General features: G+C 43.6%; 1 long non-coding RNA gene across 2 annotated transcripts; it reads right to left on the minus strand.

The window, feature by feature from the left end:
- Positions 1-26,313: 26,313 nt before the first annotated feature.
- Positions 26,314-111,616, minus strand: LOC130357859 (uncharacterized). 2 transcript variants are annotated; one of them, XR_008889304.1, is made up of 5 exons: positions 111,542-111,616; positions 59,036-59,148; positions 58,861-58,968; positions 26,452-26,579; positions 26,314-26,368 (listed from the first exon to the last, which is right to left on the minus strand). It is a non-coding gene; the product is annotated as an uncharacterized LOC130357859 (long non-coding RNA). The 2 variants fall into 2 exon arrangements; XR_008889303.1 differs by lacking the exons at positions 26,314-26,368; positions 26,452-26,579 and adding an exon at positions 57,884-58,000.
- Between the last annotated feature and the right edge of the window lie 32,563 nt (positions 111,617-144,179).

The raw sequence follows: 144,179 nt of genomic DNA on the forward strand, positions 1-144,179 counted from the left end.
TACATGTACCCCCTCTCATATTCTGGCGTTAAGGGACTCCCAGGGCCAAATTACTCATAGTCCTAGCGCGATAAATTCTATACTGGGTTCATATTATACTTGCCTGTACTCGGAGCCTCCGGCCTCGGACGGGGAGGGTGCGAGGTTTTTGCAGGGCCTTGCTCTTCCGTCTCTCACGGAGGAGCAACGACAAGAACTAAATGCAGTAATAACAGAGGAAGAGGTTCGATCGGTAATTAAATCATTGGCGAATGGAAAGGCCCCAGGCCCCGATGGTTATCCAGGGGAATTTTATAAGCCCTTAGTCAACAATATTGTCCATCCTCTAACGGCCTACTTTAATGACATCATACAGACAGGTCGTTTGTCATCGACGGCCAAACTAGCTTACATTAAAGTACTCCCGAAACAGGACAAGGATCCTTTAAATCCTGGCTCCTATCGCCCCATATCCTTGATTAATCAAGATGTTAAGTTACTCACTAAGATTCTGGCGGATAGGTTAGCATGCTTCCTGCCGGCCCTACTGGGAGACCATCAGGTGGGCTTTGTAAAGGGGAGGTTTGCAGTTACTAACATCAGAAAGGTGCTGTCGGTGCTAGATGGGACCAGGGGCCGGTCCCGGCCCGATTCCCACCCGGCATTGTTGACTCTTGACGCGGAAAAGGCGTTCGATAATGTCCGGTGGGACTGGCTGGACCTGGTTCTAGAACGTTTTGGGATAACAGGCAGATTCAGTTCCTTTTTGTCGGGTCTATATGATGGGCTTTCAGCGAGAGTCTACACACCGGGCTTTCTTTCCGCCCCTATTCCGCTATTGAGGGGTACTAGGCAAGGATGCCCTTTGTTCCCGTTGCTATTCGATCTAATAATCGAGCCCTTGGCGCATGCCTTGCTCAAGGGCGACGTATTTAGTGGTATTAAAGTGGGGACATGGGACCTAAAACTGTCCATGTTTGCTGACGATGTCCTTCTCTACCTCAGTGAACCTGTGAGAGATGTCCCCAAAGTCTTAGACTTTCTGGACACAGTTGGCCGCTTCACGGGGTACAAGGTGAATGCCTCTAAGAGCATGCTCTTGCCATTGGCGAATGCTCCTCCTAGGTGGCTTCCTTCATTGGGGGAGTTGGGAGTTAAACTTTGTACATCACATATCATATATTTGGGCATACAAATAGGGCGAACGTCTGACACGTTGTACTCTCTAAATTATGCCCCGTTGTTCCGGAAAATCTCTACGGAATTGAAGAGGTGGGAAAATTTGCCACTCTCTTTTCTGGGCCGCTGCCACCTGGTGAAAATGATTAGTTTTCCGAGATTACTTTACCCGCTCCAAACCCTCCCCCTATTGCTGAAACACGTGGATGTTCGTAGTTTAAATCAAGCTTTTACCCGATTCTTGTGGCAGAACAAGCGCCCGCGGATTGCCCTGCAAAAACTAATGATGGGCAAGTCGGAGGGGGGAGTCAACTTTCCGAACATTCGGGGTTATAATTTGGCATGTCTCTTCCGTCATGTTATAGACTGGTTACAGAATACTACATTTTACTCTAACCTGTTGGTGGAAGGTGCGCTGGCAGCCCCGTGGTCCCTCCCTGCACTTTTACACACGGCCTTTTCCAAATTGCCGAGCCCTGTTAAGAGCTCTGTTTTACTCAGGGACACCATTGTCACATGGAAGGAGATACGTAGGGCCTTCGGCCTTCCTTTCCTCCTTTCCAAAAGAATGCCATTTCGGGGTCATCCGGAATTTCCAAATGCTAATTCCTCACCATGGTTGCACATCTGGGAAACCAAGGGGGTGAAAACAGCGAGCAGTATAATGAATGTAGACACTCACCAGTGGCTGTCCCCTACAGACATTCTACTCACCTTTAATCTCCCACCCACTCACCACCTTTATGCAAACCAGATTTACTCGTTTTGTTTGTCCAGACTGAGAGATCTCTCACGGGAGGCCACCATACACCCATTAGATAGCATTATTGGCCAGGAGCCGAGGAGAGCATCCATTTCGATGCTTTACTGGTCTTTCCGGGATCGCTTTCTTAAGCTGGACTCTCAAAATATGTTTAAAACATGGGAGAAATGGACAGGCGACCCTGACATACATAATACGATACTAGCGGGCTGGGATAAAATACGCAAAAATATTATTAATGAGAGGTGGCGGGAGACTTATTTCAAACTGTCGCACACAGCCTCATATGGTTTCAACATTCTCCCTTCGCCCACTTTCCCGGATAGAATCACTAGCTGCCCCAAATGTGCCTCCCCACTGACAAACCTGTATCATGGCGTATGGACTTGCCAGCATTCGGCTGAATACTGGCGGATGATTAACACTTATATATATGATCATTGGCGGGTGTCCCTTCCTTTCACTCCTCAGGCTCTATTATTTCATCAATTCAGACCTCTTGAGGGAGAGAGGATGAGGGAGGAGAGGGTTCCACGCATAATACATGTGGTTCTGCTAGTTGCACTCAGATGCCTATTTCTAAGATGGTTAGAGGCGCAGACACCCGACCTAGGCCTATTGGTGACCCAAATGAAGGTTTTCATGGGAGTGGATAGACTGGATGCTGAACGTCATCTTAACTCAGGCACCAAGACATTTTTCTCGAAATGGAAATTCTTTATAGTGACCCACTTCGACTCCGAGGGGATAGCTGACATAGTCAGACCTTTTCGCAACACAGTATGGTACAATGTAGAATCCCTGAAAGGCACACTGGGAGCACTGAGACTACCTGATAGTTAGCCATTTCTTTGCTGACTACCTCTGTTTGTGTAGGGATGGGAGGGGGAAATTTTTCGAGGGGTTACATATGCCGGTTATGATTGTGCTGACAGTGACAATCTCATGTTCGCAAGTTCTTTTCTGTATTATCTTGAAATGTTAATAAAAATATATAAAAAAAATAAAAATAATCTTGAGAAAGAGTATTATTAACTTTTACTGAAAATAATTATTTATTAGTACTAAGCGTGTACCTGTCATTTCAGGTGACTTTTTAGGATAAGCAGCCCTTTGTGTGAACATGAGAAGCAGCACTATTTCAGGCCATTATATAACTTGTATGTGGTATATTTAAGCAGATTTCTGCTCTGTAGGCTTTATCTCTAATTTTCAGTTCTCCCAGAGCTGGTGGGAGAAGCTCTCTCCTCCACCCTCTATGGACTTGTATTGCTTGTTTTACAGACTCAGTAGTGAGCTGATATTCAGAAAATAATATTTGAGCAGCAGGGTGGGAGGGAGGAAAAAGTTTGATAGGAGAATGAAGCATTATTGACTGATAAGATATGTGACAAAGTTTCTTATATTCGCTTGTTCTATTGATCTATGCAAATTTTGTTGAATGACAGTGCCTATTCTATGAATTATTTTTTATAAATATTCACTACATATGCCTTAGTCCATTGTAATAAGACTTTGATACCATAGATAAGGCAGGATTTACATGATTAGTTTAAGAAATCCTCCTAAAAGTTTTAGTTCTAAATTAGATAATTCATTCCAGAGGACCAATTTTTTTTCTAATTTACATTCATCCAAAAGTTTGTAATCAAAGCATCTGTTATCTTACCAAGCATCCTGTCAAGAAAAAAAGAACTTTATGGATGGAAACAGTGGCATACACAGAATAAAGGGGTCATCATAGCAAATATCCAGATGGGCCTCCTGTATTGGTGTCTGATTCCCCCCCCCCCCCCCCCATTTCCCCATAACCCATTGGTAAATATGCCTTCCATTAATCTCCTTTCAATAATTTGCTAACAATGAAGTTCCCTGGAGTTCTTAACAGTTTCTTACCAATAGAAAATGGACAGGGCGTCCTTTCTCCAGAAGCCCTTAAGCAGCCACATGGTCTGCCACTATAGATATACTCTTGGATGGAAGCCTTAAAGTGTTACTCAAAAGACAGTATGATTATTCCAATTTGATATCTTGAAACAGTAAGTTCTCTTAACTAGACAAAGCAAAATGAATGATGCCAACTGACTTACTGCAAAGGTCTTATAACTAGTTTGAGCAGGCATGGCATTATGTTTCCATCTGTTCAGGGTTTGGTATGCATATCCAGGGCCCATCAGTATTTATATGGGGGATAAACTTGCATAAATTCTGGTGACTTTATTTAATTGCATTGAAAACATAAACACGTGTTACATACACACATAATTACATACATCACAGTAAACTATAGTTATAATTATAGTCATACGGTATAAGTGTCACTAGCATGCAATGTCACCAATTTGTTTGAATAAAACCTTTCAAATATTGCTAAGTACTGTATTAGAGACTCAGTAATGTGGATGTAGTCATTTGCATTAAATTTGAATTAACAACACAGAGAATCCAGGTTGACCATTCTGCATTTCATGAAGTTGTCACACAAAATACTGTATTTGGCATACAGTAACAAACAATGTATCGTCTGGCTAGTGTTCCTCCATCTATAAATACATTTAAAGGAAAACTGTCAGATATTTTCTCCCGCACTATCCACAGTACTGGTGGATAGTGCGGGAAACGCTGATTAAAACGAGCCCTACCTTACCCGGATCCGCCCGGCCGTTCGCCCACAATTGTAGTTTTATTCTATGTGTATATCTTGCTGTAACTGGCACGGGTGGGGCTTCTGCACTGACCTCAGCGCCGCTTATGAATATTCATCCCCCCTCCCTCCAGTTCTCTCTCTCTTTGCCGCTCCTAACTGGAGGGAGGGGGGATGAATATTCATAAGCGGTGCTGAGGTCAGTGCAGAAGCCCCACCCGTGCCAGTTATAGCAAGATATACACATAGAATAAAACCACAATTGCGGGCGAACGGTCGGGCAGATCCGAGTAAGGTAGGGCCCATTTTAATCAGCATCTCCCGCACTATCCACCAGTACTGTGGATAGTGTAGGAGAAAATATCTGACAGTTTTCCTTTAATCCCTTAAGGACACAAGGTTTTTCCGTTTTGCACTTTCGTTTTTTCCTCCTCACCTTTTAAAAATCATAACCCTTTCAATTTTGCACCTAAAAATCCATATGATGGCTTATTTTTTGCACCATCAATTCTACTTTGCAGTGACATCAGTTATTTTACCCAAAAATTACACCTGATCTTTATTCTGTAGGTCCATACGATTAAAATGATACCCTACTTATATTGGTTTGATTTTGAACTGATTGCCAGCACTGTTCACTGCAAAGTCATAGATCAGTGTTATCGGCGGTCAATTGCTCAAGCCTGCATCCCAGGCTTGTAGCAGTCAATTTCCGAAGGGACATGCCGGAGGAAGGTAAGAGGACCTCCGCTCGTGTCCCAGCTGATCGGGACACCGCATTTTCACTGCGGTGGTCCCGATCAGCCCCACTGAGCAGTCAGGCAGCTTTCACTTTTGTTGTAGACGCGGCATTCAACTTTGAATGCCGCATCTAAAGGGTTAATAGCGCGTGGCACCGCGATCGCTGCTGCGCGCTATTAGCCCCTGGTCCCGGCTTCAGATACATGCCGGACCGACCCCGCGTGACCCCGCATTATATCGCGGGAGCCGGCCAAGGACGTAAATATACGTCCTTGGTCGTTAAGAGGTTAAGCACTGGTCCAAGCAGAGAGATTTTGACTTCAGAAAATCGAACAGCAACTTTTCCTTCTTGTGAATTGTGCAATGTGACAGATGTAGGGCCATCTGGCACTTAAAGGGGTATTCCAGGAATTTTTTGTTTTGTTTTACTATGCTACAAGGGCTGTAATGTTAGTGTAGTTCATAATATAAAATCTGTACCTGTGTGTAATGGTGGTCTTGCACCAAAGTTTATTTTTAACAGCATACAAACTGAGTCTCAGGTTTTCCCAGGTTGCAGTGCGGCCCGAGACATTACATCACTAGTCAGGTGTACAGAGGGAGCCTGTCTGCTACAATGGGTGAAGCAACCGAGAAATCATTCTACTACTAATTGGCCCTCATTTACTATTCTAAACCCGACCTCTTTTGTCGGGTTTTTTTGGCGCATCTTTGTCTGCGCCATGTCGCAGACATCGTGCGCCAGTCTGCGACACTATGCGACATTTTTTCCCGACGGACCCGATGTGGATTCTCCCAAACCCGAAAAAGGGGCGTAACCCGACATTTCTGAGCTTTCCCACGTATTTATTAAGGTTTCCAACCCGAATTTGTTGAATTGTTGTGGATTTTTTCCCGACAGCTCAGAGGAGTTGGAAACCAAAACCTACAAAACCCACGTGCGACAAACAGGATGCGACATAATAATAAATACCAGGGGAAAAAAGCAGTCGGGTAAGAAAGCAACATAGACTTACAACCCGATTTTCTTAGTAAATGAGGGCCATTGTGTTTTGGCAACAGCTGGAAGCACCCTGGTCAAAAAACACTGGTCTTTTGTATGGAATGCAGCTCACATGTGTTTCAATGGGTGGGGTGACTGATGTGTGGGAATGAGGAAAGTGACCTCACACTTACAAACAAGGAACATGGGACTTGTTGTTTAAGGGAACGAAAACTCCAACATGAAAAAGTCAGTTCCCAAAAAGATAGCCACAGCGTTATGGTAATCTCACAATACAGTCGTTTAGCCCCAAAACAAGCGCGGATCCTTCCTAAGCATGTACATTACTGTCTGGCAGGTAAGTGCTAAAATCACCTTAAGGTGGATAACCCCTTTAAAGACAAAGGGGACCTGCTTTGCTAGTGTCACAGTGGCCAGAGTGGACCACTGGCCCTTTGGGGCACCTTTCCAGTACATGCAGCTGTGGTAATAGGGGGGGGGGGACTCCACTAATGTCGGTGATTATTGTAGTCACTTGCTTCCCACTGGGGCACACTCGAATACAGTGAGTTAGTTCATGTCATAGAGACAGACCTTGTGATTGCTATTGGCCTTTGGAGAGAGGGTGCACTTATTGGTCCCATTCCTTTTGCTACGGGTAGAAAACTGTGCAGAGCTCTTCACATCAGGAAAATAAGGGGAAAGGATATTGCCTAAAGGTTATGGAAAGCAATGGTAAATAAACACCAGACCTTTCTATGCTGGGGAGTAAAAAAAATATCTAGCTAATACATGGCCCCTTTCAATTTTTGCTATGGGGCCCCCTTTCTTCTTTGTGACTGATATGTTTTATTGATTAACATTTCAGCTGCTGCCCCTTATTTCAGGACATACCATTCCCATTGTCATTTATAATACATATAACCCTTTTGTTCTATGAATTTACTGGCAGCCAGGACATGCAGCAGTAGATTTATTTAATTAAAAAGCTATGAAACTTTCCTGCCATATGAAATTAAGTAAAGGATATGATTATCATTATTATTTCAAAACATAATCTAATATACTTGTCCATGACATCATCTTTTGTACTTGATCCAATTTTTGTAATGGTGAAAATACATTTTTCATTAATATATGTCAATGGGCAGATCTGTGAACTTTAAGCTTAGTTCATATTATCATCCATTATTGTAACCATTTAATGTGGTACACAGACCATGAAGGCAAATGTGATAATCTGCTGAACGAGGACAAAGTGATTGGAGCTTAAGGAGAGATGCAATGGTATTGGTTTAAATAGAGAGAGTTCTTTAGATTGTAAGCTGAGGACAGGTCTTCTCACCCTTTGTCTCATTGTTAATGCCCATTTGTTTTTATCATTTATTATTTTGTATGTGTCTTTACTTCTTGCACCCCCTAACTGTAAAACACTGTGGAATATGATGGTAACATGTAAATGTGATGCCAGGGGGTGGTGTTAGTGGAAATGCCTGATCACTTTGTGATGCCAGGGCACTGTTATCCTATACACGGTCAGATGTTGGAGACAGCTTTTCCTGGGCCAGACACTGTCTTTACAGAGCTGGGTGCAGATGGTCTTACACATACAGCCGGTTTTGGGTGACAGAGTGCAGCGTAACCCCTTGGGAGCCCTGTTGCCTTGCTGGGACTTGTAGTGCTTTCACCAAACGGATTTATAATGACTTGTAAGACGAGTAGATGAATCTTGGTAGGTAGGGTTCTGTCAAGGTACTGAAGCCTTCTCCGCAGGGGCATGAACTTTCACCATGTGAGTAATCCTTCCAGAATGACCAGAGAGATTAGATTTGAGCTAAGCCTTCCCTTGAGGCTTCTCCACACAACACACTTGAACTGCACTGTTGCTCAGCTTGAACTCTCACAGGACAAAGGAAAGGGTCGGCATTCGGGTCCCGTAGTGGTGCACGCGGAAGACAGTGCACAGGTAGAAAAAAAATCTCGCCACTTACTGTAATCTTCTGCCAAGTCTAACGTGTTCATTGACACAGTGCTAGTTACAAGAAATGATGCGTTTCGGCTAAAACCTTACTCATACTGACATACACATAGATAATTCTATCTCAGTATATTTGCACAGAAGCCCATCCTATTTCCGGTGTTAACCTCTATAGTTGTCATGGATACCAAATTGTTTACAAACAATAGTTGCACACTTCACATATTACATCAGCATTGTTGACTAAATTTTTCATCCAGTTCTCCCAATCTATGTTGTCTGACAGCGTGATCTGAAACCATCCATTGAATCTGTTCCCATTGTGCCCTAGGGATAGATTTCTTTGCTGACGTGGGGTGTGAACTAGTTGTTACGGTGAGTGCTCTGGTCCGGTGCTCCGACCGCGAGCCCTCACCTCCCCGCTTCTCGCCTGCCTCCTCTATGGCCCTGTCTCTTGCTGTGGCCGGCGGGGCTGGGATTTGCATTGCGGGACCCGCATGCATGCGAATCTCAGCCCGTCACTCACCACATGCTCCTTCTTCCTCCTCCTCTACTTCTCTGCTCCGGCACACCTGTCCACGTCCCCTAGGCCGTGCGTGTGCCGGAGCTCGTAAATTTAAAGGGCTAGTATGCCCAATAATTAAGTAATCACCTGTGCCTCAGTTATAAGTTCCTCCACCTCCCACACTTCCCTGCCGGATCTTCAGTGCCCCTAGCCTGAGATTAAGCATTCCGATTGTCTGTTTGTCTTGCCTGTGTATTTTGACCCTTCAGCTATGTTAGTTGACTATGCACCTTTGCCGCCTGCCCTGACCTTCTGCTAAGTCTGACTATGCTTGTGCATCATCCGTCTGTACTTTGTCTTGCCCAGTTACCTGTGTGGTCGAGTCGTATCGGGGGTAGCGACCTGGGTGTCGCCTGCCACAGCAAGCCCATCCTGCCTTGCGGTGGGCTCTAGTGAAGACCAGCGGCACCTTAGACTCTGCTCCCCGATACGGCCTGTGTCATCTGCCACACAGGTTGGAGGATCCGCATCCAGCAGCGCTACTACTACTGTGAGTGTTACACTAGTGTAGTGCAATAGGCTGTTATGATTTGTTTCTTTTCGGAATAGGTCCGTCTTAAGGCCCCCTTTACCATCCTTTTGCACCATCGTGTCCATAAAGCTGACCTGAACCTGACCACTCACCAATGTGAATTTTAACTCTGTTCTTACATTGTTCAGATGTTCCATAATTTGTAGAAGGTGGTAATGTGGCCCCTCCAATACACAAAACATGTCATCTAAGAATCTCTTCCAGGTTCTAATATGCTGTTGGAAAAGATGATGAGGATATACATATACCTCCTCAAAATTGGCCCTGTAGGCATTTGCGTATGGGGGGGCCACATTCACCCATATAGCCAATCCTCACCTCTGTAAGTAAAAGTCATTCTCATATAGGAAATCATTTTCCTCTAGCACAATGTGCAATACACTCAAGAAGAATTCCTTTTGTGCTTCAGTATATTCGCTATTGTTTAACAGCCAACTTGTAGACTCAATACCCTTCATATGTACTATTGACATGTATAAACTCTGTCTATAGATATAAGCCAAGTATCTTCTGTGATGTCATTAATCCCTGATATCACCTGTAAGTAATCGAAAGTATCTAGGAGAAATGCTCTAGTCATTTTTGTTAGGGGGGTCAAAACTTTCTCTAACAAAATACTTAGGGGAGACAGGACATAATCTACTGAGGCCACAATGGGCCTCCCTGGGGGTTGGATAAATCCTTGTGGATTTTTGGTACCGTGTAGAATACCAGAGTGATTGGTGCCCCCCGTATCGGCGGGTTTAACCGTGATTGTTTTATCTTGCATAAGATCTTGTATTGCTTTTATCTCACTGGTGGTAAGGTTATGAAAAACATCATGTCTACCCCGTCTTATCTCCCTCAAGACTTGTTCCACTTCCTGTCTTACCAATAATACATAAGTTTCAACTGGATTTTGATGACAAGACACCCATGGGAGCGGAGGGAGATGCCCCTAATGGACAAACGGACACCTTGAACTTGGAGCGGTTCAATTTGAGAACCAAAAGTAATTTTAATCCTCCCAGGACTCAACACGGTACCAAAAATCCACAAGGATCTTTCCAACCCCACAGGGATGCCCATTGTGGCCTCAGTAGATTCTATCCTGTCTCCCCTGAGTATTTTGTTACAGAAAGTTTTGACCCCCCCCCCCCCAACAAAAATGACTAGAGCATTTCTCCTGGATACCTCCGATTTCTTACAGTTGATATCGGGGATCAATGACATCACAGAAGATACTTGGCTCATATCTATAGACGTGTCTAGTTTATACACGTCAATAGTACATGAGAAGGGTATTGAGTCTACAAATTGGCTGTTAAACAATAGCGAATATACTGAAGCACAAAAGGAATTCTTCTTGAGTTTATTGGGCATTGTGCTAGAGGAGAATTATTTCCTATATGGGGATGACTTTTACAGCCTGTTGCACTACACTAGTTCACATCCCACGTCAGTAAAGAAATCTATCCCTAAGGCAAAAAGGGAGCCGATTCAGTGAATAGTTTCAGATCCCACTGTAAGACAACATAGAGTGGGAGAATTGGATGAAAAATTTAGTCAACGAGGTTATCCGGAACTGGTATTAGTAGAAGCTAATTAGTAGACAGTTCCATCCATTGGTCCACAAGATAGACACCATTGTTAAAAAACACTGGCAGGTGTTGAAAGGTTGTAACCCAAATATTCAGGAATGTGTGAGTCCCCCATTGATTTGTAATAAGAGAGCCCCGAACTCGAGGGACAAACTTTATTTTTTTTATTTTATTTTTTTAATATTAACATTTTATTAATTTTATTCAAAGTACAAAATTCAAGTAAAGTACAAAAACACCATCAATAAACATGCATCGTAAGAAACGCGGTTGTCGATAGGATACACACATATGATGCGTACCATCACTATATAAAGTCAGGTATTCAGTAACAAGACAGGATGTTGAATACATTAAAGTGAATAGTTAAAGACATGACAATTCAAACATCAATTAGTCAACTCAAGGTACATGGTCCGAGCTTCTATGCGATCAGGGTAGGTACAATCAACAACAATGTGGTTGGTGTAAGCAACATATGGGAAGAAGAGGAGATGAGGACAGAAAGAAGGTGGAAGAAGAGACAGGAAAGGGTTCCAAAGGGACAGAAGGGAATGGGAACGAGGAAGACTACTGGGTTTGTAAGAAAGAGGTTGTAAGACTTACCCAGCGGGTCAGGAGGGCTTCAGAACAGCATGGCAAAGCAACGAGGCATGGTGGCTATTTGTGAAAAATGGGCTGTTTAGGTAGAGGGAGCACCGGAAACCGGGCGTGCTGTGGGGCTTGGGGGACATATGTTTCCGAGTGAAAGATGCATGGATGTATAGTCCCTAGAGGATGTAAAATGTGTCCAAGGGTGCCTGACGGTGTTGTATTTGTCTATCTGATTTTTGGAGTCGGCTAGCAATTCTTCCATCCTGTGTAGATGGGAGGATTCTTGGAGTCAAGAGGTAATGGAGGGGGGAAGTTGCGATTTCCAAAGTCTTGGAATTACCGTTCTGGCCGCAAGCTCAAGGGACAAACTTGTCCGGGTAGATATGGGATCACAAAAAACTGAGTTAAAACAAACTGTCCTGAGGAGCTAACGTAAGGGCACCTATGCTTGTCTACATTGCGCACAGTGCAGCAATGTGATCAAGGGTGACAACATACTGCATCCACACACTGGAGAGGTTATTATAAACTTTAACACTTCAGCACATTGTGACTCAAAAAAACTTTATCTACACAATTAAATGTCCATGCGGTCTCCTATACATTGACGCATAAGTCATCCATCAGGTGTAAGAACCTTTTGTATCCGATTCCATTTCATTTTGAAAAAAAAATGGGCTATAATATTTCACAATTACGGTACCAGGTAATTGATCATGAAAATTCCCCTTGGAGGGGCGGTGACATTAAAACTCTGTTACGTAAAAAAGAGGCTTATTGGATCCACAGACTGTCTACCTTGGAGCCTAGAGGCTTGAATAGGGACTATGAGCTCTCTTCTTTTTTGTAAATATTGTTGTACATGTTTTTAATTTTTGCAATCTCTCTATTGTTGTAGATACCTCATTGAAGGGAAGAATCTCCACAGAAATATGCAAGATTGATAAGATTAGTATATTCATTTCAATATGTATATTTACATTCTAAGTATACGTTTTTGCAATAATTCTATGCTGATGTGATAATTGAAATGTGCAACTATTGTTTGTAAACAATTTGGTATCCATGACAACTATAGAGGTTAACACCGGAAGCAGGATGGGCTTCTGTGCATATATACTGAGATATAATTATTTATGTGTATGTCAGTCTGAGTAAGACTTTGGCCGAAACGCGTCATCTCGCAACTAGCACTGTGTCAATAAACACGTTACACTTGGCAGAAGATTACAGTGAGTGCCAGGATTTCTTTTCTCACAGGAACTGGGGCAACCCCTCTCCAACTACACTATAAGGGTTAGAATTTAGGGGTTCCCATTGGCAGGCAGGGTTACATGGGGTTTACACAGCTCTCTCTTAAGGCTACAGTAACACAGAATAACATATATACATATAACAGTAATATAATTAATTCAGAAAAATATATTATCTGACAATAGAATGCGAACATAATTAATATAACAACAAGTCTCTGGTGGGCCCAATACCGTGTGCTACCAAGCTGCCTAAAACAGTCCAAAGCCACAGGACAGCTATTGGTGCTGGGACACCACATACATTCATGTTATTTTGAAATTTAATACAGTTAGACTTAGTTCTGCATACCATATACTGTATGACAGGTTGTGGTTGATCTCCATTAAGGTCTGTTTTGATAGGGGCCATTGTGAGCCTTATGTATTTACTAGAGATGAGCGAATCGAAGTTGACGAAACCCGAATTTGTTACGAATTTCATGAAAATTAAACTCCATTTTTCATTAAACTCAATTTTACAGCGTTCCAGGCTATTGGAGACCTAAGATGGCGGATCCACATGTGAGTACATGGGGCAGGGGATTATGGGAGGGTGGGAAACAGTGGCGGGAATGAAGGTAGGCGGGCTGACCCTGAATCACATGTGAGATACAGCCTATCAGTGTTCACTGACCCCTGTGATGTCACAGCCCCTATATAATCGCCGGCCAACTTGCCTCTCTTCATTTCATCTATGCACTCAGATGGAGAGGACGGGACTGTGTGTGTGTGAATAGCTCATACGACAGCGTTACACTGCAACTGCTAGTCACATCAGCATTAGGGAAAGACAGGTGTGCAGAGTGCTGTGCTGTTACACTGAGAAGGATCATTGATAGCTAAACCTCCTATTCACGTTATTGAGCATTGCAGCAGAGAGGGGCAGATAGCTGTCAGCTGCCTATACAGATCTCTAAGCTGCCTGAACTTTCTGAAGCATCTTATCTCCTCATTTTTCAGCCCAATTGAGTTTATTTTTTTTGCTCCACAAATCTTCTGCTGCTCAGAATTGTGTGACAGAGTGCAATTTAGGGTTTAATCCCTGGATTTTTTTTGTGGTGCTGCACTGTTGGGTCCTGCTGCTGTTCAGAAATATGTGATTGTTCAGTGGACTGTAGTGCATTTGTACCATTTTGTACCTGTCAATCTGTCAAGGGGCTACCTACTGTACAAGTCCAAACAATAGTATTCACCGGCTGTTTTTTTTTTTAAATAGTTTTTTCTGCATATAGTTACGCATATTACTGCCCTCATCAGTGCAGACCGCATAGGTACATGCAAGTATTGTACCATTTAGTACCTGTTAAGCTGTCAAGGTGCTCCATACCATCAAAGTCCAAACAATAGCATTCAACGGGTGGTGTTTTACAAAAATACAGATTTTTTTCTGTGTATAGTTAGGCATATTACTGCCCTCATCAGTGCATACTGCATACGCACATCCAAGTATTGTACCATCTAGTACCTGTTAATCTGTCAAGGTGCTCCAAACCGTCAAAGTCCAAACAATAGTATCCACCGGCTGGTGTTTTACAAAAATACAGATTTTTTTCTGCGTATAGTTAGGCATATTACTGCCCTCATCAGTGCATATCGCATAGGTACATCCAAGTATTGTACCATCTAGTACCTGTTAATCTGTCAAGGGCCTACATATTGTGAAAGGACAGCCGTAAGTAATCACCTGCTGCTGTTCTAGACAAATACTGTTTAAAGAGTAGTGTAGCGTATTGTAATACCCTTATAAACGCACTAAGTATGTCAGGCAGAGAAGTGCCAGGACGTGCACAGAGGAGTGGCAGAGGCCTAAATACTTCAGGCAGAGTTGTCAGCAGACTTGGGGCGAGTGGCAGCAGGAGTCGCAGCGAGAGGCCTGAGCTCCCGTTATCAGCCAGCGGTCGAGTCTCCACCAGCAACCCATCTGCCATTGTCGATTGGTTAACACGCTCATCCACATCATCACAAGTGACATCTGACACCCCCAGTCAACAGTCGATGGGTTCCTCAGACACAACCCTCAGTTGGCATGGCCCGGGAGCAGTCCCTGTCCTCCCATTGCCTTTGTCCTATGCTGTTCCCTCTCCTAAAGAAGTATCTTATGCTGTGGGTTCAGCTCCACTATTTACTGAGGACGGTCTAATAGAGGACAGTCAGCAGCTACTGGACAGCCAAGAAGGGGAGGAGAGATGTGCCGCTTGCTCCGCTAGGCGGCCAAGTAGTGATGCGGAGAGTGACGTGGGTGGCGGTGTTGCAAGGGTTCAGGGTCCTGAAACAGACACTGTTGGGGAACCTGAGGAGGACATCAGTGACGTGCACACACCTGTGGATGATGATGAGGCCGATCGCAATTGGGAGCCGGGTGCAGAAAGGGCTTCATCCTCATCAGGAGAAGGGAGTTGCAGGTTGCCCTTGAGGCAGCAAGGCGGTAGCACGGTTTGCAGTCAGCGGGGTGGCAGTAGTAGAAATTCAGGAGCCAAACGTGCCCGGGGGAGACCACCAGCTTCGCGGCAGCCTACCTTTCCGGGAGGTAGTGGAACAGGGGTTCCTGGAGATGGCGCCAGTAGCAGTCAATTAGTGCGGACTGCGGGTGGGAAAATCAGCTACTCGGTGGTGTGGAAGTTTTTCATAAGGCATCCGGAGGAGGTTCACGTAGCCACATGCAAGATCTGTCGGCAGAAGGTGAAGCGTGGCCAGGGTCCCAATGTTGGCACCACGGCCCTGCGTCAACACATGCTTGGTCCAGCCTGCTGCATCACCCAGTGGCTATCCGCTCTCTCCTTTATCTAGCCAAGGCTCCACCACCTCAGCCGAAGGGAGCTGTGTGTCAAACCCTCCTTCTGTCACTCCTGCTTCTCCCGCTTTTAGTCAGCCATTCCAAGAGACAATAGTATGCACCCACTCATCCAACGGCGCAGAAGTTGACTGTGCTCCTGTCCAAGTTGCTGGTGTTGCAGTCCCTCCCTTTTCAAGTGGTGGACTCTGCACCTTTCAGAGAATTGATGGCTTGTGCCAAGCCGTGGTGGAGAGTACCAAGCCGTCATTTCTTTGCGAAGAAGGCAGTACCAGCCCTGCATAAGTTTGTACAAGAGAAGGTGGGCCAGTCCTTGAGTCTGTCGGTGTGTTCAAAAGTGCACGGCAGCGCCGACGTGTGGAGCTGTAACTAGGGGCAGGGACAATACTTGTCTTTTACGGCCCACTGGATAAATGTGGTTCCTGCACAGCCACAACAGAAACTTGATTTATGGCCACATAGATTTATGGCCAAATCTGTCATGCCCGGCCAGTAGTGTGCCATCAGAGCGGGTGTTTAGTGCGGCCGGGGCCATAGTCACCCCAAGGCGAACTCGTCTGTCCACTAAAAATGTGGAGAGACTGACGTTTTTCAAGATGATTCAGGGATGGATCAGCCAGGATTTCCAGCCACCAATGCCAGATGCCTCAGAGTAGATTGACCATGCTGCTACACCAACATTTCCCAATTATAGTTGGTTATGAAACCCTCTTGGGTTATCAATTAGGGTTATGAAACCCTCTTTGGTACTGCGATTGCCTGCTTCTGGCTCATCCTGTGTCTTTCAGGAACTACTTGCCTCACTGATGCTTCTGGCCTTGGGCCTTTAATTTTTGGATGTTTAGCAGTAGCTAAATATATGCTTAATGCAAATGTCAACATTGATCTTTAAATGTAAGGGGTTATGAAACCCTCTGGGGTACTGCGAATTGTTACGCCTAGCGCTCCGGGTCCCCGCTCCTCCCCGGAGCGCTCACGGCGTCTTTCTCCCTGCAGCGCCCCGGTCAGTCCCGCTGACCGGGAGCGCTGCACTGTCATGGCCGTCGGGGATGCGATTCGCACAGCGGGACGCGCCCGCTCACGAATCGCATCCCAGGTCACTTACCCGTCCCGGTCCCCTGCTGTCTTGTGCTGGCGCGCGCGGCTCCGCTCTCTAGGGCGCGCGCGCGCCAGCTCTCTAAGACTTAAAGGGCCAGTGCACCAATGATTGGTGCCTGGCCCAATTAGCTTAATTGGCTTCCATCTGCTCCCTGGCTATATCTGATCTCCTCCCTTGCACTCCCTGGCCGGATCTTGTTGCCCTTGTGCCTAGTGAAAGCGTTCCCTTGTGTGTTCCTAGCCTGTGTTCCAGACCTCCTGCCGTTGCCCCTGACTACGATCCTTGCTGCCTGCCCCGACCTTCTGCTACGTCCGACCTTGCTTTTGTCTACTCCCTTGTACCGCGCCTATCTTCAGCAGTCAGAGAGGTTGAGCCGTTGCTAGTGGATACGACCTGGTTACTACCGCCGCAGCAAGACCATCCCGCTTTTCGGCGGGCTCTGGTGAACACCAGTAGTGACTTAGAACCGGTCCACTAGCACGGTCCACGCCAATCCCTCTCTGGCACAGAGGATCCACCTCCTGCCAGCCGGCATCGTGACAGTAGATCCGGCCATGGATCCCGCTGAGGTGCCGCTGCCAAGTCTCGCTGACCTTCCCACGGTGGTCGCTCAGCAATCGCAGCAGATTGCCCAGCAAGGACAGCAGCTGTCGCAGTTGACCGCCATGTTACAGCAACTTCTGCCTCTGCTACAGCAGCAACCATCTCCTCCGCCAGCTCCTGCACCTCCTCCGCAGCGAGTGGCCGCTCCTAGCCTCCGCTTGTCCCTGCCGGACAAATTTGATGGGGACTCTAAACTCTGCCGTGGATTTTTGTCTCAGTGTTCCCTGCATATGGAGATGTTGTCGGACTTGTTTCCTACAGAACGGTCTAAGGTGGCGTTTGTAGTAAGCCTTCTTTCAGGAAAGGCCTTGTCTTGGGCCACACCGCTCTGGGACCGCAATGATCCTGCCACAGCCTCAGTCCAGTCCTTTTTCGCTGAAGTCCGGAGTGTCTTCGAGGAGCCAGCCCGAGCTTCTTCTGCCGAGACTGCCCTGTTGAACCTGGTCCAGGGTAATTCTTCAGTGGGCGAGTACGCCATCCAATTTCGTACTCTTGCTTCCGAGTTATCATGGAATAACGAGGCTCTCTGCGCGACCTTTAAAAAAGGCCTATCCAGTCGCATCAAGGATGTGCTGGCCGCACGAGAGATTCCTGCCAACCTGCAAGAACTCATCCATTTGGCTACCCGCATTGACATGCGTTTTTCTGAGCGACACCAAGAGCTCTGCCAGGAAAAAGACTTAGATCTCTGGGCACCTCTCCCACAGTATCCGTTGCAATCTACGCCTGGGCCTCCCGCCGAGGAGGCCATGCAAGTGGATAGGTCTCGCCTGACCCAGGAAGAGAGGAATCGCCGTAGGGAAGAAAATCTCTGTCTTTACTGTGCCAGTACCGAGCATTTCTTGGTGGATTGCCCTATCCGTCCTCCACGTCTGGGAAACGCACGCACGCACCCAGCTCACGTGGGTGTGGCGTCTCTTGGTTCCAAGTCTGCTTCTCCACGTCTCACGGTGCCCGTGCGGATTTCTCCTTCAGCCAACTCCTCCCTCTCAGCCGTGGCCTGCTTGGACTCCGGTGCCTCTGGAAATTTTATTTTGGAGTCGTTTGTTAATAAATTCCGCATCCTGGTGACCCGTCTCGTCAAGCCGCTCTACATTTCCTCGGTCAATGGAGTCAGACTGGATTGCACCGTGCGTTACCGCACAGAACCCCTCCTGATGTGTATTGGACCCCACCACGAAAGGATTGAGCTCTTCGTTCTCCCCAACTGTACCTCTGAGGTCCTCCTCGGTCTGCCGTGGCTCCGGCTTCATTCTCCCACCCTTGATTGGACCACCGGGGAGATCAAGAACTGGGACTCTGCCTGCCTTAGGAAGTGCCTCTCCCCCCCTCCCAGTCCCGTCAGGCAAGCCTCTGTGCCTCCTCATGGCTCCCGTCCTTGTGTCACCCTGCCCCGTGCCAAGCTTCACCCTCTGCCCTCCCTCCCCATTCCAACTCCTGCTGCACTGCCTGTCGTTGAGGAAACCCTCCATTCTTTCCCGGTGTCCTCATCCCAGGGGAGGCAGTTACCGGACAAAAAAAAGGGGAGACCTAAGGGGGGGGGGGGGGGTACTGTTACGCCTAGCGCTCCGGGTCCCCGCTCCTCCCCGGAGCGCTCACGGCGTCTTTCTCCCTGCAGCGCCCCGGTCAGTCCCGCTGACCGGGAGCGCTGCACTGTCATGGCCGTCGGGGATGCGATTCGCACAGCGGGACGCGCCCGCTCGCGAATCGCATCCCAGGTCACTTACCCGTCCCGATCCCCTGCTGTCTTGTGCTGGCGCGCGCGGCTCCGCTCTCTAGGGCGCGCGCGCGCCAGCTCTTTGAGACTTAAAGGGCCAGTGCACCAATGATTGGTGCCTGGCCCAATTAGCTTAATTGGCTTCCATCTGCTCCCTGGCTATATCTGATCTCCTCCCTTGCACTCCCTGGCCGGATCTTGTTGCCCTTGTGCCTAGTGAAAGCGTTCCCTTGTGTGTTCCTAGCCTGTGTTCCAGACCTCCTGCCGTTGCCCCTGACTACGATCCTTGCTGCCTGCCCCGACCTTCTGCTACGTCCGACCTTGCTTTTGTCTACTCCCTTGTACCGCGCCTATCTTCAGCAGTCAGAGAGGTTGAGCCGTTGCTAGTGGATACGACCTGGTTACTACCGCCGCAGCAAGACCATCCCGCTTTGCGGCGGGCTCTGGTGAACACCAGTAGTGACTTAGAACCGGTCCACTAGCACGGTCCACGCCAATCCCTCTCTGGCACAGAGGATCCACCTCCTGCCAGCCGGCATCGTGACACGAATGCCTGCTCCATACTAATTCTGTGTCTTTCAGGAACTACTTGCCTCCCTGCCCTCAGGCCTTGGGCCTTCAATTTTTGGATGTTTAGCAGTAGCTAAATACATGCTTAATGCAAATTTCAACATTGATCTTTAAATGTAAGGGGTTGGTTATGAAACCCTCTTGGGTACTGCGAGTGACTGCTCCTGACTCATTCTGCGTCTTTCAGGAAATAATTGCCTCCCTGATGCCTCAGGCCTTGGGCCTTCAATTTTTGGAAGTTTAGCAGTAGCTAATACATGCTTAATGCAAATTTAAACAATGATCTTTAAATTCTCGGCGCTCTGCTAGGGCCTTCTCCCACCCCGCCGGGACCGATCCGAGAACCTCACTAAACCATCCAATCGGTAGTAGAGACATGCGGTGTGTAAAAAGGGCAGGGACTTAATGAACCCGAGCTTATGACCCGCGCTTAGTTGTGATTCTTCTTTCCTTGCAAATAATTGCAATCCCTGATCCCTATCGTGTACGGGGTTCAGCGGGTTACCCGCACCTGTCAGTGAAGGATAGACACACGCTGGTCCATTCAGTGTAGCGTGCGTGCAGCCCCGGACATCTGAGAGCATAACACACCTGTTATTGCTCGATCTCGCGAGTGATCGTGCAATGTAAGGTTTTATTAAAGCCTCTTGGGTACTGCTGATGCCTACTCCTGACTGCTCCTGTGTCTTTCAGGAACTACTTGACTTCATGAAGCTTCTGGGCTTGGGCCTTTAATTTTAGGATTTTTGAAATACATACATACATGCTTAATTTAAATTTCAACATTTATGGTGCAATGTATGGGGTTATTAAACACTCTTGGGTAGTGTTTTTTTTAAATTTTCTGATAATTATCACAGTAATAAACTTGAATTTTCCACAATAATAACCATTACACCATTGAACGATTGTTGCGTGTGATTATTTAAATAAAATTTTCTAAAAAAATACGCAGAGGGATGAACTCTGCTTCTTTATTTCATAAAAAATTATTTTATAGAAGAATGTCTTTTGGTGGTCCACCGTCCTGCATTATAGAGTCTTCTGGACTCTTGGATATGCGCTTGTTCTTAAACAAAGGTACAAAAAACAAAAATGGCCAGTCAGGGCTATGGAGACGTTGTGCCTACATCTTACGGCCACATGACCCCTTTGGGTGCTTGTGAGATTAGGTCCTTTGTACCCACACGGCATGGTCCGGGACACAAATTTTGATTTAAATTTCAAATAAAAAAATCACACATTTCAATGGTCTCCTCATGCTGCAGCCAACTCCAGGCTGCGTCATTCTGGTAATATATAGAGAGCACTTGCTGTCCAAAATTTTCGTTAAAATTTTTCGTCAAAAATGTTTGTCTTTTTTATTAGGGATTGTGAAGCTTTGGTGCGTACTCATGCATCAGCCAACTCCAGCCTGTGTCATTCAGGCAATATATGGTTTACTGATGGCGCTGCTGTGCCTGGGTCTGGTAATTTCAAATTTTCTAATAGGTAGCACCCGCTATCCAAAAGTCTTCTTCATAAATTTCTACAATTGTTGTGTTTTTTTGGAGGGATTGTGAAGCCCTAATGTGTACTCATGCATCAGCCAACTCCAGGCTGTTTCATTCAGGCAATATATAGGTAGCACCCGCTGTCCTAAATATTCTTAAAATTATTTTAAAAATGGTTGTTTTTTCTTTGGGATTCTGAAGCCCTGGTGTGTGCTCAATGCTGCTTCCTGCTACACTCTGTCAGCCCGTTGGTCCTGCGACAGTGTGCTACTCCGCCTCCACATCCTTCACTGTGTCTTAAGCCTCCACTGCCCGGACAAGTCTCAGTGGCCCTTCAGCATACCATGTGTGCAGGTCACGGCAGTGTCACGCTGTTCTTCACATGGTTTACCTTGGCGAGAAGTCTTGGAAACAATGGCCAGTCAGGGCAATGGAGACGTTGCGCCTAAATCTCAGGGCCACATGAGCCCTGTGGGTTCTTGTTGGATTTGGTCCTTCGTACCCACACGCTGGGGTCCAGGACACGCAAAGGTTGTTTTAAATTTCAAATCAAAATATGATGCCGCTGTGGGGCCTGGGTCTGGGAATTTCAAATTTTCTTATAGGTAGCATCCGCTATCCAAAATTTTGTTTCTAAAATATCTAAAATTGTGGTGTTTTTTGGGGGATTGTGAAGCCCTGGTGTGTACTCGTGCATCAGCCAACTCCAGGCAGTGTCATTCAGGCAATATATGGGTTACTGATGCCGCTGTGGGGCCTGGGTCTGGGAATTTCAAATTTTCTCATAGGTAGCATCCGCTATCCAAAATCTTTTTCAAACATTTCTAAAATTGCGGTGTTTTTTGGGGGGGATTGTGAAGCCCTGGTGTGTACTCGTGCATCAGCCAACTCCAGGCTGTGTCATTCAGGCAATATATGGGTTACTGATGCCGCTGTGGGGCCTGGGTCTGGGAATTTCAAATTTTCTCATAGGTAGCACCCGCTATCCAAAATCTTTTTCAAACATTTCTAAAATTGTGGTGTTTTTTGGGGGGGATTGTGAAGCCCTTGTGTGTACTCGTGCATCAGCCAACTCCAGGCTGTGTCATTCAGGCAATATATGGGTTACTTATGCCGCTGTGGGGCCTGGGTCTGGGAATTTCAAATTTTCTAATAGGTAGCACCCGCTATCCAAAATCTTTTTCAAAAATTTCTAAAATTGCATTGTTTTTTGGGGGGGATTGTGAAGCCCTGGTGTGTACTCGTGCATCAGCCAACTCCAAGCTGTGTCATTCAGGCAATATATGGGTTACTGATGCCGCTGTGGGGCCTGGGTCTGGGAATTTCAAATTTTCTTATAGGTAGCATCCGCTATCCAAAATCTTTTTCAAACATTTCTAAAATTGTGGTGTTTTTTGGGGGGATTGTGAAGCCCTGCTGTGTACTTGTGCATCAGCCAACTTCAGGCTGTGTCATTCAGGCAATATATGGGTTATTAATGCCGCTGTGGGGCCTGGGTCTGGGAATTTCACATTTTCTCATAGGTAGCATCCGCTATCCAAAATCTTTTTCAAAAATTTCTAAAATTGTGGTGTTTTTTGGGGGGGGGATTGTGAAGCCCTGGTGTGTACTCGTGCATCAGCCAACTCCAGGCTGTGTCATTCAGGCAATATATGGGTTATCGATGCTTCTGTTGGGCCTGGGTCTGGGAATTTCAAATTTTCTCATAGGTAGCACCCGCTATCCAAATTATTTAATCTTAGGGATTGTGAAGGCCTAGTGCCTACTCATGCTGCTGGCAACTCCGGGCTGTGCCATTCATCCACTAAATGGTCTCCTCATGCTGCAAACACCTCCATGCTGTGTCATTCCCCAACTATATGGTTTCCTCTTGCTGACAACATGTCCATGCTGTGTCATTCAGCCACTATATGGTGTCTTCATGCTACCAACACCTCCACGCTGTGCCATTCAGCCACTATATGGTCTCCTCATGCTGCCAACACCTCCACGCTGTGCCATTCAGCCACTATATGGTGTCTTCATGCTTCAGCCTCATCCAAGCTGTGTCATTCAGCCACTATATGGTCTCCTCATGCTGCCAACACCTCAACACTGTGCCATTCAGCCACTATATGGTGTCCTCATGCTGCCAACACCTCCACGCTGTGCCATTCAGCCATTATATGGTCTCCTCATGCTGCCAACACCTCCACGCTGTGTCATTCAGCCACTATATGGTCTCCTCATGCTGCCAACATCTCCACGCTGTGTCATTCAGCCACTATATGGTTTCCTCATGCTGCCAACACATCCACGCTGTGTCATTCAGCCACTATATGGTGTCCTCATGCTGCCAACACCTTCACGTTGTGCCATTCAGCCACTATATGGTCTCCTCATGCTGCCAACACCTCCACGCTGTGTCATTCAGCCACTATATGGTGCCCTCATGCTGCCAACACCTCCACGATGTGCCATTCAGTCACTCTATGGTCTCCTTATGCTGCCAACACCTCCACGCTGTGTCATTCAGCCACTATATGGTGTCCTCATGCTTCAGCCTCATCCAAGCTGTGTCATTCAGCCACTATATGGTGTCCTCATGCAGCCAACACCTCAACACTGTGCCATTCAGCCACTATATGGTGTCCTCATGCTGCCAACACCTCCACGCTGTGCCATTCAGCCACTATATAGTCTCCTCATGCTGCCAACGCCTCCACGCTGTGTCATTCAGCCACTATATGGTGTCCTCATGCTTCAGCCTCATCCAAGCTGTGTCATGCTGCCAACACCTCCACGCTGTGCCATTCAGCCACTATATGGTCTCCTCATGCTGCCAACACCTCCACGCTGTGTCATTCAGCCACTATATGGTGTCCTCATGCTGCCAACACCTCCACGCTGTGCCATTCAGCCACTATATGGCCTCCTCATGCTGCCAACACCTCCACGCTATGCCATTCAGTCACTATATGGTCTACTGACACTGATGCCACCACCAGGCTCTGTTATTGTGCTGCTGTGCGGCAGTGATTCTAAAAGCGATGCCGGTAATCTCCATGTTATTCTGAATAACTGTCACGTCGAGCGCTCCGGGTCCCGCTGCTTCCCCGGAGCACTCGCGACGTGCCACTGCATGCAGCGCTCCGGTCAGCATCGCTGACCGCGAGTGCTGCTCCCGTGTCATCGGAGGGGACGCGATCCGAGGCACGGGACGTGCCCGCTCTCGGATCGCGTCCCATGTCACTCACCGGCCCCGTCCTCCTGCTCAGTCCCCACTCTCTAGGGCGCGCACCGGGTCTCTCAGATTTAAAGGGCCAGCGCACCATTAATTGGTGTCTGGCCCAATTAGTTCCAAGCACTTCCTACACTATATATACCCACTTCCCCTTCCTGTCCCTGCCGGATCTTGTTGCCTTGTGCCAGTTCCCGTGTGTCCTTTGCCATTGTATCCAGACCCTTGCCGTTGCCCTTGACTACGAACTGTTGCTGCCTGCCCTGACCTTCTGCTACGTCTGACCTTGCCTTTTGCCTTGTCCTTCTGTACCGCGCCTGACTCAGCAGTCAGTGAGGTTGAGTCGCTATCGGGTAGAACGACCTGGGGGTTACCTGCCGCAGCAAGTCCATTCCGCTTTGCGGCGGGCTCTGGTGAAAACCAGTAACCCCTTAGATTCCGTTCCCCTGGTACGGCCCACGTCATCACCTCACTGACACAGAGGATCCACTACCTGTATCTACCCTGCATACCACTCCGGATCCTGACAATAACAGTATTATTTCACTAACCCAGCACACTCCATATGCGTTTTAGAACACAGCAAAGTGTTCTATACCCCTATAGAGGCTGCATGTAGGCTAGAAATAGCCTTTTTTATTATAGATTCGCCGCGAAAAAATTCGGATCGAAACAAAACTTTATCAGAAAATTTGGCGAATCGGGCGAATCGAATTTTTGAAAAGTTCACTCATCTCTAGTATTTACTATCTCAAATTCATAGCAGCTAATTCAAATTCAGATTTATTTTTCCTAAGGTTAAAATAATGTGTTGAGAAGGTAAATGTTTTCCACTTCTTTGCTCCATTTTGCATCTTTATAGCATTAAGGTGGAGAAACGATGGACCTTGTCCTTCGCAACATATGCAATCCATATGTTTCCCTATATTGTTGAGTGTTTGTTTAAACAGACAGATTTATAATGAAACAATGATGTTTATTGGTGGTGACATTTATACGTATATTGTCTAACAGTGCCCTTCAAACATTCTTTCCATTAAGCAAACTGACCCAAACAGGCAGGTATCACAGTTCAGTAGTCCTGGGTTTATTGTAATAATTCACAAAACTTGCAGCATGCGGTATAACAGAAACTTAAACATCTTTCACCTAAGATTCTTAACATAACGCAAACTTCTGTGCTTCTTACTCAAAACTTGGCATGATCAGTCTTAAAGGGGTACTCCGGCGCTAGGACATCTTATCCCCTATCCAAAGTATAGGGGATAAGATGCCTGATCGCGGGGGTCCTGTCGCTGGGGACCCCTGGGATCTTCCCCAGTTAGAATCAGCCCCCGGAGCGTGCTCGCTCTGTCTCTGATTACTGGCGATCACGGGGACAGAGCACAGTGACAGCCCCCGTATGACATCACGCTCCGCCCCCTCAATGCAAGCCTATGGAGGGGGCATGACAGCTGTCAAGCCCCCTCCCATAGGCTTGCATTGAGGGGGCGGAACATGATAGGGGATAAGATGTCTTACCCCTTTAAAGTCAATCTCTTTGGTGCAGTGTACTAATATGCTACATACTGTTTCACAGACAAGCTGATCTGCTTCAGACCAACTCCTCTCTGCTGTTCTCTGGCAATGCTCCCACACCTGTGAGATCAGGTTCAGAACTCCAGACGCACACCAGAACTGGAGTAAGGGAGTGACTTTATCTCCAGAACCTTCAGTCATTCTCAAAACCTGGACCCAAACTCTTAGGCAAGAAACCTCATTAATAAATACCTCCCCTCCACCATTTAATCTCCTTTTCAAAGGAGGCAGAGGGGAGAAGCTAGGCCCAAGGGGAGCCTGGCATGACCTTAATTATATAATGTGGTGATGTGGATTTGACTATTTTAGAAGGAGGCCGGGTGCCATTTGCTAGAGCATGGTGAATCTTAGAGTTTGTTAGATCTGACTGCTGATGAGAATCCTTCAGTCTGTGTCCGGGGGGGTGGGGGGCAGGTTGGTAGACCACAGGTTGGGGGGCTCTGGTTACGGTTAGCTCTGGAAAGTCTGTTAGGGTGGAAAAATATTTGGGTATGATAAGTCCTAGTCCTATAAGAGACAATTGGATGGCTGCACCAGGAGACTCATACCTGTCCGTAGTCCATAGATACAGCCTAAATGTCTAACAGGATCTTGGCATAATTGCAGCTAGGGCATGGCCTTAAAAGAGATCTCTACAAGCTTTTTTTCAACTTGGTTTGGCACAGTGCTTGCATTTCTAGAGAAATGAGAGACAGTACAAGACAAACTTACTAAGCTTACTAAGACAAACAGCTTACTAAACAAATAAATAAAGATATATATGTTAACTAAACTGTACATGCTCCTAATCTGACACCCTATACATTATACAATTCAAAACGTATTTACATGTTTTACAAATGATAACTTATGCAGCCAGCTGTCTAAGCAATGATGTTCCCAAACATATAATTTAGAACTGATATTTGTGTTTAGAATAGAAAATATAAGTATGTATGGCCTGCAAGAAACAACATTGTTTTGCTCTGTGTTGTATCTGACCTTTCTCTGGACTCACCCAGACATACCACAGAGAAACCACCCGCCTCTCACACACACAACAGCGTTGTGGCACTTCCCAGTGTGACTCTTGTTTCCTACAGCAGAAAACTAAATTTGCACATCATCGGAAAAATATAATGGCAAAAACAAGCTGTGACACAGACACACTAATCCCTTAGCAATTGTGTCCTCTTACTGATGGCGTTAGTGCATCAATAAGGCTCTGCAACCTTAGCAAAACGGCTAATCTTTTCGGAAGAAAAATGTGACAATTATTTAATGCCATTGACGGGTGCTATACTACAATTCTGCTTAATAATGTTTCATGGAAGTATTAAAGAGGATGTGGCAATTATGGATTAACCAGTTCAGGTCTGAGAGCATTTAACCCATGTTTAATATGTTTGTAAATACTGTGATGAGTAGGAATTCTCATCTGTTTGAGCTCCAGATGTAAAATTCGATCTGTTTGATGCTAAACTGATGCTGTATTACACATCTTTTCTTTTAGGACTATGCATTAAACAATAACCAAACAATAGCCTCTCCTCTACAACTTCATTTATGTTATAGTAGATATTCAATATTATTATGAGCACTGTGAGTTAAAGGGGTACTCCGGTGGAAAACATTTTTTTTTCATTCCAACTGGCTCCAGAAAAGTTAAACAGATTTGTAAATTACTTTTATTAAAACATCTTAATCCTTCCAGTACTTATCAGCTGCTGTATGCTTCACAGAAAGTTGAGTTGTTCTTTTCTGTCTGGCCACAGTGCTCTCTGCTGACACCTCTGTCTGTGTCAGGAGCTGTCCAGAATAGAAGCAAAGCCTCATAGCAAACCTATCCCGCTCTGAACAGTTCCTGACATGGACATAGGTGTCAGCAATATGGTAAGACAACTCAACTTCTTCTGTAGTATAAAGCAACTGATAAATTCTAGAAGGATTAAGATTTTTTTTTAATATAAGTAATTTACAAATCTGTATAACTTTCTGGTATCAGTTGATAAAAAAAATGCCACTGGGTACCCCTTTAAAGTACCTGTAATCACATTCATGCTGCCTGAACCACAAGTCATCTGGGCAGTCCCCAGAGGCTTCTACCTGCCCCACTATTCTTGTAGACACCATAGGTAGTTTGCCACTTAAATGTAGCTTGCCCACTGTATGACACCCCTGAAGGTAGCTTTCTCCCCTGTAGGACCCTTGAACGATTTAAAAACAAACAAAAATACAAAAGACAAAACATACTCACCTTTCCATTTCCAACTGTCTTATCCTGCTTCCAGACTGCAGACAGTTTCTTCCTGAAGCCACTAGAGGCCAGGAGCATAGCTTAGAACGTGCTAGGGTGGTGCTTAGCTTCAGTCCTCCTAGTGAGTTAATTTGCCATCTTTTTCAATGGAATGTTGCACCCTCCCTGGCAGGCTTTTGCAGCACATCAGTTAAGAACCACCGGTCTATTGCATTAGCAGGAAAGACCACATAATTTTGTGACCCACCCCTGATCTAAACCTTATGCCATTACCAGTGGTGTACTTCTTATATACCATATTCTCCCCACAATGCCTTATAATTTAGAATTTAATGAAGTATGCCCTGATTTTTTTTTCAATTAGTGAGCAAATAAATTCATGCATACAAAAGTAAACTATGGGACTAAACAGGCTACTGATCTCTAACAATGAATTTACATTAAAAAGACAAGAATCCAGCAAGATCAACTTTGATTCAAGGGAAGGTTGTAAACCAATTGTCCCATACCAGGGAGGAAAATTCCTTCCTGACTCCAAATATGGTGATTAAAATAAATCCCTGGATCAATGTTCTATTAAAATAAATCTAATGCCCATAACTTGTAATGTTATATTTTTTAAGAAAAACATCCAGGCCCATCCCTATGAGTCAACCATCACAACATAATGCGCCAAAGAATTCCATAGTCTCACTGATGGTGAAACGTTTTTTCCTCTACACATAGAGGAGGCCCCCTTGCTATAGTTACAGGCCTTGATATGTGTCCTTAAGTATGAGAAAGGGACAGCCTGAATGTTCTGAAACGTGTTATTGTTTGGGCCAATAAAAAGCTTGACCATGTGTGCTAAAAGCATTTTTCTACCATGAAGGTATCTGTAAAAGGAATATATTCCAAGTTTGCCTGCACTCTCCATTGGGTTGTGGTACTCGATATTCTCCTTGGGGGACAAAAGCACATTTTATCTAAGCCCTATAGTGGATTTATAGATGCGCTAAAATTGTTGTGTGTTCACACAATCTAACAAGGTAAACCTATGTCTAATTAAGTGGAGCAGTGTGATGACCTGTGTGCCAATACAGCTACTTTTTCACCCGCTTTGCTCTTTTGTGTTTTTTTCTCCTATTTTTGCATATAGGTATAAAAAGATCACAAGAAAGATCTGTGTACTGTCTATTCATAAATCTGTACATGTGATAAACATTGCCAAGAGCCTCTCTTAATGCATCTCATAAGTTTATTAGCCTTGGCTCTGTAATATTATGTTATCCTTCTCTGTGGTGATGACCTTATCTATTTTAGTGTCATCTGCAAATATTGAAATTCTACTCCGTAATCCCTTTACAAGGTCATTATTAAACATATTGAAAAGAAATTAACCCATTATTGACCCCTGTGGTATTCCACTTGTATCCGTAACCCAATTGGAGAATGTTCCATTAATTATCACCCTCCTCTTCTTATCACTGAGCCAGTTGTTAACCTGTTTACATATATCCGCCCCTGTACCAATTTTTTATGTGGCACAGTATCAAATGCCTTAGAAAAGTCCAGATACACAACATCCATAGCTTTACCTAGGTTTAATCTATAACTGACCTCCTCATCAGATTAGGTGATCAGATGATCAGATTAGTCTAACAGGATGGATCCTTCATAAACTGATGTTGGTGCTGTGTTAGGTTATTTTCATTACAATCCTAAAGTATTGCATCTCGCAAAAATTTTACCCAAAATATAGTAACCGCATTTGCTAAAGTGCCAGTCGTCTGGAATAGTCCCTGTCATTATAGAAATATAAGGAATAGAGGTTTGTCTAGCACAGTACATAGTTCCTGCAAAACCCAGCGATAGATGCCACAAGGGCCTGGTTATTCATGGATTTTAATGTTTTTAAGGTGGTGCTGCACTTCTTGTTGGGTTACAAAGGTGAGATATGCTGGGGAATTTACATTATCCCTACTCCCATCATCTGGCAATGGGTAAAATTGTGTAAATACAGTAGAGAAGAAGACAATTAGTAGATTGGCGTTACCCTTATTCTCCTCCATATTCCACCCAGATTTCTTAGGGGGCCAACATTTTCAGTTTTAAATTTCTTATTTTTTTATGTAAGTAAAGGATATTTTTAGGTTCTTGGGTTCTGTAAAATTTGCTATCATTCATTAATATACCTTTATTTACATGAGGTTTGTACTTGCTTTAAAGGGGTTCTCCTCCATAAGGTGATTTTAGTATGTACATGTCAGACAGTAATGGACATGCTTAGGGAGGATCTGTGTTTGTCTTGGGGCTAAATGGCTATGTTGTGAGATTACCATAACACTGTGGCTAGATTTTTGTGAACTGGTATTTCCTGTTTGAGTTTTTCTTTTTTGCCTACAAATCCCATAATTCAATTTTCCTCCCTCCCACACATCAGCCACCCCACCCATTGAAACATAAATGAGCTGCATCCATTCAAAAGACCTGTGGTTTTAAATCAGGGTGCCTACAGTTGTTGCATTAGTTGCAGATTGATCACTCCACCCATTGAAGCAGAAAGGCTCTCTGTCATCAGCTGACTAGTGAGGTCAGGTCTCGGCCGCATTGCAACCTGGGAAAAATCTGAGACAACAGTCATTTTGTATGCTGTTAAAAATAAATATTGGGGTGAAAATCACATAAGAATTGTGAGAAAACAGTCACACACAGGTAAAGACACTATATTATGAACTATACTAACTTTACAGCCCCTGTAGCATAGTCAAATAAAAAAAAAATCCTGGAATACCCCTTTAAGGCTACTTTGGGTTTCTCACTGACCTCGCTGACTATAAAATGCCTTGCGCGTGAATTGATCTTTATTGGTCGTCCATTTCTGCAGTGGGCAATAATGGTCTTCTTGAATTTTTACCATTTGTACACAATATGGATTGGGTGTCTAAATTCTTTATAGATGGTTTTGTAACCTTTTCCAGCCTGTTGAGCATTAACTATTTTTTCTGAGGTCCTCAGAAAGCTATGTTGATGCCATGATACACTTTTATAAGTCACTCACACACCTTTCATCCCATTGACCCATTGACTGAAAACACCTAATTCTAATTTTACTCTGAAAAATAATCTGCTAGTCCTAAAGGTTCACATACTTTTGTCACTCAATGATATTTGATAAATAAATTACCAGGTCTAATATTGTTTACTCATTTGTTTGATTTTGTTCTCTTTATCTACTTTTAGAACTTGTTTGAAAATCTGATGTAGTTTTGGATCAAATTTATGCAGAAATATAGAAAAATGTCAAAGGTCTACAAACGTTCAAGCTACACTGTATTTTATCCTTTTTGAATAATAGTTAGGTATGGCTTACTATTATTATACACTGTACTTCTGGACATGAAACAGCAATGAAGCACACTGCCAGTAAATGTGTATTAGTGATGATCAACATTAATTCCGGCTCTGCTTGGTTTCACTTTGAGTAACATTTTGCTCTTGATCGCATTCAAACATTTTGTGCCATATTTTCCCATCCTTCATCTTTCTCATAAAAGAAATAAAATTTTTGCCTTTGTCCGGCTGGACTCTCTCTCCACAGCTTGTTGATATTGGCATCTTAGGAAGAAAAATTAAGTTGTTACGGCTACAAAAATAGAAATCTGTTGGCTTAGCTGTCTTTGAAAATAGAGAGGATTCATTTGTTTGACAAGCAGGGGATTAATTTCTACTTCTCCTAATGTTTATTTAGATGTAGTTTCCACAGCCGTCTATATTTAATTATTTGAAGTCACAGAGAGGAGAAGTCAGGGTCAGGGTGGGATGTTATTAGGAATTATTAGATTATTACCTCTGCAGTTCTCTTTGAAGAAGTATTTACAAATCTATGAAGTTGCCCTCAATTCTTGAACTCGGGGAAAGCACGTCAAGTTCTACACCAAAATGAAAACCTCAAAATAATTGGTACTTTTTTCTACGTCTCACCATTTCTATGAATTTTTTTTAAATTCACTTTTTATTCATTTTTCTATCTTAAAGTATACCTGTGATTTCTGAAAACTTCCCACATTCCATAGTGACATGTCAGACGTTCTATTATGTGGGGGTCTGGGTGCTGAAACCCCCAGGATCATTGAACTTACTGTAAGAGGCAGAAATGCTTGACTATAATTGACACTTTACAGCTGATCCTCATAGAGGAGGGGTTGACGTTCCACAGACTTATGTACTTTGAGTCCATACACCACTTTGCTTTCATCTCTAAGAAGAGCTGAAGAGAGCAGATCACAGCTGAAAGCAGTCCTTCTTCCCCTTTGTTTCAATAAACGGTGGTTGCCTGAGCACCCAGACCCCCACCAATGAAAACTCCTGAAATGTCACTGCGTCTTAAAATACGTTTTCTAAGATCAAAAGTATACTTTAAAGGGAAACTGACAGCAGGGTCACCCACACTAACCTGAATATACAGGTAGATAGTGCGGGTGACCCTGTTTCTAACACTTCTTACTGGATAAAATTTGGTGCAGACATTTGGAGATATTAATTTTGTAACTAGCACGGTATTTTCTTAACTGCAATGGAGGGGGGCTGCTACTGTATATTTTGCCTGCTTTGGTGATAACCCACCCTCTACAGACAATAACCTCAATCCTCAATAAATATTCATTCCTCTCCCTCAGCAGGCCTGTCAAAGGGGTGGAGTTTTCTGTGGAAGTTGGTGGAGTTATTGCCAGAGCAGATGGGCGAAAGCATTGTACATACAGCAGCAGTAGCCTCCCAGTGCAATTAAAGGGAACCTGTCATCAGATTTAACCATATATAATGCATGGCAACACATTTCAAATGGTCCAATCTTCTTTCTCACCATCCCTGGGAGACATTCCTGGCCACTGGGATAGTGAGTAAATATAATTAGTAGTGTCCGAGTGGGAACCTATACTAGTCCCATTGGCTCCAGCTGTAATGATGCCCCCTCAGCTTGATTTAGAGCCCTTGTAACTCCTCTGCTCACTAAGCAGATGGAGCAGAGCGATGACGAAGGCCACAGGCCAGGACTATATATGGGGCCGGCGTGGAACACTTTTAAACTATATATCCTTACCATCCCTGCAGGCAGGAATGTCTCCTGATATTACACATTATACATCTGATGACAGGTTCCCTTGAAGAAGAAAATACCATATTAGCAATAGGATGAATTTCTCCTGAATGGCTGCATCAATTTTTAACCAGTAAGATGCACTATCTACCTGTATAGTCAGGTCAGTGTGAGTGATCCTGCTAACAGATTACCTTTAAAATAACATAAAAATGAAGTCATGGAAAAATGTGTAATTGCTTATTGGTTAAGTTATGTATTAAAAAATGAGTCACCCTACTATTCATCATGCATGTGTGGTAAGCTTGTGGGAGTATAGGGTATATGGGGTGTAGTTGTGCAGTGATGAAAGGGTACTGATTTAACCCTTAACTGTCCTGACGCCAGGGTGAGGGGTCCTCTGTATCTGCTTGTCCTATCGCCACCAGTCCCAAGAGCGATAGGGAAGTATTAAATAAATGATTGTCCACAACCGGAGATTTTGTAGAAAACTCTCGGAACTTTTACTGCAGCTTTTATGCAGGATTAAACAGGAAACAGTCTGTGTAACAAAGTCTATTTGGAGTTTGACAGTTGGTTGGGACCTCGTGAGTTTCTAGAGCTTAGGAAATTAATAGGCGCTGTTCCACTGGATTTAGGGGATTGATATTAGGTCCAGTAGTCACGCTAGCTTTAGCGGGGATTGATATTTAAACTCACGGTTAGATTCAGGCCGAGGCTGGCAGGCTTCAGGCCTAAGCTTGTCTTTGTAAGTTGCACGGATCACTTCTCACTCTCCACTAGTCCAGAACCCAAGAGAGCGAGGATTGGCTGGCAGCTCCTTTATATGGGCAGGGACTGGCCTTAAAGGGGTAGTCCAGTGGTGAAAAACGTATCCCCTATCCTAAGGATAGGGAATAAGTTTGAGATTGCGGGAGGTCCGACCGCTGGGGCCCCCTGCGATCTCTCTGTACGGGAGCCAGGCTCTCCGGCCAGATAGCGGGTGTCGACCTCCGCACGAAGCAGCGGCAGACACTCCCCCTCAATACATCTCTATGGCAGAGCCGGAGATTGCCGGGGCTCCGTACAGGAGATCGCAGGGGGCCTCAGAGGTCGGACCCCCCGCCATCTGCAACTTATCCCATATCCTTAGGATAGGGGATAAGTTGTTCACCACTGGACTACTCCTTTAAGCTCATTGGTCCATACCATATGTCAATTCTCCTTACAACGGATTATGGTCTGACATGTGACTATACCATGTGACCTTGGAAGGTCCTTAAGCATAACCTAAAGAAGTAATTAGTCGTGTGACCTAAGGTCCTGCGACACTATATTGATAATTAAATAAACAATTACTTTTACATGTAAACATCACAGAATTGAAGAAGGAAGAGGCGACTAGGGGCTATCCCATCAGGAGGATGCTACTGGAACGAAGTAACTCTGGCTTTGGGGACCACCATACAAGGTATGGTATACCATATGGTACCGGGACACCACACAGGCCTTTCAGTTGCATTCATGAGGAGATGGGGCATGGACCAGGCAACGTGATACTGGAGGCTACAAAGCAGCAAGGAAGGTGAGTTAAAATGTTTATTGTTTTATTTGTCAACCTGAACACATTTATGTTAAAAAAAAAATTGTCTCGACAATACCTTTAACAGGGTCCTGTGAAAGATTAATATTAAGTTATAGGAGACAATGATTTGTAATTGTAGCTGCTTATGATAGCGGTAAAATAGTTGGAATATATAGTGATAAAGATGCTTTATAATGTTGGGGTTTGTCTAAATTACATTCTGTCAAAAATCATGCAAGGCAGTAATAATAGGAAACATCTGAAGAAGATGATAGGTTGATAGATAGATATTGTGAAAAGATGATAGATAGGTAGATAGATAGATAGATAGATAGAAAGATATTGTGAAAAGATGATAGATATATAGGTAGATAGATAGATAGATAGATAGATAGATATTGTGAAAATATGATAGATAGATATTGTGAAAAGATGATAGATAGGTAGATAGATACTGTAGATAAATAGATATATATTATGAAAAGATGATTGATAGATAGACAGACAGACAGATAGATAATGGTTACTGAGAATGTTGTATAATCTGTACATATCAGACCAAGGAGTTATAAGAGTCATTCATATGTTTCCAGTCTATGTTATCTGTTTCTTTTGAATCACATAAATCAGAATGGCTCACATTGACTTTACTCAATAAAGAAAACATTTGGTTTCCTAGGATAAATAATTGTATGCTATTTGTGTCTTTATAGACCTCCATTTTCTTCAAAATACTTTTAAATATCAGGAAACACCAACTGGAAATTCACAGGACAGACTTCTGAGCCAGATAGGACATGAAATGTAAACCAAGCAATCTGGTTTAAGTGAAGAGATATGGCCACAGTTTATCCAAAGAGTTATGCAGCATTGTGCCAATATTCTGGTCTTCATTGAAGAAATCAGTGCAGGTCTGCCATGTAAACTGACACATTTAGGTCATAAGCATGTTGTGGGAATCACATTCTTTGGAAGATATCCTACTACTCAGTGGAGAACATGGATGGGGATAAATATTCTTTGCCCATATCCCACTAGATGCCAACACATGCTTACCACATTTGGATATGTTGTGCTCTGGGTTAAACTGACGACATGCTAGTTAAATTAAATAGACAGCACTGTTGATTCCAAAGTGACAGATAGTCAGCTGGATATAAGATGTTTCCTTTGAAGGTGGAAACCCTCAGGCTGGTCTAAAAAACAAAGTGGTGGTCTGAGTTGATCAATTTCAAGCAGAGGAACCTTTGTTAGTGCTTTGAAATAATGTCCAGCAAGACTAGAACATCCTGAGAACAGCAAACAGATCTCCCAATTACTGCGTCATATTGTAAGGTCATGTGGGGAAACAGATTATAGTACATGCCTAACCTGCTTTCACAATGGACAGTCTTTAGGGTTCTCTGCTTTGGACAATCCCTACATGTTTCCCTTGACAAATGGCAGATCACAAAGTTATCCCCTGCTGGCACCCGTAGCATTCTGTTGTAACCAAAAATGTTTAATTACCCTGCAGCACCACCACAGGTTAAATGAAGCATTGCACATTGTCAATTCAAATCAGTTGGCTGTTTGTGTAATGCAGGACAGGATAGGTGCTCAAGAGGAAAAGACACTCTGTGTTCACGCTCCTCTATGGCAAGAGATGAAAATTCTGATCAGAGGACCAGCTCCTAATTTCCTTACAGGGTATATAAAAATTATATTTCTGATCTGCACAACCCTTTAACTGTGACATTGAAATTTATAAAAGCAAATGCCATGGAGGCACATGTAGTATGCCCCTGTTGTGTCAGTAATCAGCCGGCCAGCACGAAAAGTAAAGTGTGCCTCATACAATGCCTGCCACTATTAGTATTGCTAGTTTTGGCTCTATATGGTAATTCAGTTTGAGCACTGCATGTTACTGTCCTTTAATTTAAAATAATTAGAATGTATTTGTGTAGATGCACATTGTTGGGTGACTAACTACATGCCCATAGGCCTTCATCAGTATTATCATTGACCTATCAGTGTTCAACCTACTGTTATAGCCAGGCGGACAATGCTGGGGCCTGAAAAGGTGAGTAGGCACGAGACCTCAAATATGCTACATTTATCCTTCCACTGCCCTCCTCCAGGGATTTTAAAACAACCTCTGACTACCCTAGACCACCATGAATACATTAATTCCTTTATAGCTATAGTACATGTTGTTCCAGGGGGACTTTTAAGTATAAACTGTTTTATTTGTACACGAGAAGTAGTACTATTGTTTGCCATTATGTTACTTGTATAGAAGAGGACCAAAGGGCTAGAAAGGGCCCCACTCCTCAGCAAGTATTAGGAAAGCCTTAGATTCCAACACCTTTGCTGCAGAACTTTATTCACACCTGTAACAGAAATCAGTTACTTTCTTCCTAAAAAGAAGGAACACATTTTAACCCCTTGGGGACGGAGCCAATTATAACCCTACGGATGGGAGCAATTTTTGCAAATCTGACCTCTATCACTTTATGTATTAATTCTTAAGTCTGGGATGCTTTTTACTTATAAATTTGATTCCGAGATAGTTTTTCGTGACATATTCTACTTTATGTTAGTGGTAAATTTAGGTTAAAACTTGCATCATTTCAGGAAAAATTTTAAAATGTTGCATTTTTCTAACTTTGAAACTCTCTGCTTGTAAGGAAAAAGGACATGTCAAATAAATTACATATTGATTCACATATACAATATGTCTACTTTATGATTGCATCATAAAGTTGACATGTTTTACTTTTTTGAAGACATCAGAGGGCTTCAAAGTATAGCAGCAATTCTCCAATTTTTCCCGAAAATTTCAAAATCAGAATTTTTCAGGGACCAGTTAAGTTTAGAGGTGAATTTGAGGGTCTTTATGTTGGAAATCCCCTATAATGGACCCCATTGTGAAAACTGCACACCTCAAAGTATTCAAAATGACATTCAAAAAGTTTGTTAACCCTTTAGGTTTTTCACAGGAATAGCAGCAACATTTTTTACACTAAAATGTTATTGTAGCCCCATTTTTTTCCCATTTTTACAAGGGGTAAAAGGTAAAAAGGCCCCCCAAAACTTGTAATTCATTTTCTCTCGAGTGAGTAAATACCTCATATGTGGATGTAAAGTGCTCTGTGGGTGCACTAGAGGGCTCAGAAGGGAAGGGAACGACAATGGCATTTCGGAGAGCGAATTTTGCTGAAATGGTTTTTGGGGGCATGTCCCATTTAGGAAGCCCCCATGATGCCAGAACAGTAAAAAAAAAAAAAAACACACGGCATACAATTTTGGAAACTACACCCCCCAAGGAACGTAACAAGGGGTACAGTGAGCCTTAACACAACACAGGTGATTGATGAACTTTCGTTAAAGTGGGACGTGAAAATGAAAAATTCGATTTTTAACAATAAAATGCTGGTGTTATCCCAAATCTTTCATTTTCACAAGGAGTAATAGGAGAAAATGCCCACAAAATTTGTAACCCCATTTCTCTCGAGTAAGGAAATACCTCATATGTGGATGTAAAGTGCTCTGTGGGTGCACTAGAGGGCTCAGAAGGGAAGGAGCGACATTGGGCTTTTGGAGAGCAAATTTTGCTGAAATGGTTTTTGGGGGGCATGTTGCATTTAGGAAGCCCCCATGAGTCCAGAACAGTAAAAAAAAAACACATGGCATACGATTTTGGAAACTACTCCCCATAAGGAACGTAACAAGGGGTACAGTGAGCCTTAACACTCCACAGGTGATTGACGAATTTTCGCAAAATTGGGACGTAAAAAAAAATGTTTTCAATAAAATGCTGGTGTTATCCCAAATTTTTCATTTTCACAAGGGGTAATAGGAGAAAAGCCCCCCGAAATTTTTAAACCCACATTTTCTGAGTATGGAAATACCCCATATGTGGGCGAACTACAATGCTCAGAAGAGAGGGGGCGCCATTGGGCTTTTGGAGAGAGAATTTGGTTCTAATGGAAGTCAAGGGCCATGTACAGTGGACCCACCCCACATGTGACCCCATTTTGGAAACTACACCCCTCAAAGAATTAAATAAGGGGTACAGGGAGTATTTACATCCCACTGGCGTTTGACAGATCTTTGGAACAGTGGGCTGTACAAATGAAAAATTACATTTTTCATTTTTACGGACGACTGTTCAATAAATGTGTCAGACATCTGTGGGGTGTAAATTCTCACTGTACCCCTTATTACATTATGTGAGGGGGGAAGTTTCCAAAATGGGGTCACATGTGGGGGGGTCCACTCTTCTGGCACATGGGGGCTTTGTAAATACACGTAGCCTTCAATTCCAGCCTAATTCTCTCTCAAAAATTCCAATGGTACCCCTTCTCTTCTGAGCATTGTAGTTCGCCCGCAGAGCACTTTGCATCCACATATGGGGTATTTCCATACTCACAAAAAATGGTGTTACAAATTTTGGGAGGCATTTTTCCTATTACCCCTTGTGAAAATGAAAAATTTGGGGTAACAAATTTTTTATTTTCATGTCCAACTTTAACGAAAATTTGTCAAAGACCTCTGGCGTGTTAAGGCTCACTATACCCCTTGTTATGTTTTTTTTTTGTGTTCATGTCAGAACCGCTGTAACGATCAGCCACCCCTGTGCAAATCACCAATTTAGGCCTCAAATGTACATGGCGCTCTCTCACTCCTGAGGCATGTATTTCGTCCACAGAGCATTTTACATCCACATATGGGGTATTTCCGTACTCGGAAGAAATTGCGTTAGAAATTTTGGGGGTCTTTTTCTCCTTTTGTCTTTTTTGAAAATGAAAAGTATGGGGCAACACCAGCATGTTAGTGTAAACATTTTTATTTTTTTTACACTAACATGCTGGTGTAGCCCCTGACTTTACCTTTTCATAAGGGGTAAAAGGAAAAAAATCCCCCCAAAATTTGTAACGCAATTTCTCCTGAGTACGGAAATACCCCATATGTGGCCTTAAACTGTTGCCTTGAAATACAACAGGACTCTGAAGTGAGAAATGGCCTAAATGAGGAATTTGCTATAGGGGCGGACCCAGATACAAGGATGGGGCTTGACTCCATCAAAAGCCTACAGCAGTGTTTCCCAAACAGGGTGCCTCCAGCTATTGCAAGACTCCCAGCCTGCCAGGACAGTCTATGGCTGTCCGGCAATACTAGGAGTTGTTGTTTTGCAACAGCTGGAGGCTCTGTTTAGGAAACACTGCCGTATGAGACGTTTTTCATTTTTATTGGGGGGGGGGAACGTATAAGGGGGTGTATATGTAGTGTTTTACTTTTTATTATTTGTTAGTGTAGTGTTTTTAGGGTACATTCACACAGGCGCGGGTCAACAGTGAATTTTCCGCTGGAAGTTTGAGCTGCGGCAGAAAATTTGCCGCAGCTCAAACTTGTAGAGGAAAACCGACTGTAAACCCCCGCCCATGTGAATGTACCCTCAAACCTTTAGCTGTGGCAAAACTACAACTCCCAGAATGCACTGCATTCTGGGAGTTGTAGTTTTGCAACAGCTGGAGGCACATGGGCTGGAATCACTGAGTTAGGAAACCGACTCTAGCTCAGTGTTTCCCAACCAGTGTACCTACAGCTGTTGCAAAACTACAATTTCCAGCATGCCCAGACAGTCATGGATGCTGGACGTGTAGTTGTGCAATATATGGCCCTTCAGATGTTGCAGAACTACAACTCCCAGCATGCCTGGACAGTCTGGGCATGCTAGGACTTATAGTTATGCAACAACTGGGGAAGAACAGTTTGGTGACCTCTAAGTAGTGGTCTCTGAACTGTAGCCCTCCAGAGGTTGCAAAACTACAACTCCAAGCATGCCTAGACTTTCCAGGCATGCTGGGAGTTGTAGTTCTGCAACATATGAAGGGCCAGATATTGCAGAACTACACGCCCAGCATCCCTGATTGTCTGCGAGGGGCGGAGCATGGCCGGCTTACAGGAGCAGCAGTGGCATCGGCGGAAGCAGGCGGAGTGTGGCCGGAAAGTGCAGCGGTGGAGGAGGCTGCAGTGAAGAGTTGTAGTTGGGCATGCTGGGAGTTGTAGTTTTGCAACATCTGGAGGGCCACAGTTTGGAGACCACCGTATAGTGGTCTTCAAACTGTGCCACTTCAGATGTTGCAAAACTACAACTCCCAGCATGCCCAGACAGTCAGTGCATGCTGAAAGTTGTAGTTTTGCAACATCTTGAGGACCACTGTCTAGAGACCACTACACAATGGTCTCCAAACTGTGGCCCTCCAGATGTTGCAAAACTACAACTCCCAGCATGCCCAACTACAACTCTTCACTGCAGCCTCCTCCACCGCCGCACTTTCCGGCCACACTCCGCCTGCTTCCACCGATGCCACCGCTGCTCTTGTAAGCCGGCCATGCCCCCCTCGCTGCTCGCATTCCCGCCCGCTCTGCCCGGACTTGGTGGGCAGAGCGGGGGAAACAAACTCTAACCCCCCGCCCCCAACTGCCATTGGCGGTCTTACTGACCGACCAATGGCAGGGCATAGGAGGAGGTGGCAGTGTTGTCTCGGTCTCTGACAGCTCCAATCATTCTTATTTTCCTGGCGATGACCCGATTGGCCCGAATCGCCACAAATCGCAGGTCTGAATTGACTGGCGATTTGCAGTGATCGCCAACATGGGGGGGTCTCAGGACCCCCCTAGACATTGCTACAAGATGCCTGCTGATAGATATCAGCAGTCATCCCGGTCTGATCACCGCCTAGTGATCGGAGGTGATCGGAAATGCGAAGGGAGTACAGGTATGCCCTCCGTCCTTAAGTGACGGGACATGAGGGCATATCCATACGCCCTCCGTCCCCAACAGGTTAAAGTTTAAAGGGGTACTCCGGTGGAAAACTTTTTTTTTTTTTTCTTATCAACTGGTGCCAGAAAGTTAAACAGATTTGTAAATTACTTCTATTAAAAAATCTTAATCCTTCCAGTACTTATTAGCTGCTGAATACTACTGAGAAAATTATTTTCTTTTGGAACACAGTCCTCTCTGCTGATATCACGAGCACATTAGGAACTGTCCAGAGCAGCATATGTTTTCTATGGGGATTTTCTCTTACTATGGACAGTTCCTAAAAGGAAGGAAGGATTAAGATTTTTTAATAGAAGTCATTTACAAATTTGTTTAACTTTCCGGCACCAGTTGATATAAAAAAGTTTTCCACCAGAGTACCCTTTTAACTTGCCATGAACTTGGTACTTGGACTGTCTCCATATTTGTAATCCACAAGAAAGGTAGCTCTACACCACTACCTTAAGATGGGCACATGCTTCAAGGACAACACTCACACTGACTATGGCACATAGCTCCTGCTGTTCAATGAGTTGCACTCCGAGGCCCCTCTCCCTTCTGACACCTCTTGTAGTCCAGGTCTGTTTTCACCTCTGCACCATACATAGTCAGGACCTCAAACTTGTGCACGAGTACCTTAAATGAATGCACAAATTCCTCTCCCTGACAACATGCGCAATAATATGATTTTCAAGTTAAAAGGCAAGTCTGGCTCTCTGCACCTGCACAAAAAGTCCCTGTAAAAGTCACAAATCATATAAACATACCAGGAATTTCCACATTAAAGTGCACAATCCTATGATGTACTAGCACCCAGGGCACAGTAGAGAATCTATGACATTCAGGTAACCAAGCATGCTTTCCCTTAACCTTACATATGGACCACCTACCACAGCATCATTAGCACATTCCCACCATAAATATAATCCTCAGTGCCAGTACTGTCCTGACTTAAAGGTATTAGCATCAAGGAATTTACAAATAATGTTATATTTTATAATGAAAGATTAATGAAGATACTAACTTAGTAGTTTCACGCTTCTGAAATAAGCAACTCCATGTGTCTCACATTAGTAATTCTAATGTAAGGTACAAGGGGTTACTAATGTAAGGTACCTAGGATTTCTATTGTGAGGTACATGGTGTTCCTAACGTGAGTCGTGAGGTACATAGGGATAGTATTGTGAGGTGCATGGAAAAGGTACAACTCTTCCTACTATTTGGTAAAACCAGCCTCAGCAAAACACATGCAGTTTATACATTTAGTTTTTTTTTAGATTCTTCTTTAAGAAGCAGCTGGCAAAACATGATTTTGAAAAAATCTTTCTTTGCCATAAAGAATCTGATTAACCCCTTAAGGACCCTTAAGGACCACGTACGTCATGACACCCTGGTCATGGAGAATTCCGGCCCCCGCCGCGCACCGGGCAGGGATCGGACCGGGATGCCTGCTGAAATCATTCAGCAGGCATCTCGTGCAAACGCCCAGGGGGGGTCATCACACCCTCCCATGTCGGTGATCGCGGCAAATCGCAAGTGAATTCACACTTGCGATTTGCGTGATTCCGGGTCATGACGGGTCTATAGTGACCTGGTGACCCGGAATATAAGGGGGATCGTGGTTGTCTAAGACACCCAGGATCCCCCTGAAGCGATAGGAGTGAGGTGGCAGGGGTGCCACCCCTCCTATCCCTGCTATTGGTGGTCTAGACGCGACCACCAATAGCAGATCGGGGCGGGGGGGTTAACTTTCGTTTTCCCCGGGGAAACGACGGGGACCGGCGCCGAAGATCCACTTACTGATCCGGGCAGGCGGCGATTACGTGCGGCTGGATCCGACGGAAGCCGGTGAGTTTCCTAGCAACATCTGGAGGGTACAGTTTGAGACCATTATACAGTGGTCTCTAACTGTAGCCCTCCAGATGTTGCAAAACTACAACTCCAAGCATGCCCAGACAGCTGTTTGGGCATGCTGGGAGTTGTAGTTTTGAAACAGCTGGAGGGCTACAGTTTGAGACCACTATATAGTGGTCCCTAAACTGTAGCCCTCCAGATCTTGCAAAACTACAGCTCCTAGCATGCCCAAACCACTGTTTGCTGTCAGGGCATGCTGGAATTTGTAGTTTTGCAACAGCTGGAGGACCAAAATTTGGAGATCACCTTGCAGTGTTCTCTAAAACTGTAGCCCTCCAGATGTTGCAAAACTGCAAATCCCAGCATGCCCTGACAGCAAACAGTGGTTTGGGCATGCTAGGAGCTGTAGTTTTGCAAGATCTGGAGGGCTACAGTTTAGGGACCACTATAATGTCCAAACAGCTGTCTCGGCATGCTGGGAGTTGTAGTTGCGTACCTCCAGCTATTGCATAACTACATCTCCCAGCATGCCTTTTGGAGATCAGTACATGCTGGGAGTTGTAGTTTTGCAACAGCTGGAGGCACACTGGTTGGAAAATACTGAGTTAGGTAACAGAACCTAACTGAAGGTTTTCCAACCAGTGTGTCTCCAGCTGTTGCAAAAGTACAACTCCCAGCATGCACGGTCTGTCAGTACATGCTGGGAGTTGTAGTTTTGAAACAGCTGGAGGTTTGCTCCCCCATGTGAACGTACAGGGTATTTTCACACGGGTAGGCTTACAGTAAGTTTCCTACTTCAAGTTTGGGCTACGGCAAATTTTTGACTGCAGCACAAACTCCTAGCAGGAAACTCACCGTAACACGCCAGTGCGAATGTACCCTAAAAACACTAAACTTCACTAACACATAATAAAGGGTAAAACACTACATATATACCCCCTTACACTGCCCCCCCCCCCCCCCCCCCAATAAAAATGAAAAACTTATTGTATGGCAGTGTTTCCAAAATGGAGCCTCCAGCTGTTGCAAAACAACAACTCACAGCATTTCCGGACAGCCACTGACTGTCCAGGCATGCTGAGAATTTAGCAACAGCTGGAGGCACCCTGTTTGGGAATCACTGGCGTAGAATACCCCTATGTCCACCCCTATGCAATCCCTAATTTAGTCCTCAAACGTGCATGGAGCTCTCTCACTTTCTTACTCGAGAGAAATTGGGTTACACATTTTAGGAAGATTTCTCTCCTTTTACCCCTTGTAAAAATTCAATAACTGGGTCTACAAGAACATGCGAGTGTCAAAAATGAAGATTTAGAACTTTCTCCTTCAATTTGCTGCTATTCCTGTGAAACACCTAAAGGGTTAACAAACCTTTTGAATGTCATTTTGAATACTTTGAGGGGTGCAGTTTTTATAACGGGGTCATTTATGGGGTATTTCTAATAAGAAGGCCATTCAAATCCACTTCAAAACAGAACTGGTCCCTGAAAATTTTTGATTTTGAAAATTTGGTGAAAAATTTGAAAATTGCTGCTATACTTTGAAGCCCTCTGATGTCTTCCAAAAGTAAAAACATGTCAACTTTATGATGGAAACATAAAGTAGACATATTGTTTATGTGAATCAATATATAATTTATTTGGAATATTCATTTTCCTTATAAGCAGAGAGCTTCAAAGTAAAAAAAAATGCTAAATTTTAAATTTTTTCATCAAATTTTGGAATTTTTCACCAAGAAATGATGCAAGTATCGACAAAATTTAACCACTAACATAAAGTAGAATATGTCATGAAAAAACAGTCTTGGAATCAGAATGAAAGGTAAAAGCATCCCAGTGTTATTAATATTTAAAGTGACAGTGGTCAGATGTGCAAAAAATGGCCGTGTCCTACAGTGAAAATTGGCTGGGTCCTTAAGGGTTTAAAGAGGACCCATGGCAAACCCCCCAAAAATGAAGTTGCACTATCATTAAATAGTACCTGTCACTAAATAAACATTTCTAAACTACCTCAGGCTATGTTCCCTAACTACTCCTAACACTCCTTCCACCCTTAAAAAAATTTCGGAGTTTTAAAAAGCTCTATATCTTACCTTTATCCTTGCTCACAGCAGGAAAAAACAGACATAACATCACTGAAGCCTGCTGGGGGACCACTTCTGCCCTCACATCATTGCAGTGCTGTGATGAATAGAAGACCTTAGGCTCTGTGTAGCTTTCAGTGAGGCTCTATGCATATTTCAGTGAGGCCCTTTGCAGCTTTTAGTGAGGCTCTGTGCAGCTGTCATTCAAGTTCAGTGCAGAGAAGCACTTCCTGAGTTTGGTCTCCTGCCAGGCTGGGAGAAGACCAAACTCACTGTATTAATTGTTGCAGGGAACAGAAAAGAGCCACCTCTTTAAACACATTTATGTTGATAATTATAAAAGCAGGAAGGAACACTATATTAAAAATTTTACTTGGTGACAGGTATTCTTTAAGTATCTAAAGGTGCCCTACTTACACATCTTTTTATATGTGGTTTATAGTTTGTCTGATAATTTAGGGAATCAGTCAGATGGGTGGGAATGTAAAGAGTACCTGTCAAATCACACAAAAAAATGTATATGTTACTCAGTTCCTAATACTGATCATGTATATCTAGAACTTGGTTGGGAAACACTGGTCTAAGTAATCATTGTCTGATTTTTAAAGAATTTATTTGCAAATTATGGTGGAAAATATTTGGTCACCTACAAACAAGCAAGATTTCTGGCTCTCACAGACCTGTAACTTCTTCTTTAAGAGTCTCCTATGTCCTGCACTTGTTACCTGTATTAACGGCACCTGTTTTAATTTGTTATCAGTATAAAAGACACCTGTCCACAACCTCAAACAGTCACACTATCGCCAAGGCAAGACGCTTGGTGTGAAGAAATCAACTGTGGGAACAATTAGTAGAAAATGGAAGACATACAAGACCACTGATAATCTCCCTCAATCTGGGGCTCCACACAAGATCTCACCCCGTGATATCAAAATGATCACAAGAATGGTGAGCAAAAATTCCAGAACCACATGGGGGGACCTAGTGAATGACTTGCAGAGAGCTGGGACCAAAATAACAAAGGCTACCATCAGTAACATACTACGCCGCCAGGGGCTCAAATCATGCAGTTCCAGATGTATCCCCCTGCTTAAGCCAGTACATGTCCGGGCCTGTCTGAAGTTTTTTAGAGAGCATTTGGATGATCCAAAAGAGGACTGGGAGAATGTCATATGGTCAGATGAAACCAAAGTAGAACTTTTTGGTAAAAACTCAACTCGTCTGGAGAAGAAAGAATGCTGAGTTGCATCAAAAGAACATCATACTTACTGTGAAGCATGGGGCTGGAAACATAATGCTTTGGGGCTGTTTTTATGCAAAGAGACCAGGACGATTGATCCGTGTAAAGGAAAGAATGAATGGGGCCATGTATTTTGAGATTTTGAGTGAAAACCTCCTTCCAACAGCAAGGGCATTGAAGATGAAATCTGGCTGGGTCTTTCAGCATAACAGTGATCCCAAACACACCGCCTGGGCAACAAAGGAGTGGCTTTGTAAGAAGCATTTCATGGTCCTGATGTCAACCGCATAGAAAATCTTTGGAGGGAGTTGAGAGTCCGTGTTGCCCAACAACAGCCACAAAACATGACTGCTCTAAATGAGATCTGCATGGAGGAATGGGCCAAAATACCAGCAACAGTGTGTGAAAATCTTGTGAAGACTTGCAGAAAACGTTTAACCTCTGTCATTGCCAACAAAGGGTATATAACAAAGTACTCAGATAAACTTTTGTTATTGACAAATACTTATTTTCCACCACAATTTGCAAATAAACTTTTTAAAAATCAGACAATGGGATTTTATGGATTTTTTTTCTCATTATGTCTCTCATGGTTGAGGTATACCTATGATGAAAATTACAGGTCTCTCTCATCTTTTTAAGTGGGAGAACTTTCACAATTGTAGGCTGACTAAATACTTTTTTGCCCCAACGTAAATTTTTTGCCAAGATGTACAACATAAAAGTTTTTGAATCTGAGAGTGCCCATTTAACTTTAAAGATAGGAGTGAATATCAGGTGATGGGTGTGTATTAGGCAGACAAAGCCCTAAATGTAAAACATTTACACCTTCTAGCTGTATAATCCCGCTCAACATCTGATATTAAGTTCATACCCAACTGACTGATTCACTGAGTTGTCAGACAAATTATAAATTCTCATATTTCAGGAAAGGAAGGGTACTGTAAAAAGAAGTATGATCCGGACGCCTTAAGCTATCTAGTTCCAGTGAAATCTTAATTAGTCTTTGAATTAGTATTTCTTAAAGGGTTATCCACCGCATGTACCTGGCAGACAGTAATGGACATGCTTAGGAAGGATCTGCGCTTGTCTTGGGGCTAAATGGCTATGTTGTGAGATTACCATAACACTGTGGCTAGCTTTTGTGAACTGGTATTTCCTCTTTGAGTTTTCCTTTTTATCCTGCAAATCCCATAATTCCATTTCCCTCTCTCCCACACATAAGCCACCCCACCCATTGAAACATAAATGAGCTGCATCCATTCAAAAGACCTGTGGTTTTCAATCAGGGTGCCTACAGCTGTTTCATTAGCTGCAGATTGATCTCTCCCCCACCAAGCAATCCCTCCACCCATTGAAGCAGACAGGCTCCCTGTCATCAGCTGACTAGTGAGTCATTGCAACCTGGGAAAAATCTGAGACAACAGTTATTTTGTATGTTAAAAATTAATATTGGGGTGAAAATCACATAAGAATTGTGAGAAAACCGTCACACACAGATACAGACACTATATTATTAACTATACTAACTTTATAGCCCCTGTAGCATAATCAAATAATGAAAAAAAATAAGTACAGAAAGGTCCACAAGACAATGGGTTATCTACCATAAGGTGATTTTAGTACGTACCTTCCAGACAGTAATAGACCTAGGTAGGATCTGTGCTTGTCTTCGGGCTAAATGGCTATGTTGTGAGATTATCATAATGCCGTGGCTATCTTTTTGTGAACTGGCTATTTCCTGTTGGAGTTTTCCTTTTTCAACTACAAATCCCATAGTTCCTTGTTTGTAAGTGTTAGGTCTCTTCCTCCCTCCCACAAATCAGCCACCCCCCCCCATATGAAACACAAATGAGCTGCATTCCATTCAAAGGACCAGTGTTTTCTAACCAGGTTGCATCCAGCTGTTGCAGAATGATATCTCTCCCGCCCAGCAGTTGCTCCACACATTGAAGAAGGACAGGCTCCCTGACTAGTGAGGAAATGTCTCGGCCACACTGCAACCTTGGAAAATCTGAGACAACAGTCATTTTGTATGCTGCTAAAAATAAATATTGGGGCAAAAATCACAGAAGAATTGCAAGACCACCACCACACACAGGTGCAGACCCTATATTATGAACTACAATATCTTTACAGCCCCTGTAGCACAGTCAAATAAAAAAATCCTGGAATACCCCTTTAATCGGTGACTGAGGCGACCTCAAATAAAACCCACAAAAAAAGCTATCCCAACTAGTGTTGAGCGCGAATATTCGAAATGCGAATTTTTACCACGAATGTCGATTTAGTGAATATTTTGAATATGGTGAAATATATTCGTAATGACAAATGTTTGTTTAATTTTGTTTGTTTTTTAATGCGAATTTATGCAAATATTCATGCGAATGTCGGCACTTCCAGACTGGACACTGATCCCTCCCTTCTTTTAGGTGAAAGATATAACTTCACATCAGCACTATGCAAATTTCATTACACATTTTCACATGGAAATATAAAGAGAACGAACATAGCGAATATGCTAATTTCTTGAATATAGGATGAATATTCATCCATATATTCACGAAATATCGTAAATTCTAATATGACCCCTGCCGCTCACCACTAATCCCAACATATTTTCCCTTTAAATATGTGGGTTCATCAGGGGACAACCAGTGGGTTCAGAATCATCACAATATAAAATGTTACAGAGATCTGTAAAACCTGTTATTTCCATTGTCCTTAAAGGGTAAGTAGCTAGCCCATTGTGGCGAGGGGTGCCCATGGTTAGGCCATCAATCATTAAGTCCTAGAAAACGCCTTTAACCCCATGTGCCCTACATCTTTGTTTCAGGTCATCCACTTTTCATGAAATATTGACAAGCCGCATAACTACACAGCAAAGTCCTAGAAGATACATTGGGGGAGATTTATCAAATCTTGTCCAGAGAAAAAGTTGCTGAGTTGATAGCAACCATTCAGATAGCTTTTTTTCATTTTTAAATGCCTTTTCAAAAATGAAAGAAGTGATCTGATTGGTTGTTATTGGGAACTCAGCAACTTTTCCTCTACACAGGTTTTGATAAATCTCCCCCATTGATCACAATGTAGACTGTAGAGTGTAAAGTGAAACAAGGAACAAGAAAATAAACTGTGCAGAAATCCTTGCCTTTTTAGGGTTTATTCTGGCAGATATTGTGCAGTAATTTCTATGATTGCCCTATTCATTTGAATAAGCATTGTAGAAAAGCATGTGCTTATGGCTACAACATCCCCAGCCAGATGAAGTGAACCTATTTTCAGACTTTGTCATTGATCCTGAGGAAATATATAAAGGTCTAAAAATACTGAAAAATACAGTAAAAATTAACCAATACATGTCGACTATTCACAAAACCCCCCAAACTGTTAAACATGCATTATAAATGTTTGTATATACACAGAATTCATACTGTATATACATATACAAGAAAAGCGTTAGAAAGATAATTCTGTCTCTTGTTAAAGCAATCTGAGTTTTGTTTTCCCTCTCCTTATGGTTTCCTTCAGCTCCGCTGGATAGAAAACAAAGCTGCCAATGTCAGCAGAACATTAACAAGCATCATAAATTTGCCTAGTCTTTAGAAGAGTTTTGGAAATTGTTAAGTCCATTACACATCCATAAATAATTGTCTAAATCTGTATATGTTTTTTTCAGACTTGGACAGACCAAGTGCTGTTTTATCTTATATCTAGGTTTTTGCTGTGGAAATGAAATTGAAACATTTCCTAACTCCGTAGTGTTAAGTTATGGTTGTCTAATTGTTCTTTTTTTGTATAACTGTTTATTTAATAATTTAAAAAAAAAAAGAAACAACATGTACAATTAAAGCATGGAGTAAACATCTTATATGCAAGTATATACAGTAAACCATACAGTAAAACTTGGAAATAATATAAGGATGAGAGGAAAAAGGAAAAAATGAACAGAGGAAGAGGGAGGGGAAGAGAAAGGCACAAAGAGGATTGTCAAAATATAACTGCAGCCATTGGTTTGATCCCTATAAGCTAATGAATCAGTCAAAAACAAGGGGTACTGAAAAGTCAAATCGAAAAAAAGTATTTATTTTTAATTTATTTATTTAGTTAATTATTTATTACTCATTTTCCAGCAGTTAAACTGACTGTCTACGCATTCGATATTGCTCAGGATAAGGCTGATACTGCTTGCTCCTTGTATATGACCAGTCCAGCAGTGGATTCTAAGCGGTAAGCTGGCTCTCTCTCACTTTTTTCACTCTTTTTTTTTTTTTGTGTGTGCTGCTTACATACTGATAAGTCATGCCCAACTGCAAAGACTTTATTATTTTTGAATTATTTGGTCCTTGACTCCCATACATGGACAACATGTACAACAGCACTTATCATTCCCTGTGCAGTTTGTTTAAAGACTAATGCCGACGGATAAAAAAAAACATTGTTTTATAGTATTGCCGCATCTGATGAGGTTGGGACATCCCTTAAAGGGGTGTTCTAGGAATTCTTTTTATATTTGACTATGCTACAGGGGCTATAAAGTTAGTGTAGTTCATAATAAAGTGTCTGTACCTGTGTGTGATGGTTGTCTCACAATTCTTCTGTGATTTTCTCACCAATATTTATTTTTAACAGCATACAAAATTACTCAGGTCTTGGATTTTCCCAGGTTGCAGTGCATCGAGACATGACATCACTAGTCCGGTGTGCAAAGGGAGCCTGTCCTGCTTCAATGGGTGGAGCAACCACTGGGTGGGAGAGAGATCATTTTGTGACAATTGCGGGGGTTCCCAGCTGGACACCCGCGATCAGACATCTTATCCCCTGTCCTTTGGATAGGAAATAAGATGTCTAGGGGCAAAAGAATTGGTGGAATACTATGACTTGATCCCACATAATCTGTGTACTAAGAAGAAACCCACAGTTACTTTAGATTATGACTTTGTTAAACAATGGTATGAGTTTCCTAATGACAGTTTATTTCAACAGAAAAAACTAAGGGGGAGATATATCTGTGTAGAGAAACAGTGGTGCAGTTTCCCATAGTAAACAATCAGATCGCTTCTTTCATTTTTAAAAAGGCCTTTGAAATATGAAAGAAGCAATCTGATTTGTTGCTATGGGCAATTGGGCAACTTTTCATCTGCACAGGTTTTGATAAATCTCCCCCTAAATTATTTGGATTTGTGTATTACATATTTGTCTGTACGGTTCAATGTTACTGGACTTTCAAGCCATGCAAGACAAGATAATAAGGGTCTATTCACACGTACAGTATTCTGCGCAGATTTGATGCGCAGGATTTCAAGCTGTGTTCAGTCATTCAGCTGACATTGAAATCTGCAGCAGAAAGTCCTGCGCATCAAATCTGTGCAGAAAAAATGTGCAGAATACTGTACATGTGAATAGACCCTTAAGATACTTTTCTTTACGTAACCATATAGAGGAGAACAATGTAAATATAGCCTCATCGTGAAAAAGTTTAATTGTGATACTAATATGGTATATACATGGCTGCAAAGTAAATGCAAGCCAACATGGTAGGTACATTTTATTGCTGGAAGGTAAAATAAATTATAAGAAGAATAAATAAAAAAATGAAAAAAAATAAAATAAACAAAACAAAACAAATAAAATTAGCAAAAATGTAAAAGTTGAAAAGAACCCCAAAATATTCTTCACCTGCATACTGCAAATAATAAGTAACATAAAAATGGACATGTTTGCCCCTTAAAAAACAATCTAGGTGTAATGGTGGAGGAGGATAAGGAGGAGGTCCTTGTTGACAGTTACCTGCAGCCAGAAATAAAAAAAAAACTACCAAAGTACTTTAAAGATACAGAGGATTTTTTAAATCTAAGTTAGAAAAACTAAAGGAGGATGATGTTATGTTTCTCTGCACATTAGATGTGCAGAGTCTTTATACTAATATCCTGCAAATTATAAAATTTATTTTCTGATGCATTTAATGAAATTAGTTTTATTTCAGATTTGGAGAATAATTTTTACTTCAAGCCCATGGTACATTGGTGGCACCAAGTTTAGCAAATGCCTTTTTGGCACAATATGAAGAAACTGTAATTTATGGTGAGATGGGCATGGACACGGCGTTCACATGGCTTCGCTATGTGGACGATGTGTTCATGCTATGGACGTGATATGAAGAGTCTCTATTAAATTTTGTAACTTCAAACATGACACCACCAAATTTACATTAAACTATGGTAAAACAGTAATACAATATCTTGATGTAAAAATAAAAAAATAAACTAGTGTTGGATTTGAAATGAGTCGTTACTCAAAGCCAACAGATAGGAATAATATGCTCCATAAAAGTATATTTCACGTCCCAACAGTTTTTAAAGGACTACCAAAGAGTCAACTTAAGAGAGCAAAAAGAGCATGTAATATAGAACTGGCATATCAAAAAGGTAAAGAACAACTGATTAATAAATGTTAAAAATAGAGGATGAACTAAAAACGAATTGGAAAAAACTATTAAAGAACTAAAAAGTAAAACAAGGGAGACTTTAATGAATGAATAAGGTAGATAAAGAAAATGCATAGAAAACAGCACCTTGCGTATTTCGACTGATAGACACTCTAGGTTGATAAAATGCACTGTAAACAAATACTGGAAATTATTAACAACTGACCCTAAATATGGTAAGCTGTTTCAAGAAAATCCAATGTTTGTGTATAATAAAGGTCCTTTAACAGGAAATAAATTGTTTAGAAGTGACATCTCAATAAAAAAAAATCCACTAGGCAAATGTTTATAGCTTCACGAAAAATAGGTACATTTCCATGTTTGGGGTGTGTTAATTGTAATGCATTTTTAAAAGGAGATCATGTATATTATCCATAAAAGGCACAACATTAAATTAAGAGGTTTTCAGACATGCTTGAGCCGTAATGTAATCTATATGCTTAAAGGGGTACTCCACTGGAAAACATTTTCTTTTAAATCAACTGGTGCCAGAAAGTTAAACAGATTTGTAAATAACTTCAATAAAAAAATCTTAATCCTTCCAGTACTTATCAGCTGCTGTATACTACAGAGGAAGTTATTTTCTTTTTGAATTTCCTTTCTGTCTGACCACAATGCTCTCTGCTGACACCTCTCCATGTAAGGAACTGTCCAGAGCAAGAGGTTTGCTATGGGGATCTGTACCTACTCCAGACAGTCCCTAAAATGGACAGAGGTGTCAGCAGAGAGAACGGTGGTCAGGCAGAAAGGAAATTCAAAAAGAAAAGAACTTCCTGTGGAGCATATAGCAGCTGAAAAGTACTGGAAGAAATAAGATTTTTAAATAGAAGTAATTTACAAATCTGTTTAACTTTTAAAGCTTATGTCGGACAGATAAGCAGAACGATCAAAACTCGATTAATGGAACATAAGAATATAATTAAAAAAAATGTATTACTGAAGATTGCATAGCGGACTCAAAACATGGAGAAACCTCTATAGCATGTCATTTTGCCAAATGTGATCACAACGTAACAGGTTTGAGATGGTTAATCTTGGATGAGGTACCTGTAAATGTGAACGAGTATATGTATAAACTCCGTTTATTGCAGAGGGAGGTTTACTAGATAAACAAACTAGACACGGTAGAGCCGAAGGGATTTAATGAGTTGTGTAATTTTAAAGTCTTTTTGTAAGGTGAAGAGCTTTTTGTGATGCCTTTTACTCAGATTTGGTATGTTTGTATAATATTTAAGTATATTTAATATTAGCTATAGTTTATTATGTACCATAGTATGTTGTAACACACCCTTACACTGTCCTCTCCCCCCCCCCCCTCTTCACCCCCAATAAAATTCAAAAACTTCTTGTACGGAACAGTTTCTAAAACAGAGCCTCCAGCTGTTGCAAAACAACAATTCCTAGCATTGCTGGACAGCCACTGACTGTCCAGGCATGCTGGGAGTTTAGCAACAGCTGGAGGCACCTTGTTTGGGAAACTGGCATAGAACATTTTTGGTAGCAAAGCCAATTGTAATGCTTGCATCCATGTCCGCCCCTATCCAAATCCCTAATTTAGGCCTCAAAAAGCGCATAACGCTCACTTACTTAGGGCCACATATGGGGTATTTCCTTACTCAGGAGCAATTGCGTTTCAATTTTTGGGGGGCTTTTTCATCTTTTACCCCGTATGATAAGGAAAAGTTGGGGTCTACACCAGCCTGTTAGTGTAAAAAAATAAAAATGTTTACACTAACATGCTGGTGTTGCCCCATACTTTTCATTTTTACAAGAGGTAAAAGGAAAAAAAGACCCCCAAAATTTATAACGCAATTTCTCCTGCGTACGGAAATACCCCATATGTGGACGTAAAATGCACACAACAGGGCTCAGGAGTGAGAGTGCACCATGTACATTTGAGGCTTAAACTGGTGATTTGCACAGGGGTGGCTGATAGTTACAGCGGTTCTGACATAAACCCAAAAATAAAATCACCCACATGTGACCCAATTTTGGAAACTTCACCCCTCACGGAATGTAACAAGGGGTATAGTGATCCTTAACATCCCACAGGTATTTGACAAATTTTTCTTAAAGTTGGACATAAAAATGAAAAATCTGATTTTTTCACTAAAATGCTGGTCTTACCCCAAAGTTTTTATTTTCGCATGGGGTAAAAGGAGAAAAAGCCACCTAAAATTTGTAACACCATTTCTTCTGAGTATGGAAATACCTCATATGTGGATGTAAAGTGCTCTGCTGGCTCACTACAAGCCATTGGGCTTTTGGAGAGAGAATTTGGCTGGAATTGAAGGCCATGTGCGTTTACAATTTAATTTCTCATTTGCACAGCCCACTGTTCCAAAGATCTGTGAAAAGCCAGTAGGGTGTAAATGCTCACTGCACCCCTTATTAAATTCCGTTAGGGGCCTAGTTTGCAAAATGGGGTCACATGTGGGGGGGGTCCACTGTTCTGGTAGCACAGGGGCTTTGTAAACGCACATGGCCCCTGACTTTTATTCCAACCAAATTCTCTCTCCAAAAGCCCAATGGGACTCCTCTTCTAAGCATTGTAGTTTGCCCGCAGAGCACTTTACATCCACATATGGGCTTTTTCTACTATTACCCTTGTAAAAATGAAAAATTTGGGGTAATACCAGCATTTTAGTGAAAAATTTTTTTTTTTCATTTTCACGTTCAACTGTAGCGAAAATTCGTCAAACACCTGTGGGGTGTAAATGCTCACTGTAACCCTTGTTATGTTTTTTTTTTTTTTTTTTTGCTGTGCTGGCAACATGGGGGCTTTCTAAATGAGACATGCCCCCCAAAAGCCACTTCAGCAAAATTCGCTTTCCAAAAACCCATTGTCGCTCCTTCCCTTTGAGCCCTCTAGTGCACCTACAGAGCACTTTACATCCACATATGAGGTATTTCCTTACTCGAAGGAAATAGGGTTACAAATTTTGGGGGACATTTTTACCTATTACCCCTTGTAAAAATGAAAAAAAATGGGTCTACAAGAACATTTTAGTGTAAAAACGGAAGATTTAGAATTTACTCCTCCACTTTGCTGCTATCCGTGTGAAACACCTATAGGGTTAACAAACTGTCATTTTAAGGGGTGCAGTTTTCATAATGGGGTCCATTATAGGGTATTTCTAACATAAAGACCCTCAAATTCACTTTGGAACTGAACTGGTCCCTGAAAAATTAGATTTTGACATTTTCATGAAAAATTTGAAAATTGCTGCTAAACTATGAAGCCCTGTAATGTCTTCAAAAAGTAAAAACATGTCAACTTTATGATGCAAACACAAACTAGACATGTTGACAAACTAGACATGTGAATTACAAAGAGAAAGCTTCAAAGTTGGAAAAATGCAACATTTTCAAATTTTTCATAAAATGTTGAAATTTTTCACCAAGAAATGATGCAAGTATCGATGAAAATTTACCACTATCATAAAGTAGAATATGTCCTGAAAAAACTATCTTGAAATCAAACTAATATGTTCAAGCATCCCAGAGTTATTAATGCTTAAAGTGACAGAGGTCAGATTTGCAAAAAACGGCTGCATCCTTAAGGTCAAAATGGGCTGGGTCCTTAGTAACATAGTTCATAAGGTGGAAAAAAGAAAATCAGGTTCAACCATCAGATTCCATCAGGTTCAACCTATAACCCAATGAGTCTCTACTGAGTTGATTCAGAGGAATGCAAAAAAAAAACTCATACTAGAGGTAAAAATTAATTCCCAACTCCAAATATGGGATCAGAATAGATCCCTGGATCAACCTTCTGTCCCTATAGATCTAGAATTAATAACCAATGTCAGGGGTCAAGTCCTGGAAAAAAAAGTGTGGGAATTTACCCAAGATTTTCACTCCAGAGTTCACCATGACCACCTCCTCTGGTAGAGAATTCCACAGTCTCACTGTTCTTACAGTAAAGAACCCCCGTCTGTGCTGGTGTAGAAACCTTCTTTCCTCAAGACATAGAGGATGCCCCCCTGTTATAGATACAGTACTAGGTATAAATAGAGGGGCTAGTCTATTGTGGATAAAATATTTGAAGGTGTTCTAAGAGATGCTATTCTGGAGTATATTAATGAAAATAACACAGCATAAAGCCTGGTTTATGAGGTATCGGTCCTGTCAGTCTAATCTCATCTGCTTTTATCAGTAGGTCAGTTAGGCTGGTTTCACATATGTCCGGCATCCGGCATAGGTGAACTCAGCCAAGATGTCAACGCAACTGATGCCACAACTGATGACAAGTTGTCATCAGTTGTATGGCATCCGGCGTCCATTGTTTCTGCTCAGCCGACGGTATCAAAGCAAGCTGCGTTGCCCTGTCCGGTGCCCTCCAGCGTGTCCAACCATCTGGCATCAAAATTGAAATGCTGGATGATTGTGAACTTTCCCATTCAAATGAATGGAACCAGTTCTAGCATCAGTTTCCCTTTGTTGCACGCCGGAGGGAAACTGTGCCGGATGCCTGATATTTGTGAACCCAGATCAGGGTGAGGCTGTGGATGCAGTGTGTCTAGACTTTTCTAAGGCATTTGATACTGTGCCACACAAAACGTTAGTACCTAAAATAAGGATACTGTGACTAGGGGAGGATATATGTAAATGTATAATCAACTGGCTCGGTGATAGGAAGCAGAAGGTGGTACATGGAACATAGTCAGATTGGGTAACAGTTCCTAGTGGGGTATCGCAGGGGTGAGTACTGGGTCCTTTTCTTTTCAATATTTTTTTAAATGCTGTAAAAAAAATTTACAATTATTTGCATAATAATAAAATATTAGGTAAAACTACTACTGAAAAGGACTTGGGGGTACTGATTGACTGTAAGCTCAACTTTAGGGACCAGGCATCAGCTGCCAAGGTTAATAAAGTCAAGCGATTCATCAAGAGATGAAAAACCCATTGACCTAGGCACTCAATATCTACCAACACTCAGCATAACTGACAATGAGATGGGTCCCCCAGATGTTAGCAAGTATGTAGCCTTGAGTAGTGGTGACACAGGTTACTGCAGTTCAGCTATCATTCACTTCAATGGGAGCCAATGCCTACTGCTCCCATACATTGTTTAAATCCAGGCACTGAGGCTGTGCCAAATAGCTGATCGTCACGAGTGCCAAGTGTTGGCACTCCACCAATCAGCCAATCCACCGGTCTGTTTTATGGGAAGACCATGAATGGGTTTTGACATGTACAGCCCCTTTAAAAAGATTATATCAGGGAATTGCATTCATAGCATATCCTTAAAGGGGTACTCTGGTGGAGATGTTTGCTATGAGGATTTGCTCCTTCTCTGGACAGTTCCTTACACGGACAGTCAGCAGGTGTCAGCAGAGAGCACTGTGGTCAGACAGAAAAGACTATACAACTTCCTCTGGAGCATACAGCAGCTGATAAATACTCGAAGTATTAGGATTTTTAAATAGAAGTAATTTAAAAATATGTAAAAAAATTTGGCAACAGTTGATTTGAAAAATATGTTTTCCACCTAAGTACCCCTTTAAAGCATACCGGTCATATTTCATAGCAAAAAAAAAGTTTTGTGTTACTCAGTACCTAATTCTGATCATGTACATATAATTTTAATGTGTCATACCTTCTATTTGTTGCTCACTTGGCTTGTCCCTCATTCTGCATGACTCCTCTTCATCCAATCACTGCAGGTTGCTCTGCACTCCCCTCCTCTCTGTTTTCATGCTGCAAGCTGATAGGACAGGAGTGAGCAAAGAGTAGTGCTATTCCCCCCCTCACTTACTGGACTTTGTCTATACCTGTGCTTCAGCTTGGACAAAGATGGTGCTGTGGCCAGACAGCATTTTGTTCTGGATGGTATGGGGTGTTTATTTTCTAAGCCATGATTTTCATAAAAATGAAATAAAATTTCCTATGAAATATATTAGAAAGGGTAACGTTTTGCCAAGATGTTCAACTTATAAAACATTTCTGAATCTCACAGTGCCCATTTAATATAATCTTATTGTTGTAGCTTATCTTCAGAATTTTTCATTTCTCTTCAGTTACCTTACTAACTTGACAACAGAACATAGTCTGATACTTTTCACTGTAAATAATGGGTTAACAATGGAACTGTCCTTATTGACTCCAGTAATATATAATAGATCCACATTTCTAAAAGTGGTGACAGAACATGAGAAATCTAGTACTAAATTTACATTTGCAGATGTTTCAAGATCACCACTAAAAGAGAACATACTAGAGTCCATAAATAATTAACATATTTGAATGATTTAATGTGTTCTTTTTTCTAAAAAGGAAAAGAAAGCTGCTTACGTACATTTACTAATAAATGACAAATCGCTAAAGTGGCATCTTTTAATTGTTATGGCTGAGATGATATTTCCATGGGTCAATTGACGCACAAGGTTTGCTTTTTCCATCACTGCCGAGAATACACGTTAACAAGTTCAACCTTTTACTGACATATGGTTTAAATCCATTTGTACCATGTTTGGCCAGTGTCTATGTAGAGCGCGGAGTTACACTGCCCTTATTGATTTTCTTTATTATTCTAGATAGTCTGCAGGAGATAAAAAATTATATATGGTTGGCCGATTCCTGAATTTTGAATACGTAATTTTGGTTAAAAAAAATAAAAAATACAACTTTTTTTATTTTATCAGTTTAAGAGAAGGTAATAAATGTATGAAGAAAGAAAAAAAACAGCTCCATGCATGTTCATGGCTTTGGTCTTGTACTGCAGTTTGGCTCCATTTAAGGGAAGAGGCCGAACTACAATACCACACACAACCTATGGAGAGGTTTTGCACAGTTTTTATTAGAAAACAGACAAACAAACATATCTTTTTTCTAATTCCTTATTGAAACATCTAAAATAGAGCTATACATGTCAATGTAGAGTGCACCTTGTCAATCAAAAGGGGATTGTTGAATATTTAAAGATGGAGCACGTAATATGCAACTAAAGGCTGGGTTCACTTATGTCCGGCATCTGGCATAGGTGAACTCAGCCTAAATCTCGACACAACTGATGCCACAATTGATGTCAAGTTGTCATCAGTTGTATGGCAACCGGCATCCATTGTTTCTGCACGGCCGACAGGGGAACGCAGCAAGCTGCGTTACCCTGTCCGGTGCCCTCCGGAGTGTCCAACCATCTGGTGTCAAAAGTGAGATGCTGGATGATTGTGAACTGTACCATTCAAATGAATGGGATTAGTTCTAGCATCAGTTTCCCTCCGGTGCACGAGAGAAACTGTGCCGGACGCCGCACATATGTGAACCCAAAAAAACAAAAAGAAAAAGAAAAATAGCCAGCACAACTACCTAATACACGGGTTCTGCTGTGGCAAATACAGACTATACAAAAAAAGAAGGTTGCAGCACACTGTTAGCGCACTTTTGCATCAAAATGTGTTTCCCCCATCCACTACACGTAGGTGGCCTCATTTAGGATGGGACCCTAACACACATTCTGAGCCTAACACTCATAACACTCACCTCTGCTGGGCATATAGCCTCTGACTGGGTGACATGCTGGATTCCATATGTGAACCCAGCCTTATGTTACTAAGAAGAATATTTCCTGGAAATTATTTTGTGTTTTTTTTTATTAATCACTTCTGTTTGGTAGTTAGGTAGGCAGGTAGCTTAAAAAATATATATTTAGGTTAGGTGCTTAGAAGAATTTCCCTCCAGGAAATTAGTATTATGTTTACAACGTTGATCCAACCATAACTTTTATTCTTAGCTTTATTTTATCCCCCTTATGAAAAAACCTTTAAGTGTGTGTTAAAGGGGTATTCCAGGATAATACTGTGAAATATGCTTCTGTTACCTCCATGCACTGCTTTGTCCATTTTTATGCATGGGACCCATACCTGGAAGCACTTTTTTTGTTACTGTTGTCTTTTTATTTTACTGTTGTCTCCGACCTTTCCCAGAATTTCATACAACAAGAGTCAGTATGTTATCCAGGGGGCATGGCTATGCTGCATTGGGTGGGGTGGATAGCAAGGTGGAAGGTAGTTACTGAAGTAATGCTATCCACCCACTCACTGCAGCATAGCCACACCAAGTCTATTCAACAGACAGTACATGGAGAGCTCATTTCCATCATTGCAAGGACAGAATTATTATAAAATACACATTACTAAACTAAAGATTATCAGTCATAGAATACACACATAATGAGGAAAACGAGTCAGAAGGGCCACTTTAAAGGGATCGTCTGGGATTAAAAAAAAGCATGAGCCCCATAGTTGCCCATGATTTTTGTCTGATATTGCAGCTCATTGAACTGAATGGAATTAAGCGGCAAGGCATTGCTCAAGCTTTGGAAAGGTGCGGTGATGTTTGAGAAAGAAAGCAGCCATGTTTCCTAGCCTTGAGATGAAGCTATTCTCACCAATTGTTTTGCGTATGATTCATTTAGAGTATATATAAAACCTTTTATTTCTGTGTGAATATGAGAGGAATATGCCACAAATAATGTAACAATGCTTTGGCTTTAAGTGGTTTGGCAGAGCCTGAAGTTATGTCATTTGAGTAACACAGACATGCAGTCTATGTGATTATGCACCGCTGGGGATTAGGAAGTTTCTGCAATACTTTTTTGAAAGGATGTAAAGAATCTATAAGACTATCTAAATACTAAACAATGTGGTTTCCATTTACTTGCTAACACAAGAGTCTATCATCACATTATTTAAACCTGCAGGTTGCTTTTTTTTAGCAGACATTTTTAGCATATTGCTCATTATAAATAGAAAAGAACATTCCAAGCAAAACTTAGGGCCTGTCCACTTTTGGGTGATGTCAAGCTGTATATCTCTAGAAGGATATAGATACATTGGAGAGAGTTCAGAGAAGAGCTACTAAACTAGTACATGGACTACAGGATAAAATGTACCAGGAAAGGGTAAAGGACCTTAACATGGATAGCTTGGAAGAAAGAAGAGACATAGGGGATATATAAAGGGAATCAATAGGATAAAGAAGAAAAACTACCACAAGAGGGAATACTGAGAGAGTAGTGGATGCATGGAATTGCCTTCCTGCAGAACTGGTGGCTGCAAATACAGAGAAGGAGTTTAAAAGGGAACTCCAGTGGAAAAAAATGTTTTCAAATGAGCTGGTGCCAGAAAGTTATACAAATATGTAAATGACTTCTATTTATCTTAACCCTTCCAGTACTTATCAGCTGCTCTATACTACAGATAAACTACAGAGAAATGTGTGTAGTTCTTTCCAGTCTGACCACAGTGCTCTCTGCTGACACCTCTGTCCATGTCAGGAACTGTCCAGAGCAGGATAGGTTTTCTATGGGGATTTGCTTCTACTCTGGACAGTTTCTGACACGGACAGAGGTGTCAGCAGAGATCACTGTGGTCAGTACTGGAAGGCTTCAGATTCTTAAATAGAAGTAAATATGTTTATCTTTCTGGCACCAGTTGATTTGAAAACATTTTCCCACTTGTGTTCCCCTTTAAACATACATGGCATAGGTATAAGGCTATCCTTCATATAAGATAGGGCCAGGGATTATAGATAGTATTCATAAATATTGGGCAGACTAGATGGGCTGAATGGTTATCTACCACGTCATTCTATGTTTGTATGGTTAATAGTTGAGCAATAATACACTGTTTAGCTGTAATACCGCACAGTCATCATGAGTCAAGTTTCATCTATCTTAAGTCAATTTGGCAACTGCACCAAGTTGCATGTCAATGTTGTTTCAGCTGTATTATGGCTTGGCTGCTATGTGTGAACCCAGCCTTACCATCTAAAAAATCTTTTGAACAATAAAAAAATACATACCTTCCCAATGCAATAAGCATTTTGCAGGAGTAGACTAATTTGACTACACAGCTAGAAGAAAAGTTCACGTATGTGTTTTCATTTCACAATCCATGACACAAGCAGAACTAACTCAAGTAAATTACCAAGACAAAATGACTGCTAATTCTATGTAAACGTGCTGCCGGAGAAATGTCATTTGCCTCTTTCAAGTGATTTTCTGCTTCTTTAACAGCTTAATGAACTAGGTAATCTGTGTAGGATGCTATGAGGCCTGCGACAGATGATGGATGCAGAGCTCTAGTAGTGTATGTGTATTGTTTGGCATTTCAATCATTAAATAATAATTAACCCTCCCATTATTATTAAAAATGAATGGATTCTACAAATGTACCCTGTACAGGCAATCCTAATGAAGCATTAAGTATGCAGTTGCAGATTAACCATTTAATTTACATAATAGTAAAATGCCATAACAATTGCTTGAAATTCATGTCATTTTTTTTTTAATAAACAATTCCTAGAAAGTGCATAGAACAAAGTTTCAGTCCACACCCAGGATAATTTTTAAGCAAAACTCATGTGAGCATACTCAGTGAACTACAAACACATACCACCATGCTGTTACAGAAAAATATCTGTCAGGATCCGGACTGGCGGCTGGTGAGGACACAGGAGGTGAATCCTCTGTGCCAGAGCGGCGATGACGCGGGTCGTACTGGGGAATCGGTTCTAAGTAGTTACTGGTGTTCACCAGAGCCCGCCGCAAAGCGGGATGGACTTGCTGCGGCGGTAACTACCAGGTCGTGTTCCCCAGTAGCGACTCAACCTCTCTGGCAGCTGAGACTGGCGCGGTACATAAGGACTAGACAGAGGCAAGGTCAGATGTAGCAGAAGGTCAGGGCAGGCGGCAAAGTTCGTAGTCAGGGGCAAAGGCAGGAGGTCTGGATACACAGGCTAGGGAACACACTATAACGCTTTCTCAGGGCACAAGGCAACAAGATCCGGCAGTGGCAGGAAGGGGAAGTGGGTTTATATAGTGTAGGGAGGTGATAGAACTGATTGGGCCAGGAACCAATTAGCGGGGCGCTGTCCCTTTAAATCTTAGAAAGCCGGTGCCCGGCTTCTATCTGGCCCATGTTGCCATTATGATATATTTTCAGCCATGACTCAGTCACAAACATCACAAACTTCCCATCCATAGTCCCCCTCAAATGGTAATGATGCCCCCCCCCCCCCCTTGATGTCCCTGACTTGCCGACTTTTATGCCCCATACAGTAGGGTGGGATACTTGTATGGGAGAGTTTTCTAGGCATGCTCTGTAACCTGTCATTGCACAGGGAGCCTGAGCTCTAAGCATATCCTATTATTAATGACCATGAATGACTTAGTGTAAGATTGTTTGGTGATTTGGTTCTAGAATCTTTTAGTTTTTACTATGTTTAAAAACATGAAAAATCGGTAATTTTTCTGATCAGACCTTCCCTTTACATGTTCTACTCACCACTAGAGGAGTTTACTGCTTATGATTTTATACAGTTTGCAGTAAACCCCTTTGGAGATGTATAAATATGCAAGCAATAAGCACCCCCTAGTGGTGGCTGCTGGCTAACAAACTTTTATTGTAAAGGGAAGCAGCAAGGGAAGTTCGGTGCACTAGAGACCCCTTAGCAGTATCACTGTCTGCCTTCATGGTGGTAGATAAACAATTATATGAGGGGTTTAACCAATCAGGCCATTAGAGCATATTATAGCTATAAAGACAATGGCCCAGATGTATCAATTTGCCTGAAACTAAAACTGCCTGGTTTATTCCTTTTTATCATGAGGGTGGTGTGATCTAGTGAAAAGTTGTGGTGCATTTTTTTGTTTTTACACATTTGTTGCATAAAACTAAGCCATCTAATGGATGGTGCAAAGTTAGAATAGATAGTCTAAGAATTCACCAGATTTATTAAAACAGCCAGAGCCACTGTTAAAAATCTTGCATACTTATAGACTGTTTAGTCTATGTTTATACTGTCCATCTCCCCCAGTGCTTTGGTCAGTTTGTTATTTTTTAGCATTAGTTATTAGTATTAGGTATTTGATCCTTAAAGGGGTACTCCAGTGGAAACATTTTTTTTTTTTAAATCAACTGGTGCCAGAAAGTTCAACAGATTTGTAAATTACTTCTATTTAAAAATCTTAATCCTTCCAGTACTTATCAGCTGGTGTATGCTCCACATAAAGTTCTTTTCTTTTTAAATTTATTTTCTGTCTTACCACAATGCTCTCTGCTGACACCTCTGTCCATGTAAGGAACTGTCAAGGGCAGAAGCAAATCCCCATAGTAAACTTATCCTGCTCTGGACAGTTCCTGACACAGACAGAGGTGTCAGTAGAGAGCACTGTGGTCAGACAAAATAGAAATTCAAAAGAAAATAACTTCCTCTGGAGCATACAGCAGCTGATAAGTACTAGAATTATTAAGATTTTTTACTTAGAAGTAATTAACAAATCTGTTTAACTTTCTAAAACTGTTTTTCACTGGAGTACCCCTTTCATTTTGGTCCTCTTTTTGGTCACTATTTTAACCAAACCAGTAGTGGAACTGACACAGGTTAAAACTATAATAGAAAGATTTGATTTTTCAGATCCAATCCTGATTTTGGTGAAAATACTGATGAAAATATTCACTGACATTAAAAGGGTTATCCAGGAATTGAAAACGAGGGATCATTTATTTCAAAGACCACTACCCTGTCTGTCTCCAGGTTGGGTGTGGTTCTGCAGCTCAGTTCCATTGAAGTGAATGGTGCCAAGTTGGAAAACCACACCCAACCTGGAGACAGACAGAGAGCTGTCTTTGAAAGAAATTATCCCTGTTTTTCGATTCCTGGATAACCCCTTTAATAGTTAATACTGACTAGAATGCTGTGTGTGAACCGAACCTCAGTGTACTGGCCTGAAAAGTATGCAACAGGTTAATAAATGTCAATGTCTGAAACACTGTGTTGCAAGTACAATGAGTAACATGGGAAATGTATTGTGTAAACTCATTCTTTGTTAAAAGAAAAAACTCATAATCTATGGTGCCATGAATTCATTTGAAAGTAATTTCCTCAGGCAAATTATATCTGAATTCTTCACATTTCTAAAAGCCACTACATGATTAACCATGGCAATATAAGAAGGAGAAGCACATGAGTTCAATCAGGGCAAGACCTAAATAGCATCAGTTAATGAAACTAAAGACAGGACGGGGAAACCCATTTTTGCTCTGACCATGTGTCAGACCACAGGTCTTTCACATCTAAGAGTAAGCATGTATTATCAACCCTATAATACCAAATGAAAAGGCTTCTTCAGAAGATCATATCTATATGGATTTATATTTTTCATAAAAGTTTGCAGACCTATTTATCCAGTCTCAAGACAAAGGTACCTTGGACTGGTAGAAGAAATGATTTTGAGGGCCCATCGTCAGTTAAAAGAAGATAAAATGGGAAATCTAACCTTTAAAGGGCCCTGTTACACAAGGCGATTATTGGCTAAATAGGCCAACATTGCCCGGTGTAATTTGTCCAATGATCACGTGACAAACATTTTGTTAAGATACAAATAAATTGTTAAGCCATTATTGTTATTTTTTATAATTAACTATTAAATATTCTGTTATATACTATTATATACTATTTATATATAACTATAAAGTGAAAAACCTTGGTCAGGTATATTGATTTAACTGAACTTTAAAACAATAGCTCACTTGCACATTTTGGTCGTAAGCCAAGAAAAGTTACACCTTGTCCATAGGATCAGCTTTATAGACCTATATATGTGTAAAATATTATAGAGCAGAGAGGAGTGGATCAAGACAAGGTCCAAGGTGAGTAGCTGTACGCTGTCTCTTTCGAAGTCTTGGGGCAGCCTTAATTTTTCCAATGACATAAACACTTAGGGGGACATTTATCACTGTTTGCTTAGTTAAACAAGTTCTGAAGTCATTTTTGTTGATTTAGTTTTGCTTCTGTGCTACATATTTATCATGCTATCTAGAGATGAGTGAACTTTTGAAAAATTTGATTCGGCCGATTCACCAAATTAAAAAAAAAAAATTTGATCTGAATTTATTCACGACAAATTTATATTAAAAATGGCTATTTCTGGCCTACAGAGAGCCTCAATAGGGGGTATAGAACACTTTGCTGTGTTCTAAAATGCATATGGAGTGTGCTGGGGTAGTGAAATAATACTGTTATTCAGTATGACATGCAGATTACCGGCATCGCTTTTAGAATCACTGCCGCAGAGTGGCACAATGACAGAGCTTGTTGGTGGTATCCATATGTGGAGACCATATAGTGGCTGAATTACACAGCGTGGATGTGTCCGCAGCATGAGGAGACCGTATAGTGGGTGAATGACATAGTGTGGAGGTGTTAGCAGCATGAGGAGACCATATAGTGGCTGAATGACACAGCGTGGAGGTGTTAGCAGCATGAGGAGACCATATAGTGTCTGAATGACACAGCATGGAGGTGTTGGCAGCATGAGGAGACCATATAGTGGCTGAATGACACAGCGTGGTGGTGTTGGCAGCATGAGGAGGCCATATAGTGGCTGAATGACACAGCGTGGAGGTGTTGGCAGCATGAGGAGACCTTATAGTGGCTGAATGACAGAGCGTGGTGGTGTTGGCAGCATGAGGAGACCATATAGTGGCTGAATGGCACAGCGTTGAGGTGTTGGCAGCATGAGGAGACCATATAGTGGCTGTATGACACAGCGTGGAGGTGTTGGCAGCATGAGGAGACCATATAGTGACTGAATGACACAGCGAGGAGGTGTTGGCAGCATGAGGAGACCATATAGTGGCTGAATGACACAATGTGGAGGCGTTGGCAGCATGAGGAGACCATATAGGGGCTGAAATACACAGCTAGGATGAGGCTGAAGCATGAAGAGACCATATAGTGGCTGAATGACACAGCGTGGAGGTGTTGGCAGCATGAGGAGACCATTAATGCCTGCAGCTGCAGTAAAAATCCTTTTCAATGAAAAAAACAATGCTCTCCGTGCATGAGAACGCTGATGTGACTAGGAGAATGTTAAACGCTGCTGGAATGCGTTTTCTTTGCTGTAACACACACACACAGGCTGCCCGTCCTACCTCTCTGCAGTGTAATGAATAAAGTGGCTGGCTTCAATATGGCTTCCGATTATATAGGGCTGTGACATCACAGGGGTGACTAAATGCTGATAGGCTGCATCCTGCATGTCATTCATGGTCATACCGCCTACTTCGCTTCCCACCTTACCAGCGTTACTTGCCCCATGTAATGACATGTGGATCTGCCATTTTAGATGCCCTGGAGCCTGGAATGCTGTAAAAGTGAGTTTAATGAAGTGACTCGCATATTCGCATTTGTTACAAATCAAATATTTCCTGAAATTCGTAATGAATTGCAGCGATATTCGCATTTCTTGCGAATAGAATATTTCCTGGAATTCGTAATGTGGAGCACATAAGCAAAGACTTATTTGCGACTTTTTTGCGGCTTTTTAAAATTACTCGTGTACGGGAGCATTGTACTCCAGGTCTGACCTGGAGCAGACTTGCGGCTTTTTTGTTAGGGGTTTTGACTTTTTTTTTTGTGTATGTGCAACTTTCGCACATGATAAATACGTGACCACTGCAAAATGAAAACTGAAATTTGGTTAGAGAGTGCTGTTTGTAACTTTTTGCTTACCCACAAAAGTCGCACAAAAAAGTGCTAAGGCGCATGTGCGACTTTTCACGCGCCCCGGAGTAAGCCAAAAAAAAAAAAAAGAAAAAAGACTCTGAATACCTTGATAAATGTCACTTCAAGTGGTTTTAAATTGCTTCACCAAAAACAATGTGGGTCATATTCAAAACTTCACATCAAAAATGTTTTGTTTACATCAGATATTCAAAGTGTTTTACATGAGAATTGTTCAAGGTTTACACTAGTCACACCAGTTTTGCAAAAGTATGCATGGCTATGTAAATTTCATGTTTTACATGATATTCTCAAAGGGGTAAGAGTCTATTTTACATCAAAAATTCACATCAGCTCTTTACTAGTGTAGAAGCCCGGAAATTGTTGTAGTTTTTTTGTTTTTTTTTTCTTTAGTTTTTGGGGAAAAGGTGTTATTTAATCATTTATTGAAAAATAAATAATTATTATTGGAAAATGCTATAAAAAAAAAATACTAATTTTTTTTTCTTTTTTTTCCATGGTCACTGCACCTGAACTCAGAAATGTATTATTTATACTGTTATCCCTTGTCTGGGCAGTAGTAATCATGGAATATTACGTGAGATGCTTCAGAATTTTCCGGGATTTAAAATTCCAATAAAAATCCAATATGGCGGCAGAAAAAAGACATTTGGCAACAAATGTAGCAATTTTGGCTTGAAAAAAACAAAAGTGGCATGAAAATTAACTCTCACATATTTTCAAAGCAGCACACGAGACCTTAAAAAAGTGTCATTAATATCAGTGTAACAGAAATTACAGTAGTTTTGGAATATCTCCCTCAAAGCAGTTTCTATGCGGAGAACATTAACCCAATGCACCACCCTTTTGGAATCACCCTGTATAAGCATCACAGTTGCTATTATTGCATACTGTATATACTACAGCTAGTACAATTGTGCACTTTGGTAACACTAATATATTTCCATTGTTGCTGCTAGTGTTACACATGAAAAATGGCTGTTGTAAATTATCTCCCATGTTTCCCTATGTGAATGGTCTCCTGGATTTTGTTTTGCTCACTTATATTTAGGTAACATAGTAACATAGTTAATAAGGTTGAAAAAAGACCAGAGTCCATCAAGTTCAACCTATAACCCTAATGAGTCCTTACTGAGTTGATCCAGAGGAAGGCAAAAAAAAAAAAACCTCATACTCAAGGTAAAAATTCCTTCCCGATGGCCTCAGAATAAATCCCTGGATCAACATTCTGTCCCTATAAATCTAGTATACATAACCAGCAATGTTATTACTTCTCCAGAAATGCATCCAGACCACTTTTGAACTCTTTCACTGCGTTCACCATGACCGCCTCCTCCGGAAGAGAGTTCCGCAGTCTCACTGCTCTTACAGTAAAGAAACCCTGTCTGTGCTGGTGTAGAAACCATCTTTTCTATTAATGCCCCCTTGTTATAGATACAGTTCTTTGTATTAATAGGTCATGGGAGAGATCTCTGTACTGCCCCCTGATATACTTATGCATAGTTAATAGGTTGCCTCTGAGCCATCATTTCTAAACTAAATAACCTTAATTCTGATAACCTTTCGTGGTACTGTCTTTCTCTCCTTCCCTGTATTACACTGGTTGCTCGTCTTTGAATCCTCTCCAGCTCCACTATATCTTTCTTGTACACTGGTTCCCAGTACTATACACAGTATTCTATGTGTGGTCTGACTTGTGATTTGTACAGTGGTAGAATTATTTCCTTGTCGTGGGCATTGGGCTATTGATGCACCCCATGATTTTATTTGCCTTGGCAGCAGCTGCCCGACAGTGGTCAGTACAGTTAAATTTACTGTTAACTAAGACTCCTAAGTCCTTTTCCACATCAGTCATTCCAAGTGTTCTCCCATTTAATACATAATCCCAGCCTGGATTTTTCCTCCCCATGTGCATAACCTTACATTTAGTAATACTGAACCTCATCTGCCACTTCTCAACCCCAACCTCCAGCCTATCCAGATCAATTTGTAACAGTGCACTTTCCTATACTGTGTTAATTATTTTAGAAGCTTAGTATCATCTGCAAAGATGGATACTTTACTATACAATCCCTCAACAAAACCATTAATAAAAATATTAAAATAGAATAGGACCCCAAACTGACCCTTGTTGTACCCACTAGTAACAGTCACCCAGTCAGAATAAGTACCATTAATAACCACCCTCTGTTTCCTATCCTTGAATCAGTTACCCACTTGCACACATTTTCCCCCAGCCCAATCCTTCTCATTTTATGTACCAATTTTTAATGTGGCACCATATCAAATGCTTTGGAAAAATCAAGATATACGACATCCAGTGATTCCCCCTGGTCCAGTCTGGAGCTCACCTTTTCAAAGCTGATCAGGTTAGTTTGACAGGATTGATCCCTCATAAAGCCATGCTGACATGGGGTTATACATTTATTTTTATCAAGATACTCCAAAATAGCATCTCTTAGAAAACTCTCAAACTATTTACGTACAACAGAGGTGAAACTAACAGGTTAAGCCTATAATTCCTGGGGTAACTTTTTGACCCCTTTTAAAATATTGGCACCACATTTGTTATGCACCAGTCTTGGGGGGCAGTCCATGTCACCAGGGACAGAGGGAGAAATTTATCAAAACTTGTGCAAAGGAAAAGTTGCCAAGTTGGTCATAGCAACCAATTAGATTGCTTCTTTCATTTTGCAGAGGCCTTGTTAAAAATGAAAGAAGTGAGCTGTTTGGTTGCTATGGGCAACTGCACAATTCTTCCTCTTTACATGTTTTGATAAATCTCCCCCAGAGTCCTTGAATATTAGAAATAAGGGTCTGTCTATTACTTTACTTAACTCCTTTAGAACATGGGGTGAATGCCATCTGGACCTCGTGATTTGTCTATTTTGATTTTTTGTAGGCGGCACTGTACTTCTTCCTGGGTTAGACAGGTGAAATGCTCCGGAGTTTATTTTATCTCGCTGTATTTCACCTGTCATTACATTTTCCTCTGTGAACATAGAAGGAGAATGTGTTTAATATATTTGCTTTTTCCTGATCCTATAACCTCTACCTCAGTACTTTTTTAAAGGGCCAACGCTTTCTTTTTTAACCTTGTTGAATATTTATATAGTTAAAGAACCTTTTTTGATATTTATATAGTTAAAGAACAGGTTAGTTTTACTCTCCTTGGCAAAGAGTCTTTCTGTCTCCATTTTTGCAACTTTTATCTCTCTTTTACATATTTTACTTTTTTCTCTGTAGCTTTTTAATGCTCCTTCACTGCCGTCCTGTTTTATTGACTTAAATGCAATTTTTTTTGTCATTTATTGCCTCCCTAACATTTTTATTCATCCACATTGTTTTTCTCCTATTCTGACCTTTTTATTCCCATAAGGTATGTACCTCTTACCCCTTTAGTGTCAGTATTCTTGTTTTTGACTTTTAGTTGTATTGCGCTGCACTGTATGGAGTGCGGTTTCACACAGGGTAGATGTGGTCGTCCCTGTGTCAAAATTATTACAATTTATTCCAGGCTGAAATTATAGTAGAAATCTATTCATGGGGCCGAAGTGTGCACCTCTTAATAGATCCTGTGAACCATTGCACTAGCTGGGGTTTGAAACACCGGTCTTGATAGTTAAAAAATCTGTTCTGATGACATATTTTCTTTATAAATAGTCTTTGTAAAGACTCTGACAATGATATAATGTTGTCCGCCATAGTGTCCTAATTTCAATAATCCTGAGACAATTCTTACATAGAAAAGAAAGGAGAACAGACAGGCTCTTTACATACTGTAGGCTGATCTAAGCCTTCGTGATTGCACTTATTGCTAACAAAATCAATAACAGATACAAAGCACAGAGAAATGCCCTTGAAATGACATTTTAGCAGGAGCAGATGTGCCGCTAATAAGAAGCATGGGACATACAATGAGACAGAGAGAACTTTTCTCACATAAGAATGATCAAGAAATTCCCATTCCTTTCGCCTGCAGCACGTTAGTACAACAGGAGAGCAATAAAAGGTTAGGATGCGATAGATTTGCAGGATTTGTTATGTTCGCTAAATTTATCTATTTATATCATCCCAAAGTTATAAACTGTATCTCATATGATAAAATGTGGTAAGATTAAAAATAAAATGTTCTGTTACAGTTGGATTAATGTCTGGGCTTAATTTGGCAACTCCAATCCAATGGGTACATCTAGCTTATGTGTGACTTTTTATGGAAAATACATTATCACTATATATATATATATATATATATATATATATATATATATATATATACGGTATCAGTATTTTCCTCGGGAGAGGACACCACTCCTGACGTGAGACGGAGATTTAAGTAGGCCATTTGCACTCCGTGGGCACCTGGGTAAAAAATATTCAAATGAGCTCACCACACCCCCTATACAGGTAGTGTGTCCTGCAACCAGCTCCGACTCCAGTTAAGAAGTCTCAGAACTGATTGGGATTTTATGCCAAGCCAGAACTCTCTCCAGAAGGAAAGAGAACCCATCTGCAGACAGCTGTTACTGGGTACTTGCCCCTCATCAGTACAGAGAGAGTTCTGGCTTGGCATAAAATCCCAATCAGTTCTGAGACTTCTTAACTATATGGGGTACAGTGGGGTATTATTACTATTTGGGGTACTATTACTATATATGATCACACTGGTCATAACTGTATGGGGGCACAGGGGGAAATATAACTGTATTGAGGCACAGGGAGTTTTATTTTGTTATGGGGCACAGGGGCATTATTACAAATAAGGGTATTATTGCTGCACAGGAGCACTAGGGACATAATTCCTGGATGGGGGCACATTGGGGCCATTACACAGTGCACAGGGAGCATTATTATTGAGCGGGGCAATATTTGTGAATAGGATCAAAGTTGAGACATTTATAGTGAGGACATTTTATAAATTAATTTAACAAAACAGGCAGTGTAATAGCAACAAAGGCACAAAAGGACCTTAGACTGAAGGAAATGTCTGACAACAGGACTTAAAGAAGACCTGTGACTAACCCAAAATAATATGATTGCTTTATCATTAAAAACCATAGGCTACCCTTTCATTCTTGAGATACAGTATGTGGATTTGTAGTTTGTCTGACAATTTAAAGAGTCAGTCAGATGGGCATGAACTTAATTTTAATAATAAAAAGTGAATATAATATGATTGGCGGGATTATACAGTGAGGGGTGTGTACTAGGCACACATGCCCCTCAATGGAAAACATTCACACCCCCTGAATGTTTAATTTCTCAATTTACCTGATTCTCCATTTCAACGTTCTGATTCCCTGAATTGTCAGAAAAAACTATAAACCCTCATATCTTGGCAAGGGGAGGACTCTTTAAAAACAGTAAAATCTTTAAAATCTTAATTTTGGGGGTTGGCCACAGGTCCTCTTTAAAGAAGCACTTTTTATGTTTTTGCTTATGTAGGCTACAATTAGAGAATAAAGCAAAGGTTCTTGTGTATACCTTGTGTTTAAAGGGGTATTCGTGGAAAAAACTTTTTTTTATATATCAACTGGCTCCAGAAAGTTAAACAGATTTGTAAATTACTTCTATTAAAAAATCTTAATCCTTTCAGTACTTATGAACTTCTGAAGTTAAGATTGTTCTTTTCTGTCTAAGTGCTCTCTGTGGACACGTGTCTCGGGAACCGCCCAGTTTAGAAGCAAATCCCCATAGCAAACCTCTTCTAAACTGGGCGGTTCCTGAGACACGTGTCATCAGAGAACACTTAGACAGAAAAGAACAACCTTAACTTCAGAAGCTCATAAGTACTGAAAGGATTAAGATTTTAAGGATTTAAGATTAAGTAAAATACAAATCTGTTTAACTTTCTGGAGCCAGTTGATATATAAAAAAAAGTTTTTTCCTGGATAACCCCTTTAACTTTTTTAGCTGATGTGGCAGGCATGGGTTCTGCTCCATGTTAGATGTAAATAGATTACTAAAATTCCATGCTTGTGCTGCCTACATTACCCATGAATACTCTGGCTCCTGGGTGTGGTGTTCGATCATTGAATGTGGTCATCTCATTAAGCTGCTGGTGCTGGTCACCTTGTTGAATTCATTAGACTAGAAAGGGGTTGGGGCTAGTTCACATCATGTGCAGATTTGAAGAGTTTTCATATTTACAGCATGTTTTTTTTATAGAAATATTACCACGAGGTGAAAGTAATTTGAGCTATATTCACAAATTAGGTGTTTTATTAAGATTTGAAGTCTTAAGATTACGTTTGCATGTTGAATTATTACTGAATTTTTTCCCAATTTTTTCTGCATTTAGGCTGTTTTTGCAGCTATTTTCCCAAATCACAGTATAAATGACACAATGCAATTTTCCAAAATCACAGTAAAATGACACATAATTAAGGTAAAATTGCACAATCCTTGCCACAATTTTTGGAAATTGAAATGAAACCCCCCCCAAAAAAAATGCAGCAACAAAATGCAACGCGTAAACATAGTCTCAGGGGAGTTGTATAACTATATATCCTGATCCTAGGATTCCAGATAGAGCTGGGAGAGGAGGGTTGTGGAGAGATCTAAGAGCTTGTAGGAAGGATCTGGTGCATGAAATTCTGTAGTTCACAGGAAGTCAGCTGACCCAGTACTAACATCCTGCTCTGACACATTAAAGGGGTATTCCAGGAAAAAACTGGCTCCAGAAAGTACAACAGATTTGTAAATTACTTCTATTAAAAAATCTTAATCCTTTCAGTACTTATGAGCTTCTGAAGTTAAGGTTGTTCTTTTATGCCTAAATCCTCTCTGATGACCCCTGTCTCGGGAAACGCCCAGTTTAGAAGCAAATCCCTATGGCAAACCTCTTCTAAACTGGGCGTTTCCCGAGACAGGTATCATCAGAGAGGATTTAGACAGAAAAGAACAACCTTAACTTCAGAAGCTCATAAGTACTGAAAGGATTAAGATTTTTTAATAGAAGTAATTTACAAATCTGTTTTTTCCTGAAATACCCGTTTAAGCTAAGGAAGGTTTGGAGAGTCAGACTGAGAGTCAATATACGAATTAAAGAGTCCATCAAGTTCAACCTATAACCCTTCTGTTTTGATCCAGGGGAAGGCAAATCCCCCCCCCCCCCCCCCCCAATTAGGCTGATGCCAATTGTTCCATAACAGAGGAAAAATTTCTTCCTGACGTTAACATGGCAATCGGAACAAGTCCCAGCTGTACTGGGGTGAAACAAATGGCACTAAAGGACTAGGGATAGTGAAAACACAGAGTGCTTCTATTATAGACAGAATTCTTCAATACACCGGAGAAACTTCCAAAATCAAATGCTAAATACCCACATAGGCAGACTAAACAGACATAGTACACAGCAGCAGAATACACACACAATCAGTATAACCAGCAAGTGAAGTTAGTAGCTGAAACCTTAAAGGGGTATTCCAGACAAATATGTTTATTTTATTTATTTAGGTTTTTAATAATTAGACTCAGGCTAGTGCAATATAGAAAGAAAATCCTACTATAATTGCCTCCCTCCCTCCGCACTGCTGACATTTTGATGGAGCCCTGTCTCTCTGCACAGAACTTCCAGAGTTAAGTGTCAGTACCAAGAATTGCCCTTTCAGCCAATCACCTTCTGCTTGAACAGGCAATTGCTTGTGCTTTTGCTGACTCTGACGCCAACTGACAACAACCAGTCTAAGGTTGGGTTCACATTACGTTTTCTCCCATACGGGACCGCATACGGCAGGGGGAACTGAAACCTCGCGCTCCCGTATGCCTTTCTATGCGCTCCCGTATGTAATTCATTTGAATGAGCCGACCGCAGTGAAACATTCGGTCCGGTCGGCTCATTCATTTTTGTGCCGTATGCCTAAAACAACCAGGCCTAAAACCGTGGTTGACCACGGTTTTAGGTGCGGGGGAAAAGCGCATACGGCGCAAAAATGAGCCGACCGGACTGAACGTTTCACTGCGGTCGGCTCATTGAAATGAATTACATACGGGAGCGCATAGAAAGGCATACGGGAGCGCGAGGTTTCAGCTCTCCCCTGCCGTATGCGCTCCCGTATGGGAGAAAACGTAATGTGAACCAGCCCTAAGACATTACCTTGAACCAGGTAGAACAAAAAACGCAGAATGGACCATACTCTAGGTTGAATGAACAGTGGGACTAAGAAATGGTCACATTTCTATCTATTGACAGTTCATTTTTGACATTTTGTATGCCATGTCACACTGTTTTTTTTTAAATTTGTGCTGTGTCCAGTGCTTTTTAAGATACTCAGTTTCTTATGGACAGAATAAAACTACTCACCACACAAATGCTGCAATTTTATACATAAAATGCAAACACAGTATTAAAAAAAAAAAAACATAACTATAAACTGTATAATCTTCTAATCTTCTATTTTATCATTAGTATTTTTAGTGATATGCGCTATTTGAATAAAACTATGTATAAGTTCAGCATGATATGTCTGACATATCCTTTTTTAATATCCTTCACTGTCTTCCCATTGCTGGTCATTATTAATGGAGTGTATAATTCTATTTCTTGCTCAATTGTCAGAAGAAGTAATCTTTCTTTCATGCTGACCATAAAAAAATCCCACTTTGTGGAAATGCATATAAGACATTATGTAATATCTTGAGGTTGTCTTAGCAAATTGTCACTGATACATCTGAAAGTTTAATAGAGCAATGCAAGCATATGGAGGTGATTTGTTTGAGATTTAGAATATCCATTCCATGTAATGAAACTATATCTTGATAATATGAAAAGGATGGCAACTAGATCTAGCAAGAACCCAGCCAAATGGATAAAAGGGATTTAAAAACAACAAAAACCATAATGTGACATCCACCAGCCATGGCTGTTATAAGCACTTTGCTTTATTAGAATAACTGGGTTTCATTACAGGGGAAAAAGTTAATGCAAAACTATGCTTTAAAGAAATCTGCCTCAAACCACTTGAGAAAGTATAATAGTCATACAAATGAAATTTACTATATTGCATCAAAGAAACAAATTATTCTTTTAGAAGAACCTGGAGATTCCCATACTTTGTATGTGATTTCAACTATTACAGAGGAATGACGCAGTTATAAAGTTTGTTCTTCTACTTTAAAAAAGTAGTTTTCGGTAGTAAAGTCAATGTAACCCCTTCTTCTCCCCTACGTTTCATTTTCGGCATGGGTGGGAAGTCATTTATGCAAACTGCCATACATTTATGGTGGCGGCACTTTTACTTCCTGTTCAACAGGATTTATATATTCCATTAAAACCAGGGCTCAAGTCCTCGAGATCGTGTGGGAACTGAGTTCCTGCACTTTTTCCACAGCAGGAACACAGTTCCCATTAGCTTGAATCCTGAAGAACCACCCCTTAAGTGGACATCATGGCTGAGTTCCTACACTTTTTTTCCCAGGACTTGACCCCTGATTAAAACCAGTTGCAACAGTTTACAGTATATGTAGGATATATCACTTTTTTTGCATAGATGCTGAACATATTTTTGGTGCTACCAGAAACTACTCCATACAAAAAAACTTACCAGGTAAAATAAAGGGGTACGCCGGTGGAAAACATTTTTTTCAGGTCTTTATAAGTCAATTAATGCCAGAAAGTTAAACTGATTTATAAATTACTTCTATTAAAAATTCTTTACCATTCCTGTACTTTTTAGCAGCTGAATACTACAGAGGAAATTCTGTTCTTTTTGAATTTCTTTTTTGTCTTGTCCACAGTGCTCTCTGCTGACACCTCTGTCCGTGTCAGGAACTGTCCAGAGCAGCATAGGTTTGCAATGGGGAGTTTCTCCTGCTCTGGACAGTTCCTTATACGGACATCAGGTGTCAGCAGAGAGCACTGTGGACAAGACAAAAAAAGAAATTGAAAAAAAAAAACAGAATTTCCTCTGTAGCACACAGCTGCTAAAAAGTACAGGTAGGGTAAAGATTGTTTAATCGAAGTAATTTACAAATCTGTTTAACTTTCTGGCACCAGTTCATTAAAACATTTTTTTTTTAAAGTTTTCCACTGGAGTACCCCTTTAAGGCTAAGTGTTTAGCCCAGCTAGGGGTTTCTGCGCTGGTTTCCTGTATATTCTGTGGGGATGAGTTAAACCATGTGTATATACTGCCCAGCCTGAGCTGCACCCACGGATGTATAGCTACGGGCTCAGCTCAGCCCGCTAGGAGCAGGAACTCCAGTACAGTTTGGGCTCCAGTACAGCATACAGATGGTGGTGGTAAGTAGTGATGTTATGCAATGTATCACTACTTACCTCCTTACCCTTCATGGGCCAGGCGCTCTGCATTCCACCCACTGAGTGGTACCCTGAAGGTAGTGAATAACTGCCACAGTGTAAAAAAAATTGTGTTTCAACACACTTGAAAAAAGGACAGAAAAAAATACAAAAAGAAAGATGAGACAGAGGGGTTATGATAGAAATTTTTAGATACATAAAGAGGAGATCTAAAACAAGAAAAACTACCACAAGAGGACATAGTTTTAAATTAGAGGGGCAAAGGTTTATGCAGTAATATCAGCAAGTACTTTACTGAGAAAGTAGTGGATGCATGGAATAGCCTTCATGTAGAAGTCGTAGCTGCAAATACAGTAAAGGGGCTGTAGCATGCATGGAATAGGCATAAGGCTATCCTTCATATAAGATAGAAATAGGTATAAGGCTATCCTTCATATAAGATAGAGATAGGTATAGGGCTATACTTCACATAAGATAGGGGCAGGACTATGTATATAGTATTCAAAATACAGTGGTCCTTCAACATACTATGGTAATTCGTTCCAAATGAACCATCTTTAGTTGAAACCATCGTATGTTGAGGGATCCGTGCAATGAAAAGAATAGGTAGTCATACTCACCTGTCCCCGCCGCTCTGGACCGTCACCGCGGCCCTGGATGTCGTCCTCCATTGCTGTCGCCGCGTCCCCGGGGTGTCTCAGCCGCTCTGGACAGTCTCTGCTGCCTGGGATCGTCGCTCTTCATTGCCGTCATCACGTCGCTACGCACGCCGCTCCTATTGGATGACGGGACGGCGTGCGCAGCGACGTGATGATGACAGAGGAGAGCAACAGCGATGCAGAGGATCCTGAAGAGGAAGGTACCGAGCACCGTGGAAAGGTGAGTGACCATCACACAGGGCACCTTAAATGGCTATCCGGCGGCAGCTGAAGCCGTCTGTGTGCCGGATAGCCGTTTATGCGATGGCCCCGACATACAAAAGCATCGTATGTTGATGCTGCCTTCAACATGCGATGGCCTCAAAGAGGCCATTGTATGCTGAAATTATCGTATGTCGGGGCCATCGTAGGTCGGGGGGTCACTGTATCGGGCAGACTAGATGAACTAAATGGGTCTTATCTGTCGAAACATTCTATGTTTCTACTTTTTCCAATTGTGCAAAGATATTCATTGCAGTTTTGTTGTATGGATGAGTGGCTCCTTTGATAATTGTCTGCATTGGGTTATTACAGCACTGTCTAAAGTCCCTTCCTGCAACTACTGCCCTCCTAGTGGGCCTCTGGACTGAGGTGATGCTCTATGACTTCAATGCCACAAACCTCTCTGCTGGCAGACCAGGTTTCCCCAACTGGCACATGAATTTTTCCAGCATATTTGAGTCTTTGTTTTGTTTGAAGGAGGTGCATGATCTGTAGGCATACCATGTGGATCTAGATTGGAGCATGTATGATGAGGCATAGAACCCTGTATGTATACTTGCAATATGCCTCTCCCAAGGGCACTTGGTGCATCACTTTATGTTGTATGCATTTATTTGTGTCGGATTTGCAATCTAAATTTTTGTTAAAGAAATTGAATAAAGGTCAAATTTTATCTGTACTTAGGGTTAACAATTTGTTTTACCAAGGGTTTACTTAATTTGTTTATTTTTATCTCATTATATATTAAAGGGGTTAAGATGTCTGATTGCGAGGGATCCGGCCGATGGGACTCACTCTGACAAGGTGGCCTTGACGTGTGGGCTTGTACTTTTTGATAAAAATGTATACTAACAACCTGTTAGTTTTTTCAATTATGCTGAGAAGCAAGTAGATCAAAGTACAAATCATGGATGTGTGACTATGTTTCTCTATTTGTGATGTTTATTTTTATCTCATTATATATTAAAGGGGTTAAGATATCTGATTGCGGGGGATCCGGCCGATGGGACTCCCTGCTATCTCCTGCCCGGCACCCCAATGTGCTGAACATTTTTGTTCAGAACACTGGCTGTGGGCGGCCATGGTCGTGACATCACGCCTCCTTAATTCATGTCTAGGGGAAGGGGCGTAATGGCTGTGGTGTGCAGTAAGGTTTGGAGGCTGGCTCTGTGTCTGCAGTAAGGTTTGGAGGCTGGCCAAGCACGGCGATATGACTGTGATGCAAAAGCCCGCCTCCAAATCTTACTGCACACAGGGCTGCAGATTGGAAAGAAGTAATTCTCAAAGGGAGGGAACCAGCACTCCAGATTCCAGTCAGGATATGGTAAAAAAATGCAAGCTTTATTTTCATCTTCTTAAAATCATTACAAAAAGGGGGAAAAAAAAGAATAAACAGCATGTAAACACTGACGCATTTCGGGAGGACCCTTTATCAAGGCATACAAAACAGTAATGAAACCCTGAATAAATAGACATACAATGTAAAGAGAACTCCCCCTTTTTATTAAGGAAGTTAAACAGCAACTGGTCCAAAACTCTGAGTGGGAAATTAACCCTTTGTAATCTGTGGTGTCATGAACCAGGTATATGTGCAAATATACAAAAATACACCAATACATAATGAAAATATTAATGTTCATAATAAGTATAAGATGTAAACTGCAGTATAAATCTCACAATAATGTAATGGCAAGATGAAGATATACACATGCATATACTTCATATACGTAAAATAGAGATGAGCGAATCGAAGCTGATGAACCCGAACTTCCATGAACTACGATGAACTAAGAATTTCATGAAAAATTTGATTCGCAACTTATGCGAATATCGCCACAATTCTATCGCGCAAATCACTTCATTAAACTCCTTTTACTGCGGTTCAGGCTCCAGGGCATCTAAAATGGCAGATCCACATGTCAGTACATGGGGCAAGGAATGCTGGGAAGGAGGGAAGGAAGGTAGGCAGGATGACCCTGAATCACATACAGGATGCAGTCTATCAGCAGCCAGTCACCCCTGTGATGTCACAACCCTATATATTCGGCAGCCATTTTCCGGCTCGTCATTTCATTCATCACACTGCAGAGAGATAGGACGGACATCGTTGTGTGTGTGTTACACAGAAAAGCTTGTTGCAGCAGCGTTTCACCTCTTAGTCACCTCAGCCTTCTGTAGGACACAGAGCACAGCGTTTTTGCACAGAAATTAATTCTTATTGCAGTGATTAACCCCTCAGTCACTGTGAACAACATTGTATTACAGAGAGGGGCAGGGAGCTGTGTGTTGCCTAAGCTGAAGAAACGTTTTCAGAGCAGGGAGAAATAATTTTTTAGGGCAAATCTGTGTCTTTGTTCCACAACAACTGGTCTGCTGGTTATACTAGTCTGTAGACGGTATATTCCATGCCCAGAATTCCGTTCCTAATAGTATTGGAGAGTAGTGTTGGGTGTGAATAGTCGCATTTCAAATTTTTATCCCCAATTTTGCAATTTGCAAATTTCGCTATATATTTGAAATTAGGAATATTCACTTTTTTCCGCATGTGCGTATATTCGCATATGTGAATATTCGCATATTCCTTCTTTTCACTTGTGGGCCAATTAGAATGATGTAAATACACTTGTCAGAGGTTATCAACAACATCCCTAGCAAACAATGGTAAATTTGCCCACCCCCTCACTGTTTTCTTCCTCAAATACGCAAATATGCGAATATAACGAATACACGAAATTCGCGAATATAAGACGAATATTAGTTTATATATATATGAAATATTGCAAATTCGAATATGGGCAATGCCGCTCATCACTATTGGAGAGAGAGTCATTTTGCATTTTGTACCTGTTAATCTGTCAAGGGTCTACATACTGTGAAAGGACAGCCAAAAGTAATTGCCAGCTGGCGTTTTACTCAAAAAAATTTTAAGGCTTACAGTAGCGCATTTTTCTGCCCTCATAATTGCATACCACATACCTACATATAAGTGGTGTACTATTTTGTACCTGTTAATCTGCCTACATACTCTGAAAATCCAGGCAAAACTACTCACCGGCTGGTGTTGTACTCAGATGCTGTACTCAAGTGTACTGTAGCGCATTTTTCTGCCCCCATAAGTGCACACCACATACGTACATTTAAGTAGTGTAATATTTTGTACCTGTTAATCTGTCAAGGGCCTAGATACTGTGAAAGGACAGTCAAAAGTACACATCTGCTGTTCTAGAAAAATACTGTTTTAAGCATAGTGAAGCATACTGTACTCCCCTCATATGTACTCCCCTCAGGCAGAGAAGTGCCAGGACGTGCACAGAGGAGTGGCAGAGGCCAAAATTCATCAGGCAGATGTCGCAGCAGACTAGGGGCGAGTGGCAGCAGGGGTCGCAGCGAGGCGTCTGAGCTCTGGTATCAGCCAGCGGTCGTGTCTCGACCAGCAACCCATCTGCCATCATCAATTGGTTAACACGGTCATCCACTTCATAACAAGTGAAATCTCATGCCCCCAGTCAACTGTCGGTGTGTTCCTCAGACAAAACCCTCAGTTGGCATGGCCCAGGAGCAGTCCCTGTCCTCCCATTGCCTCTGTCCTATGCTGTTCCCCTAAAGAAGTATCTTATGCTGTGGGTCCAGCTCCACTATTCAGTGAGGATGATCTAATAGAGGACAGTCAGCAACTACTGCCCAGCCAAGAAGTGGAGGAGACATCTGCCACTTCCCCGCTAGGCGGGCAAGTAGTGATGAGGGAAGTGACGTGGGAGACAGTGTTGCCAGGGTTCAGGGTCCTAGAGCAGACAATGTTGAGGAACCTGAGGAGGACATCAGTGACGTGCCGACACGTGTTGATGATGATGAAGCCGATCGCAATTGGGAGCTGGGTACAAAAGGGGCTTAATCATCATCAGGAGAAGAGAGTTGCAGGTTGCCCGTGAGGCAGCAGCTGAGCCAGCAAGGTGGTAGCATGGTTGGTAGTCAGCATGGTGGCAGAAGTGGAAATTCTGGAGCCAAACATGCCCGGGGGAGACCACCTGCTTTGCGGCAGCCTACCTTCCCAGGAGGTAGTGGAACAGGGGTTCCTGGAGACAGCGTCAGTAGCAGTACGGACTGTTGGTGGGAAAATCAGCTACACGGCGGCGTGGCAGTTTTTCATCAGGCATCCGGTGGAAGTTCACATAGCCACATGCAAGATATGTCGGCAGAAGGTGAAGCGTGGCCAGGGTCCCAATGTTGGCACCACGGCCCTGCATCAACATGCTTCACCACCATAAAGTGGCCTGGAAGAAACATGGCTCCGATGTAGTGGTCCAGCCTGCTTCATCACCCAGTTTCACACCGCTCCATCTTTCAGCTAGCCAAGGCTCCACCACCTCAGCCAAAGGGAGCTGTGTGTCATACCCTCCTTCTGTCTGTCCAGATGCTCCTGCTCCTCCTACTTTTAGTCAGCCATTCCACCAACAATCCATTGGTGCAGCCATGTCCAAGAGACAACAGTAGGCGCCCACTCATCCAATGGCGCCAAAGCTGAATGTGCTCCTGTCCAAGTTGCACCTCTTCAGAGAACTGATGGCTTGTGCCGAGCCGAGGTGGAGAGTGCCAAGTCATAATTTCTTTGCGAAGAAGGCAGTACCAGCCCTGCACAATTTTGTGGAAGAGAACGTGGGCCAGTCATTGAGCCTGTCGGTGTGTACCAAAGTGCACAGCAGCACCAACATCTGGAGCTGTAACTATGGTCAGGGACAATACATGTCCTTTATGGCTCACTGAGTGAATGTGGTTCCTGCACAGCCACCAACTTGGATAAGTCACGCCGCTTCCTCCTCCACGCTCTTAGGATGTTGGTTCTGTGACAGTGTGCGACTCCGTTTCCTCATCCTCCACCGTGTCCTCAGCCTCCACTGCCAAGAAAAAGTCTCAGTGGCCCTTCAGCATACCATGTGTGCAGGGAACCGCGGTGTCACGCTGTTCTTCACATGGTTTGCCTTGGTGAACGGAGTCACACAGGGGAGGAACTGCTTTAAGTCATTCATAAAGAAATCGGAGCATGGATTACTGCACGAAAACTGTAGATGGGAACCCTCCTTGAGCTGCAGTGTCAGAACGATAGCCACCAACTTTTGTGACATTGCCACACATTGGAATTCCACCCTCCATGTGTTGGACCGGCTGTGTGAACAGAGAAAAGCCATCACCGATTTCTTGATGATCCAAGCGGATAGCGGTACTCCCCTGTGTAGCTTCAATGTTAACCAGTGGCAGCTCATACATGACACCTGCCGTTGCTCAGGCCCTTTGAGGAAGCCACATTATTAGTAAACTGTCAGGATTACAGGATGAACAACGTCATTCCACTGCTTAATTCCTCACAACACGTGTTGGAAGCTTTGGCTGGTCAGGACACTGGAGACATGGCACCTACATCTCACAGCCACATGAGCCCTGTGGGGGCTGAACTGGAGGAGGAGGAGGAGGGGCACAGTGAAGTACAGTTTAGGTTTCGTCAAATGGGCTAGTGATCTCACAGGAGAGGAGGAGTAGGAGCAGCCAGAGGAGCTAGAGGGTTATGATGAAGGTGAGAGAGAGGACCCAGACACACTGTGGCAGTATGCAGTGGAGATGGAGGCAGGGAGTCCTTCTGAGTCACTTACACAAATGGCACAATGCGTGCTCACGTGCTTGCGTAGTGACAGCCGAATTGTCACCATTTGGCAGCGGTATGACTTCTAAATCTCCACCTTATTGGACCTGCGCTACCGCCACACAATAGGGGCCTTTTTTACACCCACTGAGAAAGAGGACAAAGTGACCTACTACCTATTTAGTCAGTTGGTCAATGCCTATCAACGCCATTGTCCATCCTCTCGCAGGTCTGTTTCGGGGGGCCCCTGTGCTCACCTTCCACTGCCATTGCATGCTAGGGAGGGATGGGCTGGCAGGAGCAGTACCAGCTCCATTAGCAGCAGCCTGAGTCTTTCTTCACCCACATAGTGAAGCAACACATCAGCAGCAGGTTGACCTGGAGCAGGACCTGAACCAGCAGGTGGTGGCATACCTTGACATATCCATGCCAACACACCTTAAAGATCCGCTGGACTTCTGGGCAGCCAAACTTGATTTGTGGCCTCAACTAGTAGAGTTTGCCCTGGAAAAGCGGTCCTGCCCGGCCAGTAGTGTGCTATCAGAGCTGGTGTTTAGTGCAGCAGGTGCCATAGTCACCCCAAGGAGAACTCTTCTGTCCATGGAAAATGTGGAGAGACTGATCTTTGTGAAGATAAATCAGGCATGGATCAACCACGATTTCCATCCACCAATGCCTGATGCATCAGAGTAGATTGACCATGGTGCCACACCAACACTTCACAAATATGGATAGTGCCAAACAGATTTAAGGCGCTGCTCCCCAGTTACAAACATTCCTCCGCATCAGACCTTTTTTCACCCACCTTCGTCACCGGGTACTGGTATTGCCACAAACCACACCACTCTATCATGTCATGTTCAGGACTCCTGATGCTGCTGCCACCTCCAGGCTATGCCATTCAGCCACTATGAGGTCTCTTCATGCTTCACCACCTCCAGGCTGTGCCATTCATCCACTATATGGTATCCTCATGCTTCAGCCACCTCCAGGCTGTGCCATTCAGACACTATATGGTCTCCTCATGTTTCAGCCAACTCCAGGCTGTGCCATTCAGCCACTGTATTGTCTTCTCATGCTTCAGCCACCTCCAGGCTGTGCCATTCAGCCACGATATGGTCTCCTCATGCTTCAGCCACCTCCAGGCTGTGCCATTCAGCCACTATATGGTCTACTCATGCTGCCACAAACTCCAGGCTGTGCAATTCAGCCACTATATGGTCTCCTCATGCTTCAGCCACCTCCAGGCGGTGCCATTCAGACACTATGTGGTCTCCACATGCTTCAGCCACCTCCCAGCTGTTGCATTCAGCCACTGTATGGTTGCTTCGTGCTTCAGCCACCTCCAGGCAGGGCCGAACTGGCCTAGGGGGATACCGGGAAGATTCCCGGTGGGCCGACCGCACAATGGGCCGGTTTTCTGCACTACACCGGCCTGCTCGTGTGCGGCCACACAGTGGCTGCTCACTCACACAAGGTGCTGACACTAAGTCAGGACCTTGTGTGAAGCGGCCACAGAGAGGCGAGCTGTAGGCTCCCAGCGCAGCTGTAGGCTTCCAGTGCAGGGATTTCCAACCCTGATTGTGAATGATTGCCCTGCCAGAGCCCTGAGTCGGTGCCCTGGGGAAGAACGGAGAAGAAAAAATGGCGTTCTTAAAGGTACTGTACCATATCCCTCCCCCACCCATGTCCATCCCCCCTCCCTCCTCCACCTATGTCCATCCCCCCTCCCTCACCCATGTCCCTCACCCCCCACCCATGTCCAGCCCCCCCCTCCCCCACCCATGTCCATCCCCCTCTCCCCCACCCATGTCCATCCCCCCTCCCTCACCCATGTCCATCCCCCCCTCCCTCACCCATGTCCATCCCCCCCCTCCCTCACTCATGTCCATATCCCCCTCCGCCACCCATGTCCATCCCCCCTCCCTCACCCATGTCCATCCCCCCTCCCTAACTCATGTCCATCCCCCCCTCCCTCACCCGTGTCCACCCCCCCTCCCTCACCCATGTCCATCCCCCCTCACCCATGTCCACCCCCCCTCACCCATGTCCACCCCTCCCCTCACCCATGTCCACCCCCCCTCTCCCATGTCCACTCCCCCTCACCCATGTCCACTCCCCCTCACCCATGTCCATCCCCCCCACCCATGTCCATCCTCCTGTCATTCATGTCCACTTTGTCCACCCCCTGTCCATCCCTGTCACCCATGTTCACCCCCTGTCACCCATGTCCATCCCCCTATTCACCCCTCTATCCCCCCTCTTTTATCCCCCTTGTCATCCCTTCTGTCATCCCTGTTTACCCCCATATCTCCCGTGTCCACCCTCCTGTCATTCATGTCCACCTTGGTCACCCCTGTCCATCCCCCTGTCACCCATGTCCCCCCCTCTCCATCCCTCTGACCACCCCCAGTCTACACCTGTCACTTATGTCCACCCCCCCATTCACCCCTCTGTCACCCCAGTCCACCCTTCTTTGTCACTACTGTCCACCCCTCTTTTAACTGCTTGTCACCCTTGTCCACCCCTCTGTCATCCCTGTCCATCCTTGTGTCACCCATGTTCACCCCCCATTGGCCACCCCTCTGACCACATCCTTGTCACCCATATACACCCCTCTGTCCCTTTGTCATCCCTGTTACCACCTTGTCACCCCTGACGCCCCCCTGTCACCCATGTACAGTCTTCTACACCCCTCTGTCACCCATGTACATCCCGGTGGGCCGACCGCACAATGGGCCGGTTTTCTGCACTACACCGGCCTGCTCGTGTGTGGCCACACAGTGGCTGCTCACTCACACAGAGTGCTGACACTAAGTCAGGACCTTGTGTGAAGCGGCCACAGAGAGGCGAGCTGTAGGCTCCCAGCCCCGCCACTCACCCCATTACCTGCGCATCCAGAGCGCAGTGATTTCCAACCCTGATTGTGAATGATTGCCCTGCCAGAGCCCTGAGTCGGTGCCCTGGGGAAGAACGGAGAAGAAAAATGGCGTTCTTAAAGGTACTGTACCATATCCCTCCCCCACCCATGTCCATCCCCCCTCCCTCCTCCACCTATGTCCATCCCCCCTCCCTCACCCATGTCCCTCACCCCCCTCCCCCACCCATGTCCATCCCCCCCTCCCCCACCCATGTCCATCCCCCCTCCCTCACCCATGTCCATCCCCCCTCCCTCACCCATGTCCATCCCCCCCTCCCTCACTCATGTCCATCCCCCCTCCCCCACCCATGTTCATCCCCCCCTCCCTCACCCATGTCCATCCCCCCCTCCCTCACTCATGCCCATCCCCCCTCCCTCACCCATGTCCATCCCCCCTCCCTCACCCGTGTCCATCCCCCCCTTCCCTCACCCGTGTCCACCCCCCTCCCTCACCTGTGTCCATCCCCCCTCCCTCACCCGTGTCCACCCCCCCTCCCTCACCCGTGTCCACCCCCCCTCCATCACCCATGTCCATCCCCCCCTCACCCATGTCCATCCCCCCTCACCCCTATCCACCCCCCCCTCACCCATGTCCACCCCCCCCGCACCCATGTTCACCCCCCCCCTCACCCATGTCCACCCCCCCTCACCCATGTCCATTCCCCCTCACCCATGTCCACTCCCCCCCACCCATGTCCATCCTCCTGTCATTCATGTCCACTTTGTCCACCCCCTGTCCATCCCTGTCACCCATGTTCACCCCCTGTCACCCATGTCCATCCCCCTATTCACCCCTCTGTCCCCCCTCTTTTATCCCCCTTGTCATCCCTTCTGTCATCCCTGTTTACCCCCATATCTCCCGTGTCCACCCTCCTGTCATTCATGTCCACCTTGGTCACCCCTGTCCATCCCCCTGTCACCCATGTCCCCCCCTCTCCATTACTCTGACCACCCCCAGTCCACCCTTCTTTGTCACTACTGTCCACCCCTCTTTTAACTGCTTGTCACCCTTGTCCACCCCTCTGTAGTCCCTGTCCATCCTTGTGTCACCCATGTTCACCCCCCATTGTCCACCCCTCTGACCACATCCTTGTCACCCATGTACACCCCTCTGTCCCTTTGTCATCCCTATTACCACCTTGTCACCCCTGACGCCCCCCTGTCACCCATGTACAGTCTTCTACACCCCTCTGTCACCCATGTACACCCCTCTGTCACCCATGTACACCCCTCTGTCACCCATGCACACCCCTCTGACACCCATGTACACCCCTCTGACACCCCTCTACACCCCTCTGACACCCATGTACACTCCTCTACACCCCTCTGTCACCCATGTACACCCCTCTGTCTCCCATGTACACTCCTCTACACCCCTCTGTCACCCATGTACACTCCTTTACACCCCTGTCACCCATGTACACTCCCTTACACCCCTCTGCCACCCATGTACACCCCTCTGACACCCCTCTACACCCCTCTGACACCCATGTACACTCCTCTATACCCCTCGCGTGCATGATCCCGGGGGTCATAGCGGCGGGACTCCCGCGATCAGGCATCTTATCCCCTATCCTTTGGATAGGGGATAAGATGTTTAAGAACCGGAGTATCCCTTTAAGCCTGCAGGAAATTGCGTACCCAGTTTAATAATCCAGTAGATTTCACGCGCTAGGAGTCCTCCATTCTCCACCCCATGCGGGGCACCTTACTGTTTCTATGAGAACTACACAGAGTGAAATTGGCAGCACAATTTCACTCTACGCAGTTCCCATAGAAAGAGTAATGCGCCCCCCACGGCGTGGAGAATGGAGGAAGAAACTCCTAGTGGAGAGAAGAAAGATACTTATTTGGTGACCCAGTACGGGATGGTGTGGCCCCATACTTTCCTCCTGCCCTGTCAGGCAGAGTCCCTGCATGTCCCCAGGGTCCCCCTTATCGTATTACCATAATGTAGATATATTTTTATTATAAAAGTGTACTGTTTCTTTAATGTTTGTACCACATGGTTGTTACCAAGAAGGCACTAGTGAGCAGGTGACCCCCCAAGTGACCTATGGGCTCCTTGCAAAGCCCCCCCCCCATATAACCAGGGGAGGGGCTACAATCTCCCTCTTAGCACATTGCTACTTCTGCTGAGGTCAAGTGCAGTCAAGTTGTTCCAGTGTCTGTGTCCAGAGCATTGGGGGCCTCAAGCCTAAAGTCCTGCAGCCAGAAGTCGGTCATCAGTAAGTCAAGTCATCTTATTGTCAGTCACCATCTCTGTCAAGTCAAGTCCATCTGTAGTTACCATGGCCTGCACTAAAGTCACTACTACTGCAAGTCTCAGCAAGCCTGCGAGGTCCCCCTGTGTCACTGGTCACCTCCCTAGGATATTTGCCTGCACTGCAAAGACTAGATCACCTGTCTTGCCTCAGTAAAGCTGCAGTTATCCTTAATCTGGCGTTGGTGTCTTCATTGCCCCTGCCTAACCCAGGATCAGCGGTATTACCTTTGGGGGGTTAAGTCTAGACCACGCTCTGGCATTGTGACAAGAAGGGGTTAATACCATCTGCATCTTGGGCCATAACATCTGCCCTGCATCTACCTTGCATTGCACCCCGACACCACACTTAGAGTAACTGAACTGAATGATGATGCAGCTACAGGTGATGGTAAGGCCACTGCCGCATTCTGCAACCAAGCAGTAAGAGGAGCCTCTCATGGATGTAGGGACCTGGTTTTATTCCAAGAGGAAAGGACTGTTTGTTACAGATGTCAAATGTTCACTAGCAGATGTCTGGACTTCAAAGGAGGATGATGGCAATATCTTGGGTATGGGGATCAGTACACCAAAGTGCAGGTGGGTAGCCAAGATTGATACTGAGATACTGCATCTGTTAGGGCCTGTGCCAGGCAAAAATGCTTGTATTTTTCACATATGTCGTAGATTTGGCAATTTGGCTTCAAAATAAAGGCTTACTTGTCTTTTTATGTTATTGTTTTTTTTTTCTTTATTTTTCCTTGTTTTCTTTTTTTTTATTATTAATATTATTTTGCTTTGTGTTTTGTTTTAACTACATGTACATCAAATATCGCCCTTAGTCCAAACCAGGAGCTTTGTTCTGTAGCTTATTGGTTCAATTCCCTTAACCAGGATGTCTCCGGTATTTTGCAGCCTATTTTGCATTGCACAGAAGTCTTCCTCTGTTTCGAACTCCATACACAAGAAGCTGTTGTATGAGCTAAGATTCAGAGGTTAGGTGTATCCTGGGCATTATATGGTCACTGTAAACGTAACCCGACTTGCTCCTGCACTATACTTGGAATGATAACTTGGTTACTGATTTTTTACTTAGGATTGTAACTTGGTTACTGAGCTACCTTAAATGGGTACTCCGCCCCCCGATATCTTATCCCCTATCCCAAGGATAGGGGATGAGATGTCTAATCATGGGGGTCCCGCCGCTGGGTATCCCCATGCTATCTCTTGCAGCACCCCTGTCATCTGGTGCATGGAGCAAGCTGAGGATTGTGACGTTTTGGCCCCACTTCTCATAACATCACGCCCCGCCCCTTAATGCAAGTCTATAGGTGGGGGTGTGATAGGGGATAAGATGTCTAGGGGCGGAGCACTTTGAGTCAAATTTTACTGAGCAAACTATCTAAGGTCTTCATGGGGATTGTCCGTGAAAAATGTTTGCAAGGATTCCTTTCCACTTACTTTATGAATGATGCTGCAACACAGCTTCTTAAATGTATTCAGAAGTCAATCACTAGACGTTAGTCTGTTACAAACTACTGCAGGTCATGAGGTTAAATACACCTAGTTCTTTGTTGTAATAGGGTCCGCAGAATTTGTCTCTCCCGAATGCTATCCTTTCTTTGTACCTCTGTTGCAGGACATGCTAGGCAGGAAAACCTGGATGTTATAGTGCAGGTAATGCACCTCATATAGTAAGAGAGTTGCAGAGTATGGGGAAGATGTATCCAAACCTGTCCAGAGGAAAAGTTGCTGAGTTGCCCATAACAACCGATAACATCGCTTCTTTCATTTTTAACATGCCCTCTGCAAAATAAAGGAAGCAATCTGATTGGTTGCTATGGGCAACTCAGCAACTTTTCCTCTGGACAGGTTTGGATAAATCTTCCCCCATATGTTCACTCTTCTCTGTTTAGGGCAAACCTTCTCTAGACCAATGGAAGTCTCCTTAGGCAATGTGTGAGAAGCTCACTGACTACCGTGCTCTCTGACCAGAGGCCAAAGCTAGTCTAAGCCAGGAATAGTGGTGAAATAGGACAATCCATAGCATTAAATGGCTAAGGGGGTGAACATGAGACAAAGTACCAGCACAATAGACAGTAATCCCTAACACTCAGAAAACACATTTCTTATATAATTAGCAGAGATATAGGCTTAGAGAAACAAGGTTTGCTGGTCCGTCAAAATTCTAGGACTACACCCACGCAAACTAGGTGATACTTACATTCCCAGCATTACGAATATAACGAATTGTGCCATTGTTATCTCCAATGGCACAATTTGCACATGTAAAACATACCTACAAAGAATTTTAAAAACTTGCATTTATCGTTCCGAGTGATGACAGGGTGATTTTTTTGCTCTCACTGCTGTTATTCAGCCCCTTATGAGCCCCATCCATGGTGATCACTTATTTCTCATTCTCTTTGGTTCAGGGGCGGGATCAGAGCTGGAGAGTGTGCTAGTAATATCCACACAGTTACTTTCTCCCTTAGTTGTTTGTCCAATCAATGCACAGCACAACACCCAGACCTCACCACCATGCCATGACATAATGCTTGTGAAAGTGAAATGGACTGAACAGGCTGTGCTGGGCAGATGATATACACAGTACACTACTATAGATGGCAGGTGAAGGGAAAGGAGTTTACTGAAGCACTGTGAAGGTACTTTGTGAGCAGAAAGAAAAGATTATACACAATTAGTCCCTAAAGGAAGTCACGGATCACTTTCTACGAAAAATTACTAAAGCCCGGGGCAAAGAGAGGGCACAAGATCCCTATTACAGGGAGACTTCCCTAAAACGTAACTTTTAATGGTGCTCTGATAAAATATTTGTGACCAAAATGTTAAAATCTCATGTCAGGGTCCACTGTGTTCTAATAACTGTGAGTAAATTCACTAGTATAATTGTGTAGGGAACTGCAGTTTCCCTTTATCTGAGTGGGCCGAGACAGATTTAAAACACTATCATTTGCCCCCCTCTACTAGTTTCGGCGCTACTGCACCGTCCTCAGGAGGAACAATGGGCAAACACCTTCCCACGTGTCAAGCACTTCCTTATATATGGTCTGTTTGTGCTGTCATCACTCAGCGACAGGTATCTCAACCTATCCTGAGTGTTTAATGTTAAGGAACCAATCACAGAAATCCATTCCGGTTTACCTGTCCTGGATTATCCAATCACTATGTTGCTGTCTTACCTGTCAGCTCTATGCGCCATATTTCCACATTGCGCCCGCTCATGTGATCTATCACATGATCGCCGGGCCGTCTCGTTCACAGTTGCGCACGCGCGCGGACTTAGAATTTATCCGCCATCTGCTGTATTCCCAAGTGTCTCTGAGGCGCACACGCGCGAACTTAGAAACTCTGCCATGTCGGCGCTGCGATACGCCTGCACTATCGCACAAAGCCCCCCTGCCGCGCATGCGCCCGGACTTAGAAGTTTATCATGTGCATATGCCTACACTATCATATGGGATGGGATTGACATAGAGTCAATTCGACCAAGGAGTCACATTATCAATTCTAATCTATCAGCAAAAAAGCAGCGGGCCCTGGATACATTGAGGTCGGAGTGGTCCCTGATCATCAAGCCCTCGGATAAGGGGGGGAATGTGGTGGTCATGGACCGGTCTGACTATGTCTCCATGGTGATGGACTTATTATCTGATCAAACAAAATATGAGGTCATATCCTCTGATCCAACTGGTGAATACCTTGGCCAGTTTAAAGTACTCTTAAACGATGCAAAAGAGAAACAACTCTCACCCGACAATTGCAACGTTTTATGCGTTGCCAAAAACGCACAAGACAACCACACCAGTACGCGGCAGGCCTATTGTGTCTGGTAACAACTGCCTTACAGAAGGAGCGAGTGTATACATCGATAAAGTGTTGGCACCTTTCGTCGTCACTTTACCTTCGCATCTTAAGGATACGAAGGATACAGTACTTAAAATACAGGACATCATAGTGACCGAAACAACAATACTTACCAGTCTAGATGTCGAAAGTCTGTACAGCAATATACAGCACGACATTGGCCTGACCGCTATTACACATTTTTTGAGCACGAAAAGCACATTTTTCACTGAACGCAATTCTTTCATCCTTGAACTACTGCAGTTCATCTTAACTCACAATTATTTTTTATTTAATGGCACTTTTTATCATCAGAAACAGGGCACAGCCATGGGGTCTTCATGTGCACCTACGTATGCTAATCTTTTTTTAGGGTGGTGGGTGGACACTATTGTTTTTTCTGAGGGTTTTAGTTCGTTCACCAGTCACATTATTTTTTGGGGGCGTTATATCGATGATGTCCTGATTCTTTGGGACGGAGATACTTCACTTTTCACTGATTTCGTTCATCAATTAAATTCCAATGAGATTGGCATGGTGTTCACCAGCAAAATTGGAGGATCCAGCATCAATTTCCTGGATCTACACATCTATATAGATGGGGACTACAAGTTACAGACCCAGGTGTATCGTAAACCCACCTCAGCTAACTCCCTATTACATTGGGAAAGCTGGCACCCGGATCGGTTGAAATCTAGTATTCCCATAGGACAATACTTACGAGCACGTCGTAATTGCTCTGAAGATTTGAAGTTCGTTGAAGAGAGTGAGAAACTGTATTACAGATTTAGAAACCGAGGTTATCCTAAAAAACATCTGAAAAAAGCATACAATCGGGCACGAGGCACGGACAGAGTGGCTACTCTGTCACAGACACCCCCAACAAGGGGACCGGAACGTATACGCTGCATTGGGAGCTATGATGGTTACACACATAAAATAATGGGGATTATGAGGAAGCACTGGCATCTGCTCTCGAAAGATAAGGACCTGGGACCATTGATAGGTGGTAATCCGAGTATCACCTATAGGAGAGGTCCGAACTTACGTGATCAACTTGCCCAAAGCCATCTGGACACAGTAGAGAGAAGGGACACCTGGCTTAAGAGCAATACGGTTGGGTCCTACCCCTGTGGCCATTGCTCCTTCTGCCCCTATATGAGAAAAACGAAACAATTTGTGAACCCCATAGACTCCCGATCCTATGATATCAGACAATTTATAAACTGCAGCAGCAAAAACGTGATTTACGTGGCTATATGCACGTGTCCTAGGATTTATGTGGGCAAAACCACTCAAGAAATGAAAAGGCGTATCTCACAACATTTGAGTTGTATACGCACGAAGAAAGATACCTCGGTATCTCGATACATGCAGTTGAGGCAAAATAACAATCTGGCAGAAATTAATTTTGTAGGGATATGTCAACTACGCTTGGGCCCGAGACGAGGGGACATTGATAAGAATCTATTGAAAGAAGAAGCGAGATGGATTCATCGTTTGAGGTGCATGGCACCGGTGGGCCTAAACGAAGGCTTTTCCTTTGCTGCATTTTTGGAATAAGCATGAACCAGCTTATGTATAGAAGACTTGTTTCATCATATTATGAATTGACCAGCTTTTACCTTCCCATGTAGTTCTGATACTTTTGATGATTAAAATAAAAGATAGAAACCAACACAGTGATCCAAGAAAGTAATATGCCTGTCTCGTTCATAATATAATTAGTCATCCGAGAGACATTATTTATTTTATTATAACTTATTTCATTTTACTGGATTAATGGAATTTGTTAATAGATACTTACCTGTTACTTACCTGACACTTTTGATGATTGTAATATAAGACAGAAACCAACACAGTGATCCATGAAAGTAATATGCCTATCCTGATCACAATATAATTAGTCATCTGAGAGATATTATTTATTTATTTTATTTTAATTTACTTTATTTCACTGTATTCATGGAATATGTTAATAGATACTTACCTGTTAGTTACCTGACACTTTTGATGATTGTAATATAAGACAGAAACCAACACAGTGATCCATGAAAGTAATATGCCTATCCTGATCACAATATAATTAGTCATCTGAGAGATATTATTTATTTATTTTATTTCAATTTACTTTATTTTACTGTATTCATGGAATTTGTCAATAGATACTTACCCGTTTGCGAATGCAATTTATATGCCATAAAGGTGGACATCTAAGGTAACTCTATGATAAATCTTAGATATACGGTCATTGTATACCTGACAGAATGATAACCAATCTATCAGTATTGGTGCTCTATGTAAATATTCACAGCCATCCTATATGCACAGCCATCCCATATGATAGTGTAGGCACATGCACATGATAAACTTCTATGTCCGGGCGCATGCGCGGCAGGGGGGCTTTGTGCGATAGTGCAGGCATATCGCGGCGCCGACATGGCAGAGTTTTTAAGTTCGCACGCGTGCGCCTCAGAGACACACGGGAATACAGCAGATGGCGGATAAATTCTAAGTCCGCGTGCGTGCGCAACTGTGAACGAGACGGCCCGGCGATCATGTGATAGATCACATGAGCGGGCGTAATGCGGAAATATGGCGCATAGAGCTGACAGGTAAGACAGCAACATAGTGATTGGATAATCCAGGACAGGTAAACCGGAATGGATTTCTGTGATTGGTTCCTTAACATTAAACACTCAGGATAGGTTGAGATACCTGTCGCTGAGTGATGACAGCACAAACAGACCATATATAAGGAAGAGCTTGACACGTGGGAAGGTGTTTGCCCATTGTTCCTCCTGAGGACGGTGCAGTAGCGCCGAAACTAGTAGAGGGGGGCAAATGATAGTGTTTTAAATCTGTCTCGGCCCACTCAGATAAAGGGAAACTGCAGTTCCCTACACAATTATACTAGTGAATTTACTCACAGTTAGTGGAACACAGTGGACCCTGACATGAGATTTTAATGTTTTGGTCACAAATATTTTATCAGAGCACCATTAAAAGTTACGTTTTAGGGAAGTCTCCCTGTAATAGGGATCTTGTGCCCTGGGCTCTCTTTGCCCCAGGCTTTAGTAATTTTTCAGAAAGAAAAGACACAGGGGCAGCAGAGTATGCATAAGGTTATAATGCTGCTTCTGAAAAACATAAGGAAATTATACTTCTTCTCATTATAAGGACTTTATAAGCACTGTAGACATAGAGCAGTAGGTACACTGGTATTTACACTAAGAAAAGCTACTTTAAGCTTTATGTGTGGTCAGGGATAAGATGAGAACGATGATTTACCTTTCATTAAGAGTGTGGATCCTCATCAGCAAGCACACTGACTCAGCTTGCCCAGGCTTTCTCTTTCTTTCATGCACATAGCAGTGGCTAAGCTTCATCCCCACTTCCTGTGTTCTGTTTTGCTGTCTTTGTTACTAGAGACAGATTTCCCATAACAGCAGTGAACAGCAGAGTGCAGAAAAATGAGACACCTAGTGGCTAACACGTTAGAGAAGTTTTCTCAGATACAGATTCATTTTTGTTAAATGAAGGGATTTAAAAATATGTTAGAAATTCCATAGGCTATTACAATAAGGGAAGATGGTTGTTTGAAATGACAGTCACTGTTCATGTTAATTCATCGACCAGGGATGGAATTGTTTAGGTAAAATCAGCAGAAGGTACAGTAACAATCAAGGGAACATGCTGTCAGCACTGTCAGTGCAGACATTTAAAGGGGTACTCCACTGGAAAAAAAAATTTAAATCAACTGGCACCAGAAAGTTAAACAGATTTGTAAATGACTTCAATAAAAAAAATCGTAATCCTCACAGTACTTATCAGCTGCTGTTATGATCCACAGGAAGTTCTTTTCTTTTTGAATTTCTTTTCTGTCTGTCCACAGTGCTCTCTGCTGACACCTTTGTCCATTTTAGGAACTGTCCAGAGCAGGATAGGTTTTCTATGGGGATTTGCTTCTTCTCTGGACAGTTCCTAACATTAACAGAATCAACAGAGAGCACTGTGGTCAGGCAGAAAGGAAATTAAAAAAGAAAATAACTTTCTGTAAATCATACAGCAGCTGAAAAGTACTGTAAGGAATAAGATTTTTTTAATAGCAGTAATTTACAAATCTCTTTAACTTTCTGGCACCAGTTTGTTAAAAAAAATATATTTTCCAGTGGAGTACCCATTTAAGGATTCAGCAGATTTTAACCCCTTGAGCAGCAGGCCATTTTTTTTTTTTTTACTCTTGTTTTCTTCACCTCCTATTCTAAAAATCATAAAACTTAAAATGTTTCACCTACAGACCCATATAAGGGCTTGTTTTTTGTGCCACAAATTGTAATTTGTAATGACAGCAATAATTTCATAACAAAATCTACAGCAAAATAGAAAAAAAAATTGTGGGAGGAAATAAAAAAAAGCATACCATTTTGTAACTTTTGGAGGCTTCCATTTCTACACAATGCACTTTTCAGTAACAATTACACCTTATCTTTATTCTGTAGGTCCATACGGTTACAAGGATAACCAATTTATAGAGGTTTTATTTTATTTTATTTTTTTCACATATGGTGCTATATGTATATCTGTAGTTTTTATTAGTACCATTTTCATTTTGCTAAGACTTTTTGATCCTGTTTTATAATTTTTTTATGGTATGTAAAGTGACCAAAAATGCTAAATTTTTTACTTTACGTGTACACCAACTGTGCAATTTAATTTACATTATATTTTAATAGTCTGAACATTTATGCATGTTGCGGTACCACATATATTTATTCCCACCAGGGCCAAGGGCGTACAGGTATGCCTTCACGTCCTGGGACTTCATAAATGTGCGCCCTCGGTGTTTCTGTTCACCGCCGGTAACCGGGCGGTGAACGGAATGGGATGACTGCTGAAATCGTACCCCCATGTCGGCAATCGCCGCAGCAACAGCCCCGATTCCCTTTATTTTCCAGGTCACCAGAGACCCATATGACCCGGAAATTAAAGGGGATCCAGGCTGTCCAAGACAGCCCGATCCCCCTGAAGGGATAAGAGTGAGGTGGCAGGGGTGCCACCCCTCCTATCCCTGCTATTGGTCAGTCAGAAGGGTCCAACCATTAGCAGATCGGGGATAGGGGGGGTTAAAGTTCAGTTCCCCCGCTCTGCCCACACATGGTAGTGGGAACTGTGCTGGGATTGGCCGTGAAGGTCCCCTACCTATAGCGGGCATCGATCGCCAGCGGGCGGCTGGCCATCCCCCTCTGCATACGGCAGCAGCAATCCAGCAACTGATGTAGTTAATTGTAGTAAAGCAACATTTGGAGGGCCACAGTTTGGAGACCACTATACAGTGGTCTTTAATCTGTAGCCCTCCAGATGTTGCAAAACTACATCTCCCAGCATGCCCAGAAAGCCATTTGCTATTTGGGCATGCTGGGATTTGTATTTTTGCAAGATTTAGAGGGGTACAGTTTGGAGATCACTGTGCAGTGGTCTCTAAACTGTGGCCCTCTAGATCTTGCAAAACTACAACTCCCAGCATGCCCACACAGGAGTTTGCTGTGTGGGCCTGCTGAGATTTGTAGTTTTGCAACATCTGGAGGGCCACGGAATAAAGTGTAAAACACTACATATACACTAGAAAAATAAAAATGAAAAACGTCTTGTACGGCACTGTTTCCAAAATGGAGCCTTCAGCTGTTGCAAAACAACAACTCCCTGCATTGCCGGACAGCCACTGACTGTCCAGGCATGCTGAGAGTTTAGCAACAGCTGGAGGCACCTTGTTTGGGAATCACTGGCATAGAATATTTTTGGTAGCGGAGGTAATTGTAACACTTGCATCCGGGTCCGCCCCTATGCAAACCCCTAATTTAGGCCTCAAAAGCGCATGGCACTCTCTCACTTCGGAGCCCTGTTGTATTTCAAGAAAATAGTGTAGGGCCACATATGGGGTATTTCCGTACTCAGGAGCAATTGCGTTACAAATTTTGGGGGGCTTTTTCTCCTTTTATCCCGTATGAAAAGAAAAGTTGGGGTCCACACCAGCCTGTTAGTGTAAAAATAAAATAAAATAAAAATTACACTAACAAGCTGGTGTGGCCCCATACTTTTCATTTTCACAAGAAGTAAAAAGAAAAAAAGACCCCCAAAATTTGTAATGCAACTTCTCCTGAGTACGGAAATACTCCATATGTCGATGTAAAATGCTCTGCGAGCACAACAGGGCTCAGGAGTGAGAGCGCACCATGTACATTGAGGCCTAAATTGGTGATTTGCTCAGGGGTTGCTGATTTAACAGCGGTTCTGACATAAATGCAAAATAATTATTACCCACATGTGACCCCATTTTGGAAACTACACCCCTAACAGTACATAACAAGGGGCATAGTGAGCCTTAACAACCCACAGCTGTTTGACGAATTTTCATTAAAGTTGGATGTGAAAATGAAAAAAAATTAAAAAAATTTACAAAAATGCTGGTGTTACCCTAAATTTTTCATTTTCACAAGGGAAAATAGGAAAAAAAAGCCCCCCAAAATTTGTAACCCCATTTCTTCTGAGTAAGGAAATACCCCATATGTGGATGTAAAGTGCTCTGCGGGCACACTAGAATGCTCAGAAAAGAAGAAGCTCCATTGGGCTTTTGGAGAGACAATTTGTCTGGAATTGGAGGCAATGTGTGTTTACAATGCCCCCATGGTGCTAGAACAGTGGACCCCCCCCCCCCCCCACAACACACACACAAAAACATGTGACCGCATATTGGAAATTACACTCCTCATGGAAAGTAATAAGGGGTGCAGTGAGCATTTACACCAAACAGGTGTCTGAAAGATTTTTGGAACAGTGGTCCGTGAAAAGGAACAATTTTATTTTTCATTTGCACAGCCCACTGTTCAAAAGATCTGTTAAACGCCAGTGGAGTGTAAATGCTCACTGCACCCCATAATACATTCCGTGAGGGGTGTAGTTTCCAAAATGGGGTCACATGTTGGGGTTTCCACTGTTCTGGCACCAAAGGGGCTTTGTAAATGCACATGGCCCCCGACTTCCATTCCCAACAAATTCTCTCTCCAAAAGCCCAATGACGCTCCTTCTCTTCTGAGCATTGTAGTGCGCTCACAGACCACTTTACATCCACATATGGGGTATTTCCATATTCAGAAGAAAAGGTGTTACAAATTTTGGGAGGCTTTTTCTCCTATTTCCCCTTGTGAAAATTAAAAATTTGGGCTAATACCAGAATTTTTGTAAAAAAAAAAAAATAATTTTCATTTTCATGTCCAATTTTAGCAAAAATTTGTCAAACACCTGTGGGGTGTTACGACTGACTGTACCCCTTGTTACGTTCCTTAAGGGGTGAAGTTTCCAAAATAGTATGCCAAGTTTGAAAATGAGCTTGGTCCTTAAGGGGTTATTATAAAAAAGGATAAATAAAGTGTTTAAAAAAAAAGTTTATAATAGTTTATTAACCCCTTCCCAATAAATGTTTGAATTCCCCTTTTTTCCCATTTTTTAAATAAAATAATAAAATAAAAATAATCATATATGAGGTACCGCTGCATGTGTAAATGTCCGAACTATTAAAATATAAGGGTAGTTTAATGCATGGTCGATAGTGTACATGTAAAAAAAATACCAAAGTCCAAAATTATGCATTTTTGTTAGCTTCATATATCATTAAAAAACTGTATAAAAAGCGATCAAAAAGTCCCATCAAAACAAAAATGGTACCAATAAAAACTACAGACCACGGTGCAAAAAATGAGCCTCATATTGCCCTGTATGCAGAAAGATAAAAAAAAGTTATAGGGGTCAGAATATGACAATTTTAAACATTGTGCATGTATTAATAATTTTTTTAAGTAGTAAAATAAAATAAAACCTACATAAATTGGGTATCTTTGTAACCATATGGACCCACAGAATAAAGAAAAGGTGTCATTTTTACTGAAAAAGTGCACTGCGTAGAAACAGAAGCCCCCAAATGTTACAAAATTGCATTTTGTTTTTTAAGTTCACCCCACAAATACGTTTTTTTTTTTGTTTCACCACAGATTATGTTATAAAATAAGTGATGTCAGTACAAAGTACAATTGGTGATGCAAAAAACAATTGAAAGTGTTATGATTTTTAGAAGGGGATGAGGACAAAATGAAAGTGCAAAAACGGAAATTGACCTCATCCTTAAAGGGGTACTCCCCGGGAAAAAAAAAATTTCATCAACTGGTGCCGGAAAGTAAAACAGATTTATAAATTGCTTCTATTTAAAAATCTTAACCCTTCTAGTACTTATCAGCCATTGTATTTTCCAGAAGTAGTTCTTTTCTTTTTGAATTTACTTTCTGTCTGGCCACAGTGCTCTTTGCTGACACCTCTGTCCCTTTTAGGAACTGTCCAGAGGAGGAGCAAATCCTCATAGGAAATCTATCCTGTTCTGGACAGTTCCTAAAATGGACAGAGGTGTCAGCAGAGAGCACTGTAGTCAGGCAGAAAGGAAATTCAAAAAGAAAGAACTTCCTCTGGAAAATAAAGCAGCTGATAAGTACTGGAAAGATTAAGATGTTTAAATAGAAGAAATTTACAAATCTGTTTAACTTTCTGGCACCAGTTGATTTAAAAAAAAATCAACTGGGCTTCCTCCCCAAGGAGTTAAAAAATTAGAAAAGAGGGGTGATTCAAACTTTTATTAGGGAAGGTGTTCGTTCACTTTCATTATCTCTTATTTATTTATTTTTTGTACACTTTTTACTTATTTCTTTTTTAGTCCCCATAGGGGCTATAACACACAATCTTGCCATTGCATACACTATTCCATACTGAGCTTTAGCTCAGCATTTATGAATGTTATCTGCGCTCTGCTGCTCTAGCCTGCAGAGGCTGGCTGCAGCATCAGAGCACCAATCGGAAAACGGGAAGGCAGGTGAGGGCCCTTCCGCATCCACTCAGCTGATTGGGACCTGCAATTTCACCACGGATGCCCCAATCAGTTCCCTGCGCTAACTGGCAATGTCAAATTCCGCATTTAGACGCCACAATCAACTTTGATTAAGGCATCTAAAGGGTTAATTGGCCCAATCGGCAATGTCCGGCATTAACTGTGGGTCCTGGCTGCTGATTGCAGCCGGGACCCACCAGGTATGAAGTGTGCTCAGCTCGTGAGCGCACTTTGAACTGTGGGAGCTGGACAGGGTGTACAGGTATGTTAAAACCCACAGCATATTCATTGTATTACAGATTTGTTGAGAATTTCACTGCAGTTTTCATCACTTTAAATGCAGCGGGGGTGAAACTTGCCAGAATTTGCAGCTAAATCTGATGCTGACTGTATTGCGATATGCAACAAAAACCAAATCGGAACAAAGGAGGTAAAATGACGGCAAAGATTTGTTACCTAAATGGTTCCATTACGAAACATGTTTATGTAGAATAGAGTGAATTCTCCATAGCCTCAACTCAACTGTGGCCTTTCAACCAAGATCTGGAGGACATCATGACTGTCACTTATTGCATAAAAAGATACATACATCTTTGTGTGTATCTAGAGGGGGGGGGGGGGTTGTACATGCTTCTTTCTAGTTTGGCTTCTTATGTAATTTCCTCAGCAGAAATTATGTCAGCCGTGCAGGTTTCATGTTCACTGGCCATCAATGAATCCCAGGAGTTGTTTTGTTGTCTGCTAATCCTCCATATGCTGGAAGCGCTCCTGATTTCTGGTAAAGAATTGCACTGGATATTGGACTATAACAGCGGCTCAGGGCTATCATATTTTATTGCACTGATGAGGCACCTGAGATTTTAGATTGTGAAAGTGATAAGTGAGAAGGAAATACCCTAGAAATAAATCAGGCAGTTTTTATGTATTAACTCATTAACTTCCAGCAGGGATAGATGTTATTACCACATATCATTGTAATGTTCTTATTCATCATAATGGCCCCTGATATCAACCTAGTGTCGAGCAATATGTGGCATTGACCCTGCACTCACACACAGTATTTTGGTCAGTATTTGGAGTGGAGTGGAACCAACAGAGGCGGCTCTCTAATTAGGCGATATAGGCGGCCGCCTAAGGCCTTGCGCTAAAAGGGGCCTCGCGGTCGCCTAAATCGTGTAGTTAATTATTTTGGCGAGATTATTATTATTATTTTTTTAAATGTCACGCCCGGCCTGCGCGCGGGGGGGGGGGGAAAGGAAGCCTGTGTGCGCACTGCGCACACAGCTTCCCCCATGCGTCCCCGCGTCCAAACCCCGCCCTCCCCCTTGCAGTGAGCCGAAAATGGTGCCCAATGTCGGAGCGAACTGCGCCGGACTGCCATGGAACTGCAAGCTGCGCAGGCCGGCTTTCTTAAGGCAGCGTACATTTTCCGCCCCTCCGTTACCCCTTCTCAACCCTGACCAAACTGCCCCACTGTCACCCAGGTCGACCCTCTGCCCCCCCCCCCCGTCACACATGTCCACCCCCCCCTGTCATATGTATAGAAATAGACATAGACTGGGAATTACACTTAAAAAGTTCTTTATCTCCAAATTCATCCATGTACAAAACAGTAGAGAGATATACAGAACATAATCACCCGGTGCTCAATAGACTGCTCAGAGGTTATTCCACTCGGTGTCTTCAGAACCTTCCATCCCAGACTTGCTGCTTGCTGGACGGTGCGTTCCTGGCCATGTGGACGCTAATTCTGAGGGGGTGTGGAAACGCTCGCTGGCATGCGAGCTGCTGGACGTTTCAGGAGTCTCCTCCCTTTCTCAACATAGTTCCTGTGCACCCACCACCATACATTTATACAGGTACGTTCTCTCGCGAGAATTCATTTCTACATACAAAATATAAAATAATTAAAAACAGGATTCTGATCGGACAGTATTTATAGAAAGACATTAAAATTACAGCTTTCATTAATTCCCTTAGGTGCTAAAGAATCGTGACAGTGTATCCAAAAGACTTCTCTTTGGTTTAATTTTTTCTTTATCTGTTCGCTATTCATACCCTCTATTTCTTCCAATATCAACCATTTTAACTCACTTATCTGATGTCCATTCGTGACGAAATGGCTAGACATTTCGTCACGAATGGACATCAGATAAGTGAGTTAAACTGGCTAGACATTTCGTCACGAATGGTCATCAGATAAGTGAGTTAAAATGGTTGATATTGTAAGAAATAGAGGGTATGAATAGCAAACAGATAAAGAAAAAATTAAACCAAAGAGAAGTCTTTTGGATACACTGTCTCGATTCTTTAGCACCTAAGGGAATTAATGAAAGCTGTAATTTTAATGTCTTTCTATAAATACTGTCCGATCAGAATCCTGTTTTTAATTATTTTATATTTTGTATGTAGAAATGAATTCTCGCGAGAGAACGTACATGTATAAATGTATGGTGGTGGGTGCACAGGAACTATGTTGAGAAAGGGAGGAGACTCCTGAAACGTCCAGCAGCTCGCATGCCAGCGAGCGTTTCCACACCCCCTCAGAATTAGCGTCCACATGGCCAGGAACGCACCGTCCAGCAAGCAGCAAGTCTGGGATGGAAGGTTCTGAAGACACCGAGTGGAATTACCTCTGAGCAGTCTATTGAGCACCGGGTGATTATGTTCTGTATATTTCTCTACTGTTTTGTACATGGATGAATTTGGAGATAAAGAACTTTTTAAGTGCAATTCCCAGTCTATGTCTATTTCTATACATATGGTTTACTACACTCAGGAGACGGAGCCCTGAGATAGACATAGGGAAGCCACCCATTACGTGCACACCTGTGCTCTGATTATGTTGAGAAGTTGATACACCCCCCTGTTATCCATGTCCGCCTTCTCTACCTCCCTGTCCATCCGTCACCCATATCCTACCCCCCCTGTCAGTGTCACCCATGTCTACCACCCCCCCTGTCACCCATGTCTACCACCCCCCACCCCCCTGTCACCCATGTCTACCACCCCCCCACGTCACCCATGTCTAATCCCCCCACCCCCCCTGTCACCCATATCCTATCCCCCCTGTAACCAATGTCTACCACCACCCTGTTCACCCTCCTGTCATCCCTGTCACCCCTGTTCACCCTCCTGTCATCCCTGTCACCCCTGTTCACCCTCCTGTCACCCCTGTCCACCCCCCTGTCACCCCTGTCCACCCCCCTTGTCACCCCTGTTCACTCCCCTGTCACCCATGTCCACACCCTGTCATCCCTGTCACCCATGTCCACCCCCCTGTCACCCATGTCCTCCCCCCTGTCACCCATGTTCACCCCCCTGTCACCCATGTTCACCCCCCTGTCATCCCGTCCACCCCCCTGTCACCCCTATCCACCCCCCTTGTCACCCCTGTCCACTCCCCTGTCACCCATGTTTACCCTCCTGTCAACCCTGTCACCCATGTCCACTCCCCTGTCACCCATGTTCACCCTCCTGTCATCCCTGTCACCCCTGTTCACCCTCCTGTCATCCCTGTCACCCCTGTTCACCCTCCTGTCACCCCTGTCCACCCCCCTTTCACCCCCCTTGTCACCCCTGTCAACTCCCCTGTCACCCATGTTCACCCTCCTGTCATCCCTGTCACCCATGTCCTCCCCCCTTTCACCCATGTCCACCCCCCTGTCACCCATGTCCAATCAAGTCACCCATGTCCTCCACCCTGTCACCCATGTCCTCCCCCCTGTCATCCCTGTCTACCCCCCACCCCCCTGTCACCCATGTCCTCCCCCCTGTCATCCCTGTCACCCATGTCCTCCCCCCTGTCACCCATGTCCTCCCCCCTGTCATTCCTGTCACCCATGTCCTCCCCCCTGTCACCCATGTCCTCCCCCTGTCACCCATGTCCTCCCCCCTGTCACCCATGTCCTCCCCCCTGTCTTCCCTGTCTACCCCCCCCCCCCCCCTGTCACCCATGGCCATTCATTTTGTGGTGTTGGGAAACCCCTTGGAGCCCTGCTGGCTCATCGAGGATCAGGGGACCTTTAAGTGGTGTTACTCTGGTAGCTCTGGATGTAAATATAGCAATATACTCAATGATGTAAGTATCCAGTCCAGTGTTTCCCAACCAGGGTGCCTGCAGCTGTTGCAAAACTACAACTCCTGGCATGCCAGGACAGCCTAAGTCTGTCCAGGCATGCTGGGAGTTGTAGTTTTGCAACAGCTGGAGGCACCCTGGTTGGGAAACACCGATCCAGTCCATACTCATCCCACACTATGGCCAGTTAGTATGTCAGGTGTGTACACTGTCCGTAATAATGTTATTAAACATGTTCACCCCCCCTGTCACCCTGATCACCCCCCTGTCACCCATGTTCACCCCCGTCACCCATGTCCACCTCCCCTGTCATCCCTGTTCACCCCGTTACCCATGTCTACCCCCCTCTCACCTATGTCCACCCTCCTATCATCCCGTCACTCATGTCCACCCTCCTGTCATCCATGTCCGCCTTGTCCATTCCCCTGTCCATCCCTGTCACCCATGTTTACCCGTCTACTCCTGTAACCCATGTCCACCCTCCTGTTCACCCATCTATCCCTTTATTACCCCAGTCCACCCCTCTCTGTCACTCCTGTCCCTCTTTTACCCCCTTGTCACCCATGTCCACCCCTCTGACCCCCTGTCTCCAGTCCACCCTCCTGTCATCCATGTCCACCCCCCATCCAACCCTCTGTCACCCCTGTCCATCCCTGTCACCCATGTACACCCTCCATTGTCCACCCCCCTGATCACATCCTTGTCACCCATGTCCACCCCTTATTCACCCCTCTGTCACTCCTTTCCACCCCTCTGTTACAACCTTGTCACTCCTGTCCACCCATCTGTCACCCCCTATGCCCCGTCAACCATGTTCACTTTTCTACACCCATCTGTCACCCTTGTACACCTCCCTACACCCCTCTGTACACTCCCCTACACCCCTCTGCCACCCATGTACACTCCTCTATACCCCTCTGTCACCTATGTACACTCCTCTACACCCCTCTGCCACCCATGTACACTCCTCTACACCCCTCTGTCACCCATGTACACTCCTCTACACCCCTCTGCCACCCATGTACACTCCTCTACACGCCTCTGCCACCCATGTACACTCCTCTACACCCCTCTGCCACCCATGTACACTCCTCTACACCCCTCTGTCACCCATGTACACTCCTCTACACCCCTCTGTCACCCATGTACACTCCTCTACACCCCTCTGCCACCCATGTACACTCTTCTACACCCCTCTGCCACCCATGTACACTCCTCTACACCCCTCTGTCACCCATGTACACTCCTCTACACCCCTCTGTCACCCATGTACACTCCTCTACACCCCCTGCCACCCATGTACACTCCTCTACACCCCTCTGCCACCCATGTACACTCCTCTACACCCCTCTGCCACCCATGTACACTTCTCTACACCCCTCTGCCACCCATGTACACTCCTCTACACCCCTCTGCCACCCATGTACACTCCTCTACACCCCTCTGCCACCCATGTACACTCCTCTACACCCCTCTGCCACCCATGTACACTCCTCTACACCCCTCTGTCACCCATGTACACTCCTCTACACCCCTCTGTCACCCATGTACACTCCTCTACACCTCTCTGCCACCCATGTACACTCCTCTACACCCCCTGCCACCCATGTACACTCCTCTACACCCCTCTGCCACCCATGTACACTCCTCTACACCCCTCTGCCACCCATGTACACTCCTCTACACCCCTCTGCCACCCTTGTACACTCTTCTACACCCCTCTGTCACCCATGTACACCCTTTTGTCACCCATGTACACTCCTCCACACCCTTCTGTCACCCATGTACACTTCTCTACACCCCTGTCACCCATGTACACTCCTCTACACCCCTCTGTCACCCATGTACACTTCTCTACACCCCTCTTTCATCCATGTACACTCCTCTACACCCCTCTGTCACCCATGTACACTCCTCTACACCCCTATGTCACCCATGTACACTCCTCTACACCCCTCTGCCACCCATGTACACTCCTCTACACCCCTCTGTCATCCATGTATACTCCTCTACACCCCTCTGTCACCCATGTACACTCCTCTACACCCCTCTGTCACCCATGTACACTCCTCTACACCCCTCTGTCACCCATGTCCACCCCTCTACATCCCTCTGTCACCCATGTACATTCTTCTACACCCCTCTGTACACTCCTCTACACCCCTCTGCCACCCATGTACACTCCTCTACACCCCTCTGCCACCCATGTACACTCCTCTACACCCCTCTGCCACTCATGTACACTCCTCTACACCCCTCTGCCACCCATGTACACTCCTCTACACCCCTCTGTCACCCATGTACACTCCTCTACACCCCTCTGTCACCCATGTACACTCCTCTACACCCCTCTGTCACCCATGTACACTCCTCTACACCCCTCTGTCACCCATGTACACTCCTCTACACCCCTCTGTCACCCATGTACACTCCTCTACACCCCTCTTTCATCCATGATCACCCCTCTGTCACCCATGTCCACCCCTCTACATCCCTCTGTCACCCATGTACACTCTTCTACACCCCTCTGTACACTCCTCTACACCCCTCTGCCACCCATGTACACTCCTCTACACCCCTCTGCCACCCATGTACACTCCTCTACACCCCTCTGTCACCCATGTACACTCCTCTACACCCCTCTGTCACCCATGTACACTCCTCTACACCCCTCTGTCACCCATGTACGCTCCTCTACACCCCTCTGTCACCCTTGTACACTCCTCTATACCCCTCTGTCACCCATGTACACTCCTCTTTCATCCATGATCACCCCTCTGTCACCCATGTCCACCCCTCTAAAAATCATCTTTTTATGAATCTTTGTCTTTTTCCCCTTATTTTTCTATCTTTATCAGATAGTTGATTTGCAACTGCTGGAGGCACACTGGTTGGGAAGCACTGATCTATATTATAATTTTATCCTGAAATCTTACAGTTTTCATTCTGGCCACTAGGCCTAACAATATGCTGACACTTCCTGATCTATACATATCACTTTCCAGCAGTCTCCTCCTCAGCATCACAGAAGGAATTACTGTGAAATGTAACACCACTATATATAAGATTGAACCAGACCATTCACAACAGGTGATGATCAGAGCTCAGCCTCAACCTCCCTATTGAAAGACATCTGTAAGACCATGAAATGTCATGGTTTTGTCCCAACACTACAGTTATCACTATGCATACCTCTAAGTGCAGGTGCTACCCCTGCTAATCTGCTATCATTGGTACCTTGGTAATACCCATTATTGGCATCACAATTATGTTGAGAAGTATATGAAACTGTTGTATTGATATCAACTGGTGTTAAAAAGAAGGAAACAATATCATAGAGGAAAGCTAAAAAGTTGACCAATTTTTTTTTCTGCATTTTTCCTGATAATTTTGGTTCAGCCAGCATAAGTCTATAAACTTATGCTACATGGTCAGCCTTTTACATTTTATAGGGTTTTATTGGGAATTTTTCCTTAGTGTTCTATGTATAGTATAGGCCATAACTGTGTTTGTGGTGGGGGTCCAACACACATAATTAACACTGGTCGGTTGTTGCGCAAAGCTGAGGCATCTGCATACACAGTGAACAGAGCCAAAGGGAGACAGTTCCATACCTTGTGTAATCATGGCCTATCCTGAAGATAGATCATCAATTATAAAAGTCCTGGAAAAACCCTTTAATGATGTATAGAATGTCTTCTATGAACTTGTGAGTGTTGCGTCCCAGAGCAGTAACACATTCACTACTTGAACTCTGTTCAGGTGGTTGGAGTTCCCCAAGGTTCCTGTCTCTATTATAGGTCAGTCCTAATGTGATTCTGATATAAAAATGTATTATATTATGTTTTTTAGTGTTATCATCATACTGTGACTTTCACTTCTGTGTTAGGGTTAACTGTTTTCACCTGTAAGATCTTGTGAATAGCCAATTAGAGACGTCATCCTTGTTGCCCCTCTATCCCTCTGGGATAGGGAAGAAATTTTCCAACTGTCAATTAGTCACATGTTCTGTGCAGCCAATCAGAAAATCCATCCTTGCTCCTGTGTCACTCTCCTCTTATCTCACTGAGGGGTTTGTACTTCCACACCCTGTTATCTTACCTCAAATGATGATAGGCCCCAAACAACACCATTGCTGATCCAGACTTTCCTGATGTCCTCTCTGTTGGATCTGGGATAGTACCACAACTCAAGAGGCATTTAGAGACAAATAGCATTGCTGACTGGTCCTTTAGCTTTTGGATGAAGGTATGGGTTATCCTCCCTCGGTGCCACACCTATCTCTGTGATGGTTTAGTCCAAGTCTTTAGTCAGCTTCAAGTGTAAAGTCTAAGTCAAGCATACTATAAATCCCACAATCTTTACTAAGTCAGCGACAGCGGTAATTTACCAAGCTTACCAGCTTTAATGTAAATTCTACATCAAGTCTATACTAAATTGTCTATTGGATTTTACAGATCTGCAACCAGTTCAGTAAAGCTTAAGTGGTTATCCAACATCATGTTATTTCAGGATTTCATGTCCTAGCGCCCTGATACAGATGACTGCTTTACATACAACATTACAACCATCGTCATCACTGAAGGTCCAAACTATTGTCACACTCCAGGTGTCACGAACAAACTACTGCCAGCCTAGTATCTCTCACACAGAGACTACTCAAATACAACCATTGGCACCGCACTACAAACATTGGCATTAGTACATTGTTATGGATAATAGAAATGAAATGAAGATCATTCTTCTAAGATGATGGTTGCATCCTATACTATGCCCCTTTTGGCACAGAAAACATGATGCAATGCTTATGTAAAGTAGTCTGCTAACCAATTAGAATGCTTACACAATGTGCTATGCCGTACTAAAGGCTATATCTTGTGTGCATGCAATACAATAAACCAGAGAACTGCTTTGATCCAATGAGAGAGTCAGCGTGTTTTCTCCATGCACGTATTATCTAATTTGGAGCAGGACATCATCCTAGAACGGTCACTTGGAACACATCCAAAACAACATGAGATACCCCCTTCCTGCACTAATGGGGAAGTATTGTTTATCTACAAAGAAAATTAAGCATTCAAAAAAGTGAATAGTTTTAATATTATCTATGGTAAATGTATGTATGTACCATTCAAACTTTGTTCATACTTGCTTACACTTTGCAAAATTGCCATAATGAAAACACTGCCTTGGATGGTTGAAGTCATGAAAAATGAACATTGACCTACATAGATGTATGGCCACAGCTCCTGGGAAATGTAAATCTTGTGTTCTACATCTGTGTGCAAGAACTGACCCAGAATAGTCAAATACAGTAAATGATTAGCATTCAAAAGCAGCAATACCTGAAATATATGGGAGCAGGATCATAATTCTATGGAATATATGCTACATAACTCAGAGAAATAGGTCACTAAAAAACATGTGAGCCAGATGAGAAGGAATTAATCATACAGACATTTGCTTAGTACATATCTTATTTGACAATTTAATATATTCTGCATACATAGACCATATTTAGCAAGCTATTTACAGCAACGTTTGCAGTGAAAGGCAACTTTTTAAAGGACCTTGGCCAAATTAGTAGAAACCATTGTGGCTTCTCTTGTCTCTCTTTAAAGAGGACCTGTTACCAACCTGATGTGTCTGTATTCTTGTATTTTCCATGAGAAAACCATTCTGGATCATCTTTTCTTAGAACTTTTAGAATGTTATGAATACATTGACAACTGAATGTTACTACTTGGAGGTATGCATATCCCCTTACACTGTCCAAACAGCACTGACAGTACCTGTTGCATTTATTAAAAAACAAAGTGAAAATTTAGCAAAATGCTCAAAGCCTGCTCATAGGTTACAGTCAATAAGATTTGCATTTTATACACCAGTTTTAAACTAAAGATCTTCAGTATAAGATGCATCAAATATATAAAAAGATGCCTGCCACTATACATTTGGCGCATCTCTGTCTATTTATATGCCACAAACTAAAGTCTACAGCATCTATGAGCTGTCATAAATTTTTGTTATAATTTACACAAATTTCAGCGTAATTCTGGTAAATCTGAAGAACTGCAGGGGGCTAAAACCCCTGCCAAATAAAAATAAAAAATAATAATAATTTGACGCAAAATGGCAGCAATGGATAATGTACTTAGAAAACTATCTTTAACCTTTAATGATAACTCATTTACAGGTTATAGGTTTACAGGTTTTATAGTGTTTCTCAATCCCCTCTCCTTTTGCATTGTGTTTGTTTTCCCTTGTGTATGTTCTCTTGTTTGTTTTCTTGGCAAACCTGGAAGAATCAGGTATTTATACACTGATTATTTTTCTTAATGTTTAAGATTGGGGATCACTGAGGGGATCACTGAGGGCTTCCTTCTAACTTAAAAGTGTCTGAAATAGTATGGCCTACCTTATTGACGTGGCTGTCGACAGCTGATTATTGCATATGTTCTTTGGCTATTTGTTTCTTTTTTCTGACTTAAAGGGTTACTCAAGCGGCTGTTTTTGTGACATTATGACCACGCCCCTAATGATGTCACACCACACCCCCTCCATTCATCTCTATGGGAGGGGGCGTGTCGATGCTGCAGGAGATTGCGGGGGGCCCCAACAGCAGGATCTCCACGATTAGACATAGGATAGGGAATATGATGTCTATCAGCGGAGTACCCCTTTAAGTACTGAACAAAATACTCCAACTTTAGAAGCTTATGGCATAGCAACAAAAGACCTCTAGGATCCTTATTTACTTGGAGAAAGACCACTTGTTTATTTATGGATGTGAAGACCACAAACTACTTCAAAATGAGGGTCTGGGCACCCATTTTTTTCTGAAAAGTGGTGATGCTGTGGCTGTGATTCCCACCATCAGGTATGTATTGGGTGTCTTTTGAATTTGCAGTAAAGTATAATAAGAAATTCCCATACAATCAAAAAATACAGCCAGTATTATAGTGTTAAAATATGTAAAAAATATAAGCATCTGCAGTAGACCAAAAAAGTATGACTTTTATTAGTGGCAGCATTGACCATCTTTTCACAAGTAGTCAATACTGAGAAAACAAAATAATTATGGTATGATGTATTGGATATAAACAGAGAGAGCAAGAAAGCCAATGTATTTGATTTGTACATCAGCGTTGCTCATGATCTTAGGTAAAGTTCTGCAGAGCATTCACTATCTTTCTCTATATCACACACTAGAGTTGACGTGCGGGAAGCCACTGTTACCTCTAAGCTATGTGCTGTGAAAATTATTGAAATTTCCAGAGAACCCTACAGACAATTCCACTCCCTGCAGACAGGTAGATCTATTATTATCCTCATGGGAATGATGTTTTAACTCCTTCCTTTCCATAGTTTAGTGAGTGCATAGTCTAGAGGGAACACTGCTCGCAGCATGTATCAAAATGTACTACCAGCAGCTTATCTGAAGTGGGTGGCATAGCTAGGCATGGATACCACAGCAATTGTTTCTAGGTAACAGTCCAAATATAATAGGCCTTGCTTAGCACTCCCTAAAGAATAAATATAATGGGAAACAGTAGAGTTTCTCTTTAGCAGTATTTTATCACTTCTTTATTGGGTAAGCGTGAATAAGTCTACACAATCACCATTCATCTTCATCCAATGTACCTGCTCATACAACCTGCACATATTGTTAGCCTCTGCTTTGATCAAAAAGTAATTCAAAATAAATACTTTTTTCCTGCATGTGAGACTTTCTCCTCTTCAACTAAGACCAGATGGCTCACTGCACTATTAAATGAAAACCATATGAATCAATTCTCCTAGCTAGAGTGTAAAAAGTATACCTTTCATCGTGTCCTCTACAAGATCTGGTGGGTGAATGAAGTCTGGCCTGTTTGATGTGGGCCTTTTGTGAGATCAACAGTGGAAATCAAACTTTAAAAAAAATAAGGGACTACTCATATGAAGTGAATGATAGGCCATATTACACAGGGCAAGTGTTGGCCAAACAGGCAGTTTTGCCCTATATAAGAGGCTTAGGGATCAGTTGACATATGAGCAAATGTTATCATTCATAACATTGATAACATCTTTTAAGCAGGTTTAAAAACCATTGCTCTTTGGCTGCACATTTCCCTGAATAATAGGAGATGGTGTGGTCGACAATGATGGAAGTAAAAAATTTGCATGAATAACCTAGTGATCTCTTGTGTGGCCCTACCTCCAGGGTGCCAAGTAATACATCGAGCCATGTTATAGGCCCTAAAACAAGCTTCAATCTACTTGATCAGCACCCACATTTGGTACGGGTCAGCTTCTGTACTGCTCTTTATTTTTTCTAGGATTAACTTCTCCTTTGGACACCAGGTGAGGACAGCTTCATATTAATTTTCTTTTAGGCTATGTTCACATGTCAGAATTTCTGCATGGAATTCTAAATTGAATTCTACATGAATTTATAGCCAATGCACAATGGTATTCTGCACAAAACTCAATCTCAGTTTGCAAAACAGCATCTTTTGGGCCATAAAAAACAAAACTGTTCATTACTAAATAAATAAAAAAAACTACCCTAAAAAATGCATTGGACAAACATTATACACAAAAAAAAGATCATAATATTTAAGATTTCATAATTCATCAAATAATTAAAACATACAACATTAAAAAAATTAAAATAAGCAAGAAGTGCAAAGACCAGAAATAGGATGAGTGACCACAACAATAGTAATTATAAATGTTTAAACAGGGTCAAATAACCCAATGTCCATAAATTCTGATAGAAATTACATAGTGCCCTGGAAAAAATAATAGAAATGTGATAAGAAATGAAAATTAAAAAGTCCTAAGTGACGACTAATATCAGCAGCCATGCATTGATAATCCCACTGATATCCATAATTAACCCCTTAAGTACCATAATCAATGTCACATAAGAGCTGCAATGACTGTCCCCCTTAACACATATGTGAGAGTCCAATCTGTTTAAATGCACTCCGGAGGTCTGCTCACCTGCTCCGTACAGGTTCCAGGTCCGATCTGCTGGTAAGGAAAAAAACATAATGGGGGTCATTTACCTATGAAACCAAAAAATCTAAAATACCGAATCAACATCTCACTCAGAAACCTGAAAAGGGGATGTGGTTGCCAGAACAGGGACATGTCCATGATTGTTTGGAAAAATTCCAGCAATTTTACTAATGTTCGTAGATAAAATGTGGTGTATTTCTGTTCTGGAAAACCTGACAGCTCAGAGCAGTTGTAAATAGAGCAACACGTAGGGAAAAAATTGCCAACCAGTAAATACCATAGAAAACATAGAAAACTACCTGCCGGGAAAAAAGCCAACAAAGAAAACTACAGCCAACTCTTAGTAAATCAGCTCTTATGTTTATGATCTGGTATGGAAAATGCAGCAAACATAAAAAAAAATACCAAACATCAGAATTGCTGATATTTGGTTATATTAGATATCAGAAAAAATAAAAAATAAAAAGTGATCAAAAAGTTCAGTTTAACCTCTTAAGGACACATGACGTACTGGAACGTCATGTGTCTGCTCCCGATCTATAACACGGGGCCACCTCTAACAACGGCCGGGACCCGTGGCTAATAGCGCGCGGCATTGATCGCTGTGCCGCGCGCTATTAACCCTTTAGGCGTGGCGTTTAAAGTTGAACGCCGCGTTTAAAGTTGAACGCCGCGTCTAAAGTGAAACTGAAACCATGACGGTTAGCTCATTGGGCTGTTCGGGATAGCTGCGGCGAAATCGCGGCATCCCGAACAGCTTACAGGACAGCAGGAGGGTCCCTACCTGCCTCTTCGCTGTCCGATCGTCGAATGACTGCTCAGTGCCTGAGATCCAGGCATGAGCAGTCAAGCGGCAGAATCATCGATCACTGGTTTCTTATGAGAAACCAGTGATCAATGTAAAAGATCAGTGTGTGCAGTGTTATAGGTCCCTATGGGAGCTATAACACTGCAAAAAAAAAAAGAGAAAATAAAAAGTGAATAAATATAATTGTTACGCCGAGCGCTCCGGGTCCCCGCTCCTCCCCGGAGCGCTCGCTACACTCTCCTCACTGCAGCGCTCCGGTCAGATCCACTGACCCGGGGCGCTGCGATACCGCCTCCAGCCGGGATGCGATTCGCGATGCGGGTAGCGCCCGCTCGCGATGCGCACCCCGGCTCCCGTACCTGACTCGCTCTCCGTCAGTCCTGTCCCGGCGCGCGCGGCCCCGCTCCCTAGGGCGCGCGCGCGCCGGGTCTTTGCGATTTAAAGGGCCACTGCGCCGCTGATTGGCGCAGTGGTTCCAATTAGTGTCTTCACCTGTGCACTCCCTATATCTACCTCACTTCCCCTGCACTCCCTCGCCGGATCTTGTTGCCATCGTGCCAGTGAAAGCGTTTCCTTGTGTGTTCCTAGCCTGTGTTCCAGACCTCCTGCCGTTGCCCCTGACTACGATCCTTGCTGCCTGCCCCGACCTTCTGCTACGTCCGACCTTGCTTCTGTCTACTCCCTTGTACCGCGCCTATCTTCAGCAGCCAGAGAGGTGAGCCGTTGCTAGTGGATACGACCTGGTCACTACCGCCGCAGCAAGACCATCCCGCTTTGCGGCGGGCTCTGGTGAAAACCAGTAGTGTCTTAGAACCGGTCCACTAGCACGGTCCTCGCTATCCCTCTCTGGCACAGAGGATCCACCTCCTGCCAGCCGGCATCGTGACAGTAGATCCGGCCATGGATCCCGCTGAAGTTCCTCTGCCAGTTGTCGCTGACCTCACCACGGTGGTCGCCCAGCAGTCACAACAGATAGCGCAACAAGGCCAACAGCTGTCTCAACTGACCGTTATGCTACAGCAGTTACTACCACAGCTTCAGCAATCATCTCCTCCGCCAGCTCCTGCACCTCCTCCGCAGCGAGTGGCCGCTTCTGGTTTACGCCTATCCTTGCCGGATAAATTTGATGGGGACTCTAAGTTTTGCCGTGGCTTTCTTTCCCAATGCTCCCTGCACTTGGAGATGATGTCGGACCAGTTTCCCACTGAAAGGTCTAAGGTGGCTTTCGTAGTCAGCCTTCTGTCTGGAAAAGCCCTGTCTTGGGCCACACCGCTCTGGGACCGCAATGACCCCGTCACTGCCTCTGTACACTCCTTCTTCTCGGAAATCCGAAGTGTCTTTGAGGAACCTGCCCGAGCCTCTTCTGCTGAGACTGCCCTGTTGAACCTGGTCCAGGGTAATTCTTCCGTTGGCGAGTATGCCGTACAATTCCGTACTCTTGCTTCAGAATTATCCTGGAATAATGAGGCCCTCTGCGCGACCTTTAAAAAAGGCCTATCCAGCAACATTAAAGATGTTCTGGCCGCACGAGAAATCCCTGCTAATCTACATGAACTCATTCACCTAGCCACTCGCATTGACATGCGTTTTTCCGAAAGGCGTCAGGAGCTCCGCCAGGATATGGACTCTGTTCGCACGAGGCGTTTCTTCTCCTCGGCTCCTCTCTCCTCTGGTCCCCTGCAATCCATTCCTGTGCCTCCCGCCGTGGAGGCTATGCAGGTCGATCGGTCTCGCCTGACACCTCAAGAGAGGACACGACGCCGCATGGAGAACCTCTGCCTGTACTGTGCTAGTACCGAACACTTCCTGAAGGATTGTCCTATCCGTCCTCCCCGCCTGGAAAGACGTACGCTGACTCCGCACAAAGGTGAGACAGTCCTTGATGTCTACTCTGCTTCTCCACGTCTTACTGTGCCTGTGCGGATGTCTGCCTCTGCCTTCTCCTTCTCTACTATGGCCTTCTTGGACTCCGGATCTGCAGGAAATTTTATTTTGGCCTCTCTCGTCAACAGGTTCAACATCCCAGTGACCAGTCTCGCCAGACCCCTCTACATCAATTGTGTAAACAATGAAAGATTGGACTGTACCATTCGTTTCCGCACGGAGCCCCTTCTAATGTGCATCGGATCTCACCACGAGAGGATTGAACTTTTGGTCCTCCCCAATTGCACCTCTGAAATTCTCCTTGGACTTCCCTGGCTTCAACTTCATTCCCCAACCCTGGATTGGTCCACTGGGGAGATCAAGAGTTGGGGGCCCTCTTGTTCCAAGGACTGCCTAAAACCGGTTCCCAGTAACCCTTGCCGTGATTCTGTGGTTCCACCTGTAACCGGTCTCCCTAAGGCCTATATGGACTTTGCGGATGTTTTTTGCAAGAAACAAGCTGAGACTCTACCTCCTCACAGGCCTTATGATTGTCCTATCGACCTCCTCCCGGGCACTACTCCACCCCGGGGCAGAATTTATCCTCTGTCCGCCCCAGAGACTCTTGCCATGTCTGAATATGTCCAGGAGAATTTAAAAAAGGGCTTTATCCGTAAATCCTCCTCTCCTGCCGGAGCCGGATTTTTCTTTGTGTCCAAAAAAGATGGCTCTCTACGCCCTTGCATTGATTACCGCGGTCTTAATAAAATCACGGTTAAGAACCGCTACCCCCTACCCCTCATCTCTGAACTCTTTGATCGCCCCCAAGGTGCCCACATTTTTACCAAACTGGACTTAAGAGGTGCTTATAATCTCATCCGCATCAGAGAGGGGGATGAATGGAAAACGGCATTTAACACCAGAGATGGACACTTTGAGTATCTGGTCATGCCCTTTGGCCTGTGCAACGCCCCTGCCGTCTTCCAAGACTTTGTTAATGAAATTTTTCGTGATCTCTTATACTCCTGTGTTGTTGTATATCTGGACGATATCCTGATTTTTTCTGCCAATCTGGAAGAACACCGCCAGCATGTCCGTATGGTTCTTCAGAGACTTCGTGACAATCAACTCTATGCCAAAATAGAGAAATGTCTGTTTGAATGCCAATCTCTTCCTTTCCTAGGATACTTGGTCTCTGGCCAGGGACTACAAATGGATCCAGACAAACTCTCTGCCGTCTTAGATTGGCCACGCCCCTCCGGACTCCGTGCTATCCAACGTTTTTTGGGGTTCGCCAATTATTACAGACAATTTATTCCACATTTTTCTACCGTTGTGGCTCCCATCGTGGCTTTAACCAAAAAAAATGCCGATCCCAAGTCTTGGCCTCCTCAAGCGGAAGACGCCTTTAAACGGCTCAAGTCTGCCTTTTCCTCGGCTCCCGTGCTCTCCAGACCTGACCCATCCAAACCCTTCCTATTGGAGGTTGATGCCTCCTCTGTGGGAGCTGGAGCTGTCCTTCTACAAAAAAATTCTTCCGGGCATGCTGTTACTTGTGGTTTTTTTTCTAGGACCTTCTCTCCGGCGGAGAGGAACTACTCCATCGGGGATCGAGAGCTTCTAGCCATTAAATTAGCACTTGAGGAATGGAGGCATCTGCTGGAGGGATCAAGATTTCCGGTTATTATTTACACCGATCACAAGAACCTCTCCTACCTCCAGTCTGCCCAACGGCTGAATCCTCGCCAGGCCAGGTGGTCTCTGTTCTTTGCCCGATTTAATTTTGAAATTCACTTTCGGCCTGCCGATAAGAACATTAGGGCCGATGCTCTCTCTCGTTCCTCGGATGCTTCTGAAGTTGAACTCTCTCCGCAACACATCATTCCTCCCGACTGCCTGATTTCCACTTCTCCAGCCTCCATCAGGCAAACGCCTCCAGGAAAGACCTTTGTTTCTCCACGCCAACGCCTCGGAATCCTCAAATGGGGTCACTCTTCCCATCTCGCAGGTCATGCGGGCATCAAAAAATCTGTGCAACTCATCTCTCGCTTCTATTGGTGGCCGACTCTGGAGACGGATGTTGTGGACTTTGTGCGAGCCTGCACTATCTGTGCCCGGGATAAGACTCCTCGCCAGAAGCCCGCTGGTTTTCTTCATCCTCTGCCTGTCCCCGAACAGCCTTGGTCTCTGATTGGTATGGATTTTATTACTGACTTACCCCCATCCCATGGCAACACTGTTATTTGGGTGGTCGTTGATCGATTCTCCAAAATGGCACATTTCATCCCTCTTCCTGGTCTTCCTTCAGCGCCTCAGTTGGCTAAACAATTTTTTGTACACATTTTTCGTCTTCACGGGTTGCCCACGCAGATCGTCTCGGATAGAGGCGTCCAATTCGTGTCTAAATTCTGGAGGGCTCTCTGTAAACCACTCAAGATTAAATTAAATTTTTCTTCTGCATATCATCCTCAATCCAATGGACAAGTAGAAAGAATTAACCAGGTCTTGGGTGATTATTTACGACATTTTGTTTCCTCCCGCCAGGATGACTGGGCAGATCTTCTTCCATGGGCCGAATTCTCATATAACTTCAGAGTCTCTGAATCTTCCTCCAAATCCCCATTTTTCGTGGTGTACGGCCGTCACCCTCTTCCCCCCCTCCCTACCCCCTTGCCCTCTGGTCTACCCGCTGTGGATGAAATTTCTCGTGATCTTTCCATCATATGGAGAGAGACCCAAAATTCTCTCTTACAGGCTTCATCACGCATGAAGAAGTTTGCGGATAAGAAAAGAAGAGCTCCTCCCATTTTTTCCCCTGGAGACAAGGTATGGCTCTCCGCTAAATATGTCCGCTTCCGTGTCCCTAGCTATAAGTTGGGACCACGCTATCTTGGTCCTTTCCAAATTTTGTGCCAGATTAATCCTGTCTCTTACAAACTTCTTCTTCCTCCCTCTCTTCGTATTCCTAATGCCTTTCACGTTTCTCTTCTTAAACCACTTATCATTAACCGTTTCTCTCCCAAATCTGTTCCTCCCACTCCTGTTTCCGGCTCCTCGGACATCTTCTCCGTCAAAGAGATTCTGGCATCTAAAAAGGTCAGAGGGAAGACCTTTTTTTTAGTGGATTGGGAGGGTTGTGGTCCAGAAGAGAGATCCTGGGAACCTGAGGACAATATCCTAGACAAAAGTCTGCTCCTCAGGTTCTCAGGCTCTAAGAAGAGGGGGAGACCCAAGGGGGGGGTACTGTTACGCCGAGCGCTCCGGGTCCCCGCTCCTCCCCGGAGCGCTCGCTACACTCTCCTCACTGCAGCGCTCCGGTCAGATCCACTGACCCGGGGCGCTGCGATACCGCCTCCAGCCGGGATGCGATTCGCGATGCGGGTAGCGCCCGCTCGCGATGCGCACCCCGGCTCCCGTACCTGACTCGCTCTCCGTCAGTCCTGTCCCGGCGCGCGCGGCCCCGCTCCCTAGGGCGCGCGCGCGCCGGGTCTTTGCGATTTAAAGGGCCACTGCGCCGCTGATTGGCGCAGTGGTTCCAATTAGTGTCTTCACCTGTGCACTCCCTATATCTACCTCACTTCCCCTGCACTCCCTCGCCGGATCTTGTTGCCATCGTGCCAGTGAAAGCGTTTCCTTGTGTGTTCCTAGCCTGTGTTCCAGACCTCCTGCCGTTGCCCCTGACTACGATCCTTGCTGCCTGCCCCGACCTTCTGCTACGTCCGACCTTGCTTCTGTCTACTCCCTTGTACCGCGCCTATCTTCAGCAGCCAGAGAGGTGAGCCGTTGCTAGTGGATACGACCTGGTCACTACCGCCGCAGCAAGACCATCCCGCTTTGCGGCGGGCTCTGGTGAAAACCAGTAGTGTCTTAGAACCGGTCCACTAGCACGGTCCTCGCTATCCCTCTCTGGCACAGAGGATCCACCTCCTGCCAGCCGGCATCGTGACAATAATTTAACCCCTTCCCTATTAAAAGTTTGAATCACCCCCTTTTCCCATAAAAAAAAACACAGTGTAAATAAAAATAAACATATATGGTATCGCCGCGTGCAGAAATTTCCGAATTATAAAAATATATTGTTAATTAAACTGCACGGTCAATGGCGTGCGCGCAAAAAAATTCCAAAGTTCAAAATAGTGCATTTTTGGTCACTTTTTATATCATGAAAAAATGAATAAAAAGCGATCAATAAGTCCTATCAATGCAAAAATAGTACTGCTAAAAACTTCAGATCACGGCGCAAAAAATGAGCCCTCATACCGCCCCATACACGGAAAAATAAAAAAGTTATAGGGGTCAGAAATGACAATTTTAAACGTATAAATTTTCCTGCATGAAGTTTTGATTTTTTCCAGAAGTACGAAAAAATCAAACCTATATAAGTAGGATATCATTTTAACCGTATGGACCTAGAGAATAAATATCATGGGTCATTTTTACCGAAAAATGTACTACGTAGAAACGGAAGACCCAAAAGTTACAAAACTGCGTTTTTTTTTTAAATTTTGTCTCACAATGATTTTTTTTCCGTTTCACTGTAGATTTTTGGGCACAATGACTGATGACATTACAAAGTAGAATTGTTGGCGCAAAAAATAAGCCATCATATGGATGTTTAGGTGCAAAATTGAAAGAGTTATGATTTTTTAAAGGCAAGGAGCAAAAAATGAAAATGCAAAAACGGAAAAACCCCAGGTCCTTAAGGGGTTAAACAAAACTGGTACCAATAAAAACAAGAGATTATGAGCCCTCATACAGCCCCATATACAGAAAAAAAGTTATAGAGGTTAGAATCTGGCCATTTTAAGCATATATAATTTGTCAAAAAAGTTTTAAAAAATGTTAAAGTTGCAAAATAGTTTATTTATTTATTTATTTAAGCCCCCATGCAGTGTTTTTTGCGCTGTTCATTTTATGGTGAAATGAAAAGTGTCATTACAAAGGTCACAAAGGTGTCATTACAAAGGTCATGCAAATAACAAGTCCTCATGTGGTTCTGTGGATGGAAAAATAAAAGAGTAAGGCCTCTGAAAAGACGAGAAGGAAAAAATGTAAACGCAAACATCAAAATTGCAAGACTAAAATGGGTTGCGTCTTTAGCCTGGGTTCACACGTTTTTCTGTTCATATTTTATTTTATGAGCAGACATCCAGCAAAATGTTGGTGTGGCTATAAATTCTTGATGAGGCTGCAATTGCAATATTACCACCCAATTTTCCGATAAATTGTATGCAGTGTGAACCCAGATTTAAATGGGAACTGTCAGATACAAAAACTTTTGAAATGTTGTAAAGCATGCAAAAACAATAGGTTTTGCAATTGCTTTCATTAGAAAATTTTCAGTATTTCATACTGAAAAAAACAGTCAAACAACTGTCCCCCTTGCCTGCTTGGACACATACTAGTCCTGCTGTGTCCATGCATCATCACCTATGTCATGGACACACTTCCTTGATTGACAGCTGTGAGTGCAGGGCTCACAGCTGGAGGAAAAATCCTCCCACTGTCAGCTTGTGTCCCGCTACTGTCAGTGAGGAAAAACTGGGAGTTGTAGTTTTGCTAATGCTAGGGGAGATGTGAGCAGACAGCATACTGAGGAAGGGGGCGGAGAAGTGCACAGTGAGGCCACGCCTCCTCCCTTTGAAAGGAATTCAGACTAGTGAGCTAAATTAAAAGTGTAATAAAAAAATAAATAAAGGTGTTAGACACATTAAAAATAAGTACATGATCAGGATTAGGTACTGAGTGATATATTTAAAAAAAAATGTTTTTTTGTTGGATCTAACGAGTACGCTTTAAGGGTTTAACACAAAATACAAAATAAATAAATAAATAATAGGCACAAAAATAAACACATAAACATATTCAATAATTCAAAAAGATACTAGGAAAAATACAATCCTTGGTGACCCACAAGTTATGTGTCCACCTCAACACCAGATGTGCATTTTGCTTACAACTTAGTCCGATTAGATTTTTTTTATTTAGGAAAAATAAAAATATGATTCCAACCATTTCGCCATTCCTCTTAATATGAAAGTACCCCTAGATTCTGAGTATTGTTTATTATCCACTGATATCAGTAATAATAATCTTCCATTGACGTCATTATGGACATAAGATTTCATTGGCATATGAAAAATATGAATAATTATGTTTTTATACTGAGCCAAATATCTGCACGTTTTTTTTCCATAATGTGTTTTCGATCAAATCTCCATTTAGTAGACTGTCTATTGTTTAGAAATGTTTGAAGAAGATCAAACACTCCCTATTGCATGACTGTCCAAACTTAATTTCACATTGGATGGCATCCCTTATATCAATCTTATGGTATTTATTAAAAAGACGTTTAGTTTGAAGATATTACATTTTAAATTCAAATTTAAGATATTAGTATGATGGAGTAAATTAAAATGTGTGTAAAAAAATCAATAGTATAAACAAGTTTTTGCCAAAGGTACACAGGAAAGTATCCAGACATGAGATTAGCAAACAAAAAAGGGTTCAAAAATACCCACTAACTCTATGCACCAAAAAAAAAAAAAAACGTTACTTTTATTTGAATGTCTAGGATAAACCAAAAAGTGATTTAAAAACACAATAGGTGTCAGTGTGTTATTTTTGTATAATACACAGGTGTATTGCTCATTAGCGAAACCTGCAATCAAGTATTGCTTACATTGGGCAAATTTAGCTTTAATTGTTTATATGCATTCTTTGTAATGTGGCTCATGTCATAGCTCACTAATACCACTCTAAAGTAGTTACTCCCATTCTAGTTGGGACATATATTTATATAATTTTTATAATGTAGTTACTTTCATATAGTAAGCTTAAATGCTAACTCACAAAGTATGATTGAAGCACTTAAAGGGGTATTCCGGTGGAAAACTAATTTTTTTTTTTTTTTTTTATCAACTGGTGCCAGAAAGTTAAACAGATTTGTAAATTAGTCTGACTGGGAGAGCATGGTAAATGAGCTATTACACCTTGTTCACACTGGTGTGGTGCTGTGCAGTGTCTGTTGCTGCCGTGGCGCCGTGTCTGTGGGGGTGTGCGGCCCATAGACATGTTTGAGTGGCATTGGGGCCGCTCTGCCGGTGGGTTGTTCCCCCCGTGGGCATTGGTGTCGCGGCGGTGGTGGTCGCCGCCCAGTGCTGCGCCATTTTATGCTAGGGACGTTAGGGTCCCACTCTGGATAGGTGGCCTTGACGTGGCGAGTGGGCTTGTACTTTTTGATCAAAATGTATACTAACAACCTGTTAGTTTTTGATATTATGCTGAGTAGCAATCAGATCATTATACAAGATTGTAGATGTGCACCATGTCTGTTTTTCTACCCGAAATCACACTGTGATTTCTATCCCCTCCTTTTTTTTTGTTTAAACATGTGCTGCACTCTTCCCCACCCCCTCAGCCCAACCCTATATAAGTATTAGTTAGCTACACATGGGCCATTTCTTTCCTAGCAGCCTCCAAGTCTGACTGTGAGAGCATGGTAAGTGAGCTATTACACCTTGTTCACACTGGTGTGGTGCTGTGCGGTGTCCGTTGCTGCCGTGGCTCCGTGTCTGTGGGGGTGTGCGGCCCATAGACTGGTTTGAGTGGCATTGGGGCCGCTCTGCCGGTGGGTCGTTCCCCCCGTGGGCATTGGTGTCGCGGCGGTGATGGTCGCCGCCCGGTGCTGCGCCATTTTATGCTAGGGACATTAGGGACCCACTCTGGATAGGTGGCCTTGACGTGGCGAGTGGGCTTGTACTTTTTGATCAAAAATGTATACTAGCAACCTGTTAGTTTTTGATATTATGCTGAGTAGCAATCAGATCATTATACAAGATTGTAGATGTGCACCATGTCTGTTTTTCTACTCGAATTCACACTGTGATTTCTATCCCCTCCTTTTTTTTTGTTTGAACATGTGCTGCACTCTTCCCCACCCCCTCAGCCCATCCCTATATAAGTAGTAGTTAGCTACACATGGGCCATTTCTTTCCTAGCAGCCTCCCAGTCTGACTGGGAGAGCATGGTAAGTGAGCTATTTCACCTTGTTCACACTGGTGTGGTGCTGTGCGGTGTCCGTTGCTGCCGTGGCGCCGTGTCTGTGGGGGTGTGCGGCCCATAGACTGGTTTGAGTGGCATTGGGGCCGCTCTGCCGGTGGGTCGTTCCCCCCGTGGGCATTGGTGTCGCGGCGGTGGTGGTCGCCGCCCGGTGCTGCGCCATTTTATGCTAGGGACGTTAGGGACCCACTCTGGATAGGTGGCCTTGACGTGGCGAGTGGGCTTGTACTTTTGGATCAAAAATGTATACTAACAACCTGTTAGTTTTTGATATTATGCTGAGTAGCAATCAGATCATTATACAAAATTGTAGATGTGCACCATGTCTGTTTTTCTACCCGAATTCACAGATTTGTAAATTACTTCTATGAAAAAATCTCAATCCTTCCAGTACGTATTAGCTGCTTCGATTCAGCAGAGAGTATTGTGTTCCAAAAAGGAAAGAATTTCCTCTGTAGTATTCAGCAGCTAATAAGTACTAGAAGGATTAAGATTTTTTAATAGAAGTAATTTACAAATCTGTTTAATTTCTGGCACCAGTTGATTTAAAAAAAAAAAAAAAGTTTTAAACCGGAGTATCCCTTTAACCCCTTAACCCCTTAAGAACTGAGCCCTTTTTCACCTTTGCAATTCTGACCACTGTCACTTTAAACATTAATAACTCTGGAATGCTTTTAGTTATCAATCTGATTCCGAGATTGTTTATTCGTGACATATTCTACTTTAACATAGTGGTAAAATTTTGTGGTAACTTGCATCCTTTCTTGGTGAAAAATCACAAAATTTGATGAAAAATTTGAAAATTTTGCATTTTTCTAACTTTGAAGCTCTCTGCTTGTAAGGAAAATGGATATTCAAAATAATTTTTTTTTAATTCACATATACAATATGTCTACTTTATGTTTGCATCATAAAATTGACGTGTTTTTACTTTTGAGATACCAAAAGAAAAAATTCCCACACAGTAGGTCCTACGCCACAAGACATAGATTAAATTCATAAAGAAAGAGGCGTCAAACAGGACATAAATATCACAAAGTATACTTTATTAACATGAATCCAAAATGACAAAACATTTAAAATGATTTAAAAGAATACATATATAGTAATAAACATAAATCCAAAAAGTGCTGAGAGAGAAACGGGGGCTATGCTTGTCTGCCAGGGGAAGGGTTAAATAGTTGGTACACAATAAGTGTTGACTCCCGTGGATTAATGAGGGAGGCTACTGCTCATAGGTTGTGGATTAAATATTAGAGTCGGATCCGGCAAATATGCTCGGATCGCGAGTAAGTACAAAAAAGTCAAAGAGCAGACAAAAAAGCCTCAGGGGATCAATAACACATTATGAGTAGGGCAAAGCCTGAACTAGACAGAAATAACAAAATACTTTACCAAGTGGAGCAAGGAGTACAGCGCTACAGCCACCCGCCACCCAACGTTTCACCAATGAAGGCTTCTTCCGGGGTGTGGTCAGTAGAGTGTGGGGTATGTATATATGCAGAGACTTAGCCAATTAAAAGCAAGGACTAGAACACGTGGTATAATTAAGGCGTCATAGTCGCCCATAGATCATTGCTACCAAGCCTCGCACTCATAGCGAGGTCCGGGAGCAGATACACCTGTCAGTGCGCATCACGTGACATCGTGGAGCCGCGCCAGAAGGCTCCACAACATCACGGAACAACCAAGCCTCGCTTTCAAAGCGAGACTCGGATGTAAGGGCCAATCGTATACCAGAGTTGTCCCACTATCAGGTAGAAGGCCAAGCCTCGCTATCAAAGCGAGGCGTGGAGGTAACTCTAGTGCGAGAATCCCGACTATTGCGGGAATTCATCGGGCTAGATAGTTAGTTATAGTTATATACAGGCACGGTTTATTAATCAATTCAAACATAATATATCCATTTCTATATCAAAGCACCATGTTAAAAATTGCAATCGGGGACTAAATACAATAAGTCATAATGGGTACACATTTTAGATAAATACATAATAAGTGCACAATTCAGGTAAGTACATATATTACCCATACTAGGGTCACATGTTATGCAGAAGCAAGTGCAATATATTTTCTAGATATCCATGCTGTCACGATTCGGCTGGCAGGAGGTGGATCCTCTGTGCCAGAGAGGGATTGGCGTGGACCGTGCTAGTGGACCGGTTCTAAGCTGCTACTGGTTTTCACCAGAGCCCGCCGCAAAGCGGGATGGTATTGCAGCGGCGGTAGCAACCAGGTCGTATCCACTAGCAACGGCTCAACCTCTCTGACTGCTGAAGATAGGCGCGGTACAAGGGAGTAGACAAGAGCAAGGTCGGACGTAGCAGAAGGTCGGGGCAGGCAGCAAGGATCGTAGTCAGGGGCAACGGCAGGAGGTCTGGAACACAGGCTAGGAACACACTGGGAAACGCTTTCACTGGCACGATGGCAACAAGATCCGGCAAGGAAGGGAAGGGGAAGTGAGGTTATATAGGGAAGTGCACAGGTGAATACACTAATTAAACCAACTGCGCCAATCAGCGGCGCAGTGGCCCTTTAAATCGTAGAGACCCGGCGCGCGCGCGCCCTAAGGAGCGGGGCCGCGCGCGCCGGGACAGGACCGACGGAGAGCGAGTCAGGTACGGGAGCCGGGGTGCGCATCGCGAGCGGGCGCCACCCGCATCGCGAATCGCATCCCGGCTGGAAGAGGTATCGCAGCGCACCCGGTCAGCAGGTCTGACCGGGGCGCTGCGATTGCGAGGATGTTGCGAGCGCTCCGGGGAGGAGCGGGGACCCGGAGCGCTCGGCGTAACAGTACCCCCCCCCTTGGGTCTCCCCCTCTTCTTGGAGCCTGAGAACCTGAGGACCAGACTTTTGTCTAGGATGTTGTCCTCAGGTTCCCAGGATCTCTCTTCAGGACCACAGCCCTCCCAATCTACCAAAAAGAATCTTTTTCCTCTGTCCGTCTTGGAGGCCAGTATCTCCTTTACGGAGAAGATGTCAGAAGAACCGGAAACAGGAGTGGGAGAAACAAGTTTGGGAGAGAAACGGTTGATGATGAGTGGTTTAAGGAGAGAGACATGGAAGGCATTGGGAATACGAAGAGAAGGAGGAAGAAGGAGTTTGTAAGAGACAGGATTAATCTGGCACAAGACTTTGAAAGGACCAAGATAGCGTGGTCCCAGTTTGTAACTGGGGACACGAAAGCGGACATATTTAGCGGAGAGCCATACCTTGTCTCCGGGAGCAAAAATGGGGGGGGGTTCTTCTTTTCTTATCGGCAAACCTTTTCATGCGGGATGAAGCCTGTAAGAGAGAATTTTGGGTCTCTTTCCATATGGTGGAAAGATCACGAGTTACTTCATCCACAGCGGGCAAACCAGAGGGCAAGGGAGTAGGGAGGGGGGGAAGAGGGTGACAGCCGTACACCACGAAAAATGGGGACTTAGCAGAAGATTCAGAGACTCTGAAGTTGTATGAGAATTCGGCCCATGGTAGAAGATCTGCCCAGTCATCCTGGCGGGAGGAAACAAAATGCCGTAAATAGTCACCCAGGACCTGGTTAATTCTTTCTACTTGCCCATTGGATTGGGGATGATAAGAAGAAGAGAAGTTTAATTTAATCTTGAGCTGTTTACAGAGGGCCCTCCAGAATTTAGACACGAATTGGACGCCTCTATCCGAGACGATCTGCGTGGGCAAACCGTGAAGACGAAAAATGTGTACAAAAAATTCTTTTGCCAACTGAGGCACTGAAGGAAGACCAGGAAGAGGAATAAAATGTGCCATCTTGGAAAATCGATCAACGACCACCCAAACAACAGTGTTGCCACGGGATGGGGGTAGGTCAGTAATAAAGTCCATACCAATCAGTGACCAAGGCTGTTCGGGGACAGGCAGAGGATGAAGGAGACCAGCAGGCTTCTGGCGAGGAGTCTTATCCCGGGCACAGACAGTACAGGCCCGCACAAAATCAACAACATCCGTCTCCAGAGTCGGCCACCAATAGAAACGAGAGATGAGTTGCAGGGACTTTTTGATGCCCCCATGGCCTGCGAGGTGGGAGGAGTGACCCCATCTGAGAATCCCGAGACGTTGGCGTGGAGAAACGAAGGTCTTCCCTGGAGGAGTTTGCCTGATGGAGGCTGGGGAAGTGGAGATCAGACAGTCAGGAGGAATGATGTGTTGCGGAGAGACCTCTGCTTCCGAGGCATCCGAGGAACGAGAGAGGGCATCGGCCCTAATGTTCTTGTCGGCAGGGCGAAAATGAATTTCAAAGTTAAAACGGGCAAAGAACAACGACCACCTGGCCTGGCGAGGGTTCAGCCGTTGGGCAGACTGGAGATAGGAGAGATTCTTGTGATCGGTGTAAATGATAACTGGAAATTTTGATCCCTCCAGCAGATGTCTCCATTCCTCAAGTGCCAATTTAATGGCCAGTAGTTCTCGATCCCCGATGGAGTAGTTTCTCTCCGCCGGAGAGAAGGTCCTAGAAAAAAAACCACAAGTAACAGCATGCCCGGAAGAATTTTTTTGTAGAAGGACCGCTCCAGCTCCCACTGAGGAGGCATCTACCTCCAATAGGAAGGGTTTAGATGGGTCAGGTCTGGAGAGCACGGGAGCAGAAGAAAAGGCAGACTTGAGCCGTTTAAATGCGTCTTCCGCTTGGGGAGACCAGGACTTGGGATTGGCATTTTTCTTGGTTAAAGCCACGATAGGAGCTACAATGGTGGAAAAGTGTGGAATAAATTGTCTGTAATAATTGGCGAACCCCAAAAAACATTGGATGGCACGGAGTCCGGAGGGGCGTGGCCAATCCAAGACGGCAAAGAGTTTATCCGGGTCCATTTGTAATCCCTGGCCAGAGACCAAGTATCCTAGGAAAGGAAGAGATTGACATTCAAACAGATATTTCTCCATTTTGGCATAAAGTTGATTGTCTCGAAGTCTCTGAAGAACCATGCGGACATGCTGGCGGTGTTCTTCTAAGTTGGCAGAAAAAATCAGAATATCGTCCAGATACACAACAACACAGGAATATAAGAGATCACGAAAAATTTCATTAACAAAGTCTTGGAAGACGGCAGGGGCGTTGCACAGGCCAAAGGGCATGACCAGATACTCAAAGTGTCCATCTCTGGTGTTAAATGCAGTCTTCCATTCGTCCCCCTCCCTGATGCGGATGAGATTATAAGCACCTCTTAAGTCCAGTTTGGTAAAGATGTGGGCACCTTGAAGGCGATCAAAGAGTTCTGAGATAAGAGGTAGAGGGTAGCGGTTCATTACCGTGATTTTATTAAGTCCGCGGTAATCAATGCAAGGACGCAGGGAGCCATCTTTTTTGGACACAAAAAAAATCCAGCTCCGGCAGGAGAGGAGGATTTGCGGATAAACCCCTTTTTTAAATTTTCCTGGATGTATTCAGACATAGCAAGAGTCTCTGGAGCGGACAGAGGATAAATTCTGCCCCGGGGTGGAGTAGTGCCCGGGAGGAGGTCAATAGGACAGTCATAAGGCCTGTGAGGAGGTAAAGTCTCAGCTTGCTTTTTGCAAAATACGTCAGCATAGTCCATATAAGCCTTAGGGAGACCGGTTACAGGGGGAACCACAGGGTCACGGCAGGGAGTACTGGGAACCGGTTTAAGACAGTCCTTGAAACAAGAAGTACCCCAGCTCTTGATTTCTCCTGTGGACCAATCAAGGGTTGGGGAATGGCGTTGAAGCCACGGTAATCCAAGGAGAATTTCGGGAGTGCAATTGGAGAGGACCAAAAACTCAATTTTTTCGTGATGAGGTTCGATGCACATTAGGAGGGGTTCCGTGCGGTAACGCACGGTACAGTCCAATCTTTGATTGTTAACACAATTGATGTAGAGGGGTCTGGCGAGACTGGTCACCGGGATGTTGAACCTGTTGATGAGAGAGGCCAAAATAAAATTTCCTGCAGATCCGGAGTCCAAGAAGGCCATAGTAGAGAAGGAGAAGATGGAGGAAGATATCCGCACAGGCACAGTAAGGCGTGGAGAAGCAGAGTAGACATCAAGAACTGTCTCACCTTTGTGCGGAGTCAGCGTACGTCTTTCCAGGCGGGGAGGATGGATAGGACAATCCTTCAGGAAGTGTTCGGTACCGGCACAGTACAGGCACAGATTCTCCATGCGGCGTCGTGTCCTCTCTTGAGGTGTCAAGCGAGACCGGTCAACTTGCATAGCCTCCACGGCGGGAGGCACAGGAACGGATTGCAGAGGACCAGAGGAGAGAGGAGCCGGGGAGAAAAAACGCCTCGTACGAACAAAGTCCATATCCTGGCAGAGCTCCTGACGCCTTTCGGAAAAACGCATGTCAATGCGAGTGGCTAGATGAATAAGTTCATGCAGGTAAGCAGGAATTTCTCGTGCGGCCAGAACATCTTTAATGTTGCTGGATAGGCCTTTTTTAAAGGTCGCGCAGAGGGCCTCATTATTCCAAGATAATTCGGAAGCAAGAGTACGGAATTGGATGGCGTACTCGCCAACGGAAGAATTACCCTGGACCAGGTTCAGCAGGGCAGTCTCAGCAGAAGAGGCTCGGGCAGGTTCCTCAAAGACACTTCGAATCTCCGTGAAGAAGGAGTGTACAGAGGCAGTGATGGGGTCATTGCGGTCCCAGAGCGGTGTGGCCCATGACAGAGATTTCTCAGACAGAAGGCTGACTACGAAAGCCACCTTAGACCTTTCAGTAGGAAACTGGTCCGACATCATCTCCAAGTGCAGGGAACATTGTGAAAGAAAGCCACGGCAAAACTTAGAGTCCCCATCAAATTTATCCGGCAAGGATAGTCGTAGGCCGGAAGCGGCCACTCGCTGCGGAGGAGGTGCAGGAGCTGGCGGAGGAGATGATTGCTGGAGCTGTGGTAGTAGCTGCTGTAGCATCACGGTCAGTTGAGACAGCTGGTGGCCTTGTTGCGCTATCTGTTGCGACTGCTGGGCGACCACCGTGGTGAGGTCGGCGACAACTGGCAGTGGAACTTCAGCGGGATCCATGGCCGGATCCACTGTCACGATTCGGCTGGCAGGAGGTGGATCCTCTGTGCCAGAGAGGGATTGGCGTGGACCGTGCTAGTGGACCGGTTCTAAGCTGCTACTGGTTTTCACCAGAGCCCGCCGCAAAGCGGGATGGTCTTGCAGCGGCGGTAGCAACCAGGTCGTATCCACTAGCAACGGCTCAACCTCTCTGACTGCTGAAGATAGGCGCGGTACAAGGGAGTAGACAAGAGCAAGGTCGGACGTAGCAGAAGGTCGGGGCAGGCAGCAAGGATCGTAGTCAGGGGCAACGGCAGGAGGTCTGGAACACAGGCTAGGAACACACTGGGAAACGCTTTCACTGGCACGATGGCAACAAGATCCGGCAAGGAAGGGAAGGGGAAGTGAGGTTATATAGGGAAGTGCACAGGTGAATACACTAATTAAACCAACTGCGCCAATCAGCGGCGCAGTGGCCCTTTAAATCGTAGAGACCCGGCGCGCGCGCGCCCTAAGGAGCGGGGCCGCGCGCGCCGGGACAGGACCGGCGGAGAGCGAGTCAGGTACGGGAGCCGGGGTGCGCATCGCGAGCGGGCGCCACCCGCATCGCGAATCGCATCCCGGCTGGAAGAGGTATCGCAGCGCACCCGGTTAGCAGGTCTGACCGGGGCGCTGCGATTGCGAGGATGTTGCGAGCGCTCCGGGGAGGAGCGGGGACCCGGAGCGCTCGGCGTAACACATGCTGCTGCACTGCACAATGGCAGTACAGCAACATGAAAATCCAAAATAAAAGTAAAATGCATAGCGTGCAAAAGAAAAGGGAAAAAAGGGGGGGGGAAGAGGGGGGGGGGGGAACGGAAGGAAAAGAAGGGATGAGGAGGGGGGGGGAAAGGGGAGAAGGGGGAAAGGGAAGAGGGGAGGAGGGAAGGAAAAAGAAAGGGAGAAGGGGGGGGGAGAGGGGAGAAAGAGAAAAAGGAGGGGAGAAGGAGGGGGGGGGGGAAAGGGGGAGGGATAAATTATTGCGGAAAACAACTGTGAAAAAATGCAAGTGCAAGGTGAACACACAGTGCCAAAGTGAAGGTGACATGCGAAAAAGGGGGAGGGAAAAAGGAGCATATGTAAATGTCTACCTAGTGAACAGGGGGGACCGGAATGTCAGTTAAATATGTAGAAATGTAGGAAGTGAGAAAATATGAAGTATAGCTTAATAATTGATGCCACTCTCACAGTTAAATAAGTAAATAAGTAGCTATCAGTGTTAAATATGATTTAAACAAATTTATTAAAACCCCAAAAGTGGTATGAATAAAAAAAGGGGGGAGAGGGGGGGCCTAAAAGAGTGGATAATGGGGTATGGGAGTGTAGTGTGAGATTAGTGTATAAGGTGTATGATGGGATAAAAAGGTTGGTGATGTGAGTGTGAACATGTGTACGAGTTTAAAAAAAACTTTGTTAAGTGTGATAAGGTAATGTGAAGTAAAGTGAATATGAACGTTTACAGAAAACATTGGATACATAAAGTGAGAATAAAATGTCATGTCAAGAGATATATATTAGAATTTAAAAATAAATAAATATTAAAAATGTATATAGAATTGTGACCCTGTATGTGTACATAAAAAAATAGTATATTAGAGTTGATGAGGAAAAGAGAGTCCCAAAAATGATTCCAATGGTAGGGTCGCTCCAACGATGGAGAGAGGCTAGAAATAGTCACGTGATGGCCCTGGATGGTAAGTCTCATAACACATCTAGATAGACAACCAGATAAAAAAGAAGAGATAGATTAATAAACATACAATTAAAACAAGTAGAAGCTGCTAAAAATCACTTAAAACCCATTAAATTACACACACTAAAAAATCCGAGCTCAGAAGCCAACCAATACTCCTCACAAAAATGGGACATAGCTGTTTACCTCATTTAAGCCGTGAGGTACAAGTGTGTCCAACCTGAAGATCCATCGCGTTTCTCTTTGTGCGACCAATTTCTTCCATTGGCCGCCTCTGATACCCACCGGAACGTGGTTGATACCTATAAATTTGAGGAGAGTGGCATCACTGTTATGTTTAAGTTTAAAGTGTCTTGGTAGAGTTTTCAAAGACTGAAAGTTTGTTTCATTGACTGCCGCATTGATGTCCAAAACATGCTCTCTGACCCGTCGGCGGAGCTCCCTGGTGGTCATGCCCACGTATAGCAAATCACATGGACATTGTGCAACATATACCACCCCTTTAGTTACACAGTTTATTTTCTGCCTGATTTCATATGATTTAGTACAAGATGAATTGCGAAACACATCAGTCCGTAATATATTACTGCATGCGAGGCATTTACCACATGGGGAGCAACCGTTTTTGGGGCCCTTGGAACCAAATAAATATGGTTCCTCAGTCTCATAGTGGCTCCTCACCAAAAGATCCTTCAAATTTCTATTCCGTCTATATGCAATCGCTGGTCTCGGAGGTATCATACCATTTAATGTCTCATCCACCTGTAAAACGGGCCAGTGCTGTTCAAGTATCTGTCTAATCTCATGGCTACGAGAGTTGTAATCTAAGATGCACCTCACCTGGTTGTCAGTTGTCTTGTGGGTCCGTGTTCTATGTAGGGATGAGGCGCGATCCATTTTTTTCGCTCTCCAATACGCCCTTTTGATGCTGTGAGAGTGGCATCAATTATTAAGCTATACTTCATATTTTCTCACTTCCTACATTTCTACATATTTAATTGACATTCCGGTCCCCCCTGTTCACTAGGTAGACATTTACATATGCTCCTTTTTCCCTCCCCCTTTTTCGCATGTCACCTTCACTTTGGCACTGTGTGTTCACCTTGCACTTGCATTTTTTCACAGTTGTTTTCCGCAATAATTTATCCCTCCCCCTTTCCCCCCCCTCCTTCTCCCCTCCTTTTTCTCTTTCTCCCCTCTCCCCCCCCCTTCTCCCTTTCTTTTTCCTTCCCTCCTCCCCTCTTCCCTTTCCCCCTTCTCCCCTTCCCCCCCTCCTCATCCCTTCTTTTCCTTCCGTTCCCCCCCTCTTCCCCCCCCCTTTTTTCCCTTTTCTTTTGCACGCTATGCATTTTACTTTTATTTTGGATTTTCATGTTGCTGTACTGCCATTGTGCAGTGCAGCAGCATGGATATCTAGAAAATATATTGCACTTGCTTCTGCATAACATGTGACCCTATTATGGGTAATATATGTACTTACCTGAATTGTGCACTTATTATGTATTTATCTAAAATGTGTACCCATTATGACTTATTGTATTTAGTCCCCGATTGCAATTTTTAACATGGTGCTTTGATATAGAAATGGATATATTATGTTTAAATTGATTAATAAACCGTGCCTGTATATAACTATAACTAACTATTTAGCCCGATGAATTCCCGCAATAGTCGGGATTCTCGCACTAGAGTTACCTCCACGCCTCGCTTTGATAGCGAGGCTTGGCCTTCTACCTGATAGTGGGACAACTCTGGTATACGATTGGCCCTTACATCCGAGTCTCGCTTTGAAAGCGAGGCTTGGTTGTCCCGTGACGTTGTGGAGCCTTCTGGCGCGGCTCCACGATGTCACGTGATGCGCACTGACAGGTGTATCTGCTCCCGGACCTCGCTATGAGTGCGAGGCTTGGTAGCAGTGATCTATGGGCGACTATGACGCCTTAATTATACCACGTGTTCTAGTCCTTGGTTTTAATTGGCTAAGTCTCTGCATATATACATACCCCACACTCTACTGACCACACCCCGGAAGAAGCCTTCATTGGTGAAACGTTGGGTGGCGGGTGGCTGTAGCGCTGTACTCCTTGCTCCACTTGGTAAAGTATTTTGTTATTTCTGTCTAGTTCAGGCTTTGCCCTACTCATAATGTGTTATTGATCCCCTGAGGCTTTTTTGTCTGCTCTTTGAATTTTTTGTACTTACTCGCGATCCGAGCATATTTGCCGGATCCGACTCTAATATTTAATCCACAACCTATGAGCAGTAGCCTCCCTCATTAATCCACGGGAGTCAATACTTATTGAGTACCAACTATTTAACCCTTCCCCTGGCAGACAAGCATAGCCCCCGTTTCTCTCTCAGCACTTTTTGGATTTATGTTTATTACTATATATGTATTCTTTTAAATCATTTTAAATGTTTTGTCATTTTGGATTCATGTTAATAAAGTATACTTTGTGATATTTATGTCCTGTTTGACGCCTCTTTCTTTATGAATTTAATCTGTGTTTTTACTTTTGGAAGACACCAGAGGGCTTCAAAGTTCAGCAGCAATTTTCCAATTTTTCACAAAATTTTGAAACTCTCTTTTTTTCAGGGACCAGTTCAGGTTTGAAGTGGATTTGAAGGGTCTTCATATTAGAAATACCCCATTAAAGACCCCATTATAAAAACTGCACCCCCCAAAGTATTCAAAATGACATTCAGTCAGCGTTTTAACCCTTTAGGTGTTTCACAGGAATAGCAGCAAAGTGAAGGAGAAAATTCACAATCTTCATTTTTTACACTCGCATGTTTTTGTAGACCCAATTTTTGAATTTTTGCAAGGGGTAAAAAGGAAATTTTTACTTGTATTTGAAACCCAATTTCTCTCGAGTAAGCACATACCTCATATGTCTATGTTAATTGTTCGGCGGGCGCAGTAGAGGGCTCAGAAGGGAAGGAGCGACAAATGGTTTTTGGGGGGCATGTCACATTTAGGAAGCCCCTATGGTGCCAGAACAGCAAGAAAAAAACACATGGCATACCATTTTGTAAACTAGACCCCTCGGGGAACATAATAAGGGGTAAAGTAAACCTTAATACCCCACAGGTGATTCACGACTTTTGCATACGTAAAAAAAAAAAATAATAATAATTCCCTAAAATGCTTGGTTTCCCAAAAGTTTTACATTTTTAAAAAGGGTAATAGCAGAAAATACCCCCCAAAATTTGAAGCCCAATTTCTCCCGATTCAGAAAACACCCCATATGGGGGTGAAAAGTGCTTTGCTGGCGCACTACAGGTCGCAGAAGTGAAGGAGTCACATTTGGCTTTTTTGAAGGAAATTTTGCTCTGGGGGCATGCTGCATTTAGGAAGCCCCTATGGTGCCAGGATAGCAAAAAAACCCACATGGCATACCATTTTGGAAACTAGACCCCTTGGGGAACGTAAAAAGGGGTAAAGTGAACCTTAATACCCCAAAGGGGTTTCACAACTTTGCATATGTAAAAAAAAAAATTACCTAAAATGCTTGGTTTCACAAAAAATTTACATTTTTACAAAGGGTTAAAGCAGAAAATACCCCCCAAAATTTGAAGCCCAATTTCTCCCGATTCAGAAAACGCCCCATATGGGGGTGAAAAGTGCTCTGCTGGCACACCACAGGTCTCAGAAGAGAAGGAGTCACGTTTGGCTTTTTGAAAGCAAATTTTGCTCTGGGGGCATGCCGCATTTAGGAAGCCCCTATGGTGCCAGGACAGCAAAAAAACAAAACACATGGCATACCATTTTAGAAACTAGACCCCTCGGGGAACGTAACAAGGGGTAAAGTAAACCTTAATACCCCACAGGTGATTCACGACTTTTGCATACGTAAAAAAAAAAAATAATAATAATTCCCTAAAATGCTTGGTTTCCCAAAAGTTTTACATTTTTAAAAAGGGTAATAGCAGAAAATACCCCCCAAAATTTGAAGCCCAATTTCTCCCGATTCAGAAAACACCCCATATGGGGGTGAAAAGTGCTTTGCTGGCGCACTACAGGTCGCAGAAGTGAAGGAGTCACATTTGGCTTTTTTGAAGGAAATTTTGCTCTGGGGGCATGCTGCATTTAGGAAGCCCCTATGGTGCCAGGACAGCAAAAAACCCCACATGGCATACCATTTTGGAAACTAGACCCCTTGGGGAACGTAAAAAGGGGTAAAGTGAACCTTAATACCCCAAAGGGGTTTCACAACTTTGCATATGTAAAAAAAAAATTACCTAAAATGCTTGGTTTCACAAAAAATTAACATTTTTACAAAGGGTTAAAGCAGAAAATACCCCCCAAAATTTGAAGCCCAATTTCTCCCGATTCGGAAAACACCCCATATGGTGGTGAAAAGTGCTCTGCTGGCGCACTACAGGTCTCAGAAGAGAAGGAGTCACATTTGGCTTTTTTGAAGGAAATTTTGCTCTGGGGGCATGCCGCATTTAGGAAGCCCCTATGGTGCCAGGACAGCAAAAAAAAAACACATGGCATACCATTTTGGAAACTAGACCCCTTGGGGAACGTAACAAGGGGTAAAGTGAACCTTAATACCCCACAGGGGTTTCACAACTTTTGCATATGTAAAAAAAAAAAATTACCTAAAATGCTTGGTTTCCCAAAAAATTTACATTTTTACAAAGGGTTAAAGCAGAAAATACCCCCCAAAATTTGAAGCCCAATTTCTCCCGATTCAGAAAACGCCCCATATGGGGGTGAAAAGTGCTCTGCTGGCACACCACAGGTCTCAGAAGAGAAGGAGTAACGTTTGGCTTTTTGAAAGCAAATTTTGCTCTGGGGGCATGCCGCATTTAGGAAGCCCCTATGGTGCCAGGACAGCAAAAAAACAAAACACATGGCATACCATTTTAGAAACTAGACCCCTCGGGGAACGTAACAAGGGGTTAAGTGAACCTTAATACCCCACAGGTGTTTCACGACTTTTGCATATGTAAAAAAAAAATATTTTTTTTTTACCTAAAATGTCTCTTTTCCCAAAAATTTTACATTTTTAAAAAAGGTAAAAGCAGAAAATACCCCCCAAAATTTGTAACACAATTTCTCTCGAGTACGGCGATACCCCATATGTGACCCTAAACTGTTGCCTTGAAATACGACAGGGCTCCAAAGTGAGAGCGCCATGCGCATTTGAGGCCTAAATTAGGGACTTGCAGAGGGGTGGATATAGGGGTATTCTACGCCAGTGATTCCCAAACAGGGTGCCTCCAGCTGTTGTAAAACTCCCAGCATGCCTAGACAGTCAGTGGCTATCTGGCAATACTGGGAGTAGTTGTTTTGCAACAGCTGGAGGCTCCGTTTTGGAAACAGTGGCGTACCAGACGTTTTTCATTTTTATTGGGGAGGGGGGCTGTGTAGGGGAATGTGTATATGTAGTGATTTTTACTTTTTATTTTATTGTGTGTTAGTGTAGTGTAGTGTTTTTAGGGTACAGTCACACGGGCGGGGGTTCACAGTAGTTTCACGCTGGCAGTTTGAGCCGCAGCTCAAACTTGCAGCCGGATACTTACTGTAATCCTCCGCCCATGTGAGTGTACCCTGTATGTTCACATTGGGGGGGGGGGGGACATCCAGCTGTTGCAAAACTTCAACTCCCAGCATGTATGGTCTATCAGTGCATGCTGGGAGTTGTAGTTTTGCAACAGCTGGAGGCACACTGGTTGTGAAACACAGAGTTTGGTAACAAACTCAGTGTTTTGCAACCAGTGTGCCTTCAGCTGATGCATAAGCTACAACCCCCAGCATGTATGGACAGCGGAAGGGCATGCTGGGTCTTGTAGTTATGCAACAGCTGGAGGCATACTACTTTGGCTGGGGATGCTGGGGACTGTAGTTATGCAACAGCTGGAGACACACTGGTTTGCTACATAACTCAGTGTGCCTTCAGCTGTTGCAAAACTACAACTCCCAGCAGTCACCGACAGCCAACGGGCATGCTGGGAGTTGTAGTTATGCAACCAGCAGATGTACTACTACAACTCCCAGCATGCACTTTAGCTGTTGGTGCAAGCTGGGAGTTGTAGTTACACAACAGCTGAAGGTACACTTTTCCATAGAAGAAAATGTGCCTCCAGCTGTTGCAAAACTACAAGTCCCAGCATGCCCATAAGGGCATGCTGGGTGTTGTGGTGGTCTGCCTCCTGCTGTTGCATAACTACAGCTCCCAGCATGCCCTTTTTGCATGCTGGGAGCTGTTGCTAAGCAACAGCAGGAGGCTGTCACTCACATCCAACGATCCAGCCGCATGAGGTCAGTCCCTCGTCGTCGTCGCCGCCACGGCCGTCGCTCCTGGGGCCCCGATCCCAACATTGACGCCGGGGATCGGGGTCCCCAGCACCTGGGGTGCACGTCCCGCACCCGCTCACGTCCTCCGGAAGAGGGGCGGAGCGGGTTGCGGGAGTGACACCCGCAGCAGGCGCCCTGATTGGTCGGCCGGTAATCCGGCCGACGAAACAGGGCGATCGTGAGGTGGCACCAGTGCCCCCTCACCCCTGCAGGCTCTGGCTGTTCGGGGCCGTCGGAGACGGCCCCGAACAGCCTGTAATTCCGGGTCACCGGGTCACTGGAGACCCGATTGACCCGGAATCTGCCGCAGATCGCTGGACTGAATTGTCCAGCGATCTGCGGCCATCGCCGACATGGGGGGGCATAATGACCCTCCTGGGCGATATGCCCCGATGCCTGCTGAACGATTTCAGCAGGCATCGGGCACCGGCTCCCTTCCGGCTAGCGGCGGGGGGCCGGGATTTGACAGGACGTACTTAAACGTCTTGAGTCCTTAAGGACTCGGAAAACGGGCCGTTTGAGTACGTCCTGCGTCCTTAAGGGGTTAAGGACCAGGCCATTTTACACCTTAGGACCAGAGCGTTTTTGCACATCTGACCACTGTCACTTTAAACATTAATAACTCTGGGATGCTTTTAGTTATCATTCTGATTCCGAGACTGTTTTTTCGTGACATATTCTGCTTTAACATATGGGTACAATTTTGTGGCAACTTGCATCCTTTCATGGTGAAAAATCCCAAAATGTGATGAAAAAAATGATTGCATTTTTCTAACTTTGAAGCTCTCTGCTTGTAAGGAAAATGGATATTCAAAATAAAAAAAATTTGGATCACATATACAATATGTCTACTTTATGTTTGCATAATAAAATTGATGAGTTTTTACTTTTGGAAGACACCAGAGAGCTTCAAAGATCAGCAGCAATTTTCTAATTTTTCACAAAATTTTCAAACTCACTATTTTTCAGTGACCAGTTCAGTTTTGAAGTGGATTTCAAGGGTCTTCATATTAGAAATACCCCATAAATGACCCCATTATAAAAACTGCACCCCCAAAGTATTCAAAATGACATTCAGTCAGTGTTTTAACCCTTTAGGTGTTTCACAGGAATAGCAGCAAAGTGAAGGAGAAAATTTACAATCTTCATTTTTTACACTCGCATGTTCTTGTAGACCCAATTTTCGAATTTTTTCAAGGGGTAAAAGGAGAAAATTTTTACTGGTATGTGTAGCCGAATTTCTCTCGAGTAAGCTCATACCTCATATGTTTATGTAAATTGTTCAGCGGGCGCAGTAGAGGGCTCAGAAGGGAAGGAGCGACAAGGGGATTTTGAAGAGAACATTTTTCTGAAATGGTTTTTGGGGGCAAGTCACCTTTAGGAAGCCCCTAGGGTGCCAAAACAGCAAAAAAAAAAAAACACATTGCATACCATTTTGGAAACTAGACCCCTCAGGGAACGTAACAAGGAATTAAGTGAGCCTTAATACCCCCCAGGTGTTTCATGACTTTTGCAAATGTAAAAAAAATAAAAAAATAAATTTTTAATAAAATGCTCGTTTTCCCAAAAATTTTACATTTTTACAAAGGGTTAAAGCAGAAAATTCCCCCCAAAATTTGAAGCCCAATTTCTCCCGATTCAGAAAACACCCCATGTGGGGGTGAAAAGTGCTCTGCTGGCGCACTACTGGTCTCAGAAGAGGAGTAGTCACATTTGGCTTTTTGGAAGCAAATTTTGCTCTGGTAGCATGCCGCATTTAGGAAGCTCCTATGGTGCCAGA

The sequence above is a fragment of the Hyla sarda genome, chromosome 2 (genome assembly GCF_029499605.1).
Source record: "Hyla sarda isolate aHylSar1 chromosome 2, aHylSar1.hap1, whole genome shotgun sequence".
NCBI lineage: Eukaryota > Metazoa > Chordata > Amphibia > Anura > Hylidae > Hyla > Hyla sarda.